Raw genomic sequence first — 144,179 nt, 5'->3', positions numbered from 1 at the left:
ACACATATAAAAGTATAAAACTAATAAGCATTCAGTTTAGTGTACTCTTATCAGAGTAAGTTTCCATCAGCTAAGTCAAGTACATAGAACTTTCCTTTAACTTCTCAAATTCCCTTTTCTGCTGTTCATTTTGCCCAAATAATAGCCACTATTTTGACTCAACCAATTATACTTTATTTTTAATTGTATATTTATGGGATGGTTCAAATTATGCTCAAATGATTTATGTCATAAATCCTATTTCTGAGATTTATTTAGGTCACTTTCTTTGATATCAATTCATTTATTATTCCTGATGATAAAATCTAAATTCATTTCCCAGTTCAGCTATACATGGGCGTTTACTTATACTTGTCTCCTTTTACAGCTGTTGCTATGAACATTTTAATTTATTTCTTAATGAATATGCACATTCATTTCTGTTTTTTGATCCTGTAGGATGAATATATGTAAATTCAATAAATAATACTGAAAAGTTCTTCAAAGTGATTGGACTGGCTTATTTTCCAACAGATCGCAAGACTGTCCTACCCACGCCAACATTTATTAGTGACAGTCTTCTTAAACTAAGCTACTGGGTGTTCAGGTTTTCACTGTGATTTTTATTTTCATTTTCTTATAATTGACAAGTTTGAGTATGATTTCATGTACTTCTTGGCCATCAGAATGCAGTCTTCAGTGATATGCTCCTCAGTTACATCTTTATGAATTAACAAAATTAGGAAGGGAACTTGAATAGAATGATTTAAACTAGTCAAGAAGCTCATTAAGTTTTCAAGAAATTCATAAACTAGGTTTGTCAAAACTTTACATGTGTTTTATGTCTACTTTCCAGTTACTAAGAGACGTATATACAAAATTAGCTGGTTGCTGTTGGCTTATGCCTGTAGTCCTAGCTACTTAGGATTCTGAGATGTGAAGACTGTGGTTCAAATCCAGTCTGTCCAAGAAAGTACTTGAAATTCAAATCTCAAAGTAACTACAAGAAAATTGGAAGTAGAGTTGTTACTCAAAATGGTACAGTGGTAGCCTAGAATACAAAGACCTCAGAAAGAGCACCAGGTTCTGAATACAGCCCCATGACTAACAACAAAAACAACAATTAAAAAAGTACACTATATTGTATTTTAATGTATTAGTATTAGCATAAAAATGTTGAATTATATTTCTCCCAGTTAGTTTTTTTAATCTTTAAACGTAGCTTTTTTTAATAAATAGTAATGCTTATTCTTTGAAATTGTCTTTATATTTAAGGCATGCTATGAGCTACCAATAGAGGAATAGCAGCTTTCTCTTGCTTAGTGTCTGTCTTGTGTATCTTTTCACATCACTTTGATTTCTACATTGGGTTTGAATACAGTCTATTTGGAACTCCTACTTGAGTTTCCTTTCTATGCCCTCTTCCTTCTTCATCTTCTTTGTCATCTTTCTTCTTTTTGCCTCCTTTTAGATTTAGTATTTGCCTCCTTTTAGATGTAGGTTATAGGTCTTTATGCTTCTTGAATCTATTAATTAATATGTTTTAGTAAGTTGCAAAATACGAAACAGTTTGCAACCATCCAAATCTCTCTTCTTTTCTCTTCAGACTCAACTATGTAGCTATGTAACATCTTTTAATTCTCTGTGTTAAGATTCGGGAATTTATTCTGACTTAACTAATAACTTATTAATTATCTTTGATCATATTTTCTATTGTTAAAACAAACTATTTGATAGTCAAACACAAAAATTGTCTTTTAGACTGAAGGTAAACTGACAGTAAAGAATATTACTTGTTCAAGCATTTTCAATTAATTCATTTGTACATTTTCCATTTCTGGTTCTTGTTATTTAATTTTTCAATCCATGAATGATAAATAATATAAAAATCTGATTACTATGTATTATTATAATCTACAGATTTGTTTATGTGCAAATTTTATGAATCCAGATTTTTCTTACTGAATACAAATATTTCATATGAAATCCTTTATTTAATACTTCGAGTGGTGTCTAAAACTTTTTTTAATGAAAAATATATCTCTTCTACTGTTGGCATTATTTGAATAGATATGTTTATAGGTGGGTAAACATACAAAATTAAGAGGACAAGCTCAATTTGTTCCTTTAGTTGATACAGGATTAAGTGGGATCACATAGCATATTAGGATTGCAAAAGAACAAATTCAGTAGTATGTGGATGGAGGAGAATGAAAGGGAAGAAAAAGGAGATTGTAAGGAACTAGCTGGTACACAGTAGCTGAATAAGGACTATCATTTTATGGGGCAAAACTTATTGATTTGTGAATCTTATTTTAAAAATATCTTCGTACATCATCTAAATCTGTTTCATTACTGTGGTTAGCCACATAAAATTAACCATCATATATACATTATAAATCAAGTCAGAGAAATAGTAAGGTAAAATATTCTATCTTCTCAAGAACTCACTGCATTTTCACAAATGTTGAAATGAAAGTCTTACATGATTTCTGAAATCTTAAGGGCTGAGAAACTGATACCATGTTATGCTTATAATCAATTATTTAAGGTCTATATCCATTTACATATTTGTTAGTTAATATTCACCCATACACACTTATGCAGTGTAGTTAACACTGTAGATCACCTCACCCCTTTGAACACTTAACTCATCCATCAGTTTATAGGAAAATTTGTTCCTGACATGCAAAGTAGTGCCCATCCGACACACTGAAAACTTTACAAAAGGAATAGAAGATACACTAGGCCTCCTTGGCACAGGTCGAAACTTTCTTAATAAGTACCAAGAAACACAACAAATCAGAGAAAGGCTGGATAAGTGGGACTGCATTAAACTGCAGAGCTTTTGTATGACAAAGGACATAGCTAGTAAATTAATTAGGAACCCTACAGAATGGGAGAAGATCTTCACCAACCATACAACGGACAAAGGCCTCATATATAAAATATACCAACAGCTCAAAAAATTGAATCACTCCAAAACTAATCTCCAAAGAAACAACCATCCCATTAAAAGATGGGCCAAAAACTTAAAGAGTCTTCTCTGAAGAAGAAATAAGAATGGTTTATAGACACATGAAGAAATGCTCAACATCTCTGGTCATAAAAGAAATGCAAATCAAAACAACTCTAAGATTCCACCTCACTCCAGTTAGAATGGCCAGGATCAAGAAATCGAATGACAACAGAAGCTGGAGGGGATGTGGCCAGGAGGGATCACTACTACACTGCTGGTGGGAATGCAAACTCGTTCAACCACTACGGAAAGCAATATGGCAGTTTCTCAAAAGATTAAACATATAGCTCCCCTATGACCTAGTAATTCTACTACTTGGCATTTACCCAATCGTTCAGAGACAGGGACATACTAAATCCACTAGCACAAAGAAGCTCATTGCAGCATTATTCAACATAGCAAAGATATGGAACCAACCTAGATGTCCCTCAGTTGATGAGTGGATCAACAAGATTTGGTATTTGTACACAATGGAATTCTATGCTGCTGTCAGAAAGAACAACATCGCCCCATTTGTTAGGAAATGGAAAGACTTAGAAAAAATCATATTACGTCAAGTAAGTCAGACTCAAAGGAACATAGGCTCAATGGTTTCCCTCATTTGTCCTAATCAGTAGAAACCTTGGGCTCTACTAGCAGAGATTTGCAATAGAGCAAAACCTAGATACATAAACCATATAGTATGACGCTAAATGAAAGGACTTTAGAGAGAATGCTTATGAAGAGAGATGTGCTGGCTGTTGAATATATTCACTGTAAAGAAAATAATAGCTGTACACTTTGAATGATGGTGGTAGCTGTTGCTAAGCACCAGTAATTTGTGAAAAGAAAGTTAGACTTGGGGAGATTAATTACTAATTCAGACAAAATATGAAAGTCAAGAGGATTACCTTTATATGATTTTCCTAAAGCTAGAAGGCAAATGGAGCAGAGAACCAGGCTCAGGATTTAATTTTAAGAGTAATAAAGCCTCAGAGATAGTTTTCAGCCCTGCAAGGTCTTAAATGCTATTGTGAAGGCCCCAGCATGGATCTTGGGACCTGGGAGTGGAATACTTAAGTAAATGCAACTTACAACCTTGAAGTGCTAAATTCTACTAAGCCTGCAGGGTTTAATCAAGTGGCTCTCTTAACCATACTAAATCACAGACACCCATTATTTTAAAATTATATAAAAGCTCAAATGAGGTGTATGATTTCTAAGATCAATCTTTTCCCTCACCTCAAGATCTATCCTCAGTGCCTTGAATTTTGGGCATATTAGATTGCAGGTGCAGAAGGTGACGTTGGAGAGGCAGAGTTAGTGAATATGGGACACTTTTCCATAACACAAGTGCTTACCACTTTGACAGGAATCCAGGAGATTGTTACTATACTAATAGGATGAACTGCATAAGACTGGAATGAACACTGACCTACTGGAAGTGAATTGAAAAATACCAGCTATGCCATTGGGTGTGAAGGACAGATCTATAATTCAAGATAGATAGGAAGTAGAAGGAGAACCATAGCAAGAGGTCAATCACAGGCATTCACTGCCTGAAAAATAAGCTGAATCAAAAGCAGCTGTGTCTGTTCAAGGGTGGGGGGATACTAAAAACACTAAGTGGTCAAGTGGAAAGCCTTTTGTTTCAATTCTTGCAACAGTATACATGTATACACACACACACACACACACACACACACACACACACACACACACACACACACACATGTACCATCACTTATCAGCCATCCGTGTATGATATGATTAGCACACAAGCAAGAAGAGCCATTGTGTTAAGGGCTGAGGGTCTGTCTACCAGGGACTGGTGGCATGACCTTCTAAATAGATAATTTAGATAATACCATCAATTATGTAGGTAACCTGATAGCCTCTGAGACTAATGTCAAGTTCTCAGTCAGGCATCAGTTTTTGAGACTAGTTGGTCAGTCAGTGGAAGATTTAGTTATAAATCCTCTCTTTCACTGGAGAAGAGACAGTGATTCATTTTGACCACCATTGATATACGTTCCACCTATGCAATTTTTTTCTACTCACTGGGCATCGGTTAACCCAAATCACTGAGCACTTTCACAGTGTTTGGCTCACCAACAAAGAAGCCATTTTACAACAAAGAAGGTATAAGTATGGGCACATGTATGTGGATTTCATGAGTCATGCTTCACATCAGATGCCAGAGATGCAATAAAATTAACTGAGAGTTCAGCTTGAAAATAATTTCTGTAAGAAGAGAGTTAAATCTTTCAGTTCATGATATTCACCAGAGATATCCATACTACATACAGTTCTATATTCCCAATACAATATACCTCCAGGAAGAGCAGTGCAAGCTGGAATTGTTTTCTTGCTAGCCCTCCAAAAGGGAAATTTGTGCTCTCTGTGCTCACATTCTTGGCTCTAAGTTTCCATGAGGAAGAATGCTTATTCTTAAAGACAAAGTAAATCATATGGAATTTTCAGTATAGTTGATGCAGGGTTTTTTTAGACTTGGGTCAAAAGACCAATAGGGAATGAAAGAAGCCAGGAGTTCAGCCGGAATTCACCATCAGCAGAGGTAATGCTTCAGAGACAGGATAGAATATGATTAGCTGGCATCCAGATGACAATTTGGGAATTCTCTTGATGTTCCTATGCTCTTTGTCTTTTGATACCAGTCCTGAGGCTTGAACTCAGGGCCTAGGCATTATTCTTGAACTGTTTTGCTCAAAGCTAGTGCTCCAATACTTGAGCTGCACCTCCACCTCTGGTTTTTAGGTGATTAACTGAAGTTAAGAGTCTTATAGATTTTCTTGCCCAGACTGTTTTAGATCTCAGCCTCCTGAGTAGCTAGGATTACTCAGCCTCCTGAATAGCTAGGATTATATATGAGCCACCAGTGCCCATCTTTTATGCTCACTTTGGCAGTATATTGAGTATCCACAGACTGAGGAGGATATGGAAGCCAGGGCTTTGTCTCATAGTAATGAAAGTCTAAGTCACCATTCAAGGCCAGGAGTACAGATCAGGAATGGTCCTAGATGAGAGCAAGAGGAAATACAAGTAGATAAGAGAGAAGGAACTAATATAATCAGCCAAGAAATCAACTTATAGAATTGTTTTTAAGATTTCCCAGGAAATAAGACCAAAAAGAAGAATCTGGAGCCTCCCCACATAGGACAAACACTATAAAAACAAGTGAATTTGTGTGATACGGAGTGAGAGCTAGCTGACATCCTTCAGGGTACTTGCCCTTCTATTCAGAAAACTGCCAACACACCTTCCTAGGTTTAGGGCATGACTGATGGATGAGGGGATACAAAAGCCTAGCTCTTTAGTTCAAAGTGGGATAACTTCAGATATCTTTCTGTTATATAGACTCAGCAGAAGCTTCAATTACCATTGAATTGGAAGTAAATTCCTTCCTCTATCTAGTCCTGCCTTCCCAAGAGCTTGTTCCAGGAAACTTTCCAGAATTGTTTGTTAATTTCTAGGAAACTCAACCTGAAACACTTACAGACATGTAATTGCTTCTGACCATTTACTCCAGCTGATTAGACTATGTACCTGTAAAAAGAAAAGCTGATGACTAGGTTCTTAGCCTGCAACAAAAAAGCAAGGTTTGGAAGTGATGAACTATTAGATTTTTGTCTGAAAAATACTTGAGTCTAGTATTGTATTTTCTTTGACAGATAATTTGAAAATAGAATAGGATTTCAGAAGAAAGGATTGGAACGATCCAGATAACTGACTAAATAAGCACACGTATTTAGTGACAAGAGGACTAGAGAAATAATATCTGTAGTTTATAATAATGCTGTAACAATCACTAGGAATTATGGCCAGTAGTATTATATTCCAAGAATACATTCCATCATAAAAATAAGATTCTTGGAATGCCATATTCACAGATTTAGCAATCTTCTGCAAAGAATTCCTGTCAGTCCCTGGTGGTTCACACCTGTTATCCTAACTACTCAGAGGCTGAGATCTAAGGTTTGCAATTTAAAGCCAACTCAAGCAGGAAACTCTGCGCCTCTTATATCCTAATAACTACTAAAAAGTGTGTTTATTACTTTATGATTTAAACTGATAATTATGTGAGTTCAATTTGTAAGAATGAACAAGACAAGGTATTGTTGCAGAGAAATATCCACTAAAAATGACAATAAGTGGATGTTGTTTTCACAAGTTATACAACTGAACAAATGCCTGAAAAAATTTGCAAAGTGAAGAAATTTCATCTAAATGGCAGTGATTACTGATATTTCCTGTTGTTTTGTTTTGTTTTGCAGTGCTGGAGTTTAAATCAAGGCCTCTTAAATAATAGGGAAGTGCTCAGCCATTGATTTTTGTGTTCAGGTCCTGATGTTTAAAAAGTCAAAGTGTTAGGCACATGGTAAAGTATCAGAACAGAAAAAAATACAGGCCATGGAGTTTGACCTAGGGTAGAGTGCTTGCCTAGTATATACAAAGACTAAGGTTTGATTCCTCCATGCCACACACATAGAAAAAATGTTGGAAGTGGTGCTGTGGCTCAAGTGGGAGAGCTCTAGCCTTGAGAAAGTCCAAAGGACAGTGCTCAGGCCGAGTACAAGCAAAAGAGAGAGAGAGAGAGAGAGAGAGAGAGAGAGAGAGAGAGAGAGAGAGAGAGAGAGAGAGAGAGAAAATATATTTTTTGTAATTATACGAAGTTTAAATTTTTAAGTTGAATATCTTGAGAAAGGGTATCAATGTTTGTGAAGTTATGCACCTTCTATCTGGTAAATATAATGTAACACTTCTATTAATCACAATAAAAGTTATTTAATAAAAAAGAGGAGATGGATTATTGAGAGTCAGAAAACTTTGGTATTCAAAATGACTATTCAATAATCCTTTCATTCTAGTAATTATACTATGATAAGGTCAAAGTTATGAGATGTTACAAAAGATAGATACAGAATATTGTGTGTTCTGCTACTACACTGCTGCTGAGAGTGTAAGCCTATTCAAGCACTCTGGAAAGTAATATGGTGATTACTCAAAAGACTAAACGTAGAGCAACTCTATGACCCAGCAAGCCCACCCTTGGGGATTAACTCAAATGTCCATAACCAAGGACACACTAAAGCTACTCGTACAAACATGTTCCTTGCAGAATTATTTACCATAGCTATTATATGGAACCCAGATGACTGGGTCAGAAGATGACTGGATCAAGAAGATGTGGTATTTATACACAATGGAATTCTATGCTGCTATCAGAAAGAATGACATCACCTTCTTTCTTAGGAATTGGAAAGACTTGGAAAAAATCATATTAAGTAAGACAGACCCAAAGAATCATTGTCTCCATGGTTTCCCTCATTTTTAATCAGTAGGATACATCTAGGATTCTCCTAGCAGAGGATCACAATAGCTCAGAAACTAGCTATGTACATATGGCCATATAGGATGAGGCTAAGTGATTCTGGGATATGGAAACAAGAGGTTTATCTTCATGATTGTTGTTCTTAATGTACTATGAGAAGTTGTTTCTTTTCTCTTTTTTCCCCTTATTGTTTGTCTTGTGTTGAATTGTATTTGACTTTGTTACCTAGTATATTGTATATATGTTTATCTGAAATAGGAAAAGGATTGGGGAAAAAACAAAGTGACTGGGTGGGGAGAGAGAAGCTGGGAGAAAATCATGGGAAGGGGTACCAATATTCAAGATGTAATGTGCCCAGTATCTGATGAATGTAACTGTAACCCTTTTATGCATCACCTTGAGAATAAAAAAAAGAAAAAAATTTAAGTTGATAATACTTTAAATATTTCCCATTTAGGGGTTTGTTAGTGTGGATGGTTGATTTGGCATTTAAGAGAGGCACTGTATGTTACATAAACATGACAATAGTTGATCTTTTTATCGAAAAGAATATTGGGGCTTGGAGGTATATCTCAAGTGCTAGTACTTGCCTAGCTAACTTGCCTAGTCTGGAGTTCAAAGACCCATTCCAGAAAAGGAATACCACTTAAAAAGTAAAATAATTATAAAAGTGTGAGGTTTTGATACTTGAATATCAAATATTATAATACCTACTATTTGTATATGTTATTTGATCTAAGCAAAACATTAAAATATAGTAAATTACAACAAAATTATCCCCAAATATGATGGATTGAAATATATTGATTAGGTCACAGTTTTGTTAGTAACATATCTAGCCTGCTGTCTCTTGCTTTGGGTCTATCACATGGTTAAAATTAACATTGTCAAACAGGTCTCCTGTCATTTTAAGACTGGCCAAGGAGGTGTTTCATTTCCACATTTTCTCAGGTGGCTGTGGATGACTGGAGCCTTCTGGTTTTTGTCACAGAGATGTCTCCTTTCTACAACATGGTTCAAAATATGGGAACTGTCTTCTCTCCTAAGCCAGTGAGAAAGTAGGTGAGACAAAACAACAATGTTTTAGAAACCTAATCACCAAAGTTATATCCTAGCACTTTTGTCAGAATCTCTTCACTAATTCTGTGGCTTATTTAAGAAGGGGAAATAAAATAGAGCATCAATTTGTGGAATGAAGAGTCATTTAGAGCCATATTCAAGGTTACTTCTCATAGCAGACCACACCTGAAAAATCTTTGTTGGTTTCTATATTTATAAAAGAATCATTACATATTTGTCAAGAACAAGACTAAAGCTTAGTTTGAAATTACTTTTTAAATGTCATCATTTGATTTTAAATGCATAGTTTGATAAACTATTGATAACAAAAATATATTAATATATGAATAGTATAGAAAATGTATAGTTGATTTTGTGACTATGAAATGTTAAGATAAGGTTCTGATTTGCTCAATCAACAAATAAAACATGACTTGTGCAGAAACAAGAATTTTCTGGATGTAATGGATTTTATTCCATTAAAAAGGAAATAAGCACAATTGTTTTTATCATATAGCTAAGACGGAAATTCTTTTCTTTATTGTAATTAATAAAAGGGTTACATGATATTTGCCAGATAGAAGGTGCATTAATTCACATACATTGATACCCTTTCACATGTCTTGGTACCAATTACCCTCCCCCCCACCTACCCCCACCCCCCGTCTTGGTTTTCCCCCCTTCCCTATCAAATTTCAAATAACCAAATACAAATAAATTCAATATATCAGATAACAAAGTGAGATACTGTAACAATATGAGATACCCAAGGGACAGCAAAGGAGATGAGGGATAACATAGTACATTAAGGACAACAATCATTCGTTATATGGCTTTTGTTTCAATATCCTGGAGGTCCTTTCAATTAGCTTCATACTATATGGCCTTATGTATCAAGGTTTTGCTCTATTGCAGATCTCTGCTAGTAGAGCCCAAGGTTTCTACTGATTATGACAAATGAGGGAAACCATTGAGCCTAAGTTCCTTTGAGTCTGGCTTACTTCACTTAATATGATTTTTTCTAAGTCTTTCCATTTCCTAACAAATGGGGCGATGTCATTTTTTAAGACGGAAATTCTTACCCTAACTTGATAATTAACACTGTACAGTAAGTCACTGGTAACAAGAACCATGGTTTACAACCTCCATTCAGTTTCCCATTGCTAACAAGTCAGAGCTTACCATTGATCTATTGAATATCATTCTCTAATCCTGTTTTAATAATTCTCAGTGAGCCTGGCAAGTTGGCTCTCATGGTATCCTAGGTATTCAGGAAGCTGAGATCTGAGGCTCAAGTTTCAAAGCCAGCCCAGGCACAAAAGGACCTGAGACTCTTATCTCCAATTAACCTCTAAAAAATGGGAAGTTGGGTTTGGCTCAAGGGTAGGGCAGTGGCCTTAGGCTGAAGAGCTCAGGTACAGCACCCAGGCCCAGATTTCAAGCCCCAAGCCCCACAAAAATATTCTCAGTGTTACTACTTTAGTTTTGATACTTACGTATCTTCTAGTCACTAGTCTTTCAATCACTTACAAATCCAGTCAATATATTATAACCATTATGATCTTGGTATCTCCCTTCTACTTAACAATTTTTATTAGTTTACTGATGCCTAAAGGACAAGTCCCAAATCTTTTTTAATACATGAAGCCTATCTCTTTTCTCTGCCTTATTTTCAACTTTGTTGACAGCTCTGACTTCCTATGCAAAGCCACATTTAGTAGCTGTGTGTGTTGGGGGGGTGGGTGGGAGAGGGGCTCAGGGGAACTGGGGTTTGAATACAGGGCTTTGTAATTTTGCTTCGCTTATCCACTCCAGGATGGCTTCTACCACTTGAGGTAGACCCCAACTCCTGTGTTTTGCTAGTAAATTGGAAATAAGCGTCTACCATTTCTGCACAAGCTGGCATCAAACTGAAATCCTCAGCTATCAGCCTTTTGAGCAGCTAGGATTACAGGCACAAGTCCTCATACTCTTAACTTCATTATCTTGTTAGCAAGTACTCTTCTTATGAATTCATCCATTGCTTACTCTATGGAATATATTCTGCTTCATAATTTGTATGTAGTTGTAATGTTGTACTTTTGATATATTTCTATAAAAATATGTCAGAAATAAAGACCTGTGTTTCTTTTGTACTTCTATAAATTTGCCAAGGACAGTCCCTTAAGAGTTCTCACAGCCTGGCACATAGTAAGCAGCATATTTCTGAATGTCTGGAGGTACCGTCACCTTTCCAATCAGCTTTCTGTCTGAAACAAGGGCATATTACTTGGTTCACAAAAATGAGAAACCTCTGTAAATTTCAAACAAAATACAGAAATTCTAGTGAGAATATCCATATTTCTACAATTTTAGCTAAAGAAATATCCAAGAAAATCTACTGCTAGAGGTACCAAGCTGTGACAGAGTGCAAAGAAATATTAATTTCTTATTTATCAGTAATCATGGAAAAGCCTTAGTATTCTGAACATAAGCTCAATTGTCAGAGGGCCTAATATTATTAGACTAAAATGTATCTTATGATTTCTTTTCTTGGAATTGATCCTAAAAATGATTTCAAGCTAGAAATAGCCAAAATGAAGCAGTTATAAAAAGAAGTAAGAACCTTTTACCTTTGTCCATGATGAGAAATAACAAGGATAGGAGTGACATAGGAATAAAAAATTCTTCCTTAAATGCCAAGCCATAACAAAACAAAAGCAGAAGAATCAGATTATTTGAGAGAAAACAGGCAACTCCAAACCATTGCCTTGTAAAAAGCTGTTTTCCCAGTGTTTCAGGAAGATGTCAGTCTAACTAACCATACTTGCTCAGTGGATATTTCTGCTAAGAATCAAACTACTTCTCCAATATGAATTTACTGTGAGACAACAGTATTTTGCACATGAATTCTGAAACAGGTATTTTCTATCTCATTTCACACTCCCTGTGAGGTCAGAATCAGTTTATAGCCTTCCTCTGCTAACCTAGCATAGTAAAAAGCATATGGCAGATCTACCACTTGAGCCACAGCACCACTTCTGGCTTTTTTCTATGTATGTGGTACTGAGAAATCAAACCCATCTTCATGCATGATAGGCAAGCACTCTATCACTAGGCCAAATTCACAGCCCTTATAATAATTTTAAAAATTTAAAACTGCATTTCAAAAGAAGAACAATTTGTTATATATAGTAATAATATCTTAATAAAAATTTTCAGCTGAAAACTCCTTCAACCACTATGGAAAGCAGTATGGCAGTTCCTCAAAAGACTAAATATAGAAACTCGCCTATGACCTAGCAATTCCATGACTTGGCATTTACCCAATGGCCCAGAAACAAGGACATAGTAAATCCACTAGCACAATGATTTTCATTGCAGCACTATTTACCATAGCAAAGATATGGAACTAACCTAGATGTCCCTCAGTTGATGAGTGGATCAACAAGATGTGGTATTTATACAAAATGGAATTCTATGCTGCTGTCAGAAAGAACGATACTGCCCCATTTTAAGGAAATGGAAAGACTCAGAAAAAATCATATTAAGTGAAGTTAGCCAGACTCAAAGGAACATAGGCTCAATGGTTTCCCTCATTTGTCCTAATCAGTAGAAACCTTGGGCTTTCCTAGCAGAGATTCACAATAGAACAAAATCTAGATACATAAGGCCATATAGTATGACGCTAAATGTAATGACTCCAGGATATAGAAACAAAAACCATATAATGAGTGATTGTTGTCCTTAATTTACTATGTTATCTCTCACTCTTTTGCCATCCTTGGTTATCTCATATTGTTACAATATTTCACATTGTAATCTGATATATTTTATATATACTTAATTGGTTATTTGAAATAGGATGGGGGAGGGGAGAAATCAAGATGAGCGGGTAGAGGGGGGAGGGAAATGGGGACCACGACATGAGACAGGGCATCAATATTTGTGAAGTAATGTACCTTCTATCTGGTGATTATAATGTAACCCTGTCGGGGTTTTAGTTCTTCTTGCCTCCTGACCCACAAGAGGGGCAGAGAGAACACGCCCCAACTAAGAGACTGAAAAAGGTTAGGGCCAACTGGCCGCCTTCATCCAACCCTCCCTCACCAGAGGGAAGACATAGACGCACCAGAGAGGTCCGTCACAGCAGAAGACTCGTTTATTGGGAAAATACAATGGGTAGGTATAGGATGCAGGAGCCTATCAGCATGGAGGTGGGCATGGCAGGGAGAGGTAGGTGCTGTCCAAGAGGGTGACAGAGCCAATCCCAGAGTTAGAGGTGGCCTTCACAAACCACAGCCATGCCTCCCAACGAGGTGACAGGAAGGTTCGATCTCAAGACCAGGAAACGAGCCCATTTTCCTGATGTGACGTGTACCACATAACCCTTCTATTAATTAAAATAAAAAATATGAAGAGAAAAAAGATAATATTGAGACAATAAATAATAAATATATTACTGTTTAAAAAATTTCAGCTGAGTGATGGTAGCTCACATCTACAATCTAAGCTACTCAGGAGGCTAAGATCTAAGGACTGAGGTTCAAGGCCAGCTTGAACAGACAATCTATGAGACTTTGATCTTCAATTAACTAGCAAAAATGCAGAAGGAAAGGTGGTGCTCAAATGGTAGAACACCAGCCTTGAGTAGAAAAAGCCAAGCAAGAGTGTAAGTCCCTGAGATCAAAGCCCAGTACCAGCACCAAAAATAAATAAAATAAAATATTATAAAAATCCATAATGTTCTGTGAAAAATGTTTAATACTATATTAGGTTAAATGTGCTAAATCAGTTAAGGAAATGTGGAAAAACTACAGAAGGGGAAGACTGCTTCATGAAAAGATTGTTTCTGTGTATGTGTCTATGTATGTGTGTGATATATGTATTAGATGGCTCAGAGTATGGAATTCAGGACCTCACACCTTGCTAGGCCTCAGTGCTTTAACACTAAATGTCTTGCCAGTATTTTCACTGTTAAAGTGGCACTTCATGAACCCTCTCCATGGTGAATCTTTGATTCATCACGAGATTTTTTCTGCATGCTAAAAGAAAAGAAAAATGAGAAGTTTCCATACAATGTTTCAGATTAGAATTTCAGAGAAAATATACTACTAGTCTTGTAAACTGAGTGATAAGATGTACAGACCCCATCCAGTGGGGGACCTCCAAAGGGGAGAAATATGACCCTAATGTTAGTGGTTGAAGAATAATACTATAAGGTGCCAGTTACATCCCCAAAACTGTGGCCTAACAAATGAACTATTGCTGTTATCATAGAAAGAGAAAGAACTCAGCTTCTACTCCCCCTTTCCTTTGTGTTCTTCCTTATCTTTTCACTCTCCACTATAAGATGCACAGTAAAAACACCCTCATCACTGGAGGGGGTGGCCAGGAGGGATCAGTACTACACTGTTGGTGGGAGTACAAACTCGTTCAACCACTATGGAAAGCAGTATGGCAGTTCCTCAAAAGACTAAACATAGAGCTCCCCTATGACCCAGCAATTCCACTACTTGGCATTTACCCAATCATCCAGAAACAAGGGCATACTAAATCCACTAGCACAACGATGTTCATTGCTGCACTATTTACCATAGCAAAGATATGGAACCAACCCAGATGTCCCTCAGTTGATGAATGGATCAACAAGATGTGGTTTTTGTACACAATGGAATTCTATGCTGCTGTCAGAAAGAACGACATTGCCCCATTTGTAAGGAAATGGAAAGACTTAGAAAAAATCATATTAAGTGAAGTAAGCCAGACTCAAAGGAACATAGGCTCAATGGTTTCCCTCATTTTCCATAATCAGTAGAAACCTTGGACTCTTCTAGCAGAGATTTGCAATAGAGCAAAACCTTGATACATAAGGCCATAGAGTATGACGCTAAATGAAAGGACTTCTAGGATATAGAAACAAAAGCCATATAATGAGTGATTGTTGTCCTTCATGTACTATGTTATCTCTCATCTCTTTTGCTTTCCCTTGGTTATCTCATACTGTTACAGTATTTCACTTTATCTGATATATTGGATATATGCGTATTTGGTTATTTGAAATTGGATAGGAAAGGAGGAAAACAAGATGTGGGTGGGGGTGGGCGGAGGGAAATGGGGACCAAGACATGAGAAAGGATATCAATGTATGTGAAGTAATGCACCTTCCATCCGGCAAATGTAATGTAACCCTTCTATTAATTACAATAAAATTATTTGGGGAAAAAAAACACCCTCATCAGATGCAGACCCTGAAAATTAGACTTTTAGATTTCTAGAACTGTAAAACAGAAATCTAAATTATTTTTTCCAAAAAGTTTCAATTTTGTTATCTTTAGGTAGTTAGTTGTTCCAAGGCAAGGGAGCAATCATTGAAAAGTTTATAGAAACAATGCATTTTGATCAGTATCACCCCCTTCAACATCTTCATACCAACTCATTCCTTCTTTTGAATATGTACGTGTGTGTGTGTGTGTGTGTGTGTGTGTGTGTGTGTGTGTGTGTACTGAAGCTTTTACTCAGATCTTAGGTTCTGTCCCTTAGCTTTTTCTACCAATGCGACTGCTCTACCAACTGAACCATCCATACATCCCCTTCTAGCTTTTTGCTAGTCACTGGAGATAAGATTCTCACAAACTTTTCTGCTTAAACTGGCTTTAATCTTTCCTTATTACATCTCAGGCTCTCGAGTAGCTAAGATTACAGATATAAGCCACCAAATCCTGGCTTTGTATTTGTGTTTTGAGTATGATCAGTCTACACCTTTCTGGAACTCACTATATAGCCTGCTTCAGGCTCCTGAGAACTGTGATTACAAGCCTACATTATCACACTGACCCCATACATTTTGAAAAATTATTCAATATGCATAAAATTCAGTTTCCTATATTTTATAATAGTAGCACAAAAACAAAGCCAGGTATAAATTCCACAAAAAAGGCAAGGATTATTTCAGTTAAAATTTGTTACCAATAAGCATTCCTATAGATTATTATAGGTAAATTCTTGACAATATTTATAGTATGTTCTACTAGCAAATATCCATCTGGACTCATCATAATCCACCTCCCCACTGTAATAGTTGAAAAACAACTGTTGCTACCATTTGAGTCTTGAACATGTAAAGAGAGACTGGGAAGTAAAAATACAACTTCTTCTGGCAGATAGAAATGCATAACAAGATGTAACACTCACTCTAAAACATTCTGGGTATGACTGTCACATGATTAAGACCAATACAATAATGTCTTCTGTTTTTTGAGAGCAAAATGTGTCTGTAGTTGCTCAGCAAATTTTGTTATTCTTGTTTGACCCTTGTAATAATTATTTTGGAGAGATTTCGAGTAAATATTTAAGTTGCTTATTCTTATCATGTTGCTACACTGCTTTGGGAAAGCCATTGGCTAACAAGTCAGGGGTTTTAGGAGCTCATCTTGAAGAGCATGCATTCCAAGCAGTCAGCTCTGAACACAGATGAAGTTTATGAGGATAAGGAGCGGCAGTAATGGAAACAACCAGATCATCCAGGCTGACAAGGGACCTCCCTCTGAAAATCAACCTCCTTATAGGAAGCACTGTTTTAAAAACAGATAAAAATGATATTTCCATACTTCTTACAGGTACAGTATATTGGGGCGGTGGTGGAAAACAAAATAAATTTTTTGATATCATTCAGGGCATAATGATATAAGATGTAATTTAGTAACACATATAGTATATATTAGTGACATAACAAAGATAATAATTATATATGAAAAAAACATATATAACATATTCATATGTATAACATGTAATATATAATACATGATCTATAGAGAGAGATGACAGTTTTGATCAAGAATCAATCTTGGATGTTAGGAACGAACATCAAGTCTTTAAGCTATGTTCATTTATTTTTTTTATTTCATTGACATACTGCTTTTGTTGGTAGTTGGCATTTCCATTCAGACCCTCATACTTGCTAGATAGCACTCTACTTCTTGATCCATGTTCTGAGTCCTTTTTACTTTTTGTTTTTCAAGGATATCCTCTGATTGTAACCCTCAAAATAGTCTGTACCACTACAGTAGCTAGGATAACAACCCTGCACCACCACATCTGGCATGTTTCTTGAGATTCATTCTTACTAATTTTCTGCTTAGGTTGGCATTGAAACATATCATCTCAATCTTCATTTCCTGACTACAGGCATTCGAGCCTTGTCCTTCTCCTTCTTTTACATATTTATTTATTTGTTTATTTTGTGTGTGCCAGTCCCCAGGTTTGAACTCAGGGTCTGGGTGCTCTCCTTGAGCTTTTGTGCTTGAGGATAGTGTTTTCTGCCATTTGAGCTGCAGCTCTACTTCTGGCTTTTCTTGTTTCTTCAGTAATTAATTGGAGATGATGTCTCACAAAAGAGAATGGAAGAAAGACAGCCTCTTCAACAAATGGTGCTGGGAAAACTGGTTAAGCACCTGCAGAAAGCTAAAGTTGGACCCTTGTATGTCACTGTACACCAGAATTAATTCCAAATGGACCAAAGAGCTCGAGGTAAAAGCACACACCCTAAAAATTTTTCAAGAAGGAATAGGAGATACACCAGGCCTTTTTGGCATAGGTTAGAACTTTCTTAATAAAGACCCAAAACACAACAAATTAAAGATAGCTTGGACAAACGGGACTCCATTAGATTTCAGAGCTTCTGTATGGGAAAGGGCATAGCTAGCAAGTTAAATAGAAAACCCACAGAGTGGGAAAGATCTTCATGAACCATACAACAGACAAAGGCCTCATATCTAAAATATATCTACAGCTAAAAAAAATTGAATCTCTCCAAGACAAATATCCAAAGAAACAACATCCCATTAAAAGATGGGCCAAAGACTTAAGAGAGACTTCATTGAAGAGGAAATAAGAATGGCCTATAGACACATGAAGAAATGCTTGACATCTCTGGCCATAAAAGAAATGCAAATCAAAACAACTCTAAGATTCCACCTCACTCCAGTTAGAATGGCCATGATCAAGAAATCTAATAACAACAAATGCTGGAGGGGATGTGGCCAGGGAGGATCACTACTACACTGTTGGTGGGAGTATAAACTCACTCAACCACTATGGAAAGCAGTACGGCAGTTCCTCAAGACTAAACATAGAGTTCCCCTATGACCCAGCAAATCCACTACTTGGCATTTACCCAACTGTCCAGAAACAAGGACATACTAAATCCACTAGCACAATGATGTTCATTGCAGCACTATTTACCATAGCAAAGATATGGAACCAACCCAGATGCCCCTCAAATGATGAGTGGATCAACAAGATGTGGTATTTATACACAATGGAATTCTATGCTGCTGTCAGAAAGAACAACATTGCCCCATTTGTAAGGAAATGGAAAGACTTAGAAAAAATCATATTAAGTGAAGTAAGCCAGACTCAAAGGAACATAGACTCAATGGTTTCCCTCATCTGTAATAATTAGTACACATCTAAGACTCTCCAAATGGAGGATTACAGTAGCTCAAACCCTAGATACATAAGGCCACAAAGGATGAGGCCACATTAATGGACCTCCAGGACATGAAAACAAGAGCTTAAATATGAGTGACAGTTATTCTTACTATATTATGTTTTTCTCTCTTCTCTTGTGTTGCCCTTTGGTTAATCACATGTTGTTACAGCATCCCACTTTGTTACCTGGTATATTATATAGATGTGTACTTGTTTATTTGAAATAGGAGGGGAAAAATGATTAGAGAAATGGAGACAAAAACATAAGAAGGGATATCAGTGTGTGAGAAGTAATGCATCCTCTATCTGGCAAATATAACTGTAACCCCTCTATACAATGAAATAAAAAATTATTTAAAAATTTAAAAAAAATAATATTGCCTGGAAATGGAGCCTGCCAGGCTTCAGGCCACCCCACTGATAGGAGTTGCCAAAAAAAAAACACAGAGAAATAAAGGCACAAACCAAGGAATATGATGAGCATTCTTCCCAGCTGCTTTCTCCTAACCATATCAAGATTATTAGAAAGAAACAAATTAATTTAGGAACAAATATTAGATTCAGTGAGTAAGATTATCTTTAGGGTGAGCAGTACCTATTGCTCCTCAGGGCTTGCTCTGCAGGTGATATCTATCAAGAGATACTGTCGATGAACATCAGATCCTCAAATACTCCGCCCCCTCTTCTAGAGCCTTCTAGAACCTCAGAAGAGGAACGGGGAACAACAAATAAGACAAGATCTTGGTTCTGTAGCCTTCCGTCCAATTATAGCTCCTGAGATTATATGGACTGAGCATCCTTAACACAGGTAGGAAATCCACCTTACATTTGAGCTTTCCATAAAGCTCCTAAAATGTGAGCCGAAGAACAGGAGAAAAGACATCAGTGGATTCCTTACCCATGGGCTGGTTGAAGCGTAGATCCTCAGCAGCAGATCTGAAACACTCTGTGTTTCTAATTCTATACAGGGTCTTACCAACATTCTGTCCACACTTTGAATAGCTAAGTCTCAAAGAACAGATGAAACAGGGGAAAGGGCAAAGTAGCAAACTCTTCCTACTGGATGCATCTCTATAGAAGATGCTAGGAAATCAAGACCTGTACGTCCTACCTTCAGCAGATGTGTTTCCTCCAGGCATTGAGGACTCACCCCCACAACCAGGCAGACTTCATCCACTCTCCCTTCTTCCAGTCCTGCCCTTCATCCTGGGCCAAGATGTGCTGGTACCATAACCTATCAGTCAAATCCTAGGGATTTACTATCAACTCCTTGTGCCTCCACCATCTTCACACCATTCACCAAGAGTCTTGTGAAGTTAGTCTTCCTACCCTGTCCTTCTTTCTTGTCTGTTCTTAGTACCATAGTCAAAGCCCAGGCCTTGTCATCTCTTCCTGAACCATTGCTCTGCTTTTCCATGGCATCTCTCTGGGGGAAAGAAAAGGAAACTTGTATTTAGAAAGAGACTTGTGTGTAGAAAGGCTCTTGCTCAAATATTGCTTCTTCACATAATGCTGTGAGCTCAAGTGCTTCTTCCATCAGGCCCTGGGCACTCACTCAGCCAATGAAAAGAGCCAGGATGGAGCACATGCTCTGAGAGAACACCACTGCACTCTTCTTTGGAGTCCCTCTCATTGAAGAGTCTCTCTACTTACATGTTTTTCATCTCACTTTCAACTAAACTTGCTTTGTCTGCTTTAAACACTGTTTTGTCTTTTAATTCTTTAATGGAGGGATAAAAATGAATGTGTAACATATTCATGTTATGGATTCATAGCTATCTCCTTGAATTTGCTGTGCCTGACACTGAGCTTGCAATCTTTTCCCATGATCCTTCTTTAAATGCTCCTTGTCACCCCTCATCTACTATCTTACCAACCAATCAAAAAGGCTTCGTTTTACACTTCCTACATTCTGATTCATGTGCTCATAACTATCAAGACTTCTTATTTTGCTTTTTAAACACTGGTCCCACAAAATAATTTTATCAAGACAAAATTCACATATCATGCGTTTTACCTGTTTAGCATGTACAGGTCAATTCTTTTTTCATATATTTTTATTGTAATTAATAGAAGGGTTACATTATATTCATCAGATAGAAGGTACATTACTTCACAAATATTGATAACTTTCTCATGTCCAGTTTCCCATTTCTCTCCACTCCAAGCTCCTTGAGCTGATTCAAAACTTTGGAAAGGTAGCAGAGTATAAAATTAACCCTCAAAAATCAACTGCCTTCATCTATGCCAACAGTGAGAGGAATGAGGCAACAATCAGAAAGCAACACCTTTTGCAATAGCCTCAAAGAAAATAAAGTACCTAGGAATTAGCTTAACTAAGAATGTAAAGGACCTTTTTGATGAAAACTTTAAAACCCTGAAAAAAAATTAAAGCAGAACTGAGGAAACGGAAAAACCTCCCATGCTCCTGGATTGGAAGAATCAACATGGTGAAAATGACAATCATGCCAAAGGGCTATCTACAAATTCAATGCAATACCCATCAATGTCCCAATATCATTCTTTAAAGAAATAGAAGAGGCAATCCAAAATTTTATATGAAATAATAATAGATCCCATATAGCATTAGCAGAAAGAACAGCACAGGAGGAATTTCAATACCAAACTTTAGACTCTATTACAGAGCTATAATTATCGAACAGCTTGGTACTGGCATAAGAACAGGCCTGAAGACCAATGGAATAGAACTGAGGACCCAGATACTAAACCACAGACCCATAGCCACCTAATCTTTGACAAGGGAGCCAAAAATATAGAATGGAAGAAAGACAGCCTCTTCAACAAGTGGTGCTGGCAGAACTGGTTAAGCACCTGCAGAAAACTAAAGTTGGATCCTTCTTTCTCATACTGCATTAGAATTAACTCCAAATGGATCAAAGACCTGGAGGTAAAAGCCAACACACTGAAAACTTTACAAGAAGACTAGGAGACATACTAGGCCTCCTTGGCACAGGTTGAAACTTTCTCAATAAGGACCAAGAAACATAACAAATCAGAAAAAACCTGGATAATTGGGACTGTATTAAACTGCAGAGCTTCTGTATGGCAAAGGACATAGCTAGTAAATTAATGAGGAAGCCTACAGAATGGGAGAAGATCTTCACTAACCATACAATGGACAAAGGTCAATTCTTTGTGTCTTATTTTATCAGATCAAACTCAGGGTTCTTGCTTACCTTTCTTACTCAAGGCAGGTACTCTACCTCTTGAGCCACAGCTCCACTTCTGGATTTGGGGTAGTTAATTAGAAGTGAATATCTCACAGACTGTGCTAGCTTTGAACCGGGATCTTCAGGTCTCAGCCACTGATGAAGTTTCTTGCCTGATGCTTGTAGCTCATGCCTGTACTACTTGATTTTAATGAAGCAAAATATATACAGGCGCCTTCAATATACAAATCTGAAAGAGGAATCATTCTAATCAATCTCATCTACCTTAGAGTTTTAGTTATACCTACCTAATCAGTTTTTTAATGAAAGATTTATGTGAGTCTTCTGAAAGATTTTATCGAAAACTTAATTTTCCTAACCCAAGTTTTATTTTTTTAATTTGCTTCTTGATGGCCCTGGGTTTCACACTGTGGGCTTGGGTGTTTTCTCTGAGCTTCTTTTAGCTCAAGGCTTGTGCTCTACTACTTGAACCACAGCACCACTTTGGACTTTTAATGTGATTAACTACACAGAAGAGTCTTCTGAACTTTCATGCCCAGGCCTGCTTTGAACCATGATCCTCAGATCTCAGCCACAAGCATGAGCCACAGGCACCTGGTCTCCCAAACTTTAAAAAGGCAAAAATAACTTTATTTCTCCTGTGTTTTTATTGTTGCTTTAGGGCAATGTAATATGAAAGAATTAATAATTAACATTGGTATATAATAATTAATATTGGTATATATACACGTACACTGTATAGACACAGTTCAATAAAGAATAAAATAAACTTTAAAAATTTCTTTATACTTTATTCCTCACACGAGTTTAGATAGTACTAAGTGGATAAGAAAGTTTTGCCTTGAGTGGTGAATAGTATCAATGTTTATGTACCAATATTTATGGTTTATAATGGACAATAAACAGCTTTCTAAGTGAAACAATGTGATTATAATGTATGATGATTGGTTAGGAGAAAATGGAATAGAGTGCTAATGATTGTGGTAGAGTTGCACTTCTCAATTAAAGTTGAATACAGATTAATGTATATAAATTCAATATTGACTCATAAAAATCTGGAGGTAGGCCAGGAGTTTGGCCTACTGGTAAAGTGCTTGCCTAGCATGCACCAAGACCTAGGTTTGATTCCTCAATACCACATACATAGAAAAAAGCTGAAAGTGGTGTGGTAGCTCTAATGGTAGAGTATTAGCTTGAGAAAGCCCAAGAACAGAGTTCAGGCCCTGAGTTCAAGCTGCAGGACTGGCAAAAAAATTTGAAAGGTAGTTTTATAAAATCAGAAAGAAATATTGATCTACAGGCTTTATAAAGTATTTCTTACTTCTTCAATCATACATAAATTATCAAAGATAATCTGCATTTAGGCTTCTGCTGGCTTAATGAAATTAAACTGCACAATCTATAACTAAATTTAAATCCTGGTTCTCATCTGAAAAGGGACTACAGAATTTGCATGACAGTCTATTACATAATGCAGTCACAGTATAAATCATAAACATGCAAGAAAGCTAGGGAATGGAAGAAGGGGTTTAAAATATTTACTACAACCAACACTGTATTATGAACAATATACACTTTTCTCCTGGGAAAAGAACCCATGGAACAGAAGCCTGTTCATTATGCCCTCAAGGCAATGAAAATGCCCAGGTTGTGGGACCAATGACCCATGCATGAATGGCCAGTGTGTTAGCAAAATCTGACCCAGAATGAGCTTGCATATGAATATGAGTTTCCAAAGAAAACCATGTGAAGCTTACAGTTGATGCTTTGCTTAATTCATGTAGCTGTGCATACTGACCATTTATTACATATGAGTTATTTTGTGAAATAATAGGGTTGGATGAATTCTGTAGACGTCATTATAGCCAGGGAATTGAAAGTCAGAAGTTCATGAGTAAATCAAACAACAGCTTCTTGTATAATAGTAGGCAAGCCACTTGACTTTAGCAACTGGATTCACCAAAGAGTGATAGCTCAGTCTATTAATATTCTTCTCTTTACTGTGTAGAATTAAGTTCACTCAGTTAAGCCATGGATATTAACAGAACCTTCACTGTGTAGAATACACAGACCCATAAGGCTGAGAATATAAATTTAAATAATAATAATCTTAGTTCAATATTCAGGCATTTTGATCAAAACAATACAGTAGTAAAATCCTTTTGGAATCTGTATAGTTCCAATTTGGAAACAACCCATAAGTAGAATGATAATTTGGCAGGAGTGTCTTTCCAATCGTTCCTGTATTTCTAGAATTCTGATTTTACTTACATGTCAAGTTGAGTTGGCAGTGCTGACTAAAGTTCTGATTTTTTGACGTAGTGTGAGAAAAATAATGGAGTCCAACCTCTCCGGACTCTGATAATACCACTATGCTCAGTAAGGTTGCTACTAGTGTCCTCCATCTGTGGTTGGCAAGTGACAAAGCATGCGTACTTCTGGTCTCTTCCTTATTCATCAAACTCCACAATTGCTGCAAAGTTAGCCTATCTCCTGTTTTTCTCATCTGTTGAACAAACATCACTTATAACAAATAGGTAACATGTTATTGGGAAGAACTCATAACATAACCACAGACATTTTGAAGGCTCAGTGCATCCTTTACATTGTCTTCTAGCCAGAAGCACCTCACACAGTGGAAATTATAGCTTCTGACAAATCCAGAAACAAATGTAATAGCCTTCGTTGAAAAATTCAGAGAACTAAATGTTAGTTTGACTGTTCTCAAGTTTACTTTTTGGAACTTTAGGAACGTAAGTTAGCATCTTAGACCTCATTTCAATAACTGGAAATAAGACAATCAATATTATTTCAATGCTTCTTATAAGGCAAGCAAATTGCAAAAAAATTGCTCAGAAAATATGTATTATTGATTTTTTCAGGTACTCTCATTTCTTTTGGTCCAAATAAACATTAGGAAAGGCCAAATAGAGAAGAGAAATCCATACAGTCTTTCCCCAAGAATAAATTCACAAATTCTTATTATGAAGCAATTAGTTTAATACATCTACCAACAATTTACAGGAAGACAACAATCACACTTTGGACATTAAATAAACGTCACATCTGCCAACATCTTCAAAGCTGCCTGTAAGTATGGCCAAACTCAGCCTCCCACTTTGGAATAAAATCCCCATAATAATTAATGTTATGAGGCTTTACGGTATTCATTAACAAGAGTAAAATAAAACTGATTAAATAATTAGCAAAAAAGTTAGTTGCGTCTTTTTACTAATTCATGACCTTCCCAATAAGGTACTTACCCCTCTGATGTCTATTTATTAATCTGGGAAAAGGAATTTCCACACAATGCCAGATTTTTAAAGTAGGCTGGTGGAGTATTTCTTTTTCAATCAACTACTGAAGATATGCTCTTTTCTCCTTCTGCAGAAAAAAATACCCTAGAGGATTTTATTATACAGTCAGCTATCTCTGCAAGAATGAAAAGCAAACAGGCCTTCAGTGAGAAGCTCCCCTGGAGGCAGCACAGCCTGTGGGAGGAGAGCCTAACACAGAGGAGGGTTCCTGGGGTTGGTGTGAAACAGGCTTCTCCTCAGTTTAAAAGACTAAGTATGGCCAGTCCAGAACAACCTATCAGACTGCTTCTGATAACTAGAAGTGGAGCTCAAAAGTTCCAAACATAAAGCAATGATAAGGGAAGGGAATACTAATTATCTAGCTGGATAAGTAAATATTGCAGAAAAGTATTGAACTATAATGCTGTGCACCATGTGTAAAATCATTACATTCCAATTAAAAAGTATTTAAATGCTCAAGGAGCTGTAAACAACAGCTACCTTCTGTGATCATTACTTATTGTGTCCATTTATCAAACTATTATATCACACCCCATAAATTTGAACAATTAAAATAATAACATTTTTGGTGCAGATTTTAGGGCTTGAACTAAGAGCCTGGGCACTGCCTGAGCTTTTGTGCTCAAGTCTAGTGTTCTACCACTTAACTCACAGCTCCACTTCTAGTTTTTGGTAGCTATTTGGAGATAAGAGTTTCAAGGACTTCCCTTTCCTGGCTGGCTTCAAAACAAAACGCTCAGATATCAGTTACCTGAGTAGCTAGGATCACTGGTTAGAGATATTAGCACCCTGCTAATATTACTTTTAGGAAAAAATATATGAATACAGATAATCAAGAAAGATAATCAATTCTACTGAAAAAAAAAACTTTTTTTTTTTCAGAAATAAGCCAGGTGCTGGTAACTCATGACTACAATTCTAGCTCCTCAGGAGGCTGAGATCTGAGGATTGTGGTTCAAAGCTTGCCTGGGCACTAAATTCTGTGAGACTCTTATCTCCAATAAACCATGAGAAAACCAGAAGTGGTGCTGTGGCTCAAGCGGCAGAGCACTAGCCTTGAGCTGAAAGGCTCAGGAAAAAACATCCAGGCCCAGAATTCAAGCCCCATGACAGACAGAAAAAAAATCCAGAAATAAGAGATAGGAGAACACCATTCAAAAGCCATCCTGGGCATGAATGTTTGAAAGACCTTGTCTTATAAACTAAGTTATGTCATTGTTCTTACCTTTAATATCAGGTATGAGGAAGGTGGAAGAAAGAGGATGATGACCAGAGGCTGATTTGGACAAATATGCAGCAACTTACTGAAACTTCAAAATGAAAAGGGATGGGACACCGCTGGCTCAAGTGATAGAATACTTTGCCAAGCAGACACAAGACTTTGAATTTGAATCTCTGTACTCCCAAGAAATTAAAATATTTTTACATTTTATCCTAACTTTTATGTACTTAAAACTCCACAAAGAAAATATATTTCCTGAACACTGGATATTTTTTCAGGTTAAATACAAGATTTACATTTTATTGATGTTTATGTTACTTAAATAACTATGTATAACTTACAACAACATTTACCATTTTTTATTGTCAGGATAATCTATAGAGAGGTTCCAGTTACATTCATCAAGTAGTAGGTGCATTGCTTCTCACACATTGATACCCCTTCTCATGTTTTTGTTCCCATTTCCCTCCTCCCACCCTCCCTTATCATCTTGTTTCCCTCCCTCCCTTTCATGTTTCAAATAAACAAATAAACATATATATAATATACCAGATAACAAAGTCAGATACAATGACAATATGAGATTAGCAATAAGGGTAAAAAGAGAAGAAAAATAATATAGTACATTAAGAACTACAATCATACAAGATAAATCTCTTGTTTCCATATTCTAAAGATCCTTTCATTTAACTTCATCCTAGATGGCCTTATGTATCTAGGGTTTGAGCTATTGTAATCCTCTGCTTGGAGAGTCTTATGTGTGTACTAATTACTACAGATGAAGGAAACCATTGAGCCTATGTTCCTTTGAGTCTGGCTTACTTCACTTAATATGATTTTTTCTAAGTCTTTCCATTTCCTAATAAATGGGGCAATGTCATTCTTTCTGACAGCAGCATAGAATTCCATTGTGTATAAATACCACATCTTGTTGATCCACTCATCATTTGAGGGGCATCTGGGTTGGTTCCATATCTTTGCTATGGTAAATAGTGCTGCAATGAACATCACTGTGCTAGTGGATTTATATATCCTTATTTCTGGACAATTGGGCAAATGCCAAGTAGTGGAATTGCTGGGTCATAGGGGAGCTCTATGTTTAGTCTTTTGAGGAACTGCCATAGTGGTTGAAGGAGTTTGCACTCCCACCAGCAGTGTAGTAGTGATCCCTCCTGACCACATCTGCCAGCATCTGTTGTTATTACATTTCTTGAAAATGGCCATTCTAACTGGAGTGAGGTGGAATCTCAAAGTTGTTCTGATTGACATTTCTTTTATGGCCAGAGATGTCAAGCATTTCTTCATGTGTCTACAGGCTATTCTTATTTCCTCTTCAGGAAAGTCTCTCTTTAAGTCTTTAGCCCAACTTTTAATGGGATGCTTGTATCTTTGAAGATTTCTGAATACTGGATATTATCAGAAACTAACTGCTAAAAGTTATGTGAAGAAAAACTGGGAGTTCAGTAAAGCACCTACCTAGTCTAGGCGGATTCTATTTTCAGCATTGCCACGATATGTGATGCATGCATAGAATAGATATAACATATGTTTATAAATATATGAATATATAATGCATGTAAATAAATATGGAAATTTCTCTCATTCAAAACCACTGTTCTAAGATCATATGCATGCAGAAGATGTTTAAATATAAATTGGGGGATAAAAATATGACAAGTAGATTTCATGGTGATCCTAATAGTTAGCATGCCATTAAAGAAAGAGTAGTTATACTATATAATTATTCAATCATGTCAAAACATAGCACCCATTTTATATTTTAATGAGATGAAACCAGAGGGCATATACTTGGTTATATGCTTTAGAATAGTATCACCAGAATATGGTGTGTGTGTGTGTGTGTGTGTGTGTGTGTTTGTGCAAATTTGAACTCATTCTTCTAATCCTTTTACTTTTTAGTTTGCTTTTTCAAATAATGTCTCCCTAATTTTTTCTAGGCTGGCCTCAAACTACAATCTTCCTGCCTTTGACTCCTGAGAAGTTGTAATTATATTTATGTACTTCTGTGCCTTGCCTTTAATCTAATGTTGATGTTGAATTATATGGGTGCATTGAAATATACAGAAAGATATTTGAATTGATAATAGATGCAAAGATTTATATTACTAATTTCAAAGTGGTCTAAAATTGTATTTGTTTCCTATGAAAACAGAAGAGCATCAAAAATGCCTGAAAATTTTCTGTTTATAGATGAGAAGAGAGATATACAAATACACTCGGAGTGTCATGTAAGGATAACTAAACATTCTTTTCTTCCCTACAGATATTAAAGCATGATTTTTAATTCCTGGGCCCAGTTCTGCTCTAATTCACTCATGATATGGCCCTTTTCCTTTCTGGGTATTGCTTTCTTCATTTATTCATAGAAGTCAAATATATAAATGCATTAATAAGTTCCTTCATTAAATAATCATGTATGATAATTTCTTAAAGAAAATTGATGAGCTATAGAAACACTTGGGGATAAGGTTATAAAAATCATATATGCTTTAGAATCATACTGCCAAACTCAAAAATGGTGAATTATCAAGCCATGCCCTTGACATTGCTTCTAAGCATCTTTTAGCTTTTTCTATAAAACAAGGATATTTTATGTACATGGATTAGAGGGTTTTGAGGAGTAAGAGATATGAGGTGTTTAATGTAGTTAAATAAACTGACAAAGAAAGTCATTACTTTTCTCTCAGAAAATGACATCTACAAATTAATGAATTCTAATGATTTAGTCTGTGCCTTAGGTATTTTTAAATCTTTCTTCCCAGAATCCCTAACATAGGCCAGGCATATGTTCTTGTCCCTCTCAATTATGAAATCAGCTGAAAATGTAAATGTCCCCAGTGACAGACAAGAATACCTAAGGAAACTTCTATAGGCATAAAACACTCAAGTTCACTTTTTGGAAAGATAGAGTTTATGGTTAAATGAAAAAGTTAATCCTTACTAAAACAAACAAATAAGTAGAACTGAGGATGGTAGCACATGCTTGTAATCTCAGAAACTGAATATGTTGATGTTGAAAGATCCTGAGTTTAAGGTCAATCTGAGGTATATAGGTAAACTCTGATTCAAAATTTAAAAAACAAAACAAAAAACAAAAAACCAAAAAGGTGTACTGAATTAGCCTCATGTTTTTTGTTGTTGTTGTTTGTTGTGTTTTTGCCAGTCCTGGGGCTTGATCTCAGGGACTGAAAATGTCCTTGGGCTTTCTCAAGGCTAGAGCTCTACCACTTGAGCCACAGCACCATTTCCAGCTTTTTCTATGTACATATATTACTGAGGACTTGAACCTGGGTCTTCATGCATGCTAGGCAAGCACTCTACCACTAGACCAAACTCCTGGCCACAGCTTCATGCTTTGGTAATTATATAAAGGAATAGAATATAATTGAAATCATTACAATCAGCTCAGTTTCAAATATCCAAGTCCAAAACTAGGGATATTTCATTAACTGCTAAAAATATAAAATTGGCCATCCTAATTTCTTGACTTCTTAGCTCCATTCAGAATGAGCCTAGTGGGGTTCTTTCTAGTAGTACCACCCACATAGTTCGAATGGACATTGTCTTAGTGTGAGATCTCTGTGGTGGTATTCCCTAATGCAGTTCTTAGCCTGCTCTTCCCCCACCCCAAGATTCTGATACATTCTAACACTTTGTTTACCACATGGCCATGCTGAGATCTTTCTAAATTCTTAAGTTTTGCTTTCATTTCAAATATAAAGCTCATTTTCAACTTGTCTCCTTTCCATGTGTCTCTATGATGTACATAGCAACCACCACATGATCTGAATCACAGTTCACTGTAATCCTAGAGGAAATCTCAAAGCCAATCCAATCAGACTTGAGGCCTAACAGGAGAACTTTAACTTACTAAAACTTTCTAGTTTAGTATGCAAATTTGAAAGACAAGTTAATTCCCTTACACACAGAGACACTAATGGAACAAAATTTGATACCAAAAAATGAACTAATAAGTAAATATGATATGCCACACAAAAAATAAAGGATTAAAGTAATATAATAATCTGAATAAATACAAGAAATATATTTTAAAAAATCAATAAGTTGTCAACAAATTAGGCATAGCATAATTTAGACTTACAAAGAAGTCTAACTATTAGAAGCTCAGAGCTAAACATCATATTCAAGAGTCACAGAAGTTCCACCCAGAGAGAAAACACATACACACACACACACACACACACACACACACACACACACAAACACACACACACACATCATGGAAAGTGAAAAATAAAATGATATTCCTTGCTGATGACAAGATTTAAAATATATAGAAACCCTAGAGACATTTTCAAAGAAATTTATACACCTTTGCAAATCCGACTCTCTAAAAGAGAGAGAGAGAGAGAGAAAGAGAGAGAGAGAGAGAGAAAGAGAGAGAGAGAGAAACACCCAAATAAATAAAACACATTAATAGGAGGAGCAAACACAAGAACCACATATGACACTTGACAAGAATCAGTACTCCTTTGTGTTGAGCTCTGGAGAAACTAGGAATACATGGAACATTCCTCAACATAATTCATCAATATAATAAAGGCTGTATATGACAGACCCACAGCCAGCATTATGCTTAATGATGAAAAATTAAAACAATTTCTTCTAAAATCAGTAATGACACAAGGATGTCTGCTCTCTCCAGTCCTCTTCAGTATATTACTGGCATTCTAAGCTCATATTGGACTCTTAGCTCATAAATCATATACAAACTTGACTCACAATGAGTTAAAGACTTATACAAAAGACCTCAGTATATAAGTATATGGTGAAAACTTTCATGACACTGGTGTAAACAATGATATGTAAGATATGATCTCAAATATAGACAACAAAAGCTGAACAAATGAGGCTAAATGAAACTAAATTCTTCTATATCAAAAAAGAAACAATTCATAAATCAAAAATAAAATTTGCAGACCACAGATTAGACAAAGGGCTAATGTTCTAAACATGTGGAGAACTTAAACAACTAAATAACAAGCAAACAAGTAACCCAATCTAAAACTGATCAAGGACCAAATTAGACATCATTATGACCCTAAAGAAAGGAAAATATCCAGTGGATGAAAATTTTATCATGTAATTGGCCACTTATTTTTTGTGCCTTGAATTAAATATATGTATTTAAATTAGATATATATATATAGGTCTTTGCAGAAAAAATGGAAATTAATGAGGAAAATGAGACAATAATCTTAAAAGCACATCTGCCAAAAATGGAGCTTATAGAAACATGCATGACCTTAAGATTCATATGTTGCTATGGATAAGTCACACAATTTTGGTGTTCATAGGAGACAAGAAAATAAATTTTTGAGGAGAATCACCATGATTTATGATCCTATATTAAAAATTATGTAGAATCATCTTAAATATAAGAAATAAACATTCCAATGCAAGAGTGTAATGTTTCACATTGAAATTTAGTGAAAATTATTCTGTTGTGGGAGAGAAAATGGTGAGTTACTATTGGATCCTTTAAATCAGTTCTTAAGTAAGGGCAATTTAAACCACATGTAGAAATGACTGGAGACTTTTTTGTTGTTTTTAAATTGTCACCAATGAAGAATGGCATAATACTGGTATTTTATTTATAAGAAATGAAAAATTGTGCTAAATATGTCACACAGAACAGTCTCCCACAAGAAATAAAGATTAATTAAAATATCAGTACTGCCTGATCTAATTCTTCCCTTAATTTTCTCTCTTTTCTCCCTTGTGCCATTTATTATACTTGGTTTCCTCAGAATGTGCTTATGTGAGGAAAAACATGATAACATATGAATATATGTCAACTTCTAATGGCAAGTGTTTGGAAAAGGCATTCTAGAAAGAACAAATGTTCACCTAGTTGATTTCATTTAGTCACATAACTGGATGTCATCCTCCTCTTTAATTGTTGAATTTCTGCTCACACATTTCATATGAATCCTAGCTTCTAATATCAAAGAAAAATAAAATGTCAGGTCAAGGTCCTGTTATTTTCTTTATTTGTTTGCTCTGAATTTTGGTAACTTTGCTTCCTTTATCAATCATGATAAAGTACTACTTGTTAATAATGTATTCATTCAAGCTAAAACAGTATGGACAGTAACACGGTACTGATGAGGAAAAATTATAGCACAACCTGCCATTTTCATGCCTTTCTGAGGTCAGATGTCTCCATCTCCATTTAATTATCTGTAATTTTGATAAATGATACCTTTAAGGAGTTCTCTGGTTTTGTCTATGAAAACCAAAGTATCCATCTGCAAACTGTCAGCTCTCAAGAAAAAGAACATCTGTATAATTACATTATCAGTTGGAACACCAATGCCAGTGAGAAGGTAGGGCATAAAGCAGAGGCATTTAATTATTTCAACTCTCATAACATCCCTAAGTTAATTTTCCTGAAGCAGAAACTTACCTCTGTCTTTATTTTGACTTTGAAAACTATAATCTCTCTGACCTTGAGCTTCTGGCCTGCCCTGGGGATCCTGCCTTTTCCAGAGCCTGATGACAGAGCTAGAGTACTTGCAGAGCCAGCTTTTCCCTGTGTCCTGACCAAGAACTGTCAGTGACAGTTCCAGGCTGAATCCATCCCAAGAGAGAGCCACTCTGCCCCAGGCTTCCCTTTGCCATGCAAATCATGGTGACATCAGAAAGAGGTAGAGCCAAGCTTTCTGAGGGCTTTCCACTTGGGTTTTTTCCCCATAGAAGGAAAGAATCTATGGTGTTGTTTTTATCTTGAGAAGTTACTAGACTGAAAACTGAACCAGAAAGACATTTTACTCTCTCCTCCTTTATGGGATTAGAACATGACATTTCCCAAAGAGGACTGTACAGGACTGGTTGACCCATTCTAAATTAACCTCCTGAATGATCAGGATACCATTGCCCTAGAATATCATCTACCAGTGCCAACAATACTACAGACACTGTAGTATTTGAGAGCTTTCCTAATAAGTACCACTAAAGCTTCAGCTACCATGAGTAAGAGGATCTAGATTGACACAATCAAAAATATTAGAACACTGTTGGTGGGAATACAAACTCGTTCAATCACTATGGAAAGCAGTATGGCAGTTCCTCAAAAGACTAAACGTAGAGCTCCCCTATGACCCAGAAACTCTACAACTTGGCATTTACCCAATCGTCCAGAAATAAGGATATATAAATCCACTAGGACAATGATGTTCATTGCAGCACTATTTACCATAGCAAAGATATGGAACCAACCTAGATGTCCCTCAGATGATGAATGGATCAACAAGATGTGGTATTTATACACAATGGAATTCTATGCTGCTGTCAGAAAGAACGCCATCGCCCCATTTGTAAGGAAATGGAAAGACTTAGAAAAAATCATATTAAGTGAAGTAAGCCAGACTCAAAGAAACATAGGCTCAATGGATTCCCTCATTTGTCATAATCAGTAGCAACCTTGGGCAACCTAGATATATAAGGCCAGATAGGATGAGGCTAAATGAAAGGACCTCCAGAATATAGAAACACAAGCCATATAATGAGCTATTGTTGTCCTTTTTTTTTTTTTTGCCAGTCCTGGGCTTAAGCTCAGGGTCTAAGCACTCTCCTTGGATTATTCTCAAGGCTAGATCTCTACCACTTGAGCCTCAGCACCACTTCTGGCTTTTTCTAAGTATGTGGTATCAAGGAATCGAACCTGGGTCTTCATGCATGCTAGGCAAGCACTCTACCACTAGGCCAAACTCCCGGCCATCGATTATTATCCTTAATGTACTATGTTATCTCTCATCTCTTTTGCTATCTCTTGGTTATCTCATATTGTTATAGTATTTCACCTTGTTATCTGATATATTGTATATATGCTTATTTGGTTATTTGAAATCTGATAGGGAAGTGGGGAAAACAAGATGGGGGGTAGAGGGAGGGAAACGGGGACTAAGACATGAGAAAGCGTATCAATGTTTGTGAAATAATGCACCTTCTATCTGGTGAATATAATGTTACCCTTCTATTAATTACAATAAAAATATATGAAAAAAGAAAGAAAAATATTAGGAAACATAACAGACAGATGAATAGAAAAGTTATAAGAAGTACAGACAAGAGGGGCCGGGAGTTTGGCCTAGTGGTAGAGTGCCTGCCTGGCATGCACGAAGACCCAGGTTCGATTCCTCCGTATCACATACATTGAAAAAGCCAGAAGTGGTGCTGTGGCTCAGGGTAGAACACTAGCCTTGAGGACAGCCCAAGGACAGTGCTCAGGCCCTGAGCTCAAGCAAAAAAAAAAAAAAGAAGTACAGACAAGAAAGAAAAAACTGGCATGGTGACCCCCATGTTTAATTCAGGTACTTATGAGAAAGAGGGCAGAAGGATCAAGGCTCAATGTCAGCCTGGGAAAAACATTAGAGACCCTATCTAACAAGTATGGTGGTACCTACTTGTGGTCTAAGCTACAGGGAAAAATGGAGATATTGCAGTCTAATAGTCCTGAGGGGAAAAAAGACTATCCTAAAATAAATCATGGTTTAAGAGGGGAGGCAGTGGCGGCGGCAGCAGGGGACATTAAAGTCATTACTCAAATGGGAAAGCATCTGCCTAGCAAGGGCTAGGTCCTGAGATTGAACCACAGTACTGCAAGAACAGGGAGAGAAGGAGAAGGAGGTGGAGGACGAGGACGAGGACGAGGAGGAGGAGGTAAAGCAAAGATTAAATTTAATTTGTAAATATAATTTAATTTTCTCATAACTGAGGAACTAATTTTAATTCTTTCCTAACCAAGGCATGATGCAATTGTTAGCTAGCTCTCTTCTAAGTGATACTGAAACATTCAGGTGAAAAGGGAGGCCACATGAAAATTACCTTGTTTTCTAAATGTACCTCCATTTGGGCCAGGGTAACAACTCTAATGTGTATGGGGTAGAAATGTAGTAAATGTTAGTGGCAAAAGTTGATATGGGACCTCTAGGAATATTGAACATTCTCATCATCTATAAATTCCATACTTCTACAATATGCACTGGAAATGCTTAGATGAATAGTTTCTCAAATGCCTTTGCTTTCTTCCTAAACTCCTTATCAAACATTCATCTGGACATACCCTGGGTGCTCTCCCTTGAACAGGTTTCCTCCTCTTTTCATGGAATAAATATGTAGGTTTGGACTACTCTTTGATCATGAATTCTATCTTAAATTATTTCTCTCTTCTTGAATTATATAATAAGCAGTCAATAGAAGCCAGATCCTACCTTCAACACTTTGCATAGAGATTTCTTTCAATCAATGTCCAACTTTATTACTCGACACTGTCAATAAAGCACAACGGTATGTACATAATTCAGCCAAGATTCCTATCATTCTCTGATGAGTCATCTTTCCTTTAGTTTCAAGTCACATATCCTTCATTTCTATCCTCACATGTACAGGGATGAACAAGCTCCTTCAGCCTCTTTTCTAGCATCTCCAAAATGCCATCTTTATTCTCCCTCATTAAATCTCCCCTACAAAAGAAACATGAGTGCGAGTTTTACATTCACTAAGAAAATAGGAAAAACACTCAAGGTAGCTGGAATTTGGTTGAATAACACTGGATTTTTATTTCCCATATACTGGAAAGATATTTTTAACTCAAACTCAGATTCAATACAAGATTAAAATCCATAGGTTTTATTCTCAAAAGTTTTAAGCACTTCGTGTAAATGCTCAAATTACTTAAGTACTATGGTATATTCTCATTAGTCCCTGCCCTTTTGATAGAATGAAACCCATTAAGTCAAGGCTAAGGTGCAGTATTTGGTGTGGACAATGTATTTTAAAGAAAACTTGAAGATATTCTCTTGTTCTACTTCTTATAAAATTAATTATGTCAGGTGTCAAGCACTGATAATGACCAAAAGAGAGAGATGGGCTTCTAAATAAAATCGAAAGGTCAACTGAGTTAGAATTACTCACTTTCCAGATCCAATAATGTTCTTTGAAACTTAACCATTACAAAGGGCAAGCAAAATACTTGATCTTAAAGTGTAGATAGATAGAATGAGGTGAATAAATGTAAACAGATAGCAATTGCAGATTCTTTTTTTATGTGTGTGTGCATCTTGGGGACTTGGCCTGGACACTGTCTCTGAGCTCTTCAGCTCAAGGCTACTACCCTACCCTTGAGCCAAGCCCTACTTCCCATTTTCTAGAGGTTGATTGGAGATAAGAATCTCAGGTTCTGAAAGGGTATCAATGTTTGTAAAGTAATGCACCTTCTATTTGGTGAATATAATGTAACCCTTCTATTAATTATAATAAAAAAGGAAAAATAAAAAATTATGATCTATATACCTTAAAAAAAAGAATCTCAGATTCTTTTATGCCTGGGCTGGCTTTGAACCTTGATCCTCAAATCTCAGCCTCCTGAGTAGCTAGGATTACAGGCATAAGCTACTGCACCTGGTTCAGATTCATCTTAGTAACATCCAAAATAGAAACATGAAATATATTTCACCTGAGGCAGCAAATATGACAACACTTTACCCAGATTCTCTTTAGGCAGAGGCACTTAGTCCCAGCTCCAATAGTCATCAATAGAATGTCATACTGGGAAACTATCTTTAGTCCAAGAACATGTGTCCTGCCCAGAAGTGGCCAAGATTCGTGACTGTAAGATACTTAGATGCTTTGCCCCTGGGCTGTGTGCTAGTGTGTACCTCAGGCACATCTGCATCACATGGCAGATTCTGCCTTTGCTATCTTGTCCTCACTTCCTTACAGATCTGCCTCCTCAAAGTAAGAAAGTCAGCCTCAGCATAGCAATGGTTTCCAGATTCTTGATAGAATAAAAAGAATCTGAACTTGAGGCAAGATAAAAAGTTCTTTGAACATAGACACTTCATGAGAGACTGTTGTTTGTTCAGTGTGTTTGGCTGTAGTTTTTTGTTATTGTTGTTGTTGTTACTTCTACAATTCCAGATTTCCACAGTGTTTGGCACATGTAAGTGCTCCATGTATATTACGTAAAGAATTAATTAACATATACTTTCAACATGTAATTTTTTGAGGCACTGGATATTTTTTTTTGAGAAGAATATATAAAATTGTGGTTGTTGAGGGCTGAAGGCTGGCTTAGTGGAATTGTGCCAATCTAGTAAATCCTTGGCCCTGAGTTCAAACTCCAATAAGGGAAAAAAGGATTTTGGAGGAAAAGTGTCAGAAAATGGGAAGACCAGTGTTTAGTTGCTATTACTTATGGATCTTAACAAAATTATTGGTTTGGAAACTTGCTTACTATATTAAAAAAAACTTGGGAGAGCAATTCAATGTTCATTATTTGAACTTGGGATATATGTAGCATATTCTTAATTTGAGAATATAGATGCATCTCTGTTTCTACATGTAAAGAATTACAGAGTTACTTCCAGTAGTTAGCAAGGGACATCAAAAGTACTTATATATGTCAAAAATGTAGTGCAGATGCAGCCATTTCCTTAAGATTACTAAAGAGAGAGAATTGATCATGAGTCTTCCCGAAAGTTTTTTGGGGGTATTTTTTTCTCCTTCTCATCTCATTTTATGAAGTGCATTGCCTATAACTACTTTTGCTTGCCTTCATCTCTTCATTCATGTACCCCCCTTTTTACCTCCCCCACACAAGATGTTTCAGCTTCTTGATATTCATTTTTGGATAATTAATTCTTAATATCCATTCATACAAAATCAAGTCATATAAAAAATCATCAGTCTTCATTTCACATTCGCCATATAATGGTTTTCTGGTGTGTTTGCAGTAGTGAGAGTGGAAACCAAGGTTCGGCATGCTAAACAAACACTCTACCTTTGTGCTATAACCCAGACCACGATCTGTTTTCCATTCTCCACTTAAGTGTTTGGGATGAAAGTGTTTTGATATTATAAGGGAAGCTATTGTTTCTATTGTTGCCATTTCATACAATTCTCATCTGTTATTTTTATTCTTACTTATGGAAAGTGAACTCTCATCCCTAGAAGTGAACATGTAAGAGATAAATACAGTGGATACTAATTCTTACAAATGTGGTCTACATATTTATCAATTCAGGTACATGTGTGAGTATTTGCTGGGTGTAGGTGCTCATGCATCCATAGTGGGATAATCTGAAATACTTCTTCATTTCATTTCCTGAACAAAATTTAAGCTAAATCTGAAGTGCCTACACCAGGAGGTAGTTGTTCATGCTTAGAACAGAAACCAAGATCTGTGAACAATGTAATCCTGAAAATGCCATTAGGCAAGGAGTTAGATATAGTTAGGTAAAGATACTGCATTCTCCACTGGAAGATCTGATTAGGCTTCATCAGAAAAATTAATTCAGTTGGGCAAGGAGTATGACAAGTTTATAACCAGTGATGGATTTTCGTTATCTCATTTTCTAACCTCATTTCAACCAGCAAAAATAAACAAAAGAAGAAAATCCTCCTATAATGATATGTTTCACTCTCACCACTTATGACTATTTAACCAAATAGTCACAAAGAGATACAATTTTTTCTTTTCACACAGTTCTGTTTTAGGAGGTTTTTCTTGTCCTTCCTCCCCCACAAAATTCTCCTACCTGCACTGAAGCTAATCAAAAGTTAATTTATGAGGGGCATCATTATACTCAAGTAGTCCTACCCTTAGCCCTTTCTCACAGAACAAGAAATCTCTGGAACAAGCAGACATGTATGCACAGGACCAGTGACTCCTACACTCAGCTGCATTGTAGTTTATCTGGGATGTTCAAACAGGCTGGTCAAACAGCCTTGAGTTTACTGACAGAATCCACAGTCTTTATCTGTGAAACAAACAAGAAGGCCCAAGGAGTTGGGATGCTAGCAAAAGGGCATAAGAGCTTCAGTTGGTAGTTGTATACAAAACAAGCCAGTCATCAAGTGGAATGGCAAATATAAGCCTGTAGCCATTTGTACTTGCTAATATTGAGATCCCAGCTGCACTCAGGAATTAGAGAAAGATTTGTTGCTTTTCTCTAGGAAGAGCATCAGCAGGTAGAAGCCAAGGAGAACCCTAGGGCAAACAAAGGATAAGTTGTTAAGGCACCTCTACAACCCTGTAGATGAAGGATGTCATCACAAGAATGACTTACAGATCTTCCCGTCATCAAACATCAGAAAACATGACCCACAAATGCACACCTTCTTAAAAAATTTAGGACTAAGGAAATAATTACTTTAAATAATATCCTGTTGTGTTTTTAAATTTATTTTCTGTAACTATATCATTCTGCATTTCATAAAGATAATTTAATGAATTGCTCTTAAGTGCTTAAGTGTTGAAGGGATGTGCTTTTGAACAGTGAGAAGAACAGGAGAGCAGCTATGAGTATTAGAATTATGGAAAGTGGCCATGGGATTTAGCTTTCTAGGAATTTAAAATATGTAAAAGATACTGCATTTCTGTGTTTGTTTGTGATGCAGGATTCTTCCTATATTATGCAAGCTGGCTTCAATTCCCTCCTGCACTAATGTGATTATGTTCCTCATGCTTTGGAAGAACTGGGACTTCAGGTAAGCTCAATTCTCTCAGTGGGATTCACTAATTCCACAAATATTAACTCTTTTAAGAAAAAACATGCACTAAGTGCCAATTCTAATTTTGTATAATATTCAAGAGAAGAGAAACCTTGGGAATCTCTAGGACTAAGAATGTTGCCAGCCAGAAGATGTGTGTGTGTACATATATATATATATATATATATATGCATACACATACAGAATGTGTGTGTGTGTGTGTGCATGCATGTGGATGTCCAGGTATGTACTGGAGTCTATTGGTAGAAGCTTGGGTTACTTTTCTAAGCCATCCATCTAACTTCACCATCTGTAACAATAATGGGATGGTCTTCCCAGCATTATGGAGAGGGTGAAATAAGCTGATATCTGTAATATGATGTAACTGATCGGAAGCACATACTTATAACACAAAACTGGTTGGAAGCTTCAGTTATAACTTAAATCACTATCAACTTCTAAGACTCAGAAGAAAGTCTTAGAACACTCTAATACAAACATTATTCAGACCAAATTTTCAAAGGAACAGATATTCCATTCCTGACATGGATACTGAAGTTTTCATTTTATTTGAAAATTATGAATTCATTCTTGATTGGTAAACAAAAGACACTGGATTTCAGCTATACAGATAGATGCTAATGTAATTAGAGATCATTTAGACACACCCGGCTATTCAAGTAATGGCCAAAAGCACAAAGAATCAATATTCAAAGCTGAGCATGGTGATATAAGCCTGTAATTGAGAGGCAAAAATCAATGGAATCCAGGTTCAAGACCAGCCTGGCCACAAAGTTTGTGACAATCAGTGGACAGATATAGTAGTGGTGGCCACTGCTTATCTAAGAAACAGGGTATGCGGGAGGACGGGGATGGGAAGAACACAGTAGGAGGATGAAAGCCCAGGATGATCTGGAAATAAAGTGAAACCTTACCTCAAAAATGACCAACATAAAAAGGAATAGAGGAGTGGTTTCCATGATAGAAAACCTGCATAAAAAGCCTAAGGCCTTGAGTTCAATTCCCAGTACAAGCCCCAGCCAAATTAATTATCTAATTAACTAATTAATTAAAGTAATCAATATTTAAATTGAAGAAAAAGCCATTTAAAACAGTACATTATAGAGTAAAATGATTTAACACAGCAACTCTTAAAATATTGATTAGATGTCCAAATATTGGAGAACATTCACTCTAACAAAAATTTTTAGACCCTTAAGCTAAACAAGGTGGGCTAAGCAAAATGTCTTTACTAATTGAGAATGTATTTCAGCTTTAGTAAAAACCTATGAACTACAATACTCTTTTTTTCACTTAGTAGTCAGTGCTAGCCCATTGACAAGTATTTCTCTTCTGTGAACAATTGCCCTATAGGGTTATTGAATAACCCATAGTTCACCTATTTCTAATGCTATTCATTCCCCTAAAGCCTTAAGAGAGAGGTTTGGCCAATCTCCTGTACAATGAGTTAACACATCATTAGTGACTCCCTCTGGAGTAACACATTGGCCTCTTCAGCAAACAGATTTAACATGATTACCTCATTACTCAAAAGTGATCTGCTCACCTTCCTCAGGACCATAGCCAAAACCAGCTGCTTACAAATCAGACCCTGACACCATAGCACAGATGGTGGGGCTCCTTAAGATACTCATTGGAAGGCAATGTGTACAGCACTCAGAAGGATTCCAACATGGCCTTCAGGGGCCATTCTAGCAGTCTCCCCATCAATTGCTGTTTTCTACAAAACTGAAATGCCTATTTCAAATCCTGAAAACTACAGAAATAGTTAGGCACGGGCTGGAGCCATGAGACCTGACCAGAGTTTGTTTCTCTGTCACAATATCATTGATTTATTGCATAACCTTGGGTAAGTTAGTTAACCTTGACAGATACTGAACAACACAATATTCTAGAAGCTATGAAAGGTTCAAAATGGACTCCATAGATATGCTTGTAATACTTACATGGAAGGGAGGACTTACTGACTAAACTAATGGTCAGATCTTATCAAGGAAAAGAAAAAAAAATCTTTATTTTTTGGAACTGAAATGGCTACAAGTATAGGTGAGCAGCTTGGAGCTTATTTCTTCTATTTTATGCTCAAGAAAAGGAAGATAAGAATTCTCATCCAGACATGTGATCAAATGTATTTAAATTATTGAGTGTTAAAGAGTCTACTCTTGTGTCCAGTACACAAATTACAATATTTCTTGACTAGATTTAAATTTCGGGGACACTATGTTAAAATGTAAACAAGCCACGCATGACAGTGCCTGTAATCCCAGTATTTGGAGTAGAGGTAGGAAGATGGTGAGTTTGAAGCTACTGGAATACACAATAAGACCCTATTTCAAAATAAATACATGAGCAAATGAGTAAATTACTGAAAATGCCAATAAAAATCCAATGAAGACCTTAAATGTAAATATTTTTTTAAAAAAAGTGTTCTGACTGGGAACCAATGGTTCATGTTCATAATCACAACTACTTGGGAAGCTAACTATGAATGGCAGTTCAAAGTTAAACCCGGCCAAAAAGTCTGTGAAATACTTATCTCAAATTAAACAACAAAAGGAGAAAGTGGAGCTGGAGCTCAAGTGGTAGAGTATCAGCCTTGGTCTAAAAGTTTTACTAAAGGAGATTGTCCATTACTGATACATACATATAAAAATGTGTTCTTTCTAATGACATTTTTCATGAAGTTATATTTTCTAAGGGAATAAAGAAGTCTCCATATGAATATAAATAATCAGAATGCAGAGAGTAGGCTTTAAATTAAGAAACACAGAGGGGACAATTCAGGTCTCAAGTTGTTTGTTATAAGAAAAAGGTTTCTTTCTACAGCAGAATAGAATTCCATTGTGTATAAATACCACATCTTCTTGATCCACTCATCAACTGAGGGACATCTGGGACATCTGGATTGACTCCATATCTTTGCTATGGAAAATAGTGCTGCAATGAACATTGTTGTGCTAGTGGATTTAGTATGCCCTTGTTTCGGGACAGTTGGGTAAATGCCAAATAGTGGAATTGCTGGGTCATAGGGGAGCTCTATGTTTAGTCTTTTGAGGAACTGCCATACTGCTTTCCATAGTGGTTGAATGAGTTTGTACTCCCACCAGCAGTGTAGTAGTAATCCCTCCTGATATTTCCCCATTTGTAAGGAAATGAAAAGACTTAGGAAAAATCATATTAAGTGAAGTAAGCCAGACTCAAAGGAACATATGCTCAATGGTTTCCCTCATTTGCCATAATCAGTAGAAACCTTGGACTCTTCTACCAGAGATTTGCAATAGAGCAAAACCTAGATACATAAGGCCATAGAGTATGACGCTAAACGAAAGGACCTCTAGGATACAGAAACAAAAGCCATATAATGAGTGATTGTTGTCCTTAATGTACTATGTTAGCTCTCATCTCTTTTGCTTTCCCTTGGTTATCTCATATTGTTACAGTATTTCACTTCGTTATCTGATATATTGGATATATTTGTATTTGGTTATTTGAAATTGGATAGGAAAGGGGGAAATCAAGATGAGGGTGGGGATGGGGGAGGGAAATGGGGACCAAGACATGAGAAAGGGTATCAATGTATGTGAAGTAATGTACCTTCTATCTGGTGAATGTAATGTAACCCGTCTATTAATTATAATAAAAAATATATAAAAAAGAAAAAGGTTTACCTTGTTGAAGTATACAGACACTATTCAAATCTTAGAAAAACACAAGGCAAAACAAAAAAGTATTTTTTAGTTATATAGGTCTCTGTCCTTTGATTAAAAAAATAGTTTCTATATTCCTTATAGGCAATATAAACCATTTCCAAGACTATGACTGAGAAAATGTATATGCTAATAGGGCCTAGATTTGCTCCAGTTCAGATTTATCACTTCATTGCCAAGGTCCTGGTAGTATCTCTACTTGACTGTCTAATGTATATATGGGTTAAGATGTTCCAAACCAAATATCGAAACTTTTGTCTTATAAACATGACTTTCACACTGTTTTCCTTATCAATTTCAAATTTTGGTTGTTTGGCCCAAGGACCTTATCATTTTGATTTATTTCATAATCCCATTTCACTTTGCCAGTATGTCTTGATACATTACTCTTCATTCATTCCTCCATCTCTACTACATAAGCCAATGTCACCTCTGTCTGAAATGATTACCAAAATCTCATCAGTAGTGTTCTTGATTCTTCCCTTGCCCCCATGTAATAAATGTGATGGCAGTCAGATAATGGAGGAAAAATAAATTAGTTATATTCCCTCAGAGGTTTATAACTACCCTTCTTACCCAAAGTACAAGTTGAACTCTCAGTGTAGCCCACAAGGCCTGGTACAATGGTGAATCCAAGTCACAGAGCTTCCCTCTCTCATTATTTCTTTTTCTCCTGTGGTGGACCAACCACGATTACTGCCTAGCTGAACTATGTTTATGCCCATGGTCCAGTCTCAAGGATGCAACTCTTACTGTTCATTCTTTCTTCCAACTCTCTTCCAAGAAATTCAAGTAGATCCCCACAGCCACCTCAAAATCACCCTGATTCAGTTTTACCCTAAAGTAAGGACTTCCATGGCTAACATACCTGTATGCATATATGCACAAGGAACTCACCCTCAATCATCCTCCATTTGGCAGATTGATTGATTGATTGATTGATTGGTTTTTGGTTATAGAACTTGAACTCTGGGCTTGGGCGCTGTCCCTGAGCTCTTTATCTCAAGGCTACCTTGCTACCCTGTGAGCCACAGCACCACTTCTGGTTTTCTGGTGGTTAATTGGAGATAAGAGTCTCATGGAGCCAGATGCAGGGGCTCACACCTGTAATCCTAGATATTCAGGAGGCTGAGATCTGAGGATCAAGGTGCAAAGCCAGCCTGGCACAAGAGGACCTGAGACTGTTATCTCCAATTAACCTCTAGAAAGTGGGAAGTAGGGCTGAGGCTCAAGGGTAGGGCAGTAGCTCAGGGAAACACCCAGACAAAGTTCAAGCCCCATGACCCACAAAATGTTTCATGGACTTTAGTGCCTGGGCGGGCTTTGAACCTCAATCCTCAGATCTCAGCCTCCTGAGTAGCTAGGATTACAGGCATGAGCCACCATGCCCAGCTCCATTTGGCAGTTTTAAGAATCTGATTATGCCAAGGAGATATTACCTCAGAAACTGTTGGCAGGAGCAGAAATAGGTTAAATTTTTCTTGGAAGGAAGATATCCAAGCACACATAGGTACATATATCCAAGGGTTAGAGGAGCATTGTTTGAAAAGATAATAAACCAATCTAAACTTCTGTTAACAACATAGAGCATATACACACAGTTTATTAACAAGGAAAAATTTGAAGATACACTGAGTAGGGAAAAAGGCAAGTTATGAAATATACTTCAAAAGATCAAGCTCATTTGTGACATAGAACACATAGAGTTTCTAACATGAAAGTGTTCATCTCTGGGGAATGGAAAAAAAAGTAACAAAATAGTGAGACAAAGGACAAAGGTTGAACCAATGTAACAGTGACACTGACAAGACACTAAGTTGGAAATGAACTTTGCATTGGAGGAAGTAGAGTGTAGGGGAGGTAAAATGGGAGAAAATAATAGTTCAGAAACACTGTTCAATAAGAAATGTACTCATTAATTACTTATGTAGTTGTAACCCCTCTATACATCTAGTTTACAATAAAATAACATATTATTAAAAAGCAGACAAAAACAAAAGTAATATTGTCATGGTAAAATACAGACGCATTGCTCAATGTAAAGCCCATGAATAAACTGAAACTTTTAGGGCAATTGTTCTTTAACAAAAATACCAAGGATAAATTTTAAGGAATGGACACTGTCTTCAATAATGGTCCTAGTAAACCTGGGTAACAATATTCAGAAGAATGAAATTTGACCTTGTCTCTCACATCATGTACAAACTCAATGCACAATGAGTTAAAGACTTACACAAAAGACTCAAGAGTATACAACCATATAGTGAAAACATGACATCTCTGGCAAAGGTGTCAGAGAGTAAATAATGAATTCCCTGATTTTCCTTTTCTCACTTCTAATACTTCAATATATGTTTTATGAATAAAAATCATTTTATGAAATTGAGCTTTCTCTGGTATTTTATATACCTGAATTAAATTTTTTTAAATGTGTGAACTAAAGGAAATATTAATTTATTTGGACTTCCAATTTTGCACCCATAAAACTAAGTTAATAATAAATCAGTCTCACAAATTGTTTTGAGTAATGATGAAAGTACATAGGTAAAATGTTTGGCCAGAACACCTTCAGTGCACTTGATGACAGAAGCTAACACATTATTTTCTGTATGACAGTTGGAATCATAAGTAGAAAGATTGTAACACCCCACGACAATGACTTAACTGGAGTAATTCCCTAATAAGTAAAGAAATCCATTTACTACTAATTTTATAATATTATAAAATTTAATAGTAGTAATGATGGTATCCAAATTACATGGCTAATAAATGACAGGACCAGAAGGAATATAGACAATTAATTCATTTTCCATGACTGAGTCAATGTCTATGACCTAGACATCTAAGACCAACCAAATGTTAAATACAAATTAACACACCAAAAACAAGTGGCCTAGGCAATTCAAGAAAAGAAATGTCAAGCATGGAACAGCAGAAACAAAAACTAGTACCTTTTAAATATGTCTGGCAAGTAAGTTGTAGTCTTCATATTAGGCAGGATTCCCAATATGCCACAGGCAGAGACCACTGTCCAAGCTGCCTCTATCAGTGTGATGAAAGGCCAGGAGCAAAAAGTAAAGGAACCACAGCCCTTGTCAGGTCCCTATCAACTAGCTTATGTCATGTTTTGAACAATTTCCAGTGATTTCAGAATGATAGAGCCAAAAAAAAAGCAAAAAAAAAATCTCTAGAACAATTTACTTTAACTCAGTGATACTAAAATTCGTTGCAGTTAACTTATATATGTTGGCATCACTCATTTTATGAGTGCTTACTGCACCTTAATAGGCTCTTTTCTTCATTTAGTGACAAAACCTAAACCAGTTCTTGAAATAACAGTTCATTCAAAACAAAAGTTTGACAAATAAACCATTAATTGTGGGAAAAGGTGTGTCAAGGCAGTCAAAAGCCTAGACTTAAAATAAGATGATGAATGTGTTAACTAATGTGAAGAAGTAAAAGATACTTGGTATAAAAATTAATTAGAGATGGGAGTATGGTAGAGTGCTTGCTTAGCATGCATGAAGCCCTGGGCTCAATTCCTCAGTACCACACACAGGAAAAACCAGAAGTGGTGCTGTGGCTCAAGTGGTAAAATGCTAGTCCTCCCTTGTATAACTAACATAATCTACTTATAAATTTAAAATGAATACATAAATTGTAGAATGTTTTATTCAGTGAAAAATTTTCACACATGCTTTAGGGAATTAACTTTTTCTCGGGGTAAGGAATGAGTATGACTGCCTAGGGATTATGAAGGAAATCCAGGGATATATCTGTAATAGACAGGCTTTCTCTAAGTCATTTCATATGTAGAATTAAAGCAATAATTTTTGTCATTTTTACTTTATTTTTTTCATATATTTTTATTGTAATTAATAGAAGGGTTATATGATATTTGCAGATAGAAGGTGCATTACTTCACATACATTGATACCCTTCCACCTGTCTTGGTCCCCATTTCCCTCCCCACACCCCAGCCCTCCTCTTGTCTTCCCCCCTTCCCCATCCAATTTCAAATAACCAAATACAAATATATCTGATATATCAGATAACAAAGTGAGATACTGTAACAATATGAGATAACCAAGGAACAGCAAAAGAGATGAGAGATAACATAGTACATTAAGGACAACAATCATTCATTATATGGCTTATATTTCTATATCCTAGAGATCCTTTTATTTAGCGTCATACTATATGGCCTTATGAATCTAGGTTTTGCTCTATTGCAAATCTCTGCTAGGAGAGCCCAAGGTTTCTACTGATTATGACAGATGAGGGAAACCATTGAGCCTAAGTTCCTTTGAGTTTGGCTTATTTCACTTAATATGATTTTTCCTAAGTCTTTCCATTTCCTAACAAATGGGGCGATATTGTTCTTTCTGACAGCAGCATAGAATTCCATTGTGGATAAACACCACATCTTGTTGATCCACTCATCTACTGAGGGACATCTAGGTTGGATCCATATCTTTGCTATGGTAAATAGTGCTGCAATGAACATTGTTGTGCTGGTGGATTTAGTATGTCCTTGTTTCTGGATGATTGGGTAAATGCCAAGTAGTGGAATTGCTGGGTCATAGGGGAGCTCTATGTTTAGTCTTTTGAGGAACTGCCATACTGCTTTCCATAGTGGTTGAACCAGTTGTATCTCCCATCCCTTCTTGTAAAGTTTTCAGTGTGTTGGCTTTTACCTCCAGGTCCTTGATCCATTTGGAGTTAATTCTAGTGCAGGGAGACAAAGAAGGATCCAACTTTAGTTTTCTGCAGGTGTTTAATCAGTTCTGCCAGAACAACTTGTTGAAGAGGCTATCTTTCTTCCATTCTATTTTTTTGGCTCCCTTGTCAAAGATTAGGTGGCCATAGGTCTGTGGTTTAATATCTGGGTCTTCAGTTCTATTTCATTGGTCTTCAGGCCTGTTCTTGTGCCAGTACCAAGGTGTTTTGATAATTATAGCTCTGTAATAGAGTCTTAAAGTTTGGCATTGAAATTCCTCCGGCGCTGTTCTTTCTGCTAAGAAGTGTTTTTGCTATACAGGGTCTTTTATTATTCCATATGAAATTTTGGATTGCCTCTTCTATTTCTTTATAGAATGGCATTGGGATATTGATAGGTATTGCATTGAATTTGTAGATAGCCCTTGGCAAGATTGTCATTTTCACGAGGTTGATTCTCGCATGGGAGGTTTTTCCATTTCCTTAGTTTGCTTTAATTTCCTTTTTCAGGGTTTTAAAGTTTTCATCAAAAAGGTCCTTTACATTCTTAGTTAAGGTAATTCCTAGGTACTTTATTTTCTTTGAGGCTATTGCAAAAGGAGTTGCTTTCGTGATTGTTGCCTCATTCCTCTCACTGTTGGCATAGAGGAAGGCAGTTGATTTTTGAGGGTTTATTTTATACCCTGCTACCCTTCCAAAGTTTTAAAGCAATAATTTTTAAGACGGATATTTTAACTTCACATATGAAGAATGTATGACTTGATTTGCCATACATTTATTAACTTTTTTCCTTGACCTCTAAGATTACTAAGAAAAAAATTGGCTCCACAAAATCAGCCCAAAGCCTTCCTGGAGAGCAGCTCACTGTCATCATTGTGTGCAGGCAGGCAAGAGAGGACACAGGCCATAGAGGTCTCAGGATAGAGCAGCAAAACACATCCAAATGAAATGCTGAGTCCACTCACCTCTACATAGCAGTATCAGTACCAGCTAAATAAATGATGGAGTTGTTCTAAACACTTTTGACATAAAGAGTTTAAGGTGTATTCAAACATTAACCTCAGGCAACAGAAGTAGGCAAATTGTTGGATTATTATCACAAATATCAACATACTGGCTACTGAGAACAATGTGCCATATTGTTTCCTGATTGTAAATGATTGTCAGTTGTGTGTTGTATATAAAAAAATGAACATGAATGCCATGATTTCAGCCTGTCTATAAATGGCATACAATTACATACAGAACCCCAGATAGATTTCTGCAGTTATATCAACCCAAGAAATTCTGAGTTATGATATTCTTCCAAAGGAATGATTTTAGACCATTTTGAAATTGATATGGATATCTGTATATGTTATCAATTCATTAGATATTTATAATCATAAGGCCTCCTATTGTATATGTGGGATTAGACATTGAGAATGTCAAATCCCAAGAGCATTCATAATTCAGTTCAAGAGGAAACATGACATATGTTTTAATTTTTTAATTTTATTTTAAAGCTGATGGATGGAGGTGTTACAATTACTTAAAGCAACTATTGAGTACATTTCTTTTTAAAAAGTGTCACCCTTCCCTCCCTGCTCCCCCTCCAAGTTGAATAATTCATTTCCAACATAGTGTCTAGTGAGTATCACTGATAATTAGCTCACCCTTTTTACATTTCTGTGTTTCCCTTTTCCCCTTAATCAAATAAACTTACACACAACACAAAAGCACAAAAATCAAAAACAGTGACAAAAGGGAATGGTCTTTCTATAGGTGACTACACTCAGAAATATACAGTCATGTAAACAACTGAAGCCCTGTCTTTATTCCCTTATATGAAAAGACCTGCATAAGCTTCAAGGTGCCTGAGTTTTTTTACATAGGAAAATAGGTATGAAAAAAGAAAGCATACCATGTGCACTTATATTTGCCTAAAGAAAAATAAAAATAATCTAATAGAGATGGTTTCTTATTGGACAGGTAATACAATAAGCTGGGCAGTGCAGAGAATGGAAGCAGTAGTGGGTTTTTTGTGGTTGTTTTGTTTTTTTCCAGTCCTGGGGCTTGAACTTAGGACCTGAGTGTAGTCCTTGGGCTTTCTCAAGGCTACAGCTCTACCAGCTGACCCACAGCACCACTTCCAGCTTTTTTCTATGTAAATTATACTGAGAAATCAAACCTGGACCTTCATACATGCTATGCAAGCACTACCACTAGACCAGACTCCTGGCCCTGGAAACAGTAAATTAAAAAGTATACTTTCCCATATACGTTTTAGGGTGACATGAAAATATGCAGCACTAAAGAAAAAAATCAAGATTTAAAGCAACAGTACAATATACATTTTAAAGGAAATATACAAAGTCCCTACTTCTGGGTTTTAGTTTCATGTCAGGCCTTCTCCATATGGATGTTTTCAGTTATGACTAAATGGTTTTTCCCAGGATGAACCACCTTCCAGGTACCACATTGTCCGTATAATTCTTCTTTGTAAGATCTTTAGAAGCCAACCGATGTTATGTTATCATTTTATAAATATTTTGATTGTTACATATATTGTTATAAATATAATGCTATATTTTATTAATATTCTGCATTTTCACTGATAGACTTTTGGCTAGTGATGTTGAGATTCATTTTCTACTTAAGTCTTCTGAAAGTTCCTAATTTGTCTGCTGTAATTTATTTTATTTATTTTAATTATTTTTGCCAGTACTGGGGCTTGAACTAAGGGCCTGAGCACTGTCCTTAGGCCTTCTCAAAGCTAATGCTCTACCACTTTAGCCACAGCCCCATTTTTGGCTTTTTATGTGGTTCCTGGAGCATACTAATACTAGGCCATGTTCCTATCCTTATTTTTAATTTTTTTATGACAGTACTAAGACTTTACCTCAGGGCCAGGGCTCTGTCCCTTAGTTTTTCTGCTCAAGGATGATATTCTGCCACCTGAATCACTGCTCCATTCAGCTTTTCCATGGTTAATTGGAGATAAGGGTGTCACATGGTTTATTGCCCAGGCTGGCTTCAAATTGCAATCCTCAGATCTCACCTTCTGAGCCATCAGATAGTTAAAAAACTATCAGTTACTGTAAAATATGACTTAATTATCCATCAACTACTTGAGAAGAAAAACCACTAATAGATGGTAAGCTTAATTATGCTGAATATACAAATGTGAAAGAAATGGTCTGTGCCCAGGTCCACATCTGCTTCAGCTCTCTTGTGGTACAGAAGGTGGCACACTCTCCTAATGACATCTCCTAGTATGCTTAGCCTGCCAGCCTGTTAAAACACTGGATTGTTTCTAACATGAGGGAATTTCCCTAGAAACAAGTAATACTCTGGGCCCACCAGTCAATGCTGGATTCTGAGTCTTCTATTGTACTCCCTGCTAATGATACAGACTGCCCATTTCCTTAACAATCTGGGTTTGTTCATTGGAAAATGTAACAAATAATTTTAAGGTTATGTCACTCTTGGCAAGCTCAGTAGTGTTGGGAGCAAAAGGAAGTTTTCAGAACAAGGCAGCAGCTGAAATCTTGTGTGGGACTCCCAGCCTACAAAGACTGCAGTAGAGCCTTACGCTCAAAGCCACAGGACTCTGATGCTCACAGATGAGGAATGCCAATTGCCTCTAAAATGGACATGTTAGGGGAGATTAATTTGCTTACTAGTCTCCAATAGTAAGGAAAAGCATTAAAATATATATTTCACTTAGTCTGTCCTTTACAGATTTGCTTGGGAAAGGATATATTTATTGTTTTTGCTTCCAATCCTGGCCAACTTCTGATGAATCAAGACATAGAGGCTTGAATTCTTCATTTCTTCTTTTTGTCCACTTCAGTCATTTTCTTGGTTACTAGTCCTTCCTTTCTTAGATAAAGAAAGAAAGGAAATGAAGGTAACCTGAATTAATTTATAATAGTCTACTTTTCTATTAAATGTGCTAATCTCTATCTATGGAAAATTACTAGTGCTTTCAAGTCACATTTTTGAATTAACCCCAAAGAAACATGTCCTATTCTTCATAGAAAAGACAGAGAGGTCTTGAGCTATGACCCAAGCACCCCAGTTCTGCCCTCACGTCTGCCTGTGGTTCACTTGATGACCCTGGGTGAGTCACGAGTCTCACTGTCCTTTATGTTTTCAGGGAACAGTTGCTCTGCTGACTTTGCAAGGATATTTTCAAGGAAATGAAGAGGATTTTAAATGCCAGTGAAATACACCAGATTCCCCAGAGGAACTTTAAACATGAATTCAAGGACACAGCCAAGGAGATTGATTTTTCCATAGAATTCTAAACTCTGGTACTTGTCTACCAGCAGCAACTGATTAGCTATGCATGTAAATCTCAGTTTATTCCATAACCTAAAAAATTCTATTTTTTTCAAAGCTCTGTCAGAGTACATTGTTCTGACAGATAAAAATCACATTACAATCCACAATAATTATGTCCAAAATATGATTGTATATGCTTTAGATTGAAACCAGGACTTGGATATTACATTTTTTGGAGAATTTTTCTGTCCAGAGCATATTCTGTAATTTGACTAGTGCTGCCTTAATTACAGTGGTACTTGCCAATAACATTTGACTTAGAAACCCTTCCTTTTTCTATTCTTTAAAACAAAAAAAAATCAAAATCCTTCATCAGCTACAAGTAGCAAAAGAAATAATTAAACAAAATGTTGAACAAAAGAATTTCAGCTGAGGGGGTAAGGAGTATTAATTTCTTCTAGTCTTGGCAAGCAGAGGAAAAGGTAAGTAAGTATCTATAAAGGGGATGATGGTAACCCACTGGGAAGTAAAGATAAGAGGGATCAAGTTTAAGGCCAGCCAAGGCAAAAAGTTTAATGAGAATTCAAGTGGCAAACTGGGAATAGTGTTGTTTGTCTGTAACACTAGCTACATGAGATGCATAAATAGGGAGATTTAGTTGAGGTCAGTTTGGGTAAAAATGCATAATCCTATCCCAAAATAACTGAAACAAAAAAGTGCTGAGACTCAAATGCCTACAGTACAAGGCTCTGATTTCAAACCCTAGTACTGCCAATATAAAGGTTAGGAGAAAAATACCCTCTTTACTCTCTTGACTTATGTGTGCTTATACAAGAAGTAATCTTGACTCTATCAGTGAGATTTAGTAAACTTAGCTCTCCTGCCCTCAAAGAAAAGGATGCTACAAAGAGAAAGAAAAAAAAAACTTGTCTATCTTGGGTTTTATGTTTTGTTTTCCTTTGTTTGGTTCATTTGTTTGTACACAAAAGAGTTAAAATATCTATAAAAGCAGATTATAGTGCTCAAACAATAAGCCATGTTTCTTCATAACATTCCTGTGTTTTACTACCACCTCTTAATTACTGGAAGAGTATCTTACTGAACATTTTCAAGAATATTTTGCTCTCATTATCTGGCTAGACTTCTTCATAGAATAGTAACTTGAAATCTAATTTAAAAAATCAACTGTCATGGAAGTGGTGCTGTGGCTCAAGTGGTAGAGCACTTCTTTAGCCTTGAGCTTAAGAGCTCTGGAACAGTGCGCAGGCTCAGAGTTCAAGTCCCACGAGTGACCAAAAAATCAATTGTCCTAGTAGTTAACTGACAGCCTTCACTGGTCATCTGTGAGTAGAGAACTCTTAGCTTCTGGGAGAAAAGTCTGAAGGAAAAAGAAAATCAAAGATGGAGATGATAAAAAATTGTTCTTTCCATTATAACTGCGTTTCAAAAGCAAGTGTTACCAGGAGTTTGGCCTAGTGGTAGAGTTCTTGGCTAGCATGCACAAAGACCCAGGTTCGATTCCTTGGTACCACATACATAGAAAAAAGCCGGAAGTGGTGCTGAGGCTCAAGTAGTAGAGCTCTAGCCTTGAGAAAGTCCAAGGACAGTACTCAGGCCCTGAGCTCAAGCCCAGGACTGACAAAAAAAAAAAAAAAAGATGGCTGGAGTTTGGCCTAGTGTGTTAAAGTGCTTGCGTAGCATGCACGAAGACCCGGGTTCGATTCCTTGGTACCACATACATAGAAAAAAGCCCGAAGTGGTGCTGCGGCTCAAGTGGTAGAGCTCTAGCCTTGAGAAAGTCCAAGGAGAGTGTTCAGGCCCTGAGCTCAAGCCCAGGACTGGCCAAAAAAAAAAAAAAAAGTGTTAAAATTTGAAACAGTGTAACACTTTGGGAAATATTAAGGCAAATAAAATACTAAAGAAAATGAGCTGGACTATTCAGAAAACACTCAAACATACACTATAGTTTATGAACAATGATAAATTTTTGACCTTTCAAATCTACTCCGTATTTTGTATGAAGATGCATGATAAACAGACATATAGTTAACCTTTTAAGGAAAACTCTTATCCTTGATAAGCTCTACTTATTTCCCCAGGCTTAGAGATACTAAAATACATAGAGGATGATGTTACAAGAACATAAACTAATAGCAAAGGACTATTTTAGCTAGACATGGTAGCTCACACCTATAGCCTCAGATACTTGGGAAACAGATTAGAAGCTCACAGTTTGAGGGCAGCCCAGTCAAAAAGCTCGTAAAAGTCTGGGCACCGTTATACATACCTGACATCCCATCTGTGCAGAAGTATAAATACAAAGATTCTAGTCTTGGGTAGACCTAAAAAAAAAAAAAGACCTACTAGATAAATAGTTAAAGTATGTCAAGCATGAAGGCTTGAGTTCAAACCTCACTAGAACCAAACAATTATAAAAGTCTATTTTATGTAGAACTACTTATAATGAAACATAAAATAATAGAAGCCTTTTTGATGGAAAATTTTTCATAAAAATAATTTCATATTTTCTACTTGTCTTTCAGTTGCTATTATAAAACTAAAGATGGTACATTTAGGCTTAACAACGAACATAGTTTCAAAACTGCCATTTAGCTTATATAAAAAATAAGGGTCAACACGCATTTCACAGAACATACTTTAAAACTTAGATATCAAATTTGTATTTCTTTATTTTATCCTATGTAAAACTTATGTTAGTATCTTATGTAAACATAAAGCATAAAGCAAAGCACTTATAAAAGAGGGTAATGCAGGTGTTTCAGAAAATGGCTGTTAGTAAATACAACAGTTTTTATTATGCAAATAGAAGAAAAGCCATGATCACTGGAAGACACATACATGAATATATGCATATACTCAATATGTACAGTCTATATAATTTAGCCTGTAGAAACAGAGGAATAAAATAATGTCATTTCAGAATAACAATTTGGGAAAGAATCACATTGAACTCAACCAAGTAAGAACTTATTAAACCAAGTTGTGTGTATATAATTGTACATAACATTAATACATTATACATAATGAAACTGTTTTTATGTAACTCTATACATAACATTAATACATTATACATAATGAAACTGTTTTTATGTAACTCTATACAACATCTTCATACACTATGTACAATGTAACTGTGTTATGCACAATATAACTATGTAATTCTATATCTCATCAGACACTATGCACAATATAAGTGCATATATGTTAATTCTGTATAACTTTACTATTTATGGCATAATCATGTGTATCTAAATGTACACATGTCACTCTATGAAAAAATAACTACCAGTGGTATCTTTAAAGTAGTATTCTGATAATAAGTCAGTCAAACTTATGTTATACTAAGCACATCCCCCGTATTTTCCTATGTTTTACACATGTACATACCAATCCTCATTAAAATCCTATAGGTTTACAAATAGCTAAGAAATAGAGGAGTCCGATTTAGAATAAGTAACAGAGTCAAGAAGAAAATTCCAGGAGGAGTCGGTGGAAGATGGCGGCGGTTCAGTGTGAGGCTTTCTGAACTCCCGCCAAGATACCAATTCTGGCATGGTAGAGGAAAGTACGCAACCAAAAAAAATTGATCCAAAGCTTTAGCGACACAGAGATCTCAGTCACAGAGGAAAAATGCAGAACACCAGGACAAGAAGACAGCATGGAGCAGCCCCAGCCACAGAGCGGCCTTGGAGACAAAGTGCTCTTCTGAAGCTGAGCAGCAGCGCTTCTCGGTGCCACAGACCTGCCAGCGCAGACAGAGCCACATAGAGCCTGCGCGAGCCCAGAGCCTACACCTGGCCATGCACAGACCTGCCAGCTTCACGGAACGACAATCCAGCAATTTGTGAGCACCTCCGAGAAGTTTCCACTTCTGCTAGCAGTTCGGCATTGAGAGGGAGCCCCTCCCCCACAAGCTGAGAGCAGCACCATCTTGACTGCTGGCAAAGACCCGGCCTAAGCAATTGGAACCTGAGAGGTGTTGCTGACAGCGCCAACATTCTAACGAGCAAAGGATTTCCAGAGATCCTTGAGCTGAAAATTCGGCCCCAGTGCTGCTGAAATCCGTCGCCTGCGCCAGGCCACAAGACTGGTAAACAAAGCTGCACACAGATCTTTAAGCTTTGTTTTCCCAGTCAAGCAATCTGATCTGAAAAACCACAAAGCCAAATCACAAGAGAAAAAGACGTCGTGAAGGGTTTGGATCCCGAATTTAGTGGAGACATAAGTTTCCTATCCTGCCCTGCCCCCACCCCAAAAAAACCTGAAGAATCCACATCTTTTTTTGCTGTTGTTGTTGTCATTTGTTCTTCTTTGTATTTTTTTCTTTTTTTCTTCTACCCCTTTTCATTTGAATTTTTAGGTGTTCTTATTTTCTCTGATACTTTTTTTTTTCTCTTTCTTTCCCCACATTCCTCTGTCACTGGGGTTTTTCCTGGAAACATACTGACAGCTCTAGGTACAGTCTGAATACAAACGATATCCATATTGATGCAGTCACCTGCTTTTTAATCTCCTGGTTCTCAACCCTAGTATTTCTTGGGTAAGAGCTCACAAGAGTGAGGAATCTCCCCCCATCTTTTATTTTTTTGTTTTGTTTTTTGTTTTTCTGTTTTTCATTTTGTATTGTGTTTTGTTTTTTGTTGTAGTTATTTTTGTTTTGCTTTGTTTTTTTCTTTTTAAAATTTTTTATCATTGAAATCTCCTATATCTACCTCCCTCTTTTCTCTATATATTCTTCTTATTATTCTTATTTTCATAAGTTTTTTCTAATCTTTTCTGAACTCTGTACACAAATACTCTATCTGCCAATCACCTTAGGTCAGTTATCCTTATATGATACCTTTTCTTCAATACTATAGTAAACTTACACTCCTACATTATTATTTTCATAAGTCCCCTGTTGTCTCTCATACTATTTTTCTATCTCTGGTCCTCGTTCATCCTTCAACTCTTATAATGCATGGATCTATATTTGATGGTTGTTGAGCAATACTGTATATCTAGGTGTTTAATTATACTCTAGGTTCAGAGGGGCTTAAATACAATAGAGATGGAATTAAGGGGCTTATTGTTTTGGTCATAAATTGGTTATCAGTGATTATATTAGACTGGTCTGTAAGTGCTCAAAAAGAAAGAGAGAGTGAAAAAACAATCAAAAATTGTAAGCATCTATTGTCAGCCAGCTAAAGAGGTCTAGGTTGGTTATATCTGAAAAATTATAATCTTGTTTACTATTAATCTTGAACCCATTTTCAAATGGGCAGAACAAGAAACTCAAGAAAAATGTCAAATCAAAGAATAACATCTCCCACCCAATATAAACAGGCAATGGAGCGGTCAGTGGCAACTCTAGAGGAGTGTCATCCAAGTGCTATAAAAATGCAATTGATAAACATCAATAATGAAAGTGTGAAAATATAAAGAAAGAGATAAGAGAGGAAGCCATAGCTAAACAAGAGGAAAACATAAACAAGGTGATATGTGAAAAAGGAGAAAGCCATAAAGGAGGCCATAATAAAGGTTTTTCGAAGAAAAATGGATGAATTCATAGAATCCACAAAAAAAGGTGACCAAACTCCAACAAATGTCCAAAGAGAATAAAGCTACTGTGCTAAGCACTCAAATGGAAATCAAGGAGTTAAAGAAATCCATACATGATCTAAAACAAGAGATGCAAGGCATCAAAAATGAACAATTAGAAGCAGGGGAGATGAAGAATAAAGTAGAAAGCTTTGATAGCAGGTTAGACAATGCAGAAAAGAGAATTTCCGGGGTTGAAGATAATTTAGTTGTTATAGAGAAAGAACAGAAAATGAGTCAATCCAAATTTAGGAAATATGAGAGAGCACTTCAGGAGGTCCAAGATACAATTAGGAAGCCTAAGTTAAGGCTAATTGGTATTTAGGAAAGTCTGGAGAGACAGGTCAATGGTATTGTAAATATACTTCAGGGAATCATCTCAGAGAACTTCCAAATATCCAGAAGGGCAGGCCCATCCAGATACAAAAAGCGTTTAGAACCTCAAACAGACCTGACCAGAAAAGGACATCCCACCGCCACTTTATAATCCAAACAGGATCAATAGAGATTAAAGAAGGGATACTAAAGTCAGCCAGGGAGAAGGGATCAATCACCTACAAAGGCAAACCAATCAGAATAACACCAGATTTCTCAGCAGCAAGCAAGAAGAGATTGTCCTTAAGTCAAATAACTACCAACAAAGAATACTATACCCAGCCAAGCTCTAATTCATAACTGAGGGAAAAATAAAACCATTCCATTCCAGGTAAAAGCTGCAACATCACATAACAACCAAACCAACATTACAGAAAATTCTTAAAGATGTTCTACACATAGAAAATAAAACAAATGTAATACAGAGAAGGAAATGGCACCTAAACATCATACTAAGTAATAAAAGAACTGTCAAGACACAGGCTATAATAGAAGCTTTTAAAAATGGCAAGAACTAATAAATATTTCTCAATCCTAACTCTCAATATCAGTGGACTTAACTCTCCAATTAAATGACATAGACTGTCTAGGTGGATCAAAAAGCAAGATCCATTATTCTGCTGTCTTCAAAAGACACATCATTCCCAAAAACACAAACATTTTCTTCATATAATTTTATTGTAATTAATAGAAGGGTTACATTATATTCACCAAATAGAAGGTACATTACTTCACATACATTGATACCCTTTTTCATGTCTTGGTCCCCATTTCCCTTCACACCACCCTCAGCCCTCATCTTGTTTTCCCCCTTCCCTATCCAATTTAAATTACCAAATACAAATATATCCAATATATCAGATAACAAAGTGAGATACTGTAACAATATGAAATAACCAAGGGACAGCAAAAGAGATGAGAGATGACATAGTACATTAAGGACAACAATCACTCATTATATGGCTTTTGTTTCCTTATCCTGGAGGTCCTTACATTTAGTGTCATACTGTATGGCCTTATGTATGTAGGTTTTGCTCTATTACAAATCTCTGCTAGGAGAGCCCAAGGTTTCTACTGATTATGACAGATGAGGGAAACCATTGAGCCTAAGTTCCTTTGAGTCTGGCTTATATCACTTAATAGGATGTTTTCTAAGTCTTTCCATTTCCTAACAAACAGGGTGATGTCATTCTTTCTGACAGCAGCATGAAATTCCATTGTGTACAAATACCACATCTTGTTGATCCACTCATCAACTGAGGGACATCTGGATTGGTTCCAAATCTTTGCTATGGTAAATAGTGCTGCAATGAACATTGTTGTGCTGGTGGATTTAGTATGTCCTTGCTTCTGGACAATTGGGTAAATGCCAAGTAGTTGTATTGCTGGGTCATAGGGGAGTTCTATGTTTTGTCTTCTGAGGAACTGCCATACTGCTTTCCATAGTGGTTGAACGAGTTTGTACTCCCACCAACAGTGTCTTAGTGATCCCTCCTGGCCACATCCCCTCCAGCATCTATTGTTATTAGTTTTCTTGATCCTGGCCATTCTAACTGGAGTGAGATGGAATCTTAGAGTTGTTTTGATTTGCATTTCTTTTATGACCAGAGATGTTGAGCATTTCTTCATGTGTCTATAGGCCATTTTTGTTTCTTCTTCAGAGAAGACTCTCTTTAAGTCTTTGGCCCATTTTTAATGGGATGGTTGTTACTTTGGAGATCAGTTTTGGAGTGATTCAATTTTTTATGCTGTTGATATGTTTTACATTTGAGGCCTTTGTCCATATTATCATTAGTGAAGATCGTCTCCAATTTTGTAGGCTTCCTAACTAATTTACTATCTATGTCCTTTGCCATACAAAAGCTCTGCAGTTTAATGCAGTCCCACTTATCCAGCCTTTCTCTGATTTTTTGTGATTCTTTGTTCTTGTTAAGAAAGTTTCAACATGTGCCAAGGAGGCCTAGTGCATCTCCTATTCCTTCTTGTAAAGTTTTCATTGTGTAGTCTTTTACCTCAAGGTCTTTGATCCATTTGGAGTTAATTCTAGTGCAAGGTGACAAAGAAGGATCTAATTTTAGTTTTCTGCAGGTGCTTAACCAGTTCTACCAGCACAACTTGTTGAAGAAGCTGTCTTTCTTCCATTCTATATTTTTGGTTCCCTTGTCAAAGATCAGGTGGCCATAGGTCTGTGGTTTAATATCTGGGTCCTCAGTTCTATTGCATTGGTCTTCAGGCCTGTTCTTGTGCCAGTACCAAGCTGTTTTGATCATCATAGCTCTGTAATAGAATCTAAAGTTTGGTATTGAAATTCCTCCTGTGCTGTTCTTACTGCTAAGAAGTGTTTTTGCTATACGGGGTCTTTTATTATTTCATATGAAATTTTGCATTGCCTCTTCTATTTCTTTAAAGAATGACATTGGGATATTGATAGGTATTGCATTGAATTTGTAGATAGCCCTTGGCAAGATTGTCAAGGATTGGCAAGATTCTTCCAATCCAGGAGCATGGGAGGTTTTTCCATTTCCTCAGTTCTGCTTTAATTTCCTTTTTTAGGGTTTTAAAGTTTTCATCAAAAAGGTCCTTTACATTCTTAGTTAAGCTAATTCCTAGGTACTTTATTTTCTTTGAGGCTATTGTGAAAGGAGTTTCTTTCCTGATTGTTGCCTCATTCCTCTCACTGTTGGCATAGATGTAAGCAGTTGATTTTTGAGGGTTAATTTTATACCCTGCTACCTTTCCAAAGTTTTGAATCAGCTCACGGAGCTTGGGAGTAGAGTCTATAGAATTCTTTAAATACAGAATCATGTCATCTGCAAAGAGGGAAAGTTTTACTTCCTCTTTCCCTCTTTGGATCCCCTTTATACTTGCTTCTTGCCTTATTGCTCTGGCTAGGAATTCTAATACTATGTTAAAAAGGAGTGGAGAGAGTGGGCATCCTTGTCTCATTCCTGATTTTAGAGGGAATTGCTTTAGCTTTTCGCCATTAAGTATAATACTAGCTGGTGGGTTTGTGATACACAGCCTTTATTATACTGAGGAATATTCCATGGATTTCTAGTTTCTCTAGAGCTTTTAGCATAAAGGGTTGTTGGATGTTTTCTAATACCTTTTCTGCATCTATTGAGACAATCATGTGACTTTTGTCCTTGCTCCTGTTGATGTGTTGAATTATATTAATTGATTTGCATACGTTGAACCATCTTTGCCTCCCTGTGATGAATCCAGTTTGATTATAGTGTATAATTTTTTTGATGAGTTGTTGTGGACGGTTGGCCAGTATTTTGTTGAGAAGTTTTGCATCAATATTCATCAAAGAAATAGGTCTATAGTTCTCTTTCTTTGATGAATCTCTGGTTTGGGGATGAGGGTTATACTGGCTTCATAGAATGAGTTTGGTAAAGACCCGTCATTTTCATTTAATGTACTATTTCATTTAATGTACCATGTTATCGCTCATCTTTTTTGCCATCCCTTGGTTATCTCATATCGTTACAATTTTTCACCCTGTTATCTGATATATTTTATATGTGCATAATTGGTTATTTGAAATTGGATAGGGAAGGGGGGAAATCAAGATGAGCAGGGGTAGGGTGGGAGGGAAATGGGGACCATTCATAAGAAAGGGTATCAATGTTTTTGAAGTTATGTACCTTCTCTCTGGTGAATATGATGTAACCCTCCTATTAATCACAATAAAAAAAAGAAGGAAACTCCAGCATTTAGATCCTAGTCTTCATATTAACTCCTGAGTTCTATAATTTTTTCAAAAACTAAATTCCCATAATTTTTTCCTACAAACTAATCTCTCTACATTGTTTTAGGTATACTAGAATCCTCAATTCAACTTATCCAGATTCTAATTACCCTTAAGAACTATACTCCAGTTCAACCTCTGCTTCAAACCTTCATCAAGGAAACCATAAAAAGTAATAGTTAAGAATGAAGCTGTCAGACTCTACCTACATGTGTGAGAAGAGGAGAGTAACAGTAAATATCACTAAGTTTATTCTTAAGATTTCATGTATAAAGCCTTAGGGGTATATTAATTATAGGGGGAGGACCCAAAGCCCTTCAATCATCTTGTCACATGGTTCTACTCATTCAGGGTAGATATTGCCACCTTGGGACTGAAAAAAGAATTATACTGAAAGCATATATATGATATTTTAATCTTTTACATTTTTTTTCAGTCCTGAGCTTGAACTCAGGAGGCGAGCACCATCCTTGGCCTTTCTTGGCTGAAGCTCTAGCACTTGGGACACAACACCAGGTCCAGCTTTTTCTATACATTTGGTACTCAGGAATTGAACCTAGGACTTTGTACATGTTAGGCAAGCCCTCTACCACAAGGCCAAACTCCCAGGCCCCCTTCTTTTACTTTTATCAATGAATTTCTTAAAGATTTGGATTCTTTTTGAAGCTTTCCAATTAATTTATTAAGATTCATTAACGATGCAAAAACGTGATGTGCAGCAAATCAAGATACAAGTCGTTTCATTCCCAACAAGTTAGAAAAGAAAATTACATCTCTTTAGTAAATCATGACCAACTGAAGTATTTCTTACAGAGACCAAATGACCATTTTGTACACATACATCAGGATTGAATGTGAAATTATAGTACTATCATTTTAATAAAATGTCAGTAATTTTGTTCAGATGGCAGCATGTGAACTTGTAATGAAAACACACATACACACATATATATATGTATCAGTGTCTGAAGAAATTATCAGCTATCTTCTACATGAAGGGTCTCAAAGGCTATCTATGAAAGTCAGTGACCCTAGAACACCACCAAATATTAGCTAAGTTTATGTATAAAGACCATTAAGCACACACTGTTAAGCAATTGTTAAGGGGACATTGAACGTGTAGAAAGGCTGTATACAAAACATGTAGTGCATTAGCCAATGTTATTTTTCAAGTTCTCCTTTTGTTAAACATGATGTGAAAATGCAGAAAAATCTTTACATGCAAATGTTCTACCCTTTTATAGGATGTCTTGTGTGATGGAGTCAGGTGGCTACCTGGAGCAAATAGCTTCTTATCATTCTCTAGTAAGTTGAATGTACTCAACTCTTGGTTTTCATTTGGTACACCATTTGTTAAGTGTGCATGTCTATTTTCCATAGCATTTTAAAACAAAGTTTTTTTTAAAAAGAAATTACATCTATTATAAATACTTGCAACAAATTATTCAAATGAGTTATCACTGTCTAATCTTAACACTACTACACTTCAGTTACTCTTCAGAACTTTAGAGGAATGTTACTTTACTGGGTCTGACTTGTGTTATGATTGAGAATCACTGAAAGGGAAAAGGAAAGAAGAGCTTCTTTCAGTTAATTCTTTTGGACTAGCTTAGAACAGTCTTCATATGAGCAAGTTTCCCTCCTTAGTTGGCCTAGCCACCCAACCTAACTTCTTGACTCTGTCAACTCAAACTTCACCATTCCCATTTCCTCAATACCAAAATATGTCAAACTTATAAGCATGTTAATCCCTCTCTCCATCTGTGATTTGCTTGTGATTGATTTCTCAAATATCCATTCAGATGGAAAAAATCATCACAAAAACAAAATGGAATTATATAAATGTCTCTACTGTAGCATGATCAACATTAGTAATTTACTACTTTATACCACCAGAAACAAAGCTGAAGCTATGGTCACCTGACGAACCGTGCCAAGAAACTGGCCTGTTCTAGTTATACTCTCAATGCTCATTTATTAACCAAGGAACACCAACAGAGCAATTGTGCATGAAATCATTTCCCACACTCCCTGAGCACTCACACAAATGCCGAAACAGTAATGCTTATGTAGTCATTTGAAAGATATCTATCAAGAAGCAAAACTCTTACTTCTTATATGCTGGGACTGTAGGCAGATGCAGAAATTAGAACTAGATATTTACTTACCTAGCAGCAGACATCAGTATTCAGTGTAGTTAAGTAGTGATGCCCATTATGAAAACCTATGTTAATATTCACCAACAGTGAAAAAGGAAATTAAGGCCTGGTCATTGTCCTTGAGCTCTTCAGCTCAAGGCTAACCCTGGAGCCACAGTACCACTTCTGGTTTTCTAGAGGTTAATTGGAGATAAGAGTCTCACGGTCTTTAGTGGGTCTTTACCACTGGGGGTAGCTTTGAACCTTGATCCTCAGATCTCAGCCTCCTGAGTAGCTAGAATTACAGGTATGAGCCACCAAGCCCGGACTTTCCTCTCTTTCTGAAGCCATTTTGTCTGTGTGTAAAAACCTGAGCCACTAATCATTGAATCTGAAAGACCACCTGTGTCCATTCAGACCTCCTCTGATCCTGCTCCCTAGCCCGTGTGACAGCAGAGCTCACCTAGGAATGGAAGGTAAATGCTGAAGATTAGAAAAGTGAAGAAGCCAGCCTGGAAGAAGTACCCAGCTTCTCTCATCATCTTTGCTATACTTAAGATCTGTTTCATTGTTTTAATCAAATTGTGTTAATCAAGAAATTTGGTTCTTGGTTCTGCTTACTCATATCCTAAACAACACCAAGAAAAGGTATGATAGTGACCCCACACTTAAACTGATAATAGTCGCTAACTCAAGAGGGTGAGGAGGATTTGAAGGATTTGTGTATAAGTAGTTGTAGCTAACATACTCGAAAGATAAACAAAACTTCTATAAAGGGATAAAGTCTCAGTGTCACTAAATGTACCTCTTGAAGGACATGTGATGGCAGCTGGTGGTGCCATTTCTTTATATCCAGCAGGAAAAGCTGAAGGCTGCATACAGTATGTGAATAGGAGACTATGCATTAAAGGAAAAGAGATCTAAGAGCCCATATTTTCCTCCACTTTGCTCATTCACAAGCAGGACTGAATAGTTTGGGTAAGCCATAACAGTGCTTAAATTGAAGATTTGGATCCTAAGAGAAACAGAAGCAACACATACACAGGGTATATGACACATAGCCTGGGAGAGACAAAGAGGAAACCAATTCTTCTTTCTTTCTTCTTTCCTTTCTTCCTTTTTTCCTCTTCCTCCACCCAATCCTCTTGCTTTCTCCTTCCCCTTCCTCCTTCTTCTCTCCCTGGTCCTCCTCTTTCTCCCTCCTCTTTCTCTTCTCTCCTTCCTCCTCCTTTCTCCTTCCATCTTCTCCTTCCCCCTCCTGCTCTTCCCCCTTCTCATTCTTTGCCCCCTCCGATTTTGAGCATAGTAAGACAACAAGCAAGTACTCTACTTCTGAGCTATATCCCTAACTCTGAAAGTCATTTCCTTTCCTAAAAAAATGTATCTTGGGGCCGGGAGTTTGGCCTAGTGATAAAGTGCGTGCCTAGCATGCATGAAGACCAGGGTTCAATTTCTTAGTACCACATATGTGAAAAAAGACAGAAGTGATATTATGGCTCAAGTGGTAGTTTGTTTTGAGAAAGCTCAAGGGCAGTGTCCAACAGCCCTCAGTTCAAGCACCAGGACTGGCAATAAATAAATAAATAAATAAACAAACAAATAAATAAATAAGCAAGCAAGCATGCAAGATAATATAGTAGAAAACTATATTATCTTTACATAATTATGTCTTATATATTATATTTTTATATATAATTAAATGTATGTAACCATTTAGCAAAGCAGTTTATGAATACAATGCATCTTGATCAATGTTATCTCTTTCAACATTTCATTTCTTGAGACAGTACAAATGGGGTACTTTTTTTTTTTTTTTTTGCCAGTCCTGGGCTCAGAGCCTGAGCACTGTCCTTGGACTTTCTCAAGGCTCTACCACTCGAGCCTCAGCACCACTTCTGGCTTTTTTCTATGTATGTGGTACCAAGTAATTGAACCCGGGTCTTTGTGCATGGTAGGCAAGCACTCCACCACTAGGCCAAGCTTCTGCCCCCGAAATGGGGTACTTTTGAAGCTTGTCAATTTTGAAACAAGTTGTCAATTTCTAACAGATATTAGGCATGTAGTCTCACTACTACTTTTCAGTTTCTTTATGAATAAAAATGCTCCTTTTATAATACTGATTATTACATTATTTGGAGTTAATAGGACAGTATTTGTAGTAGCTAAGATGGTCAACAATCTGTAAGCAGAATTGGCGTCTGATAGATCTTTGTTACTACAGACCCTCACTACATAGGGTGCAATCATGCATTTCTGTGCGAATCAATCTAGCAAATGTCAGTCCCATCCTGATCTTAGTTTATCATTTTCTCTGATGAAGGGAAATTATTTGTTCTAAGTCTAGTGTCACAGATGAAAGTTCTCTTTCTTGGGAAGCATGCTTTTTGTTATATCCAGAAAATTCATTGTTCAGCAAGTGACTGCAAAGGTCACGGGATCAAGAGAGCAGTAACAGCTCACAGGAAGGAACTATAATAAAGAGCATCATTGAGCTCTTTTGACTGGATGCCCATTCGGGTGCACACATCGGGGTTCCAGTCAGTCCACTGTTTGTGTGCCAGTCTTCCAGAATGGGCTATGACATGATGTCCAGAGGCCTGCAAGGTCACTGCTCAAGGTCACAGTAAGGGATGCTGAATCAGAATGAATTGAATCAAGGGCGTCTTTACCTTGATTGCCTGACAGGTACTTTTTCTGCTCTCAACAACTTTTCTGAGTAGTGTATTGGCATTAAGAGTCACAGGCTGTCCTGCATAGGCTGGCCTCCTTTATCCTCAGATCTCGGCATCCTAAGTACTTGGGATTACAGATGTGAGCCAGCAGCACCCAGCTAGAATCCAGTTTTGATAGGAGGCTTTCTATTAGTGACCAATCCATTTTTTTGAGTATTGTTGGAGAAAAATTAACCTGAGAAAACCATGGTATGTATCAAGATTAGTTTTCTTTATGAGGACTTGCTTCTGTTATTGCCCATTTTTAATTGTTACCTTAAACTATTCTGCTCCCAGTATAGTCTGGTTATCTGGATTCTTCCTTCAACTTCTCCATCACTTCCACTTGCATTCTAAGTTTGTTTTTATTATTTACATTTAATAATGAAGCTTTAAAATGCCTGACTTTATAGAAAAATATGGAATATTGACCACTGGACTTCCCCTTATCAAATTAACTATAATTTGACATTCATAATATACACAGAACTCAATGGTATTGTTGGATGTCAAACCAAAGTATTTTTTCTTTTAAATATTGGTGAGAAAAATAGAGGTGTTAAAACAACTCTTCACCTCCTCTCTGGTACTCTGTACCTAATTATGTAGGGACTAGTCATGATATTCTGTATAAATTTTTGCTCTAAGTAATGCCTAATTATATATAGAAGAAAAATATAGGGTGAGAATTTCAGAGTATGCATACCAAAATGTTAATTTAAAAGAAAAAGCTATAATCTGACCCTAGTAGAGCCAATCAGAATTTTCTTTCTATTTCTGTAACTTTAAAATTTTTTCTTACAAAAACTTCTATTTCTTTTTCACATAAAGCACATATTAAACAGATGCCTACTGATGAATAGAAATATACAAAAAGAAAATTGTTTCATAAGTCTTTGATTTCTAAGAATTCCCCAAAAAGCAACATTTTTTTCATTTTTTGTGATGGGTTGAAAAGGATAATTAAAAAGAAAATTTAAGGTAGATATACCAGTCAGCATACTGTGTATTTACAGCTAAAGTCATATAACTGTACATAGTGACACGATTCTCTTACCCACACTCTACATATTTGTTAAGGTTTTATTTCACATTTTTCATAGTAAGACTTAGCAGGCCAGTGCAGCAATGATTAATGTAGCTGCCATTTAAAAAGTAAAAGGAAGGAAGAAAGCGAAAACACTAAAGACCTGATTGTCCCATTGACGGAAGGCATGGAGGACAAATCCCCATGTGGTAGTTATTTGTCTGAATTTCTCCCCAAGTTTACCAGGCTGTCCAGAAAAATTTGACACCTTTTCCCTGAAATATGTACAGCAGCAATAATCTTGTATTTGTATATTTTTACACATATTCATTCCTAAATTTGTATTTAACGTGCTTCACTCATTAAATTTGATTAGAGTTGAATGAAAGAAAAAATCCAGCTCAACTAATTGTTCTTTAATTAAGTTGGGTAATTTGTGATTCAAAAAGGATGTTAGATTTCTAGTCAGGTAGGGCTTAGCTCACAGTTACTGATAGAAGAAAAGTAAGATGCAGAATTGAGTTTCAGAAATCAATGCAAAATAATAAAAAATTAAAAGGGAGAAGCAGTCTATCAATAGAACTGCTATAACAAAGGGAGCCTTGTTTTATATTGACTAGTGGCTGTTAAATAATGCATACTGCTTCCCAGCAGTAGTGAGTCTTGCAGGGTTGTTTATTGCAAGGGATGATTGGACAGGCTGAGTGATCGATATTGGAGCTGTAAACACACTGGTAAATGCTGTTCTGAATGAGTCATCAGAGTGGCTCTCTGGCCATTAAGCCATAGCATGCTGGAAGGAAATGAGAATACTACACAACATTCCTCATGGCTCTTTCTAGAGAGTACAAGGATTTGATTCTTTTCAAGATGAAGATACCCTAAGAAGTTATTTCTGAATTTTTTCTTTGGCTTTGTTTACTACATCACCTCTATTGATTTCCCAGCTTTATGCTCCTCAAAAAATACTTATCAGGGGCCAGGAGCATAGAGTGCTCACCTATCATGCACAAAGCTCTGGGTTAAATTCCTCGGTTTCACATACATGGAAAAAGCCAGAAGTAGTGCTGTGGTTCAAGTGGCCTTGAGAAAAAAGTGTCCAGGACAATGCCTCGGTCCTGAGTTCAAACTCCAGGACTGGCAAAAAAAAATACTTATTAGATACATGTATTCATTAGTCAATTGCCAGCCTTAAGAATATTCATTTACATGAAACATAGGCTGAAGCAGAATTGTGACTCTGCAATTCTTCTCAATTTCATCATTTCATGATTTAGAAGCAGATACATACACTGAAACTACAGATGCAGGTATACTGCTATTATCTTTCGGAGAGGTGGTACTTGGATTTAAATTCTAGGTCTAGAATTTGGGAAGCAGGTGTTTTAATGCGTGAGCATATTGCCATATCTTTATGCTTTGGTTATTTTACAGATAGAATCTCTGATATTTTCTTTTTACTGGGCAAGCCTGGATCATGATCCATCTCCTTATAACTCCTACCTGGCAATTACACCTCAGGGTTATCATGCCTAGATTATCTGCTGATGTGAGATGTCTCACTGACTTTTCTGGGGTGGGCCTTGAACTTTGATCTTTCTGGTCAGGGTATCTCGAATTACAAACATGATCCACACCACACCTGGTATTAGCATTACCCATAGGATTCGAAAAATCATAGCAATGCTTAAAATTTACAGCAATACATACTTTTTGATGTCTTGAAAAACAACCACATTTCAAACCAGTATTTGATAAACTCAGTCTCCAAAAGGGAGCAGCAGCAATGCCACAGAAATACTGCATTAAATGAATCCTTTCTAGTCATTACTTTATGGCATTTGGTGTTTATTTTATCTCATTCCACTGACATTTGTATCTTTCTTACATATATAAAGACCATATTGGGCAACATCTTCTAAAAATGTGTTGAACTGAAAGCAAGGGGAAGAGAATGGAAGTGAGTGTATAATCAAGAAAAAAGGCATTCCATTGAGTCATAACCACAATGTATGGGCCTGCCTCATACAAGCTCCCAAAAGCTAACTGTGCACATGTTTTCTCAACTTCAAACCCCAGTGACATCGTATTGGTACTATGAATTACACCTCAGAAATTGACAGGTGTATGAATCAGAACTCCCCTCATTGCAACCAATTGTGAATCATTCACAGAACCACAAATGGTCCCCAAACTTAGCTGTATACTTAACAGAATCAAAGAAAAAGGAAAATGTTATCTCTTACAACCTGAACACCTAATTTCTGAAAGGAGCATTGATTCATGTTATCAAACATAGGTGTTTCTCAATTCAGTCTCTTGCAAAGAAGATACCATATAAAATAAGGAAAATGCATTTCTCAGTTCCTGGTCTCAGTAAAATTCAGCTACTAAAATTCCATGTAAAGAGTAGGCAGGGTAGCACATTATAAGTTTAAATTGAAACATCACGTATTTAAATTGAAATCATATACAAGTAAAAAAAAGAGAATGAGAATGTTTGCATAAAAAACATGTTATCTTTTGAAAAGCACGCTGTGAATGAAAATAATTAAAACTGAACTCTGAGTTCTGTTTTAACAGAAGTTAAATCATTTCTATCAAGAAAATATCTAGATTGAAATCATCTCTGTCTAGAAGAATATCAAGTGAGACGGAGACAACAGCTCTTCTTACCTAATTTTGTTTCCTAACTGGATGGATAATTATGGGTTATTAATTTGATGTACATTATTTCTGGTGAGCTTCCTCTTTTACATTAGGTTGATGTCTGAAAATATTTCACACTTGTCCCATATCCTTTTTTTTTCTTTTAGCAATGTTATAGTTTTAATGGACACTCGCTGGTTAGTTGACTGTAGATTTTTGAAGGTGTTAACAGGAACGTAGGTTACCAGAGTGTAGAGCTTGTTTGGTGAGTCTTCATCATCATTGAGCTTCCTGGATAACCGCACGAGGATCTGATAGGGTACATTCCTTATGCCATTCGCGGCAGATGGCTGTGTTGAGCCTGGATTCGATGCACGTCAGGAGTCCCCATCTCTTTCATGGCAGACTTCCTGATTTCAATGAGTGCACGAAAGGCACGCTTCTTAAAGCACACTGCATGGATGTGCTTATGAATGCTGATGGTATATTCTCGGGTCACCACCTCATTGATAGCAGAACAGCCATACCTTCTTCTCGGGAGCCATTCTGCAAGGCCCAAGTTGGAAAGCCCTGTATACTGGTTTTTTAAGACCTGTATTTCTTCTTATTAGGAGTAGTCTGTATTCAAAATTTTTTATTTCAGCTATGAATATACATATTCAAATATATCTCTTCCTATTAGGCAATATTATATGGGTTTTTCACTGAATTAATTTTTAAGAATAAGTACTAAAAGAAAAATAAATTGCAGGGTATTTGGTGGACTGTCACTCTGTCATCTAAGCAGATTTACTTTAGCCAAACAAATTTGTTCTGTTCTTTTCTGTCACTAATGCAAGTGCTATTTGTTCAAACAAGAGTGTCAGTATTATTGGAATCTCAGAAAAGTAAAAACACTTGTCAACACTTTACTTTCCTTCATTCTCACTCTTTTATGCCTCATAAGTACACTCATCAGAACACAAACACAGACACACCTATTTTCCCTGCCACTCATATGTGACACTCAATTTCCAACTTCATCCTTTACTCTGCTAACTGTTAAACTTCAACCCATTCACACTCCTGATAAAAGAACTCTGTTTAAAACATTGGACAATCATTAACTCTCCATCTTCTGTATTATAAAATAAAATGGACACGGAAAGAAGTTCTGTTTCAAGAGCTTGCCACGTACATTGCAAATGAAAATGATATCATATGTATTTAATAGCTTTATTGGTTCTGGAAAAACAAAATATATTTACTATATAAATTTTAAGTAGAAGAATGTGGCTCGAAATAAAAATTTTATTATAAAAGACATGATATGTGCTCATACTTCAAATATCAATTATCTAAGTATCTTTATCCATAAGGATATAAACATGCCTCAGTATTACAAGATACAAATTTTGAAAGAATGTTAATTTGTAAAGGTTTTTTGTTTATTTTTTTCCAGTTCTGAGGCTCAGGGCCTAAACACTGTCCTTGAGCTTTTCTCAAGGCTGGCGGTCCACCACTTGAGCCATATCGTCACTTGTGGCTTTTTCTGTGTATGTGGAGGAATCAAACCCAGGCCTTTGTGCATGCTAGGCAAATACTCTACCACTAGGCCATGCTCCTGGCCCCATTTCTAAACTTTTTCAGTCATAGTTTATAGGGATTTCTTCACAGTATTGACTTATGATTTTTAGGTTTTGGCTATTACTGATTATGGATCTGTACCTTATATCCTCACAAGTAAGGAAAAGATTCTTCCATGGTTCAGTAAAGGATAAATCTGATGTTGCCTGATTAGGACCTTTCAAAATCATTCATCACCCCAAATATTGATAAACTACCCACTCTGTTGGGAACAAGGCTTGTGGGAAAAAGCTGGCCACACATTGTACATAACCAATAAAACAGATATAGCTGTTAATGATGAATACAACATACCAGATAAACACAAATTCTTTATGTGTGGATGGGACTGTTCTATGTGTCACTGACTCTCTATAGTGTAAGTGTTGAATCTACATGCTGATGACTGAAAAGTAAATAAAACACCTTCTGCTTCCAAATCATCAAAACATGAGTAGAAAGGTGGATGAAAAAAATAGAAAAATTTAAATAATGTGAAGAAAATTAAATTAAGGCCTTCTAGGCAAAATTAAGAATGAGTTGGTAAACAAGAGGTTTTCAAACCTCAATTGGAAGTTTCCAGCATTAGAGACTCAGTAGATGGATAAATAATGTTGGCAGAATCAGAATGAAACTGATAATAATATATAAAGCTTCACTTACACAAATATAGGGCTCCAGTGGGAAAACCCAGGATGATGTCGGTTGATGTACGCTGTGAGTATTTAATAACATAGTCACTGATTTTAGAGAAAGAATTTAGTGCAATCTGGGATTTTAAGTTTCGAGGTCATATACACATTATATCTGAAGCCACAACAGTACACAAGATGATCTATGTATATACTGTATAGTATTAATGTCACCCCTCAATTCAGATATGGAAGCTGAATTGCCCATAAAATAGTATGAAGAGGTGAAGTTTTTAGGAGATGATTAAGTTGGGAAAACAGAGTTATCATAAGTGCCATTATGAACTATATAAAAGAATTGGAGGGGAACTGGTAATATCCATTTTTCTTTTCTAACTTTTACCAATATAGAAGCAGAAAGTAGGCTTCACCAGGTGCTCAATAGAGTCTTCACAATGGATCTCCCAGCCTTGAGAACTGTGAGAAATTTCTATCACTTATAACTTACTCAGGCTTAGGAAGGTCTGGCAAAATATGTATATATATATATATATATATGTATATATATATGGAACTGTTTAATATTTAAATATTTATATAGTAAATATACTATATATTATTAGTATATGTATACATATACTTATATTCAAATACATATACTTACATAGAAACACATGTCCATTTGTATTTGTATATACAAATACATATTATGCACTCTCACATAGCCAGATAAAGAGACAAAGCAAGAGACAGAAAGACAGGAGAGACAGAGCAAGAATTTGAGATTGATTTTGAGAATTGAAAAATTACAATCAGGTCATTTATCCTATCATTTTTAGATGGCAAAACTAGCCTGATGATGGTGGCTCATGCCTGGAATCCTACCTACTAGGCAGGCTGAGATCTGAGGATTGGAGCTCAAAGGCAGCAGGGTCTGAAAAGGCCATGAGATTCTTATCTCTGATTAATCAGGAGATAACTGGAACTGTAGCTGTGGCTTAAAGTGGTAGAGCAATAGTCTTGAACAAAAGAGCTCAGGGACATTACCCATGGCCTAAGTTTAAGATGAGAGAGAGAGAGAGAGAGAGAGAGAGAGAGAGAGAGAGAGAGAGAGAGAGAGAGAGAGAGAGAGAGAGAGAGAGAGAGAGAGAGAGAGCAGAGAGAGAGAATCTCTTTTTTTGAGAATAAACTGAATTATAAAAAAAAAAATCTTTTCAGGGCCAGGAACATAGCCTAGTGATAGAATGCTTGCCTAGCATACATGAAACCCTGGGTTCAATTCCTAAGTACCACATACTAAGAAAAATCCAGAAGTAGTGCTGTGGCTGAAGTGGCAGAGTGCAAGCCTTGAGCAAAAAGTGTCCAGGACAGTGCAGAGGCAGTGAGTTCAAGACTGAAAAAAAAAAGTCTGTTCAGAAGAATGATATTGAGGGCCAGGAGTTTGGTCTGTGGTTTAGTATTTGCCTGGCATACATGAAGACCCAGGTTCGACATATATAGAAAAAGCTGAAAGTGGTAGAGCTCCAGCCTTGAGCAAGCCCAAGGACAGAGCTGAAGCCCTGAGCGCAACCCCAGGACTGGCAAAAAAACAAAAAAGAAAAAAGAAGAAGAATATTGATCACAAAACATCTGGAAAAGCAAAATACATAATCCCTACAATAATATATTTAGCATATTGCTAAGTTGCTAAGTGTGGACACAATACACAACTCCATGTTTATTTTCTTAAAATAACAGAAACAATAATTCATCAGATTATGTGGAAAAGAATCTTTCGAAGGATCACAAAATATTTCAGTTTGCATCTATATTTCACATGCACTTTATACCCATTTTTGACTTACATCGAAACACACACATATGAGTCTTAGTGTTTTCTGAGAAACATACTGCAATGTATGCATGTGTGGGTATTTTTAGCACTTAGATGTACACCTCATTAGTAAACTAGGCTACCTGCTGGATGTCAGGGAGGATGCCAATGTTTTGTGAAGAAGAGACCCCGTTCCAAAGAATACAAGCAAGATAAACATCAGATTGAATATAAAAGCACAACTAAATATAATCATTTATTAATGGAGAGACATCTGGAAATGGGGAACATATTACCATGTTTGATGAAAGGTGTAAAAGGTGTTCACTTCGGGACCTCGTCAATAATATGCCAACAGAGTAGATATACAACAGGTCTAATGCACATTTGGAAACAAGAAACAGCATCTATTAAACAGGTTACTTAGTGTTAAATTAAATTTTGTGACACAGAAGAAAACTGGCTGAAAAATTTTTATATCTATTTTTTGTTAAAGAATTTATTAACATTGATTTTTACATCATATTCCAAATGACATGTTTAACAAATAAGTATTCAAGAAGGGAATCTCTATATACAATCACTGGCACTTAGATTTTAGAACATAATTAAAATTAGGCTAAGGGTTTGTATGTCATAGATACATAATAATCTATGTAATAAAACATTATGTCTATAGAGTCATACATTTTTATGTCTGTGTAGCTGTGCTTATATTTCCAGTACTATGTTCATAGCATTGGGCATGCAAATATTAAATCCTTGCTCTTGAACTGTATTTTTTATTTTAATGTATAGAGGGGTTCAATTATATTCGCCAGATAGAAAGTGCACTACTTCTCACACATTGATACCCCTTCTCATGTTTTTGTCCCTATTTCCCTCCCATCAGCCCTTCCCTTCGTTTTTTCCCCTCCTATTTCAAATAAACAAGTAAACATCTATATAATATACCAGGTAACTAAGTGGGATGCTGTAACAATATGAGATTAACCAAAGGCCAACACAAGAGAAGAGAGAAAAACATAATATATTTAGAATAACAGTCACTCATAATTAAGCTTTTGTTTCTGTGTCCTAGAGATCCATTAATTTGGCTTCATCCTATATGGCCTTATGTATCTAGGGTCTGAGCTACAGTAATCCTCTGCCAGGAGAGTTCTAGATGTATACTAATTATTACAAAAGAGAGAAACCATTGAGCCTGTGCTCCTTTGGGTCTGGCTTACTTCACTTAATATGATTTTTTCCAAGTCTTTCCACTGGCTGAAAATTTAATGTATATTTATTCACTAAAATAAATTTCCTTCATACATGCTTATGTGCATATGTACATATACATATATATACATGTATATATGCATATATACATGTATATACACAGAACCTTTTTTGTGATACTTAGGATTGAATCTAGGTCCTGGCACGTGCTAGGCAAGTACTCTGTCAATTGAGTCCGAACCCAGCTCTTCTGATTGACTAGTAACTTTGCCTGGTCTGGCTTTAAACTCACAATCCTTTTGCTTCTACTCCACCACCACACCTAGATATTTATGTGTATTCTTTGAGGTCACCAAGAACATAGCTATATACTCTATAATGAAAAGGAACAAACATTTTCCTGAAACAATCGATACAGAAGCTTATTTTTCGTACTTTTGTTTAAAGCCAGTTTATTTCATAATTATTGTTGATTCATTAACATTAAATTCATGGCCAACAATAGAACTCATACCTAAATAAAGCACACATACTTTCTCTTTAAGACACATCACAGGCTTTCTGTACCTAGAGACACTAGACAAAATTTCAGCTCTAGGAGAACTTTTCAAACAGTGAAACCACAAAATAAGTAAATACAGCCACAAAAATGAAAACAAAACAAAACATGACACTGACTACAGCAAAAAAAAGGAAAGTGAAATATGGTAAAAAAAAAAAAAAAAAAAACCAAACCTCATCACCTTAGTTGCACTTAGCTGGGGCAGTGCATATCGTCAATTTGCAATATTTCCAAGTTTGTGCATAGGTGCAAAATTACACCAAAGTACCACTGATACTGGTATGGGTGTGAGAAATACAATTTAGCAAGTAGCCAGTTTTAGTTTCCAAATAAAGTGGGGTTTTTTTACCTATCTATGAAAAAAATCTGTGATTGGGCACCAGGAGAGTATCAGGGAACAAGTTTACTTCCAGGTTTGCTTATGTTAACTGGTGTATAAGAGCTAAATATCTTCATTAAGGAGAGCAGGAGGAAGAGGAGGAGGAAAAATGCTGTAGTCTACATACATACTTTTAGATTATGAAACAGAGCAAGCATTTCTCAACTTGCTTCATGTAGCTACTGTTGTCCTATTAGGAAAACCAGCATAAAAGTGAAACACCTGTAATCCTAGCTACTCTACCACCTGAGATCTGAAGATTGCAGCTCAAAGCCAGCCTGGGCACTAAAGAACTCGAGATTCTTATCACCAATTAATCACTAGAAAATGGGAAATGGGACTGTGGTTCAAGGGGTAGGGCAATAACCTTAAGCTGAAAAGCTCAGGGACGATGTCCAGGCCCAGAGTTCAAGCCTCATGACTGACAAAATTTAAAAAAGAGAAAAAGGACATAATCAGAAATGAAGGTCAAAGGCTAATAGCCTTCAACATGATGGATACAAAATGGAGAATAAAATATAAACAAATTAAACAGTGGAGATAAAACAAAAAGAAAGCATAACTAAGGGGCCATCAGGAATATGAAAAATTAGCATAACAAATAAAATTATAACTGCTGTATTAATAGAGTGAAAGTGGATATACAAAAGTAAAAAATTCTAAATTATATTAATGATAAAAATTCTTAACAAATAGCTTGAGAAACCTCCTTTATATTCATTGTTTAACTTAATAGTGCAATAATGAATGCTTCCATGACTAGAGCTAAGAACAAAGCAATGGGGTTATTTCCATTTTTCTGTTCAAAATCAAACTGTGGAGTTAGTCAATAAACCATAAAAAATGGACTGAAAGGGGGAAAAAAGAAAATTTTTCTGCCAAACATTATTGTTTGCCTTAAAAGTGAGATTCTGAAAGAAATTATTAAGATTGAAAGATGGCCAGTGACTAGATACAAAATAAATTAACTTACAAAAATTGGCAAAAATATCTCCTAAGTTAAAGAAATGATATACAATCTATGTCTTTGGCCTGTCTTTCAGTGGGATGGTTGTTTCTCTGGAGATTTGTTTTGGAATGATTCAATTTTTTGAGCTGTTGATATATTTTAGATATGAGACCGTTGTCCATTGTATGGTTAGTGAAAATCTTCTCCCATTCTGTAGGCATTCTAGTTAATTTGCTAGCTATGTCCTTTGCCATACAGAAGCTCTGCAGTTTAATGCAGTTCCACTTATCCAAATTTTTTCTGATTTGTTGTGTTTCTTGGTACTTATTAAGAAAGTTTTGACCTGTGCCAAGGAGACCTACTGTATCTCTTATTCCTTCTTGTAAAGTTTTCAGTGTATCTCCTTTTACCTCAAGATCTTTGATCCGTGTGGGGTTAATCCTGGTGCAGGGTGAAAAAGAAAAATCCAACTTTCGTTTTCTGCAAGTGATTAACCAGTTCTGCCAGAACCGCTTGTTGAAGAGGCTGTCTTTCTTCCATTCTATTTTTTTTGTTCCCTTATCAAAGATTAGGTGGCCATAGGTCTATGGATTAATATCTGGGTCCTCATTACTTATTCCATTGGTTTTCAGGCCAGTTCTTGTGTCAGTACCAAGCTGTTTTGATAATTATAGCTCTGTAATAGAGTCTAAAGTTTGGTATTGAAATTCCTCTTGCGCTGTTCTTTCTGCTAATAATTGTTTTGTGATATGAGGTCTTTTCTCATTCCATATGAAATTTTGGATTGCCTCTTCTATTTCTTTAAAGAATGACATTGGGATATTGATGGGTATTGCATTGAATGTGTAGGTAGCCCATGGCAAGATTGCCATTTTCACAATGGTAATTCTTCCAAGATTTAAAGAGAGTCTTCTCCGAAGAAGAAATAAGAATGGTCTATGGACACATGAAGAAATGCTCAACATCTTTGGCCATGAAAGAAATGCAAATCAAAACAATTCTAAGATTTCACCTCACTCCAGTTAGAATGGACAGGATCAAGAAATCTAATAACAACAGATGCTGGAGGGGTTGTGGCCAGGCGAGATCACTACTACACTATTGGTGGGAGTGCAAACTCGTTCAACCACTATAGAAAGCAATATGGCAGTGTCTCAAAAGACTAAATATAGAACTCTCCTATGAGCCATCAATTCCACTCCTTGGCATTTACCCAATCATCTAGAAACAAGGACATACTTAATCAACTAGCACAACGATGTTCATTGCAGCACTATTTACCATAGCAAAGATATGGAACCAACCCTTATGCCCCTCAATTGATCAAAAAGATGTGCTGTTTATACACAATGAAATTCTATACTGCTGTCAGAAAGAATGACATTGCCCCATTTGTAAGGAAATGGAAAGACTTAGAAAAAATCATATTAAGTGAAGTAAGCCAGACTCAAAGGAACTTAGGTTCAATGGTTTCCCTCATTTGTCATAATCAGTAGAAACCTTGGTCTCTAAGCAGAGATTTACAATAGAACAAAACCTAGATACGTAAGGCCATAGAGTATGATGCTAAATGAAAGGACCTCCAGGTTATAGAAACAAAAGCCATATAATGAGGGAGTGTTGACTTTAAAATACTGTGTTATCTCTCATCTGTTTTGCTGTCCCTTGGTTATCTCATATTATTACAGTAGTTCACCTTGTTATCTGACATATTGTATATATGCTTATTTGGTTATTTGAAATCGGATTGGGAAGAGGGGGAGGACAAGACGAGGGGCGGGGGTGGGGGGAGGGTTTCCGGGGACCAAGACATGAGAAATGGTATCAATGTATGTGAAGTAATGCACCTTCTATCTGGTGAATATAATGTAACCCTTCTATTAATTAAAATAAAAATTATATTAAAAAAGAAAACATGGTACTATCTATAATCACATCAAAAATAAAATGCTTATCTATAAATCTATCAAAATTCATGTAAGACAGATGGAGTGGAATTAGAAAACACACTTCAGAGGCATTAAAGAAGGTAGTGATGTAATAGGTGGTTTAATATTTGTAAGATGTCAACCACCAATAATATCGGTCCAAAATTCCACATAAGTGTAATTTTAATAGTAAGCCAGCTTCAACTTATTTGGAACTTCTTTGAATATACAGTAATTTTAAATATTGGCAAATAATATATTAGAGGACTTCTGTTTCCTGCTTTTAATTCTCATGACAGTGTAGAGTAATAATGTTATAGTCTGAATGAAAGAAAAAATAAACATATCTCTGGAGCAAAACAGTCCAGAAATAGACCCACACACACTATTTGAAATTTAGTAGAGGTTTCAAAACATTGCAATGGGAAAGGAATATTTTTTTTCTATTAACAGTATTAACTGGAGAGGAAAAAGGAGAAAAGCAAAAACAATCTCAAACACTACTTTACAATCTATGTGAAAATTAAAAATCAAATATAAATCATATATAAAGTTTGATCATAATACTAAACACGGGATCAAAGCTAAACCTGGACATTAATATCTCATGTCTATAATCCTAGCTATTGGGAGACTGAGATTGGGAGAGTCACAGTTTCAGGCCATGCATAGAAGGAAACTGGACAAAGCAGTAACTGACTATTTCCAGCAACTATAAGAAAGCTAAGGTAAATGAATCAAAGTGCAAGCCAGCATCATTGTGAGGAAGACCTTATCCTAAACATAATCAGTGAAACAAGGCTAGAGACATGGCTCAACAGTACAGAGCCATCCTAGCAAGAGAATGGCCCAAATGGTTCAATTTGAGAACTACACAACCCCTTAGAAAGCACAAAAGCTACAAAATTTCTAAAATAATAGAAGAGCAGTATTTGTGACCTTATATTATGCTTTTACAGAAAGTTTTATCTATACAAAAATATAGTGATACATTGGACTTTATCAGATTTAACTTTTAACACTTGAAAAGACAATGCTTTGGAAATGGAAATTTCTCAAAACTTGCAGACTTAGAGAAAACTACAAAAATATGCTTCTCTTAAAGAAAAAATCTTATTTGATACTTTTTAAAAGAATATGGAAGATTTTATTCAAGACCACTTTAATAAGTGTCAGACCATCATAACTGAGAAGGAAATTCAGACTCAACTCCAAACACTAAAACACACTTAGGGATTGCTAGCCAATAAATAGAGTGAAGGTCACTAGATGGAAACAAGAAGAATCAGTGAGTTTCTTATTGACTAAATAGGATTCTTACTGAAGCCACTCTAAGGTGGATTAGAGTTGGGGGTGAGAAATGTGATTAGATATCAAATGGTGAGCATTTTCTTTAAACTGATTTCATGATACTCTTTCTGTTATTGAACTAGGCAACCTGAAGGACAAGGCCTAGTGAAAGAATTGATAAAGAGCAAGTCAACAGACTCAATGAATGATTAAAATTGAATGTTAAGAAGTTCTTTTTTGGGGCCGGGAATTTGGCCTAGTGGTTAAAGTGCTTGCCTAGCATGCATGAAGACCCAGGTTCGATTCCTCGGTACCACATATATAGAAAAAAGCCGGAAGTGGTGCTGAGGCTCAAGTGGTAGAGCTCTAGCCTTGAGAAAGTCCAAGGACAGTGCTCAGGCCCTGAGCTCAAGCCCAGGACTGGCAAAAAAACCCAAAAAGTTCTTTTTTTAATTAATTAATTTATTTTTTGCATATATTTTATTGTAATTAATAGAAGGGTTACATTATATTTGCCAGACAGATGGTGCATTACTTCACATACATTGACACCCTTTCTCGTGCCTTGGTCCCCATTTCCCTTCCCCAACCGCCACCCCTCATCTTGTTTTCCTGCCTTCTCTATCCAACTTTAAATAACCAGATATGCATATATGCAATATCAAGTCTTTCCATTCAATTCCAAATGAGGAAATGTCATTCTTTCTGATGGAAGCCTAGAATTCCATTATATATATATATTATATTTACGTGTATATATATCATATGTTCTTGATCCATTCATCTACTGAGAGACATCTGGGTTGATTCCTTATCTTAGCTATAGTAAATAATACTGCAATGAACATAATTGTGCTGGTAGCTTTAGAGTGGCCTTGGAAAGCTCTATGTTTATTCTTTTGAGGAACCTCCATACTACTTTCCATTGTGGCTCAAGAAGTTTACAGTCCCACATTGTAACAGCATTCTCTTTGGGCCGCATCGCTGCCAGCATCTGTTACTGTTAGTTTTCTTGATAATGGCCATGCTAACTGAGGTGAGGTGGAATTTCAGTGTAGTTTTTATTTGAATTTTTTGTGAACCAGAGATGTTGAGCATTTCTTTATGTGTCTCATGGCTATTTTTATTTCCTCTCCAGAGAATTTTTGTTAATTCTTTATCCTACTTATTAATGGGGCAGTTGTTTTTTTAAGGATCTGTTTATTTGGGTGTGGGGATTAATTTTTGAGCCCTAAGTATATATTTAGGCCCCTGTCTGTGGTATAGCTAGTAAAGATCTTCTCTCAACCTGTGAGTTTTCTATTTATTTTCTAGCTATGTCCATTGCCATGCAGAAGCTTTGCAGTTTAATACAATCCCATTAATCCAGCCTTTATTTGATTTGTTTCTGGATGTTTATTTAGGAAATTTCAGCCTGTTCCAAGGAATCCTAGTGTTTCCACTATCCCTTCCTGTATTTTTAGGGTATGCTCTTACCTTCAGGTCTTTGATCCATTTGGAATCAGTCCAATGGAGCAGTAAGTCCAACACAAAGAAACACAGATAGGCTCCATAGTTTCCTTCATTTGTAATAATTAGTATATGCCTAGGATAATCCTAGCAGAAGCTAGGAATAGTCCAATAACTATGTACATATGACCATATAAAATGATGGGAATTGAAATGAACTCCATGATCTAGAAACAAGAGTTTGAGGGAGTTGTTTTTGTTTTGTTTTCTAATGTACTGTTTTCAGTTATTTCTTTTCTGCTTCTTTTTTTTTTTCCTCCTCTGTGTTCACTGTTTCTGCTTCCCATGCCCTTTGTCTTGTATATAAGTTTATCTGGTTTGGGGAAGGGAAGAGAAATCACAGAAATGATGGGCCAACATCATTGCAACAGCAATACTCACTAGACATTATGTTGGAAATGTGGCAGGGGAGAGGATTTGGAGGGGAGAGAAAGTAGGAAATAAGGAAAGGGTCAACATTGTTAGAAAGAAATGTACTCATTACCTTACTTATGTAAATGTAATCCCTTTGTAAACCACCTTTACAACATAAAATAAAAATGTTCACCAAATAATAATTCAAGGGGTTTTTAAATAGAAACTTAACCAAAGATGTAATCCTAGCTACTCAAGAGGCTGAGATATGAAGACTGAGGTTCAAAGCCAGACTGAGCACTAAAGAACCCAAGACTCTTATAACCAATTAAAAACTAGAAATTGGGAAGTGGAGCTGTGGCTCAAGGGGTGGGGCAGTAGCTTTGAGCTAAAGAACTCAGGGACAAAGCCCAGGCCCAGGGGTAGGGCAATAGCCTTGGGCTGAAGAGCTCAGGGGTAGGGGAATAGCCTTGAGCTGAAGTGCTCAGGGACAGCACCCAGGCCAGAGTTCAAGACCCATGACCCCCCCACGCACCCAAAATAAGTGTGTACTTATTATGTAACTTAGCAATCTCACATAAAGTTTACCAAGATAAAGGAAGCAAATGTCTGTGCAAAGTAATATCTGAATTTATAAAAGTAACTAATGGCCCAAATCATGGAGCAATCAGAATATCCTTAAGTTGGTAAATGGATATAATATTTTTACTACTCAACAATAAAGAATGGTGTCTACATTTGCTGTGACAACTTTTGTCTCAAACTGTCTCTTCTAGGACGTATGTATGAAAAACGTCCTGGGAAGCAAAAACACTGACTACATATCATTGGCATTCATTAGTTTCTGGACAAAATAATGAAAATAATGTCTTCCTCTTAGATTAAAACTAGTCAAGTTCGCCAGCAATGCCTTACAGTGCATCCAAGTTCCTCACTGGTGACACAAATCCATTGTGTGTGCCACATGCACTGACCCCAAGAGGGGAATTAGAAAGCAAAGAGAAGATGCTGCAGCTATATTCCCTGTTGTCACAAATAATAAAACCTGTCATTCCTAACCTAAACATCAGGTGTCCTCTGACACTTTATGAAACTGTAGCAAGCTTCTTGTTCATACGAGAGCAGGGTGAAAGTCCAAGCTTTTCATAATGTCCGTAAGTATTGTAAAGCACCTTAAACAAGTGTGTAATTTGCATTTTCTTCCTAATGAAATACTAGAAAAAGAAAAGTGTAAGGGGCTGAGAGTAGATCTGCTTTTACATAGATGTAGGGTATAGACAGAGAACGTTGTACAAAAGGGTAGGAAGGAATTTAGGGAGTAATAAATTTGTATATCTTGATTGTGGGAGGTGTTACCTTTTCATCAAAATTTACTAAGCTACATACTTAAAATGGAAAAGTTCATTATATTTACTTTACATTAAATACACCCAAAAAGAACAATTAAGTTTTTCTTTTCTTTTTTTTTTTTTTTTTTTTTTTGGTCAGCCATGGGACTTGAACTCTGTCCCTGAGCTCTTCAGCTCAAGGCTACCACCCTAGCCCTAGAGCTGCAGTGCCACTTCTGGTTTTCTGGTGGTTAATTAGATAAGTGTCTCATAGACTTTAGTGTCCAGGCTAACTTTAAACCATGATCCTCAGATCTCAGCCTCCTGAGTAGCTAGGATTACAGGTGTGAGCCACCACTCCTGGTTACTTTTTACATATTTTATGCTTTTATACTTAGTTTTCTAGTCAGCCCCCCCAAATTTGCCATTAAGTATAGGATAATTTAAACAGAATAAAACATATTAATGTTACATATTCATTTTTAGTGGATCATCCATGTTGCAAACATGTCTTTCAAACATCCATCCTAATCTGTGTATGCTCTTTAGCCAGGAATTTGATTCCAAATCTAGCTCAGGCTTAAGGGAATTGCAATCATAGTTACTTAAAGGCCTTCCTCTCTATGTTCACATTTGATTGGTTGATTTATTTATTTAAAAATGAGACAACAGAGAACAGAACATACAAAAAGGATCCCTTTGTCTCTGGGCTGCCATGCTCACTTCTGCTGTGTCCATTAACCAGAATCCTGCACTTCGGATTGTCATTGAGCACAGAGGCTGATACCATCCTCCCTGGACTCTCTGCAGCCATGTTCCTGTGAATCAGCGTCCAATGTAGCACACATAGAATGCTGAGCTCTCACACAAGGAGCCTGCAGTCATCTGACCCCTTCTAAGTATGCTGTCTCTTCTGCTCTCATTTCCCACTCCCTCAGACACTTCCTGCTTTCTCTCATACAGTATCTGATCTTTCTACACTTGTGTAAGAAAATAAGAAACTGTCCCACAATGCCATTTGTATAACCTACAAGTAATTGAGACTGAATATTTTCTTAGAATAGAGAAATCAAAATATAGTAGGAAAAAATTTAAAAATGGGAAAGAAAAGAAAAGAAAAGAAAATTTAAAAATGGGAAAATATGGGAAAGAAAAGAAAGCAAAACAACATCTCAATATATTTTCCTTTGAAATTATCATACTTTGCATTTTAATTTTCAGCTGAGTGGATCATAATTCTTTATCTTGATACGTTTCTGTGACGTATTCTCACCATTAAATTTCTAAATTAATATCTCTTTTACCCTGTGAAGTATATATTTCAAGCTGAATAACTTATTTAGGTTTTGTAACATTTAAAACCAAGTATGTAAAGATTAGAAGGTTCTTGAAAAATTAAAAGTATTTTAAGATCTATTTGGTTAACAGACTGACTTGGGCTTCCTTCCCAGTACTAGCATTGGCTTCATTCTTCACAAACCACTGCTCTTTAAATTACATGCTATTCATAATAAACACAGATATCATGGACAGTTAGTTACAGCGGACAAAAACAGACTTTCCCAAACAACTTATTACATTCAAGACATTCTTTTCTGTTTATAACAAATAGAAACTTTGGCTGCATAAGACCATTTCGAAGTTTTTCCATATATTGATATTGGTTTTAAAAAACAGAAATATTTTTAAGGATAACTACAGCAATTTAGTAATGCAATATAATTTTATTTTACAGAGCATACTTAGGAACTAAATTATAGTAACTATACTTTAATTTGTGGAGTACCAGAAAGCTATGTGCACTTTTCTAAATCAAGCCAATAGACCAAATCCTGCCACAAGATCTTGGCAAAGTCCCCAGCACATGACTTCTCCTTGAGGGAGAGCTTTTAATGAGACAGTGTCAAATTTTAGCAATGATGAAAATTCAGAAGCAAACCTAGACAGTGACTGGATGACATTAGCTTGAGTCTCTGCCTCTATTTTTTTTTTTTTGGCTGGTCCTGGGGCTTGAACTCTAGGCCTGCGAGCTATCCTCGAGTTCCTTTTACTCAAGGCTAGCAATGTACCACTTGAGCCACAACCATTTCCAGCTTTTTATGTGATTACTTGCAAATAAGAGTCTCACAGACTTTCCTAGCCAGGCTGGCTTTGAACCTTGATCCTCAGATCAGCCTCCCGAGTAGCTAGGATCACAGGCATGAGCAACTGGTAATTGGCTCTGCCTGTAAATTTTTATGGGTCATATGCAAATAGTAATATGTATGGGCAGAGCATTGGAAAAGCCAAGTATTAGATCTTATGTACCTACCAGCTAACTACATGATTTGCCAGTGTTGACACTTTTCTTGACCTTGTTTTTTGCATCTTTAGAAACCAAGAATACACTAAATAATGCCTAACTCCCTTTCTAATGCTAAGACTACATGATTTTTAATCAATTATTTCTTTTAGTCAGTGACTAAATTTTTCTTTAGAGTAAAGAATAAATTGATTCCTATAATAAAAATAATGTATCGCGTATTTCTCTTAAAATGTGCGGTCAACAATTTATAGAATCCTGATTCTGGTGGTTTGTAGGTTGGAATGACCTACTGGTAGTAAAAGAAACTAGTATCATTTTATTGTTTGGTATATACAAATTCAATCCTAACAAACTAGCATTTATCACTAAGCTTGGTTTCACATCTGGAAAAAGGACTGTATTTTCTTCCCTATGGAAGTCAAGCTGTCATATCCTTTGCTTTGGACAATGAAATGAGGTAGCAGAAATTGTAGTGAATTTTTGTTCTTTGATGGATTCTTTGTCCCTCTGCCACCTTGACCAGCATAAGCCAAAGACTTTGCCCAGGTTCTGAAGCTTCAAGACAAAAGTGAGAAATGTGGTAAATATACACTACCACAACAGAAACAAATCTTTGCTGTCTAGAGCAAACACTCAGAGGAAAATAAGGTATGTAATGAACAAACCGAATCATGTGGCAATGTCTAAGTGAGAATGGAGAGAAAGTGGTGAAGGTCAAATGTTAGACAATTGCATAATCCCTTTGACTTCGTTGAGAACACTAACTGGAAGAGCAAGAACTAATGCCAGTGGTTGGTGTCCATGTAAATGCAAGGAAATGAAGCTAGTAATTCAAATAGCTATTTGAGAAAATTAAAGGTATAAGAGAGATCAAGATTATATGGGGAGTTAGAGAAGAGTTGGATGTTCACTGGAGTGAACATGGTAAGTAAAAAGGCACCCCATATTTACCAGGAAAGTTGGGGCCATTTAGAGAATGACATACTAACATGAAAAATGAAGAGGTTACTTCTGTCCACATATACATAGTCAATCATCTTTCTAAGTACACAAATCTCTTTCCATGTAAATTTATAGATATTTCTTTTCAACAGGGTCACATTCTTACCTATTTAATGGGCTTATACAAAACACAGATGTATAGAGACACATGCAGCCACAAAGTAATAAGCATATTATAACTGAATATTTGTTTTTTTTTACTATCTCCATTAAAATTAAGTCTCAGCAGTTCTTATATTATATAGACTAGAATCCACACTCTAACACCTAGTATCTTGTGCCCTAGAGTAGTTATTTAGCCTATGTGAAGTTTTGTTTATTTTCCAATGTGTGCATATTTTCCAATATGCACACATAAACACACAAATTTATGCACATTGTATTTGTATAATCCTATTTGTAGAATTTCTGTATGACTAGCTACATTTCTTTTTTTATTATCATGGTAATGTATGAAGGCATTACAGGTATACTCGCCAGATAGTAGGAGCATTATTTCTCACACATTGATATCCCTTCTCATGTTTTTCTCCCCATTTCCCTCCTCCCACCCCCTCCCAATCATCTTGTTTCTCCCCCTTCCCTTTCCTATTTCAAATAAAGCTACATTTCTTTAAAGTAAATTTTTTATTGATAGAAAGACAAAATAGGACAAGGAAATGCTTCACAATGAAAATTATACAGGGCAAAGGCACTAATCAATGCTAAAAGTTCCTAAGCTAAAGACATTTCAAATATTCCCTCAGAAAACATGTGAAGGGGACTGGATTTGTTTTTTTAAATCCTAATGGAAAGCTCACATGAAACACAATTAAACTTGTTTTTATTACATTATTACAATATTACATTAAAATGATTTTTGTTGGAGGTAAGCATCTTGAGCTGTTTAACAAATGAAATCAAAGATAAGTATAATAGCTTTTAAAACTTTTCAAATATAGCCAGACATCACTGGTTCATGCTATAATCCTATCTACGCAACTTAAGACCCAGGTTCGAAGCTAGCCCATGCAGCAAAATCCATGAGACCTTCACTTAACTACCAAAAAGCTGGAACTTGAGCTGTGGCTCAAGAAGTAGAAGCCAAGCTTTGAGGGGAAAAAACGATAAAGGTAAAGCTCAGGACATACAGCAGTCAGGCTGAACTGAAACCCTTAGACAGGTAAAAGAAAAAGCTAAATATGCAAAAACTAGGGAAGAAATTATCTTCACTGTTGAAAATAGAAACCAACTGCAATCATTCTTTTGCAATGTTTCAAAGAATCTAGAAATAGCTTCTAAAATAACATAACATTTAACACCATGAAATCATAGATCTCTCACAATTTTAATTGGGGGGGGGGAGTATTCTTAGAAACTACTCAGTCCCTCAAACACAGAGTAACTGAGCTCAGAAAGTAGAAATGACTTACCAAAAATGACATTTCTTAGGGGAAAAAAGGGCATTACTTAGTACTAAATGTGAAGTAAACAACTACAAATACTAACTTTTGTGCATTTAGTTGGTTTTATTAGTTATATTCTCAGCAGTCTGTAATTTATAGTTTCCAGCTTTTATTTCCAAGTTCTACTTTGTTTCATGTAGAGACCCATGAGTTTCAGAATTAAGAGTTACGTTAATGATGATGACTTCTTTTGTTCTGTAACAATTACCCTTATCCTTCAGGTACAATTCACCAATGGATGTCATGTACCACTGTATAGAGCTAATGCCTTGGGAAGAATACTCTTATTTCACACACTATCCCTGAGATCATAATTGACAGATGATTATTATGGGCATAAGCATAGCATATGAATTATGGAATAATACCCAGGCAGGCAGACACATAACCAACCTCACACACTAATACATAAAACACAGAAGAGGCAAGCATAGGACACAGGAGCTGAGAGGAACACTGGAAGTCAGGATCAAGCTGCCTTTAGAAATTTTGGAGGAGATATTTTCACATATGTATTTTCTTGTTGACATTGTCCACAATCCAACATTTGATTAATAAAACATACTCAATATATTTTCCCTTCTGTAAGTCCTTCCAGCCAATTAAGGTCCAATTAGGAAAAAAAACTATTCTATTTTATATTTTTTCTTAAATATTATAAAAGGGAGCCTGTATAGAAGTGGGAGGTGACAAGGTGGCTTTTGATCCATGAGTTCATTCCCTAGAAAGAAAAATGTGCAGAAAGAAGGCATTGAAGGTGTGTGTGTCCTTTGTTACTTAGAGTATATTTCACTCCAAATGAAATGAAATGCTAAGGGCTTGTCTGCTGTTCCAGTGTCCCTCAGAGTTCCAATTAGCATTGGTACCCAGTGGCAGCCCAGCTCCAGCGCCGTCTACAGGCTCTCACCCACTACACACAGCGGGAAGTTGTATTGCTCTAAAACCACAAGCCACTGCTTTGATAGCTGAGGAGACCTTGGCCTTTTTAACGTATAAACAACGTTTCTTTTCTAATCTGGGCCATTAGAGAGAAATGCTGTGAAAGCCTGTTTTCTGAAATAACCAGGTTTGCTGAGAGACATGACAGTTTTCAATCTTGCTGTCAGTAACAGAAGAATAGCATTCGACTAAAAATAACATAGGTGTAAGGTGTGCCTTGCGCACCCACTGAGGCCTAAAGGGTTTCAGCTTAATGTGAAACTGAGCAAAGATGGATTTTTTCTCTTTGCTTTAGCCCTTTTGTGGGTGTTTCAATCACTTGGGAAAATGCATCTGTCTAAGGAGCTCTAGGCACAAAAAAGAAAGTAACTGTGGGTAGAATTTAAACAACCATCAGGCAACTCTGTGGCTTTCTGTTTCTAAATTATAATAAGTATTCTTAATTCTGCACTATTTCTTAGCAAGAGAATTTCCCATCTGCAAAACACTAATTTGCCGTCGAGCATCATAATTTAAATAATTAAATAAATGAAGATGATGTTTCAATGCTTCAAAAATTGTTTATAAATTTGAAGAAAGCCTCACAAGAACTATTTTCTATGTATCCTATGACCCAGATTTCCATTGTGACTTCTGATTCATTTTCTTTGGGGGGATAATAATTGAATCAATAATGATAATAGAAAACTGTAACTAGTGGCTGGATGTTCTAAAATCCTTGAAGTTATAAGTTTTGAAAGGATCTTCCCTAAATTAAAGCTGTTTTCTAATTCTCATGACATTCTCATAAGTTATTCTTTGTAACTTTTCCATGGAGTCTGTCATTGCATTCCTGATTATTGTTAAGTGTTAAGTGTCCTCTTTGGAAGTTTACTTATTCTTCTCCAAAAAAGCAAATAATAGAAAAAGGAGATAACATATACAATTGGTTTTAGTTTGCTGAACATATGACATCAAATGGTTTGAAGTTTGAAGAATGTTTTTACAATATATCTAATCATGACTCATCATATAGAAAACTAATGATTTGAAAAATAAAATAGCCTAATTAACTGCAAAGTAAATGCAAATATCCTTTCTTTTTTTGATGTTCTCAACAAGATTGAAAAAGCTAATAATAAAATGAATATATGATATACTGTGTTCATCTTCCTTATTAACAAAGTGTTTAGTACCAAACTGACAATTTAGAGAGGCTTCATCAATATATGGCAAAATAAGGAATTTCGTTTTTCTGAGGATCAACTTTTATGAACTGCTTCAGGGTACATAATGGCTATTTAAATTTGCATTATGTTCCAGACACAAAAAGGTACCTATTAGCTCCTTTTTTGGTTCCATTATTGTTATAATAACCTCTGTAAGCACAAAGGACAACTGATATTATTCTATCCTATTTTATATCAGAGTTGATGACATACAGTAAGTAACACAGGCAGAGCCTATGCTAATCCTATATTGAGAAAACATTTGTTGTTATCCAGTTATCTAATTACTTCCATTTTCCTCCCAAATTTGATTGAAATATTAAAAAATTCACCAGTTAATTAAAAACCCTCTTTATTTCCTCCAGGTAGCTGAGTTTCCAGTTCATTCTGTATATAACTCTCATACAACTACAATAGCAATTCCCAAACTGTGGTTCCAGCTTCCCTTCCTACTTCTAGAGATAATTAAGAATCACAGGGAGCTTGAGTTTACGTGCATTATATCAACCAATATCTATAATATTAGAATTTAAGTTTTTAAAATTATACCAATGCACTCATGAATAAGTATATGCTATGTGTATGTATTTACAGAGGTAGTATTTTATCAAAATATATTTTTCAAAACAAAAGTGTGATAAATTGCCTTAGTGTATATTTTTGCCAATTTCACAATGTCTGGTACTTCATAGAAAGTACTCAAATAAACTGTACTTGCTTCCAAATTCGGTTGTCATATGCTGTTTTGTCATATGTTTTCTGAATAATATCTAGCTTTATAGATATATGCAACCTAAAAAGTATGGACCACTCTAACAGCCCATTAAAATATCTATTAAAAATTCTTTGAAACTACACCAAAACTTGACAGATGGTACTTTTTAAAATATGCATTAAAAATTGAGTCTGAAACCCTTCAATTAGCTTCTTCCCTTCCTTAAGTTATAATCCAACAGTATCTCTCATACTTTGAAAGAAGTGTTTAACTCACAGAAATTATTTTATAACATCATGCTTTGGTAATTTAGAAAATATTGGGTTGCTAAGTTATACAGCTTTTCCAAATATTGACATATTTCATTATTTAGTATTTAAAAATTATAGCAGTTAATACTGTCACTGATCTCATAAGAATAATTTTAATTATTGGGAAACCCTAGCTCACAGTGACAGACACAAATTTTCCAAAATTTCATTTTGTTGGAAGCTCAATTTATGACTGGTACAAATATTCTTTGTTGGTTTTCACAGTATAATGTGTTTCAGTCCTTTCTTTTTTTTTTTTCTTTTGTGGGTCATGGGGCTTGAACTCTGGGCCTGGGCACTGTCCCTGAGCTTTTCAGGTCAAGGTGACCACCCTAGCCTTGGAGCCACAGCACTACTTCCGGTTTTCTAGTGGTTAATTGGAGATGACAGTCTCACAGACATTAGTGCCAGGGCTGGCTTTGAAGTGGGATCCTCAGATCTCAGTCTCCTGAGTAGCTAGGAGAGCCACTACACCCGGCTCGAGTCCTTTATTAATACTCAAATTGGAATTATTGTAGTGGACCTGTTAATCATTCTTTAAAATGAAATTGTTCCTCAAATGCTTTTTTTAGGTCATATGTGTAACATATGTACTCGCTGGATAGTTTCCACTTAGTCACAGAGAATATTTTAGATTGTGCCTGCAAGGATTGAATTTTAATGAAATTGAACTTTTTACTGCTACATGAAGCTTCTTCTTAAATGGGACCAGCTTTTTATCTCCTGAGGTCATAGTACTGAAAAAATACAAGAACTAGCATAGTATAGTGCCAATTCATGATTAAGAGTTAGAGGCTTATGACGCCTTTCTTTTCCATTACTTTTATATCACCATTAGAAATGTTAGCACAGTATAGAAACAAGAGCCATATAATGTGTGACCATTGTTCTTAATATACTATGTTATTTCTCATCTGTTTTGTTGTCCCTTGGTTATCTCATTGTTATAGTATCTTACCTTGTTATTGATATATTCTATATTTGTTTATTTGCTTATTTGAAATAAATTGTCATTTAAGAAAGCAGTTTATGAATACAATGCATCTTTATTGATGTCAGCCTTTTCAACATTCTCACTCATCCCTCCCTCCCCTTCCCTGACTTCTTAGTTTTGTACACTATACAACTACAGGTGACTGCCCCGGTGGCTCACACCTATAATCTTAGGAGGCTGAGATCCGAGGATTGTGGTTTGAAGCCAGCCCAAAAAAGAACCTCTGTGAGACTCTGATCTCTAACAAACTACTCAAAAAAACCAAAAGTGAGGTGTAGCTCAAGTGATAGAGTACTCACCTTGAGCCCAGGGTCAGAGGTCAGAGTTCAAGCCCTGGGACTGGAAAACAAAAACAAACAAACAAACAAACAGAAAACAGAAAAAAATACCTCTCACTTCCATTTCTTGGAGTCTTTTCCATAAGCATCATATGCACATAGCTAACTGAGCCATTGTGGTAAGAATAGCCTCCTTTGTTCTCAGTGTGTGAATGTTTAGATTGCTGTTTATTTAATCACGTCTTAGGTGTAACTATTTGTCTTTTACTAACCACTAGGTTTACTTGAAGACATTGCTATTCTGACTCACCACAGTTAGAATGGCCATATGGTTTGGCTCTTGTTGAATCCTGGTACACTTAAATTAAGAACTGTACCAAGCTCAATGAATTTTAGTTCATCCTGTTCCTGCCACGTCTTGCTGCAGATTGGTAGACTGAGTTCGGCCAATCAGAGCAGAGGAGTGGGCTCTGCCTCATTAGCGATTAAAAGTAAAGCGGCCTACCTGCTACCTGTGGTTGCTTGCTGGATTTTAGCTGATGGTGTTTACTTATGTAGAAGTAAACTTTGCTTTTCAGTTTCTTTCAAGTTGGTGCCCTCATTCCTTCAGGACATCCCATCAACCCAACTCACATATAAAAGGTGATATACTTACTTTGTTCATACCTCATTTTTCTCTTTTTTAGATAGTTCACACCTTTTTAAAAAATGTCCCCTTTCTTTTTGATAGCTATTTTAAATAACTTATCAGGCAGCCCGTAGATCTGTATTTCTCCAGCTGGTTTTTGAAGAAAATTTTGTTTTGATTTAGCCATGTTTTCCAATTTCTTTGTATAATCTGTAATTATTTGCTTGGCATTGCATACTTGAGAAAACAAAGAACTCCTCTGGGGCTTCACATATTACAGGCATGCAAGGGAATTCAGCTCCGCTGGAAGTCCAAAGATCTCTCAAAATTTGTTTTGCCTGTCATGACCCCTGCAGTCTGCTACCCCTTATATAAGTGCTACATGTTTGCTTCTGCACTGACAACTTTTAAACTGCAGCACTGGCACTCTGAGTCAGACAACACTGATTGTAACTAGCCCCTTAGGGTGTACAAGACAAGCCAAAATGTTAGGCATGAAAGCCACTCTTTTGTTTTCTCCCTAGGTATGAAAGAATCTCCTTCAAGGTATTAAACACTATGATATGCAGAAGTATCAACAAGTTTTTTTGAACACCACAACTTTTTCTGAAATTCCTTCTTGGTTTTACAGTAGCCAAAATTCAAATTCACTCAAATTCTCACAAAGGTATTCTGATCTGTATTTATTAAGAGTATTTCTGTAAAGAGAGGAAAGACTACAGCTTCCTTTTTTACTTTTACTTATATAAGCTCATTAGTATTTGAAAGCTGTTTTGATATAACAGAGGCACACCTATCAATTTATGTATTATCTGTGACTATTTTGTATTATACCTGTGGAGCTGAGTAGTTGTAAAAGAATATGTTTATCCTGCAATGAGTAAATATTTGGCATTTCATAGACATTTTGCAATGCTTGACAAATAAAATAAACCTCACATTCAAATAAATTCCTAATTATTGCTATGTACCATTACTATTGACATCTAAGTAACTCTGATTACAAATCCATTAATATTGTTCCTTAAATACAAGTTTTCTACATATACTGTCTGTCTCATTGCCTGAAGTGCTCATCCCACAAATACCATGTGGCAAGCAAGTTCCAATGCCTTTTTAAAAGTCATTTCAAGGACTAGCCAAGAAATCTAGAATTCCAGTTTTTACTTGTATTATTGTATGTCCTTCTCTTTGGCTCACTTTTCCCCTTAACATTCTTTATTCATTTTTTTCCTACATTCAGATTACTAGAATCTTTTATCTCTCTCTGTGGAATGTAAAAAAGATATTTATTTTAAATCTTTACTATAATATCCCTAACAACAAAACCATTGATTGGTATATAGTCGATACTGCCAGAAATGCTGAAATAATAAAGATGATAAGTTCTTACATTACACAAAATGAAAAAATGTTATTACTCTTTGCTTAATTTGGATATGCATTATACAATTCATAGAATAATGGAAGAGCCCAGAAATATCAGAAAGTTAAAAAAATGCCCAGAAACAAGGGCATGCTAAACTTACTGGCACAACAATGTTCATTTCAGCATTTATTTACTATAGTTAAGAAATGAAACCAACCCAGATGCCCCTCAGTAATGATTGGATCAAGAAGATGTGGTACTTATACACAATGGAATTGTGTAAGGGAATGGAAAGACCTGGAAAAGGTCATATTAAGTGAAGTAAGCCAGACCCAAAGGAACATGGTTTCCCATGGTTTCCTTCATTTGTAATAATTAGTACACATCTAGGACTCTCCTAGAAGAGAAGTACAATAGCTCAAAAGCTGCACACATAAGATCATATAGGATGAACCAAATGAAAGGATCTCTAGGATATGGGAACAAGAGGATTATTGTTTTTAATGTACTATGTTATTTCTTTTCTCATTTTTTCCCCTATGGTTAATTGCATGTGGTTACTTTATCTGATTTTATTACCTGGTATATTATATATGTGTTTATTTCTTTAATTGCAATAGGGAAGGGAAGGGGGGAAACAAGATGATTGGGAGGGGTGAGGGGAGGGAAACATGAGAAGGGTTATCAGTGTGTGAGAAGTAATGCCTCAAAACTTGATGAATGTAACTGTAACATTACCCCAACAATAAAACTTAAAAAAAAATTTTTTGCCAGTCTTGAGGCTTGAACTCAGGGCCTGGGCACTGTCCTTGGACAGTGCCACTTGAGCCACAGGGCCACTTTTGGCTTTTTCTGTGTATGTGGTACCAAGGAATTGAACCCAAGGATTTATGCGCTAGTGAAGCACTTTACCAGTAGACCTCACAAAGTAAATTTTAAATTTAAAATATCTATCCTTCTCACAAATTCACCAAACTTCCAAGTTATGTTATCACATGAGGAAAATTTTATTTGGGCTTCTTTTCTCATTCATCCAAAAACAGAGGAGACTAATACAGATCATAGAATAAAATGTTACCAAGGTCTATAATTACATTTTTGTAATTTGGATATCACAAGTTTTGTTTTGTTTTTACTTTCTAATATTGTTTCTGGCATCTGAAATGGCTACATTTGTTAGAATTTATGAGAGGATTTCAACAAAGCAATGTGCATTCAATTCTTTTTTTTTTGTCAAAATATCAGAGTTCACAGCTGAGTTGTAACTACAGGAATATTCTACAATCCTTTTACTTCAGACCTCAGAGGGCCAACTATGTTGTATGTAGCTTCTCTTACAACTCACCCATTGAACATCAGAGGCTTTTCCTTTTTAAAAAATTTAGATGTCATAGCTTTAATTTGTCTTAAACTATTATGCACGTTGACATCTACAGAAATGTACCCACTTCTAAGGTTTACTTATCATCCTGATTTAAGAAGGGATCATACTTTTCTAAAGAAAAAATATTCAACATTGTACTGGACATCTGAAGCAAAAGGTAGCTGTGGTCCTGTATCTTTGTACAACAACCATGTAAACTCCAGCTGTAGAGTCATCTGATCTGTTCTTCAGTAAAAAATAAAAAAAAAAGAGGCACAGCTAAGTCAGGCCCATGTGCTACCATGCATCAACCTACTAACAATATTTTCCCCTCTTTATGAATTTCAGTTACAATTACTTAGGGACTGTTGAAGAAAGTCTTGAAAAATATGCTTGGAATTTTATTTTATGTTAATGGTGTTGGGTGTTGAGAAGATACAATCGGATTTGATTTATACTGAAGTGATAAAGTTCACCTGTTGTTCTCTAGACAGTTTTCCAACTTAGTCTTCAAGCTCTCCCTTCTCGAGAGGTGTGTTAAACACTGCGGGAACACAATGGCTAGATCTAAAGAAAAGCTGTAGGAATTGCTGTTAAAAGAATTCATCCACCTGACTTCCACGAATCATTTCTGTAATTGGATCATTTCTGCGACTGTTGAGGATCACATTTGGAAGACCAGATAAGGCAGGAAAGTCTATGAGACTCTGATCTCCAATTATGCACCAAAAAAGGGCCAGATGTATAAAGCTGTGGCTCAAGTTATAGACTGCTAGACTTCAACACAAAAGCTCAGGGATAGTGCCCAGGCCCTAAATTGAAGCCCCAAGATCAGCACAATATATTAGTAAGAATAGCCCAAGTAAACAAGCAAAATAAAAATTTGGAGTAAAAGAAACTTGCTGAACATTCCTCCAGGATTTGTTGTGTTTTGTTCCAAAACAAGAAAGGAAGTCAGATCTTGGAAATTGTAGTCTTAATTCAACTCTTTGGATAGTACACACTCAATATACTTGCTTACACAGAAATGGGTGTACATGCTATAAAAACATCTTTTGTACGGGAAAACTGAGTAAGCTAAGAACGAAAACACTATAGTTGCTATTATTGCATTGCTGTTCTCATTATTGTTATCATTGCGAAGAGTTGATCTGGGAAAAAAAATTCTAAGGTCCCCAAATGCTTAGCATATCCAGAGTTGAGAATCACTATCTTACTCATGTTTTATATGTAATGGCTCCTGTATATGTGTATGACTAACTGTAAAATATAGTTTTAGTCACTAAAAACATAATTCAGAAAAAAATCAGCTAAGTTGATAAAACTGAAACTAAGATTTTTTTCTTATCATTTGTATTCTCTATATCAAGTAATATAGTATCAGTTTAAGAAATTTCCCTAATTCAATACCAAATTTTTTTTAAACCCAAGGTTGTCCAAAAAAAAACCCCCTACGGCTGTCAAAAAAACAATTTAAAGAAATATAAAAATATTGGTATAGGGATAAAAGTCACACAAATATAACTTTCATAAGGGAGAGTAATAGTTTTCTTTAGGTAGACATAATTATGTCATAGGAAAGATTCTACACATATTACTAAGACTTCCCCTTGAAAAGAATTTGCTAAACTGCGTAATTTGATCTGGGTGCTATGGCTCATGTCTATAATCCTAACTACTCATGGGGCTGAAATCTGAGGATCATAGTTCAAAGCCAGACCAGGCACTAAAGTCCGTGGGACTCTTATCTCCAATTAACCACCAGAAAACCAGAAGTGGTGCTGTGGCTCAAGGGGTAGAGTGCTAGCCTTGAGCTGAAGAGCTCAGAGACAATGCCCAGGCCCAGAGTTCAAGTCCTATGACTGATAGAACAAAAAACAACAACAACAAGAACATTACGATTTAGTTTCTTTTAGCCAGAATTTTAAACTATGAAATCTAACCAAATCAACAAAGCTGACTCCAGAAAAATCTTTTGTTTTTCATTTAGACTACAAAAGTTTGGGTATACTATTTCTATTTCCAGATAGTGTTTCTAAAGTTGCTTTAAAAATTGCTTTTTACAATTTCTAAAACTTCTGCGTTCACATGTCAGTCTCTAAAGAACGGCATTTTATAAGAAACTTCATATTTAAAGTTGTGTCTTAACAAGAGCTACCTGAATTGTAAGACTTTTCAAATAATGCTCCTCTGAGATCTAGCACACAGGAATTGTGAAATCATCCCAGTTATAATTGCAGGATTTCTACACTGTCTTAATTACACACTAATCACATGGATCTTTGTTTTGTAATTTATTAAGTTTAGCACATGCTATCTTATGTAAAATTAGATCTAGGTAGGCAATATAGCAGATGGAATTTGCACACATGACCAGGGAGTGGTGGGGGGTGATGGAAAGAGAAAGTCACACCTGTAATAATAGCTATTTAGGATACTGTGATCTGAGGATCACTTTGATGACAGACTGGGTAGGGAGTCTGTGAAATCTTTATCTCCAATTAACCAGCAATAAAACAGAGTGGAAGTATGGCTTAAGTGATGGACTACTAGCTAGCCTTGAACAAAAGAGCCAAAATGAATATCCAAGCCCTGAGGCCAAGCCCAAGCATAAATTAATTAACCAAAATAAATAAATGCAGTTTTATCCAAATGTCTTCAAGTAAAAATAATTAGCCTTTTAAATATAAAAAATTGTGTGCTCCTAACATCACTTAGCAATAAAATTTTTTCCAGTGTTTTGATTGTTAGTATAGTACTTAAACATATTTCAACAATAATCATCTGTAAAGCTTATCTGGTCATACACACCAATCCTTGGATAGCAGGTAAAATTATTTCTAAAATTATCTCAAGAATGTACTTCCATTAGTTTGGCACAGTGGCTCACGCCTGTAATCCTATCTATCCAGGAGGCTGAGATCTGAGGATCAAGGTTCAAAGCCAGCCCCGGCACAAAAGGACCTGAGACTCTTATCTTTATTTAACCTCTAGAAAAATGGGAAGTGGGCCTTGTCCCAAGGGTAGGGCAATAGCCTTGAGCTGAACAGCTCAGGGACAGTGCCCAGTCCCAGAGTTCAAGCCCTATGACCCACAAAAAGAAAAAATAAATAAATAAAATCCTACAGATTTATTTTTAAAATTTTCTGACTACAATACTTCAGTTTATTAATTTCTCAGAATTGGGTTAAATTCATAGAAAAACTTTTTCTTGTAATAGAATAATATTGATATATCTTCAAAAAATAGGAAAATGAGTTCAGGAGCCCCCCATAACAAATAATTAAAATTTATTTTACAGTACTAGAAGGCATTAAAATTATTTGTGGAAAGACTTTTATTTAAATAAAGCTGGATGATACACATTAGATTAACATTCCATAGATTTAATAAATATTTGATATGCAAATCTTCATCATGAAAAATTGAACTGAAAATAAATGATGACCTTAAGTACAGTCACGATTAAGTTCAGCCATAAGAATTTATATGCTAAATCCTTACCATATTGTTGTTAAAACTATCTCTATCAACCATAAGCCTCTGATTACGTCTCCATCTGAGTTATTTTATTTTTTTCTGGAAAAATTATAAACTAAATGAACAGAGATTAGTAAGAACTAAACTACTACCAATTGCCAGTGACTCGTTTTAATCCTAGTTTCTCAGGACGGTGAGAACATGAGGCTTGACTGCAATTGGAAGTCAGGCAGAAAAAAGAAAAAAAAAAGTATGTTTGACTCTTACCTCCAATTAACTATCAAAAAGCCAGAAGTGGAACTGTGACTTAAGAGGCAGAATGCTTAAGCTAAAGTTAAGGTACAATACCAGACTCTGAGTTGAACCATCAGCAAGAGCAATTATCAATTATATCAACAAAAACACTAATTGTACTTCTCACAGTAGAAAATAAATGTGTTCAGGATGGGAGAAAGGCACAGAGAATCTACCCAACTGTTTTTTTAAGTATATTTGAGAAATATCATTTGAATACTAATATACCTGATGACAGCAGATAAAAGTCTAAGAAAAAAGTGGAGAATACAAAGAATAATTAAGACTGACCCACTTAAAAATATAGTAAACATGGAAAATATCACATATGTCATTACTGGTTATATATTTTATATTTCCTAGAAAATTTAAACTTTGAATTTAGATGAAATAGATAAGGAATAAATTTTGAGGCTTAAGCTAAATAACTTGTTCAAATTTGCTGCTGATTAACATGTGCAAAATTAAAGAAATAATGGTTTTCAGTGCAAATTGGTTTTACTGCTGCGAAAGATCTGAGTCTGCTTTTGCCAGAAGAAACAAGTGTGGATGTTAACACTCCACAAACACCTTCCTACTTCCCAAGTGGCAGCCCCTTAATTCATTTATCATCTTCATCTAGAACCATGACTTGTCATACAGAGTAATGTCAAAACTTGAATGACTCTTGTTCTTATATCTCTCCATATTCACGAAGGCAAGGTGTTGACATAAATAATTAAGAGCTGATTGAACATAATTAATAACAATTGTCCTATGACTTGCCTCAATTAGTATCTTAAATCTTTCATCAATTTTTAAAACAAAATACAAAAAATAGTAAAATAACCTGTCTTGATTCTTTCTTCTCAAAATCTAATGGATAAATGAATGAGTACAATTCAAAACATGGATAAGAAGACAGGAAAATACTGGATTGTACATACATAGATGTAGGGCCTGAAAGAATCTGTGGTGTGGGTAACCCATACCCCATACTATAAAATGAAGTAGATCTGAGAATCACCCTTCTCATCACCCTTCTCAAAAGCAAAAACATAGTGGGAAAGGTAAATAAAGAAAGAAAATTAGAAGATGGATGACTTTTGCATTTTTTTTGGATATCAAGTAGTTGCAGCAAGCAATACATGGTCATTTAAGAACAAACTCATTAAATACCATATGTTCTTTTCCTTGAAGCCACTTATATTTAAGAATAATGGAAAATAAATTCCAACTCAACATATTTAGACAATAAAGTGCTTAAGCTAACAATTCCACTTCCTTGTTTTCAAAAGGAAAACAAAAGCCTGATTAAATATAAAATACATTTCGATGTGAAGTGTTTCATTGTCTCACATATTTCCCCTCACTTGCCCATTTCTCATTATAATGTACCCTAGAAGAGAAAGCACCTGTAACCCAGTACTGCATCACTTTCTCTGCTCATCAACAAGAGAACTTCTATTTGGATTTAATAAGGCTTCTCAAGTATTCCTGAGGTACCCAGAAAACTTGTAGCCCCCAATAAACTTAATACTGTTAGAAAACTGAGCCATGGGAGTAACAAAGCAAGCAAAGAAAGAAAAACTGCATCAACTCTAATGGGGAGCTAAAGAGAGATGAGATGGTGAGCTCAGGAGAGTCAAGAGTCACAAAGCATGACACGAAATGGCAGCTTAGCTGTTCAGAAGCTAAACAGGGTCATGGTCTGGGGCAGGGTCACAGGGAATTCAAGAGTCTGACAAGTTCATGGCACAGCACTGTCAGGTACAATAACCTACTGTTCAAGTCCCCACTCCTGCCTCTGGGAATTCAGGCACCTCTATCACCTGGAGTGGGACTTCTCCTTCCTCCATCAGGAAGATAAGATGGCACCAGTTAGACCCAGTTATCCTTACTTCAATTTCAATTTGAGAAAGTTTAAAAGATACAAATGGATCTTAGAAATTGACACACAAGGGGCTGGGAGTTTGGCCTAGTGGTAGAGTGCTTGCCTAGCATGCACAAAGACCCCGGGTTCGATTCCTTGGTACCACATACTTAGAAAAAGCCAGAAGTGGTGCTGAGGCTTTCTTGTTGAAAGCCTGTTCACAAAACTGACTCTAGTTCATTCTACATGCTTACAACACAATGGGATGTGAAACGTGTTCTCACTGTTTAGTTTGACTGCAAGCAATCTTTTTGATCCTCCTATGGAAGCATCAAATGAGTGGTAAACTAAACCAGTAAATGTTCCCCTCATTAGCAGGCTCAGTAAAGTTATAACACTGTCTCTCAACACGGTTCGAGTGTCAGTAGAGAGTCTGTCCACTCTGATGTATGTTTGCTGTCGCACACATACCAATAACTTCTATTTTTTTTAAATAAAATTCTGTCTATTTAAGAAAAAGCTAACTAGAATTTAAGTACCCTACCATCTGGCACAAATTTCGTTCCATTTTATATTCATCATTGGTTGAAACGCTGCATTCTGAAAAATGAGACAAGGTAGCCAGTGGACGAACAGTCACACTTGGGAGTCACATGAACTCAGAAAGATAGCCTCACACGGACACCAGTTATTGTCACTTTGGACAATTGTTTGAATTGCTCAGATTCTTAGTTGGCAGAACCATTATCAGTATTAAATGAAATTACTTAAAATATGTAGCTTCTTTGGGGGAACATAGCAGTCAGTGAATTCTAACAACACTGTTATCAAGTTACAGTGAGAGAAATATTTAAAGTTCATCAAACAATCAACAAAAGTAAATCACTACTCACACAGAATATAGTTCAGGGGTGCACATACTCATTCTATGAAACAAACTAGACCATTCCTTGTTTTTGTAAATAAACACTCTTTAAAATGTAGTATCTATACCTACTTTCTTTTTCTTTCTTTCTTTTTTTTATGTTGGTCATGACACTTGAACTTCTTACAAGAGAAGTTCACTGATACGTGGTATAGTTAACCATCAGCATCAAAAACATACAAACCATGGCTATGAACATTGATCCCAACAGAGCCCCTCTGTCATATGCCTCATACAAAAAATTCAGCTGTATTACCTCTTAATATTCCAGGTCATGGGATTTAATGGTCGGTAAACAGTATAATTTTGAGTTATGAACCAACTAAAATACTTTTTCACTTTTGTTACTTTTATAGCAAGAGAAAAAAATGAAATTCACATGGAACCACAATAAAATTCAACAGCCAAAATAATTTTAGTCAAAAGTTGTAAAACTAGATGCGTCACATTAATTGACTGCAAAATATAAAAAACCATGGCAACAGCACACAGCAGTCATATAGGGCAGGAGAATAGAATAGGTATCACATAATTAAATCCATGCATTTACAGTCAGCTTTTTTTAAAATAAAGACACAAAGAGCATGCAATGAAGCAGAATAAATGGTGTTGAGGAAACTAGATACTCACATCTTAGATGAATGAAATTAATTTTATTTCGTGTCATATAAAAATAAACTCCAAATGGATAGCAAACCAAGGTATAAGGCTAAAACCAATGAAACCACTAGTAGAAAATATAGGAAAGTGACAGTATATTTGTTTGAAAACTAACTCTTTGCATATGATTCCAAAATACAGGCAACGGAAACAAAAACTGGCAAATAGGATTACATCTAACTAAAAAGCTTTTGTACATCCAAAGACATAGCACACTGAAGAAAAAATCTCCAGACTGAGAAACTGAATCCTATTTATTTATGCCTTGTTTCTGTAGTGAGACTACACCCCACCTTGTCCAACTTTTTTTAATATACATACTTAATATATTTATCTTTTTTATTGTAATTAATAAAAGGGTTACATTATATTCACCAGATAGAAGGTGCATTACTTCACAAATAGACACACTTTCTCGTGACATGGTCCCCATTTCCCTCCCTCCCACCCCCTGCTCATCTTGATTTCCCCCCTTTCCTATCCAATTTGAAATAACTAATTAAGCACACACAAATATATCAGAAAACAAGGTGAAATATTGTAAGAATATGAGATAACCAAGGGATAGAAAAAGTGATGAGAGCTAACATAGTACATTACGGACAACAATCACTCATTATATGGCTTTTGTTTCCTTATGCTGGAGGTCCTTACATTTAGTGTCATACTATTTGGCCTTATGTCACTAGCTTTTATTCTATTGTAAATATCTGCTAGGAGAGCCCAAGGTTTCTACTGATTATGACAAATGAGGGAGACTACTGAGCCTATGTTCCTTTGAGTCTGGCTTACTTCACTTAATATGATTTTTTCTAAGTCTTTCCATTTCCTTACAAATGGGGCAATGTCATTCTTTCTGACAGCAGCATAGAATTTCATTGTGTATAAATACCACATCTTGTTGATCCACTCATCAACTGAGGGGCATCTGGGTTGGTTCCATATCTTTGCTATGGTAAATAGTGCTGCAATGAATATTGCTGTGCTAGTGGATTTAGTATGTCCTTGTTTCTGGACGATTGAGTAGATGCCAGGCTGCTTTCCATAGTGGTTGAACGAGTTTGCACTCCCACCAACAGTGTAGTAGTGATCCCTCCTGGCCACATCCCCTCCAGCATCTGTTGTTATTAGATTTCTTGATCCTGGCCATTTTAACTGGAGTGAGGTGGAATCTTAGAGTTGTTTTGATTTGCATTTCTTTTATGTCCAGAGATGTCAAGCATTTCTTCATTTGTCTATAGGCAATTTTCATTTCTTCTTCAGAGAAGACTCTCTTTAAGTCTTTGGCCCATCTTTTAATGGGATGGTTGTTACTTTGGAGATTAGTTTTGGAGTGATTCAATTTTTGGAGCTGTTGATATATTTTAGATATGAGGCCTTTGTCCATCGTATGGTTAGTGAAGATCTTCTCCCGTTCTATAGGCTTCCTAATTAATTTACTAGATATGTCCTTTGTCCAAATTTTTCTGTTGAGATAAGGGTCTCAAAATTTTGTTTCTGAGTTGGCCTGGAACAGTGATCTTTCCAAACTCAGTCTCCTTCTGTCTAGATTGACAAACATGCCCTGACAGTGCCACCTATTTATTCATTGAGATGGCAATCTAAAATTTCAAACCTGGATCATCTGATCTACCTCCATAGCAGAGAGGATTACAGGCATGAGTCACGAGCATCTGGCTAAAATCTTGTCATTTCTGATGCCATATTTAAATGTGGAGAAAATTAAGTTAAAGTGAATTAAGCTAAGTAAAAAGATAATTATCACATGATGTCATACATGTACAATCTAAAAACATTGATCTCAGGGCTGTAAGTTCAATAGAAAAATGCGTGTTCATGACATATAACTGTGGGGGTCAGTCCTGATCATCAAAATAAAGGCAAATAAAATGAAAAGAGTTACTTTCATAGAAGAGAGTAGGAAGTAGTTTGGAGTACAGGTTGGAACATGTTAAAGAAACAGAAAATTTGAGACAGGAATAAGTAAAAGAGATTATTTATACAACATAGTAAATACTGTTAACTAATTGAATTATTGAAAAATACTGAAAAGATAGTAAATGAAATGTTTTCACTGCAGAAATGGTAAAGCATTGTGTACAAATACCATATCTTCTTGATTCACTCATCAACTGAGGGACATATAGTTTGGTTCCATATCTTTGCTATGGTAAATAGTGCTGCAATGAACATCGTTGTGCTAGTTGATTAAGTATGTCCTTGTTTCTGGACGATTGGGTAAATGCCAAGTAGTGGAATTGCTGGGTCATAGGGGAGCTCTATGTTTAGTCTTTTGAGGAACTACCATACTGCTTTCCATAGAAGTTGAACGAGTTTGCATTCCCACCAACAGTGTAGTAGTGATCCCTCCTGGCCACATCCCCTCCACAATGGAATTCTATGCTGCTGTCAGAAAGAATGACATCGCCCCATTTGTTAGGAAATGGAAAGACTTAGAAAAAATCATATTAAGTGAGGTAAGCCAGACTCAAAGGAACATAGGCTCAATGATTTCCCTCATTTGTCATAATCAGTAGAAACCTTGGGCTCTCATAGCAGAGATTTGCAATAGAGCAAAACCTAGATACATAGGCCATATAGTATGACACTAAATGAAATGACCTCTAGGGTATAGAAACAAAAGCCATATAATGAGTGATGGTTGTCCTTAATGTACTGTGTTATCTCTCATCTCTTTTGCTATCCCTTGGTTATCTCATATTGTTACAGTATCTCACTTTGTTATCTGATATATTGGATATATTTATATTTGGTTATTTGAAATTGGATAGGAAAGGGGGGAAAACAAGATGAGGGGTGGGCGTTGGGGGGAGGGAAATGGGGACCAAAACATGAGAATGGGTATCAATGTATGTGAATTAATGCACCTTCTATATGGCGAATATAATGTAACCCTTCTATTAATTACAATAAAAAATATATTAAAAAAGACATGGTAAAGCATATGCTAATGGGCTGGGAGTTTCACCTAGTGGTATAGTGCTTGCCTAGCATGAACGAAGACCTGGGTTCGATTCCTCGGTACCACATATATAGCAAAAAGCCAGAAGTGGTGCTGTGGCTCAAGTGGTAGAGCTCTATCCTTGAGAAAATCCAGGGACAGTGCTCGGGCCCTGACCTCATGCCCAGGACTGGCAAAAAAAAAAAGCATATGCTAATTATTTTTTACCATGAAGCATATGTTAATTAGGGTTAGTCATTCTACATTTACTTGAAAGCATTATGTTACTCACAATAAGTGGAATTTTATCTTTCAATACAAAAGGTTTACATAAAATGATAACTCATTTTATTAATGCAAAAAGTGCTTTCCTTAGTTCATAAGAAATTTTTTTAAATTAACAATTTTTATAAAATAATAAAAGCCAAAATTTTTCCCCAAATTTTTAAACTTTATTTTCTTTTAAGTAGCTATACAAAAGTTACTATTCAAAAAATCGTTTATAAATACAATGCATCAAAGTCAGATACTGTAATATATGTACATTCATTTATTTATTTGAAATAAGAAAGGGAAAGGGGGAAACAAGATGATTGGGATTGGTGGGGGGAGAGAAATGGGGACAAAACACTAGAGGGGGAATCAATGTGTGAGAAGTAATGTACCCACTATCTGACAAATGTCACCATAACCCCTCTATACATTATCCCCACAATAAATCAATATAATAAAACTTTTTTTAAAAAAAGGATACAGATTGACACCAGTGATTCACACCTATAATCCCAGCTACTCAAGAGGCTGAAATTTAAAAATTGAGGTTCAAGCCATCCTGAAGAAGCCAGTACATGACACTCTCATCTCCAGTTAACCAACCAAAAGCTGAAAGTGGAACTGTTGCCAAAGTGGTAGAGTGCCTTCTTGAATGAAAAAAAAAAAAAAACAACAACTAAGGGACAATTCCCAAGCCATAGAACAGACTCATTCTCTCTGTCTCTGTCTCTGTCTCTGTCTCTCTCTCTCTCTGTCTCCATATATAGTTTAGATAAATTTGAAAATATAAAATTTTTAATGTAGAAAATCACACTAACTATACAAACTAATTGTGTTTGGTCATGCTCCTTGTCATGAAATGTAGCAATATTTTTACCTTTAATGTTATGTCCATTCTTTTTTCTTCTTCTTCATGTACACAGTTTCATTGCAGGATCAGGCAAGCTGAACATTATCTTTCCTTTCCAGGGCAAACAGAAAATATTTAAAATCACTCAACACAATTACATTAGAGAATAATAAATCTGAATAAGATCTTAAAGGCTCTGTTGATTCTTCATGGAAAGAAGGGACTCAAGTCATCTGGGAGAATTTTATTTTAGCAGTGTCTTAACCTGCAAGGATATCCATTAAAAATTGCAATTAAACATGCCAAATGGAGCTACTGGTTGCTCATATTTCTTCTGCCAATGGTCTGTTTAGGTCCTTTGACCATTTATCAATTGGGTTGTTGATTCTTTGGAGGTCAGTTCTTTGAGCTCCTTATATGCTGTCAGACATATAGATAGAAAAGATCTCCCAATCTTCAACTTGGCCTTCTAACTGACTATAACTTAGCTGTGCAGAAGTGTTTCAGCTTGATAAAATTCCATTTGTCAGTTCTCTCTCTCATTGGCTGAATTCCTGGAATTCTAGTCAGGAAGTTCCTTCCTCTTCTAATTGAATGTGTCCTTCCACTTTTCTGTAATAGGTCCCAGTTTTCATGTCTTACACTGAGGTCTTTAATCCACTTTGAATTGATGATAACATAGGTGGAGATGAGGATCTAGTTTTAGTTTTCTGTGTATGTATGTTTTGTTTTCCAAGCACCATTTGTTGAAGAGGCTGTCTTATTTCCAGTATATATTTTTGGCTCAGACAGATATGGGTGTGTGGGTTCACTTCTGGGTTTTGTTGTTCATTCTATTGGTCTTTAACTTTGTTTTTGTACCAGTAATAAGCTCAATATCCTTGGCCAGAAAAGATATACAAATCAAAACAATATTGAATTGCTGGCTAACATCAAAGGTATGAACAACAAATACTAGTGAAGGTGTAGAGAGAAAGGAATCCTAATACAATGTTGGTAGAAATGTAAATTATTGAAACCACTATGCAAGTTATCCTGGACAATCCTTAAGAAACCTTCTAATAGAGTATCCTGTGATATAGGCTACTACCACTTTTAGACATATACACAAAAGACTTCAAGTCAGGATTTAATACAGGCATATACACACCCATGTTTATTACAGCACTAGTCACAATTGTTGTTATAGAAACAATCTAGATGCCTTCCAACCAATAAATGGATCAAGAGAAAGATATATATATATATATATATTATATGCACACATATAAATTATGCACATACATTCTACTTATACATAGATATGCATGTATATATAATATACATACATATATACATATATATGCACATACATTTACACATGTACAGATAATATATATCTAATTGATGAATGGATTAAGAAAATGTGAGATATATATTATATATACATATAGAGAGAAACATACAATAGATTTTAATTTATCAAGAAGAATATGTCATTTGTAGAGATATAGATATATCTGGAGAATCATACTGAGTGAGGTAAGGCTCAGAGAAACATAGCATGCATACTTTCTCTCATGTGGAAATTAGACCTAAAATCTAAACATATATGAAAATATATAGGGACATATGCATACATACTTGTGTTGTAAGGTGAGAAAAAAGAAAAGCCATGTTTTGAGAGATCAAATCTTGGAGTCTTTATTAAAAGGCTAGCAACTGCATGGCCAACTCCTGTCTCAAAGAGCAGCATCAGGGCTGGGAGTATAGCCTAGTAGTGGAGTACATGTCTACCATGCACAAAGACGCAAGTTTGATTCTTTGGTACCACATACATAGAAAAAGCCAGAAGTAGTGCTATGGCTTAGGTAATAGAGGTCTAGCTTTGAGAAAGCCCAAGGACTGTGCTCTGGCACATAGTTCAAGCCCCTGGACTGGGAAAAAAAAAAAAAAAACCAACACAGCAGGCAAGTAAACTTACATTGTTAAGAAGCTGAGCCATGAAGGCTGGAAAGGAAAAATAAGAACAAAACGAAGAAATCAATTTAGCTCCAATAGAGAGCTAAACTGGGATGCCATGGAGACCAGAGAAGAGCCAGGAGACAGGAGACAAACACGGAGACACATGGGAAGGAATGGCATAATGGCGCCTAAGCTGGTCCAGGCCTAAACATGATCAGGTCAGGGGCAGGGTAATAGGAAACTCCCAGTCCTAGGTGCTGGACCAACTGGTTTAGTAACCTATCAGCCAAGTCCCTGCCCCTGCCCCCAGGGATTTAGGCATGCCCTTCACCTGGGAGGAGAGGTTTCACTTTTCCTCACCTTGAAACAAGATGCCAGATCCAACCATTCACCAATGTGGCCAAGATGGTGCCAGCCAGACCCCAACTCCCTACTTCATTTGATCATACTGACTAAAGTAGGGTGGCTATAGGGGTGTGTTTCCATGATATAACCCTTTTGAAAATTAAAAGTTTAACAAAATGAGGGGCCGGGAGTTTGGCCTAGTGGTTAAAGTGCTTGCCTAGCATGCACGAAGACCTGGGTTCGAACCACATACATAGAAAAAAAGCCAGAAGTGGTGCTGAGGCTCAAGTGGTAGAGTTCTAGCCTTGAGAAAATCCAAGGACAGTGCTCAGGCCCTGAGCTCAAGCCCAGGACTGGCAAAAAAAAAAAAAAAAGTTTAACAAAATGAATACCAGGAAAGTGAAATATGGTTGAAAAGAGAGAGGAAAAAGGACAAATATAGTCATAATACTCAATAAAATGGAAATAGTGTACTTCAGGAGACAATTGAGGGCGTGAAAGATGGTGAAAAATGACAGGATACAGATCAAATGCATTATACACACAAATAGGCATGTTAACCTGTAACCCATTTATACAACTATTTAATAATTTTAAAATTTAAAAAATAGGAGAATAAGACCCCAAATGGGGTAAATAAAACAAAGTCCAGAGAACTACATTTTAAATATTTCTATTATTCTGTTTTTGTTTATTACTTTTCAGTAGTATCTGTATATTTTAATTGCATGGTTAATGTCCATACATCTCGAATTCCATTTTTTCTTCCCATTTTTCAGTTTTTCTCTAGTCACTATTATGTCTTTTTTAATAAGTGGAAAATTTTCTACACTTTTCTAAATTTTCTTCATCTTGTTTTCTTGATCTAATTGACTATTGCTACAGCCTACTAGATTCAAACAGAATTGTACCAGTAACATTGAAAACTGCATCAGCACTGAATCTTTATGCTAAATTAAGATAATAGAGAGGTCTAGGATCTTTCTGATATCTGACTGAAAATCTAGAACATTCCTCCCAACAGATGACTTTCAAGTTGTCCTTCTAGTCTTCAAGGAGAAACTTCCAAAATGCTGCTGTTGCAATAACTTTGTTCACCAGCTTCCCAGGTTAATTAGGGGTTTTGTTTCATTCTTACAGCCTCGCCGTTTTTATAGTTAACACCTGCATGCCTAGACATGAAGGTAGAGATTGTAATGAATAGTCAAGAGCCCAGTAGGTAGAGCTGTCTTTCTTCACATTTTCTACATAGTATCTTTTAATCCCAAGATTATCAGTGCCCAGAAATTCCCACCACAGGGATCACTATAGAGTGCTTTGATCCCTGGTGCTGTGGAATAGTTTGGTTCCAAACACACAACACAATAAAGAGCTTACAGAGGCAAGGCTGCTTGTTCCCTGGTAGGAAGTAATACCATGTATATCACACAGGCTTTTGCCTGTCATGCTAATCAACTTATTTTCTTCTGGAAAGTTCAGTTTTCTAGCTAAATTCGTGCAAGTCAAATACCTTTTTTTGTGAGTATTCAGTGTTCACAGAGTTGCTACTAGTTTTGTATTGAGTTTTTAAGAGTTAGAATCTGAGGCTTGAAATCATTTACAATGCAGATTCAATTCAGCTGACAATCTGCTCATCAATAAAAGAATGACAAACCTGGATAGGCATTTGTGGGATTATCAGTAATTTATGTGTGGCTTTTCAAACAAAAACATAAAAATCTAGTAGGTGCTAAAGTCTAGAAGACCACTCCTCTTGTTTCTATTCTCATTATATTGGTTCTACTTCTTCCATCACAAATGCTAAAAGCTGACTACAGTGATGCCAACATGATTACATAGGGTACATTTCAAAAAAAAATACTTTGGGCTTTTAGAAGCCACTCGGAATGCATCAGCAAGGACATGTTTGGTGCATTTCAGTTTACAAATGGGATCTGAAGGCAGCACTCAGCAAAGTGACAAAACCCAACAGCCCTCTTGGATGGCTATGGCTAAAAGGATTGATGCACGTGTCTTTCTTGTGTAATCACTTGGTGTGAGGTCTGCAGACTGAAACTCTCTTCTCTGAACCTTACCAATTGAACATTCCCCAAAGAAAGAGATTTGGTTTCATGCCAGCATGAGCAACTGAGAAACAGTCTCCACATAAAAGATTCTGAAATAAATACATTCAGACTACTTTGGATTAATTTACAGGAAAATGGAGTGAACTGGATCCAGTCATTGTCCAAAAGGCTAAAGGTTGATTTTCTGTTATAGCTTATCCTAGGTAAAGATCAGTCTGATTTATATCCTGCCTCCAATTTATCTTTCTTATCAGTGGATGACCCCAACGCCCCAGGACTCCTGGAATGTGGATGGTATACAAAGACCAAAAGGAGAAACAAGGAAGGGGTGAACTAGAAATTCTTATGTAAACCATTTTAAGATCTGTGATTACTTACGCATGATAACATTGTAGAAAATATTAGACTCTTTAAACCAAAAAGTATATAATTTCACGTTTTAATTCAGTAGCAATTGTTTGAAATAATTATTTGGGGTCTATATCTTATCCCCATTATAACTTGTTTCTATTGATACAGATTTCCTTTTAAGTCATTTCAATTTCTAACATACTCTATTTCTATCTTTTAGACTTTGAAAATATTCAGCTCTGTTGCATGGTGTTTTTAAAATATAAATTATTCTTTAGATTCCTACAGCTTTCACATTGCAAAGTAATTTACACATGTTAGCTATTTATTTTGAAGGACTAATCTTGTGAAAATTGTAGGAGAGGTAGTTACTTTCCTATTTAATGAAGAAGAAATTGACTCTTAGAATTCAATGAGTCATCTGCTCAAGGTCACCAGCTAGTTTGTAGCTGAGAATCATCTCTACACCACCGTTATGACGTCCACATTGGAGTCTTTTTCTCTGAGGATTCAACGAAACCAAAGCAAGACCCAGAAATAGATTCAGTTCATGTTACACTGAGGAACATATATTTATATGATAATTTGACAGCATTAAAAAACCAATGGCACTTTCTCAGTAAGAAGGTTGCACTTCTTCATGCAAAGACAACATCTTGACTTTGATAATATCCTACACCACTGACAATGATCCATAGAAATAGTTCCAGAAATAACCCAACTCTCATAGTCCTCTCTCTGCAGAGGGCCCACTGAGAGCAGGTCTTGACTCCACACATAAGCCAATTCCCCACTCTGACTTTCACCAGTGGACCAAGGAAGACAAAGGGAACCTGTACTCCACAGTCTTACTGCTTCAGCAAAAACTTGCTCAGATATTCATCCTACGAAAATACTATCCATAAGCAGACTATGTCCTCTTTCAGACATGACTCAGAGTGCCCTTCCCTGGCCTTCACGATGCACAGAGACCAGAACTTAACTTGTCATTCTACAAATCAAACTTCTCCTGATGTGGTTCTGTTCTTTTCTCTTCTGAATACCTCCCATGAAGCATCCGGATTGCAAGGCCACATTCCAACACCTCAGCCTGTGCTTACATTCCTGGGGGAGGGGCTAGGACTTCTCATGCCACACATGATTCATACCAGAGGAGTATGTTTTCATTATCTGAAGCTAAACAGATTAATATACATTTATGAAACCCATTTGTTTCCTGAAAATTTGGCTCTGGAGGATTTTCATAATCCCTCTGGATAAAGGCTTAAATAACCATCAGCTGTGTCTGTGCATCCACAAGCCAGGAGCAAGGCAGAGAGGAAGACAAAAACGCAAAGCAAACCAAGGGAGCTTTTTCTATTTTAGTTTGGGGGCTCTCTTAGAACAGCTGCACCCTGTCACATTTTTAACTAAACAAGTAGCCTTCACATCTTTTCTTGTGGAAAACCAGCAGACAAAATGCACTTAAAAGTGGTAATGAAGCTTGATGTCAGAACTTGCTAATTTCCAGTTGCTTAGAGGAGGCAATGAGGTAATGAGATTTCTCTTGGTCTCTTTCTACAAAGAGCAGGCTTTTTGGAAATCTGCACTGATGTGATATAGGAGGTAGGCAACAAGAAAAGGAAAATGGGAAAGTATAAACTGAGTATTATTTAAACCTTGTTCTAAACTTTCAGTACTTTTGGGGGGTTATATTAAAAGATCTTGCCCAGCCTTTTTTTTTGTTCAATGACAAGAGAATCTATATATTAGTTTGAAAAACTTACTCATTGGAAGAAAATATCATTCCATTCATAATTATAGCCTTTAAAATTGAATCTGTCACTTGATTTCATAATACTTCTTTTCTATTTTTCATCTCATTTGTGGGATAAGTATGACAACCCTGTGCAAAAGTGAGTCATCTTCATTGAGAATATTTGCATTAGATTATTTTGAACTTTCAATGGAAGAACTTTGAACAGATTTGCACACTTAAGATTCTACTGACTATAGGAAGTTTTGCTCTAGTTCCTGAATTCTCTCAATCTCTTCTCAGTGTCTGATGACGCAGAATAGGTTGATTAGGTTGATGGCTTAGTACAGGCCTACTGAAACAGCGGATATGTGCTCTTCTGTTGTGACTGACAGGATAGAGGTGGCCTTTATTTCTGCACAGTCAACAGTCAAGATTCTTGACAAAGATAGGTCACATATTCTACAGGACTCAGTTGTTGAATTTAATTTGTGAAAAAAAGAACTACTAGCAGCTATTCTAAAGTTTTCTCCCATTTTGAATCTGTAACTTATTAGAAGTCCAAATGGTTCCAGCAATTTTCTATTTGCATTTATTTACTAGATTTGGTCTCTCAGGGTAATCAAGAGCGAAGGTAAAATCTAAAATAATATCCCTTACCCCTATTCTTACTCCCAGGTATTTTTATTATCCAGATAAAAGCATACAAAATAAAAAGATTATTTGAAAACTTTACAGAACTCTGGAGAAAAATATCATCCACTTTGAAACTTAAAAAGCATCATTTTCCCATGTAGGACTGATTTCTCAAACTATCCTTAACATTGAAACTCTACCCATCTTTCCAAATTCAACTCAAACCCTTTCCTACTTTGGATTTAGACATTTGACCAACAAACAGCATTCAAACCACAGCTCTGTCACTTTCCAATTATATAACAATGGATAACTTACATTTAAGTAACTTCTCCAACTTTTCTGTTCTCATCTGTAAAACAGTTATAATATCTGTGAGGTTGTTTTAAAAGTTAAATGATATAATTTTAATAAATTGCTTAACCCAATATACATACAGCAAAAACCTATTGTTGCTACTACCATTCCTTTTTTGCTAATGAAATTTTGTCAGTTGATGAATAAGTGAAACAAATGAAATGAATAAAAGAAATGACACCCTCTCTCAGAAAACCAAATGTCTGTTACTTTCTAATGTCTTTTATTAGTACAAATGTTGCTATCGTTATTCCTTCTACCACATTCCATTCCCAATATGCAAATGTCTTTCTCTCCCTTTCATTCTCTCTGGTTCCCACTATTTTCCAGCACATACTCCCAGCATGATGTTCTTCTGCCTCACCACAGGCTCAGGAACAACTGAGCTAGGGCCCATACACTGAAACTAATCATATTGAAATCATATTCCAGTTAAAACAAAGAATCACAAGCTGAAGTTTACTGATTCCATTTACTACCCACCAACCCAAAGCCCAAAGTTTGTTTGCCAGTGTATAAATGGGTCAGACTGTGCTGTCTGAGTACTAAAAACAGATTTTACAAAGACCATTCTGACAAATTGGTTCTTGATAAAGTTTTTGCAAACTTGGTTCTGTGAGGAGAAATCCATGAATGTTTGTTATTTGGTACTATGAATGAAAGGAAACATATCAGCTGGGTGCTTGTGGTTCACACTTATAATCCTAGCTACTGGGAAGGCTGAGACCTAGAGGATTGAGATTCAAAGCCAGCCTAGGCAGAAAAATCTGCGATATTCCATCTCCAATTAAAAGTCAGGCTAGGTGTGTGGCCCAAGTGGTAGAGTGTCAGCTGAGTAAGCAAGCTGAGAAATCTGTGTAAGCTCAAGCCTATGAGTTCAAACTTCAATAATACCCCAAAGAAAGGAAGAAAGGAGAAGGAAAGAAAGAGGAGCGGGAGGAGGGAAAAAAGGAAATAGGTAGGGAAAAGAAAAGGAAAAGGAAGGAAGGAGGGAAGGAGCAAAAGAAATATAAGATGATACATTCTATGCTTGCTTTTGCCTTTATTATCTCCCCTTGCAACTCTCCGAGTATGCTTAAGTGTAACGACCAGAACTGGTCTTGATTTAGATAGTGTGAGCACATCACGAAAAATGGTCCAGCATTATATAGCAAAATGGATATGAGAGATCGTTTTAATACACTATTAAAACATGAAATTAAAACACAAATTTGAAATGAAAATGTATACAAAGATGGAATACATGAAATAACTCCATAGCGCTGTAATTATAGTTCCTCATTATCCTGAACATAACTCCAATAAAATTTATTTAAAAATGATAAACACAAGTGAAGACAACAACAAAAAAAGAAATTGAACTACATCAGAAGTGTTGATGAGGCCAAAGAGACAGTAGACTGTGCACTGTTTGTGGAAATGTCAAATTGGGGCAGCCACTGTGGAGAAGAATCTGGTGGTTCTTCAAAACATTAAACAAAGTTCAACAAATAAATACCAGGAAATGAGTACTTGAATGAGACAAGGTGGGGTCAAGGCAGAAGGGAAGAAGAATAAAGAGACATGGTGGGGGGTAAATGCACTCAGAAATTCATTGTATATGATTTAAGAAAAGCAAGAGAAGGGATGGGTTGGGAGGACTGGTAAGAATTCTGGAAGGGGTGACATAAATCAAGATGCACTGTATTCATAAGTTGCTTTAATGGCAAAAATACCTTTTAGAATTGGGGTGGGGAGGGCATGAACCATCAATTCCATTTCTGAGTATACACCTAAACAAATTAAAACTTGGATTTCCAAATGTATTTGTTCACCCATTTCCACAGCAGAACTACTCGCTAAAGCCATAAAATAAAATAGCAATAAAATAGGGTCTGAAAGATTTCAGTGAAAGAATTCTCAGCCTTAAAAAGGAAGGAAAATCTTGACATCCTACAACATGAATGAGCCCTGAAGACATATTGCTGAGGGAAATAAGTCAGGCACCAGAAGACAAATACTGTACAATTTCACCTAGTCAAATTTCAGTAAGCCTCATCTAGTCAAATTTCAGTAAGGAAAGAATACAATGGTGATTCCCATAGGCTGGGAAAGCGAAGATTTATTCCATTTGAGCTTCAATTTGGCAAAAAGAAGTGCTTTGGAAAGCTGTGAATGACAAAACATCTACAAAGCTGCTTAGGTCTACTTGCCAACATGGTTCTGCTAATACATTTTATACCTCTGTGTATTTTGAATATATTTGTATTTGGTTATTTGAAATTGGATAGGGAAGGGGGGAAAACAAGATGGGGGGTGGGGGGAGGGTAAGGGGACCAAGACATGTGAAAGGGTATCAATGTATGTGAATTAATGCACCTTCTATCTGGCAAATATCATGTAACCCTTTTATTAATTACAATAAAAATATCAAAAAAATTTAAAAAATAAAGCATCCAAATAAATAAATAGCCACTAATTTCTTTTCATGCTTGATCCATGCCAATACTTCATAAAGGGTCCCCCCAAAGCATCCCTTTTGCCCCCCCCTCCCAAAAGTAGAAGTCACCAAAGCCTTTGGGCCAGAAGGAGGGGTGGGGCAGGAAAAGGGTTTAGGATTCTGAAGAAGAGGTTTAAGTTTTTTAAGGTTTAAGGAAAGCTCATCTGAGAGGGGGCCGGGCCCTCCGAAGTAATCGAGGCCCCCAGGTGCCAGCGTGTACCTGGTGAGCACACACCAGTGTGGTGCTTCTTCCGTGGGTGACACTGTGCATTCCCTGCAGGGGCTTCGACGTGAGTTAGTATGGGAAGCCCGGCCACCAGGGACCCGAGGCGGGCGTTCTGTGCATGCCCAGGATGGTCTATGTCCACACGCTCCCATGCCGCCGTTGCTATTGGTTTGCTGCGTGCTGCCACTTCAAGGGGGAGAAGAAGAAGAAAAAACAAAGTGTTTAGAGCAATACCTGGATTTATTTCAACAATATTGAAGTCAATAAATAAAGCTAGACGCTAAGGACGTATGCACGTCATCGTAGCTATTCAGGAGGTTGAAATGGAAGGATTCAAAGGCAGCTTCTTTTTTCTCTAAGTAATCACCAAAAAACTGGCTGTAGAGCTGTGCTTCATTCAAGGGGTTAGAGTGTGGCCAGCCTTCAGAGTAAAAGCTAAGGGAGACTGGACAGGCTCTGAGTTCCAATTCCAGTATGAAACATAGTATAAACAAGCCTATAAAGGGGAGAGAAAACCCACAAAGAATATTATGTTCAAAATGAACTTTATTGGGATGTTAAATTCTATTCTCTCCTACCAGCAGTTAAATCTTTATAAAGATAGCCAATGGGAGAAAAACACAAACACAAACCAAAAAGTAGGTATTTGCAAACCTGAACAGCCAATATAGCAAAGAAACATAAACTCCCTTGTTGTTTGAAACTGTCCACTATTGTCTTTTTATAAGGGAGAACACATTGCTTTTTCAACAAACTCAGAATTCTTATTTAAAAAAAAAATTTTTTTCCTCCTCTGACCTGAGAGCAAGTTGTATTATCCATGGATCCCAGTGTGAAACTTTGTCTCTGACTTCTGCTGGAAAATTGTTCTGTGGCCTGAAGGAAGCTTGATTCCCTCTGCTCTCTGCTATGTCAGCAGGGTTGGCCTGACCCGACGCATGTCCAGAGTCAAGGTTTACTTGACCCAGGGCCTCCAAAATCAAATGAATCTAGCAAACATATAATATATAATGCATTTTCTCTGTTTTCCCAGCCTAAATTAAAATTGCTCTAAAATATCAGCATGTCTGTCGATAACCTGACTGCTGTCAGAATCTCCTCAAAAATATAAATTCAGTGTATGTTTGGGTATCAGAAAATCTCAAAATGTCACTCTATTGTAAAAACTCCAGAACCTATATTCCATTAAAATCATTTTAGGAAAAAATAATCTCATAAAAACTCATGCTTTATTTTTTTGTATTTTTAGAAAGTACTTTTGAATAAAAAATTTAAATGCAAAGTACTCACAAGATTTCACTTACAGCAGTTGAAGGTCTGGCAAGTTAGTTCAGTTATAGATTGCTTGTGAGCAATTGTAGCCCTATGTTTTGGTCTCTAGTACTCCAAAAATGAAAATCATAAACTGAAAAATAACTGTCCATTGCTTCTTTTAACACTAAGAAAAAAAACAGAACAGAGGATCTCTAAATGTGTCTTTACTGTACAACTTTACAAATCTTAACAGTTTTTAGACTTAACCATCCCTCCATGTCTATTTAGAGTTGTCTCTCTTGTTTAAATATTATTAGAAGTAATTATTTAATTCATTACGTGTTATGGTTCCATTGTTATCTAAACCAAATTATTGGCATAAATCATTTGCTCGTTATTCTTTGCTATGCTTAAAGTCAGTATGCCCTGCTTTTGCCTTTTTTTTTTTTTGCCAGTTTGGGGGCTTGAGCTCAGGGTCTAAGCACTATCCTTGGACTTTCCTCAAGGCTAGAGCTCTACTCTCGAGCAACAGTACCACTTCCAGCTTTTTTCTTTGTATGTGTTGCCCAGGAATCAAACACAAGTCTTCGAGCATGCTAACCAGGCACTCTACCACTAGGCTAGACTCCTGGAAACCTGCTTGCCTTTTTATACTGTCTCTTTAAGGCATGCTTGTAACATGATTTAAGTTTATGAGAATAAATCCTTAATTATTTACCACATAAGCAAAAAAGCTGAAATATCAGAAATGTTGACAAACGCTTTTGGTGTTTAAAAACAAAGGGTAATTATTTAGCATGAAACAGAGAAGAGCAGACCAATGTATAGACAATGATGTTTAAGTTGCATAAAGGTGAAGTCCACAATGCAAAATAGGTGTCAAAAGTGTATAAGTCAAAACAATACATATTTATATAGTAGATACAGTCTAGGCAAACATCGTGGTTTGGATATAAAATTGCTGCAGGGGGCTCATGTGTTGAAGACACCTGAGGAAGTTGAGTGTGCAAACATCTTCAATGGATAACCTCATTTATGAGTTCACAGATAAGTGAAGAAAGGCTCAGTGGGCAGGATTATGTCACTGTCGAGGTTATCTTTGAAAAGTATATCTGGTCCCCAACACTTTCCTGTCTTCTCTTTGCTTCTTTGCTCTCATAAAATGAACATATTTCCTCAGCCACCAACTTACACCACAGTGTTAAGCCTTACTAGTGCCTTCAACCATCGAGCTAGCCACATAATCTGAAAGCCCTGAAATCATGAGCCAAAATAAAAATTTCCTCCCTTAAAGTATTTTTCAAGAATTTTGTCTAGTGTCAAATCTAACATATCAAGATATACATTTTAAAGTCAAATAACAAGTTACTCCAAAACTCAATGACATGAAATTATTTTCTTTTATGATCATAGCTTCTAAGAACAAGAATTCAGACAAGATACACATGCATAGTTTATCTGTAATGTCTAACTGAAAGGGAATAATCCAGAATTGTCTCTAGATTTGCTTACTCTTGTGTCTGGGAGTTAGTACTCATTATTGGTGTCTTTCAACAAGTTATATTTCATATGGATTTCTTCACAGTATAGTGGTTCATCTCCAAAGAAGAAGCAGCTGAAGAAAGAACTAATCAATAAATGTCATTTTTTTTATGTCCTTCAACTTCCCAGTTCACCCAAGGTAAGTGGAAAACCATGTTTTTGTGAGCTTGTATGTCTGAGGACTTGAACTCAGGAACTGGGCCCTTTCCCTGAGGTTCTTTTGCTCAAGGCTAGTGCTGTACCACTTGAGCCACAGGTCCACTTTTGTGGGGTTTTTGGTAGTTTTAGTGGACATAAGAGTCTTATGCACTTTCCTGACTGGACTTGCTTTGAATTGTGATCCTCAGATCTCATCCTCCCGAGTGGCTAGGATTACAGCTATGAGCCAACAGTGCTCAGCTAGAAATGCAATTATTGTACTTGATCCTTGATGATGGGACCAAAGACTCAAAAAGTGCATGGGACAGAAAGTGCATCACATAGCAAATGCTGTTATTATATAGGACATTCTCATCCACTCAGTAAATTTTCTCATGCCCTACTTACTAGGTTAGAATGGACATGGACTCTCTACCAGAAAAAGACTCTTCCAATTTGTTGTACTATATTTAATTTTGTCTCAATAAAAGCTTCATATGAATATAATTGTACAGCTTTGAAGTCTTTTGTATCAACTTGCTCCTTATAGCATAATACATTTCAGGTACATTCAGATTTATTGCCTATATCAGTAAGGTAATTTTCTAAACAATTGCTTACTATTATTCTCCATTGGATATAACAATTAATTTGTTAATTTCTATTCATCTATTGATGGAAATTTTGGATAATTCAAATTTAAGGTTCTAATCATTAAGTGTAATGTTTTAAAAAGTCTTAGCAAGATCTGCGGTGAATATACCTTTCCTTTTTACCTTACTAGCGTAAAAACCTAGAAGGAGAACTTGCCAGGCATATGCTTAATTTCATGAGATACTGCAAAACCATTTTCCATAGTACTTATATCATTTTATATAACCACTACCAAAGTATCCTTAACTCACATTTGGTTTTGCCAGTCATTATTGCCATATTAAAATTTTGATTTTAGTTACTTTAGTGGATGCATAATGGTAACTGTTTTGTTTTTCTTTAGACAGTCATTGGGCTGACCAAAAAAATCACAGTCAGTTAGGGTCTGAGTGTTGTCCCTGACCTTTTAAGGCACAGAACCACTTCCAGATTTCTGGTGGTTTATTGGAGATAAGAGCCTCAGGGACCTTCCTGTGAGGGTCGGTTTCAAACTGCCATCTTCAGGTATCAGTCTCCTAAGGATTACAGGTGTGAGCCCCAAGGATCCAGCTTCATAGTGATAACATTTTGGGTTTCAGTTTGGATACTTAATTACTAATGGTGATAAGCCATTTTTCATGTGTTAATGAAATATTCATTGTCTTTCTTTTTTTTTTTTTTTTTGCCAGTCCTGGGCTTGAGCTCAGGGCCTGAGCACTGTCCTTGGACTTTCTCAAGGCTAGAGCTCTACCACTTGAGCCTCAACACCACTTCCGGCTTTTTTCTATGTATGTGGTACCGAGGAATCGAACCTGGGTCTTCATGCATGCTAGGCAAGCACTCTACCACTAGGCCAAACTCCAGGCCCATCATTGTCTTTCTTTTGTGAAATACCTTCTTTCAATCTTTGTCCATGTTATATTGTTTACATTTTCATTTAATGTTTCATTATTTTGGTAGAGATGATGAATATGAATATGTTTTGAAAATATTTTCTTCTATTTAGTGGCTTGACCATATTAATGGTGCCTTTTTATGACTAGAGTTTTTAATTTAATATAGTCTATCAATTTTTCTTTGTTTTAGTTACTTCTTTTTGTGTCTACATACTATTTGCCCACTTTAAAATTATATAGTCCTTTATGTTATATAATCTTTACAATTTCAGGTATTATATTTTTGTACATAGTATTTGACAAATAAATTGTGTTTATAGTAGTTGTCTAAAAAAAGCTTTCATTGCACAGATGATTTTGCTGAAAATCAGTTAACTTTATACTCATAAGTCTACTTATATACTATATGTCCATTTTAAGCTAACTGATTATGCTTCTGCACTATTCTACTGCTCTGGTTTTTTTGTTTATTTTTATAGTGAATTTTGGTCTGCTAGCATTAGAAATGAAAAGGATTTTTGTTTATTGGCCCTTTACCCTTCCTGCTGCTTGATGGATTTACTTATTAATTCTAGTCATGGTTTTGTAACTCTTTATGGGTATCTATATAACAGATGTCTTCTTTCTTTCAACTTTGGATTCTTTTATTTCATTAAACTATCAGGAACCCTCATTTTAACAATTGGGAATAAACCAGTGTTAGAGATTAATTCATTCAGTTTGATGTTGACTGTAAATATTTTCTTGGTAATGTTGAGGACAGTCCCATTTTACCTAGTTTTCTAGTTTAAAAAAATAATTCACATCTGTTTGTGTCAAATGCTTATTATCTCTATCTGTTGAAAACATCTTCTTTGCTTATTAATATCATCAGTTTATTTTTAATCTCTCTGTACATCACCTTTACAATTACAAAATCATTAATTTTACAAATTGGTTTTTCAAATGTTAAACTCAATTTGCAATTTTTACATAGATTCCACTAGGCCATAGTAATTATTTTTCATACATCTCCTCACTAAATTTTCTGGCATTATTTTAAAGATTTTCGCCTCTACATACATGAGAGATTGTTTTGTTGCTATTGAGGTATACATGTGTGTATATATATATGCACATGTAGTGTCTTTGTTGGGTTTTGATATCAAGGATATCAAAGTGAATTATATCCAACCTTCCTGCCAAGAATCACTATTAGTTCTGTTCTGAATACCACATCAAGATGGTCAGTCACAAGGCTGAGGATGTAGCTCAATGATAAAGTGCTTGTCTACCATTTGCAAGGCCTTGTATTACATCAGCAGTACTAAAGGAAAAAAAATCAGTTCTGTCTCTTTCATTTCTTATTCCATGTCATTAGCCTTGTAACTTGTTTGACCTATAAAATATGCCAAGATTTTATCAATTTTCTGCCCATATCTCATAGGGTTAGTAGCTCCCACTTCAGAACTGGAATATCTAGGACCAGATACCTCTGTAATAAGAAAATATGGACAGAAAAACATTGTAGGTTTCTAACTATCTCTGCCAATGTCCAGACATATGAAAAGAATATCCTATAAAAAATGGACTGGGTCAATATGTAAAGTTCTATGAACAATTAAAATGTTCTATAAAATGACCGTTTTAGATAGACCTATAAACAGATAGGCCTATGAGGTTTAACACAAATGATATTCATTCATATAATTTAAAACTCTCAGATGAAACAGATTAATGTAAGTAGTCGATTACAAATAAATTCTTAGCTTCCTCTACATCTACCCTTTCAAATGACTAAGGAATGGGAATCTGAGTTATTATGTTAGTGTTTATACAAATATGATACATGATTCATTTAAAAATTGGAATGTCTCAGGGCCAGGAGTTTTGCCTAGTGGTAGAGTGCTTGCCTAGCATGCACAAAGACTTAGGTTTGAGTCCTTGGTACCACATACATAGAAAAAGCTGGAAGTGGTGCTGTGGCTCAAGTGTAGGTCACTAGCGTTGAGCAAAAGTGCCCCAGGACAGTGACCAGGCCCTGAGATCAAGCCCCAGGACTGGCAAAAAAAAAAAATAGGAATGTCTGTCTTCAAAAGAGTGTATTCTTTAGTAGAACTACATTTGAATAATAATACCATACAAGTAAACTATATTCTTTAACACACAAACATAAAGAAGGATTATCTTATTGGGAATATTCAGGTGATTCCACCACATTACTGTTCTAAACAAATATTTATTTCTTATGTTTACTTTATTCTTATGCTTATTTCAAAGTTAATTCTGTATACTCTAGTAATCACATATTTTTAACACTTAGTAATGGGAAGCACAACTGTCCCTTTCAGAGTGGCTGAAGTGATTGAATTATTTCTGTGTGTCTTTTGATGTTTCAACCATTCAATTACTTCATCAAAGCTAGTACTTTTGGTCGCTGGCATGTTGCATATTTGCCATTTTTGATCTGTTGAGATAGGCAACCAAAATGCAATTCCTGGGGGAATTGGGGCCTATTCTATGTCCTATTTGTTGCAAACACCATTGAAATGACTTAATTCTTCTGCCTTCAACATGACAACAACTATCTATTGTATAGATGACTGTATCTATGTTTGAATAATAACATCTCTCATGTAGCCTTATTCTTGTCTGTCTTCCTAAATCCCAAACTTGGAATTTAAGGCTTTTGTATGTCACTGTCTCTATTAAATCCGATGGTAGGAAAGTAGGAATGATTTCTCCAGCCTATAATCTGAAGAAAAGTGTGGTTTTTGTCTGTACCATCTAATCCCAAAATTAAAATAGTCATTTCCTGGTTCCAAAGAGCCTGGAAAAAATACTTGAGGAAAAAGACACCCACACTGAGATTGCAGTTCATCTTTGACATTCCTCGAAGACAGGCCTAGACTCTACAGTCACTGCTATGAGAGATTTGGTCCAGCCCATTCAGCTCATATTGGTCTTTGGCTGGGGATCTGAGGTAGTTGGAATCCCAGCAGGGCTGTTTTACATTTAATTAATCCAAATTCTAATCCTTACGATATTTTTTTCCATCAAGGTTTTTGGTTAAATTTGTCTTTGTAGCTACTTAAAAATATAAAACTGTACATTCACATTTTTCTTTTAAAATGTAGGGATATAAAGCTATAATTTTCTCATTTGATATGTAGATACACCCTAAAACTTTTCAGTTTTATGTTCTCATGTTCCAAATGGAAATTGAGCTAAAGCAGAGGTCTTGAACAGATGGTATATGCACAGGGCAAATTCAATTCACAGAATATAAACTTCTCAAAATCTGCACTTTTGGCCTGTCTATAATCAAAATGAACAATATAGCTGCTTAAAGCTTGAAATTTCCAAATTTCTGTACATTTGAAGTTCAATAAGTGTGCCAGGAGTTTGGCCTAGTGGTAGAGTGCTTGCCTAGCATACACAAAGACCCTAATATGCACACAGAAAAAAGCCAGAAGTGGTGCTGAGACTCAAGTGGTAGAGCTCTAGCCTTGAGAGAGTCCAAGGACAGTGCTCAGGCCCTGAGTTCAAGCCAGGACTGGCAAAAAAAATTCAATAAGGAAACAAAATTATTAAATAACTAAATGAAAATAAGTTTGCATAGTATTTTATATATCATGAGAAGTTTATATTCTATGAATTGAATTTGCTAAAAAGAAGATATAGAGTATGAAAATCAAATTAGGAAAACACTATGTTTTAATATAATATAACTCAATGATGCAATGTTTATCACATATGGAAAAATAACATGACTAGAAAGCAATGAATATAAACTTCACTCTTTTTGATATCTGTAAAATGTTTAAAAGAAGATACAGAGTATGAAAATCAAATTAGGAAAACACTGTTTTAATATAATATGACTCAATGATGCAATGTTTATCACATATGGAAAAATAACATGACTAGAAAGCAATGAATATAAACTTCACTTTTTGATATCTGTAAGTTGATTCTATTGTCTTCTTTATAATTTTCTTTATTTACTGTGGTAAAATATGCATAACATAACATTTACCATTTTAATAATGGTAGGGAAACATGGTGCTAGATTAAACACTGTTGGGGATGTCTGTAAGAATGATCCCAGATTTGCATTTTAGTCCATTTGAATAGATGATCTCAGTAAAGTGTCCTCTCCAGTGAGTTTGGGCAAAACTTAATCCTCCCAAGGGCTTCCGGAAAACAAAGCAAATAGGGTAGAGGAATTTGCCCCTTTTTAAAACTGTCTCAATATTGGAGCATCTTATCTTCTGCTCTCAGACAGGGATTTACATGCTAATTTCATCCATTTATTAACAGATTGTGGAATTCCCCAGTCTCTATGGTATAGTGCTTTATGTGTAGGTATACATTTCAATGGAACTAAATGCATTCACATTTTTGTGCAACCATTATCACCATTTACTGAATTTTTAATTGGTTAATTATCATTTTATAATGAACATAAGGCAAGGGTTATTTTCCAGGTATGGCACTAAATCTATGTCCTGACCTTTTATAATGATAATTCCATATCAGAAATTGAAAAGTAAACACTTTTCTCATAGTAAAGAGGTAGTTCTTAAATTATAAATGATTAGATTAGAATTAACTAATTTGAGTAGGTAGAATTTGGACATTAAAAAAAAATGTCTTGGTAATATCATGACCCATGTGTAGTTACATTGATCAGCAGCCACAAATAGTAATTCAAACTCAAGTAGCCACAAAGTGATTATAGTGCCCTTGAACTTTATTTGCTCAAGGTTAGAACTCTACCTCTTTGAGTCATAACACCGCTTCTGGTTTTCTGCTACTTAATTGGAGATAAGAGTCTCTCAGAATTTCTTATGATCCTCAGATCTCAGCCTTCTGAGTAGCTAGGATTACAGGTGTGAGCCACTGCCCACCTCCCCCTCCATTTTTCCATTTTCTTACCAATACTGGGACTTGAACTCAGGACTTCAAGTTCTTGCTTTTGCTTTCTTGGTCATCACTGGCACTCTATCACTTGAGCCACACCTCCAGGCCAACATTGTGATAGATTTGAGGTGGAATCTCACAGACTATTCTATTTTGCTGACTTTAACTTCCATCATCCATGTTTCAACCTTTTGCATAGCAAAGATTACAACTTTGAGCCACCAATGCATGCTTAGGTACATTTTTATGTATTCATTAAAAGCATAAATTTAAATAAAAAGAAGAAACTATACATTTTTAATTTTTTACTTCATCTCCTTGTCACCTCTAAAACATAGTTTGTTTTCTATATGGGGTTAATTTTTATTTTTATTAGATGAACTAGTTTAAATTTTTATAAAGCACAAAATAGATTTTTTTAAAGAAAAATAGAGTGATTTGATCCATCTTTTCCATCTTTTATTCCAGTCTATTCTTACAGGAACATGTTCAGAACGTGGTATTTTTCATAGAGATTTCTCATTACTTCTATTCTAGTACTCTGTCATTTTTAATAACTGCACCCCTCATTTTTTTTAACTTTTTGCCAGTTCTGGGTTTGAGCTCAGGGCCTGAGCACTGTCCCTGGATTTTCTCAAGGCTACAGCACTACCACTTGAGCCACAGGACCATTTCTGGCTTTGTTCTATGTATGTGGTGCTGAGGAATCGAACCCAGGTCTTCATGCATACTAAGCAAACATTCTACCACTAGGCCAAATTCCTGGCCTCATTTTTTCATTTTATTGCTTCACTTATACAAAATTGTTAGAAACTCTTTTCTCTCCTCCAATAGCTCAATACATCTAATAAAGGCCAATATACAAAAAATAAACCATGACTTTTTCCCCCCTTGGAGCTTTCCATCTTTCTCATCTGACCAAGGCTACTCATCACTTTTTCTTATGTCTAATTTATGTATCTTTCCTTTTCCCATTTTCCTTATGATAAGAAAACAATTTAGTTTTGTTTGCTTGTATGTTAAGATTTTTTTATTTTTCATTTTGAAATATATATATATATATATATATATTCATTCCTTACCACTGGCTATTTACTTTTTTCCTCCAGAAAGAGTTATGACTTGGAAATAATTCTTCACAAGGATTTTGAAGTGCGTTTTCTAGCTTCCAGTGTTACATTCAAAAAGTATAATGCCATTTTGTCTCTAATTCTTTTGTGTATAAATTATTTTCCTGGGGCCGGGAGTTTGGTCTAGTGGTTAAAATGCTTGCCTAGCATGCATGAAGACCCGGGTTCAATTCCTCGGTACCACATACATAGAAAAAAGCCAGAAGTGGTGCTGAGGCTCAAGTGGTAGAGCGCTAGTCTTGAGAAAGTCCAAGGACAGTGCTCAGGCCCTGAGCTCAAGCCCAGGACTGGCAAAAAAATATATATATATATATATATATATATTTTTTTTTTTCCTCCTCTGTCTTTCTCTTGAAAAACATTCTCTAATGTCGACATTTGTGTGAACATTGAGGCTTGAATTCAGGGCTTAGGCACTAGTCCTGAGCTTCTTTTTTAAAAAATTCTAGTACTCTACCATTTGAACCATACTTTTGTTTGTTTGTTTGTTTGCTTTTTGGTAGTTTATTGTAGATAAGGGTATTATGGACTTTCATGCCCAGACTGGCTTCAAAATGCAATCCTAAAATTTCAGCTTCCTGAGTAACTAGGATTATGAGCCACCAGTGTTTCGCTCATTTTTACATCTGTCGTGTCCGCACTTGGTGCCTTTCAATCAATGAATAGATTTCTATTTTGTTTGTTCCTGGAAACTTTAATATACTCTTTTGACAATATCTTCCTATTTTCTTTTTTCATTTTTTTCTCTTTTGGGATTGCCTATTTAATTCTGGTCCTTTTTAATCCAATATTTAACTGTTAGTTATTCCAAACTGTATATTATCTTTGTTCCCCACCTTTTTCTTACTCTTCAAGGATATTTTGTTTTGTCTTTCAGTATTACAATTTAAAGTTCTTGTTTAAAAATGGTATTTCTTTGTTTTAAAGGCATCCTTTTAAACTACTTTAAGTCTAATCTTTTTTCTTGTATTCAAAGATGTACGAATGTCTAACAATTACATCACTATTAATCATCAGTGAAATGTAAGTCAGAAGATAATGAAATATCATCCTACACCTATTTTCAAAGGAAACCATAATATTAAGATATGGGAAAATAAGAACTTTTATAGGCTATTAGTGGAAATATAAAATACAGCAACTCCTGTGTAGAAAAAAATGGTGATTCTTTAAAAAAAAAGAAGTTTAAAATAGACATTACACTACATTCAATTGTTTTAAGTTTAACTGCTTCTTCTAAACATTGTATTCCTCTAATTCCCTCATTCCCTCGCTTTAAGATGAAAATCTGGAGTTCATTTCAGAAAATAGTATTTTATGTGATCAGCTGCACATAGCAATTACAACTCTGTGATCTTCTAAGAAAATCCTCCTTTGATCTCACTCCACCTGAATGCCAAAAACCTGTATAATTTATCATGTCCCAATGTATTGCTTTTGTCTTTTACTATCCATTGTGTTTACTTGTAGATTTATAAACACATTCTAATTGCCACAAATGAGGGAAATGATGCAACCTATTTTTCTTTGGATCTGGCTTAGAGTTTTTATTTCCTTTGTTGCTGTTTCTTTTTTTTTCTTTTGTCTTATTTCTTCATTTATCTGTCTTTGGGAAGGTAAGATGATTAGATAGATGGATAGATAGATAGATAGATAGATAGATAGATGATAGATAGATGTCGCTGCCCGCGGCAACAGCCACGTCACTTCGGAGGCGTACTGGGAATGATCACAGACTCAATCGCTGCAAGCAGAGGTCGTTTATTTCTCTCTCCTTTCTCCTCTGCCTCTCCGTCTTTTTCTCCCTTCTCCGTCTTCTCTCTGTCCTCTCTCTCTCCTCCCCGCAAACCCCACACTATTTATATCCTTAAGCAGCCAATCACAGTAAAGGTCATCTGCAAAGCAGCAAACAAACCTGGAAGAAATCTAGCAATCCACTCTATTCACAAGCATGGGAGAAACAAATCAACGAATGCAAAGAAACTTCCTGGTCAAGAAGTACTGACTCATTAGCGAGCTGCCAGGTGTCAACTTATAATCTTGCTTCCTCAGGAGGCTGAAAACAATGGTCTCCAACAGATAGATATATAGATAGATGATAGATAGATAGATAGATAGATAGATAGATAGATAGACAGACAGACAGATAGATAGACAGATAGACAGATGAAAAAGAAAAGACATTAAAAGGAAAGAGATGTGTAAGGGACAACTTAAAAGATGCTTTAGAAAGTTTGAAACTATGCCTTTTAATCTGAGTTATTCTCTGTTGTAGTCCATTTGCAATCAACTTATTTCCAAGAGGAAAGAGAAGACTCTTGTGTAGAAGACCCCTCAAACAGTAGATGCCTTCTTATCATTTTAAAAGAAAACAGCTCAAGACTCAAGAGTCAACCTGTTCCTATTCTAATTCAGTAATAAAATAATAACACCTTCTTTGGAACTCCTCCAGGAACAAAAACTGAGATAATGGTCTTCCAGGCCACATATCAGTGACTTGAGACTGCTTGACCTGAGCATTCCCTACCAGCAGTTTTCCCTATTTAACCGGAACCTAATGTCTGTATCTCTGAAGATGGTCGAAGATGTTCCGAAATGCTGTCTCTCCATTGTTGATATGTCATAAATCGCCTTTCTCCGCCCATCATTAGGTCTCTTTATTTGACATATGGTAGCAAGTGGCCAAACTTACCTTGGAACTCCAGGATTTGGCCTGATGTCTAAAAACCTGGTTTCAGATCCAACAGTAACAGATTTTTTTTTAATCTAAAAGAACTATTTTCAAAGAACATGAATAAAAAATTCACATAGGCAAACCATTCTTGTCACTGCTGTCAGTTTCTGATTGGTAAGGATAAATATAGTCTAAAAGTTAAATTGTTAGGAAACTCTCTTCTCTCTACTGAAAATGGAAGGGCTGTCACAAAATAGAAGCAGTAAATGGTAGTAGATGGACTTAGAACTATAAAATTCCATCAGTGGATTGTATTGCAGTTTCATTCCAAACCCCAAAACATCCTCTGATGCTGGGTATATAATTATGTTTGCTTTTTGCTCTTTTCTTGGCTTAAAATGAGTTAAGAGTTAGTCTCCTATTTATTTTGGTGATCAGAATTGGCAGTTAGTAAATTTAGGCTACAGAACAAATCCTAGATTAATTGAACTGTTGAACATACTTGGGTAGGAAAATAAAGGATTCTGTTCTATCCATCAAAACAATTATTAGAAACATTCTTTGCATTAAAGCATGCCTACATATTTCAGTGAGGAAGAACAAATAAAAATCAAATCTACTGATGCTCTTGTTACAAGATAAGGCATTTTGATGTTAGTAATATTTAAAGCCAGGATCCAAAATAGAATAAAGTTCAAGTATAGAGTAAAACTAATTCAGAGATAAACTTCTTAGATTTCTGTAATTAAGCATTCATCTCAGGACAAAATAGCTATCATCTCAGATAACTCAAAGCTTTCTACAAATTATAGTGAGTGAAGGAAATCAAGTTACCTTATAGCAAAACATAATCTAAAGTTATTTTTTGCTGGCATATAAACAGACCACTCAAACTTAATTTCAATATTGAAACATTTTTATCTTAAAGGCTATCTGTCCTTAAGTGCTATTTTTCTCTTAGGTCAGATCATTCCAGAACACTAAAAGGCTGTTTTCCAAATAAATATTTGACTATTCTTTATAGCCACGTGGCCCTTCTCAGAAATAATGAAAATGTGCTCTAGGCCAATTTAAATTGGGTTTTAGAATCTTTATAATCTGAGAGCTATGATCTTGCATTTAAAGAAAATGATTTCCTTCTAACAATTTGTTTTTAGTATTTGTAGTATTCAGGTTTTCATGATATGCTTCTTTGTTCTGTTATTGTATATTTTCTTTAAAATCAAACAAGATATGCAAGTGAAAATCAATAAAAACATGAAAATTCTTTTAGTTTACCCCTCCTTCAAGAATATTTTGTGTTATAAATCATATGAAATTCCAATTAAATTCTTGTGGGAAAATACATTTAAAAATGAAAAAATAACTCCAGTGATATCAATGTAAAAAAAATTAAAATACTTAACATCTAACTTTTTGTCTTATGGAAAATACATGAAATATATAAAAATGTATTTGATCCATAATAATTTGTAATCATGATGTTTAAGAACTTAAAGTGTGCTATTGTTCGGTATCCAATTTGAAAAGTGCAGGAGAGAAGAAAATGTTCACAATATTACTAAAGTCCCCTATAGTTTCTTCTTCTAATGGAAACAGACTATTCCATCAAGATTCAATATGACATAACTGTGCAGTGACTACCTTGAGGGTGGAGGCTTGTGTGTGGGGGGACATAAAGAGAAAGAGAAGTTGATAGGGATAGATAGGGTCAAATTATATGAATGGATGGAATCAGCATAATGAAATTCACTGAAAATTGTAAAATAAGTTTTTCAAGGCTTAGCCCATAAAAAATGCAAAGAAGGGGGGAGAATATTGTAGAATTAATCCATTGGTGCTATTCAAAAAATGCCTAAGACTGGATCACTTACAAGAACAATTCTGGAAACTAGGAAATCCAAGGTCAAGGTACTTGTAGATTCTTTTGTCCATTCTTTTGAAACCATTCCTCCTCAGAAGCATGGTAATGGGTTGGGGAAGAAACTTGTATACCATTAACAGGATGCACAATGCAAGTTTGTACATGAATGCCAAGAAGAAATTATATATGCAATCTTTAATTTTGATTTACAAAAGTTAATTATTTCTTTAATGTACCTCTTCATTGTCATGGCTATGAGCACTAAAATATAGATTTTCTTTTGTTAAATTATGCTTCTCAATGACTTATTTTTATTAGAAAAATAAATTTTAGGATATTTTACTTTCAAGTAAATACCACACATTTGTAAAATAAATAAATAAGTAAACAAGGTTTACACTTGAATTCTGGGCATTGAAATTGTTTAGCTTGTTTGGTTGACTTGATCTGTTAATCTAGCCCAGTATTTTGCTGATTTCCTTAAAGATGGAGCATAACAGAACTTTCTGTTCTGGCTGGCTTTGAACCATGATCCTCTGGATCTCAGTCTGATGACTAGCTAGGTTTATAGGAGTGAACTACCAGACAGTTCAGTCAAGGATATTGATTTCTGTGTTCAATTTGTCATTATGAAAAACACGAGTCTTATTTTCTATATCAGAAAGGTTAGAATTAGGCAATATTATGGAGATAAGAATGTCCTTAAAGTGAAATCACCAGGCAGCGAATGACTCACACCTGCAATCCTAACTACTTTTAGAACTGATGCCTAGAGGATGAAAGTTTGAAATGGACCTGGGCAGAAAAGTCCAATTAACTAGCAAAAAACTGGGCTGGAGGCATAGCTCAAGTGGGAAAGAACCAGTCATGAGCAAATAAGCTAAGTGAGAACAAAGGCCTTATGTTATACACATACACACTGGAAATTTTTGGAAAGAGAAAGCAAATATAAAGTTGATAATGATTAAAAAATAAAATCTCATTTCTATAATAAAATTCAAAATTAGATATTTTATTTTGCTTAGCAGCTATACATTGATAGCATGTAGGGCATAGGCACGATTTAGTCTCTTTTTATTTCTATTTGGCTCAGTGTCAAGAAGGGATATTTGTTTGCTCACCTATAGTTTAATAATAATACTTAGAAAATTAGCCTAAGGAATGGCTGGGATTAGCCTAATGGTAGAGTGCTTGCCAAGCATGCACATAGCCCTAGATTTGATTCCTTAATACTACATACTCAAAAAAGCCAGATGTGGTGCTGTGGCTCAAGTGGCAGGGCACTAGCCTTAAGCAAAAGTGCCCAAGGACAATGACCAGGCCCTGAGTTCAAGCTCCAGGACTGGCAAAGGAAAAAAAAAAGAAAATTGGCTGAGGAAAGATACATATATATATATATATGTATATATTTACTTTTGGGCCTAAGCAGTGTCCTTGGGCTTTAGTACTCAAGGTTAATGCTCTATCACTTGAGTCACAACTTCACTTGCAGCTTTTAGGTGGTTAATTGGACATAAATGTCTCAAGGACTTTCCTGCCTGAGTTGGCTTTGAAACATGATCCTCAGATATCAGTCTATTGTGCGGCTAGTATTATAGATGGCAGCCATGGGAGCCTAGCTTTTTCTATATATGTTTTCGAAATGCTATTTTCTTTAGATACCTTTATAAGGGAGTTGCCACTCAACAGAGCAGTTTATGAATACAGTGCCACTTGTTTAATGTTATCCCTTTCAGTATTCTCATTGCCCCTCTTATCCTACATCTTCTCTCACATTTTATTTTTCCAGTTGTGGGGCTTGAACTCTGGGCCAGGGTGCTGTCCTTGAGCTCTTCAGGTCAAAGTTAGTGCTCTGCCAAGGTGCCCTTTCCAGTTTTCTCGTCTTAACTGGAGATAAAAGTCTCATAGTCTTTCGTGTTCGGCTGGCTTTGAACATCAATCCTCAGATCTCAGCCTCCTGAGTAGCTACCATTACAGGCATGAGCCATCAATGCACAGATCTCCTCACTTTATAAAAAAATTTAGGTTATATACCAAAAACTTTGCCCTGTAACAAAGCAATTTATGTTCATGGGATTGTACACATTATATGGTATTGTGTGATGCATCAAGACAGGTACGTGTTGTGTAAGGATTGCATCGGGTAGCCTATCACTTCAAACATTTATCATTTCTTTGTGATGAGACATTCCAAGTATTCTCTCCTAGCTTATCTGAAATTGTGGACTTAACTCCCTGTCTATCACTTTATAAACATTGACCACTCTTTGCCCATCCTTCCATCCTCTTCACCCCCGTCCTTCATAATCATGTAACCACCCATATCATTAATCAAGGCAACGGTGATCACTCTAGAATTAAATCATATGATAAGAAGAACATCAAAACTATCATCACACATACACACACAAAATAATTTTTGTCATTTTAGTTCCTATTACAAAATCAGTAAATCTTAACCGCAAATATTTTATCATGCTATCTGCTGCTGTATCTAGGTAAATTTATTCTGTCTTCTTGAGAATTACTGACTGATCCTAAGTATCTGAATGGGTAATGTGTTGCTCATAAGCAGAATGTTGAGTTGTGTGTATTGCCTTAAGTTCTCTATTACATAAGCTGGGCTTGCTCCTCACTCAGCTCAGTGAAGTAAATCCTCTTTGGGCACAACCAGAGAGATGGGTTCTGCAGCCTTGGGTCATTCAGCCTGACTAGAGCTGAACTCCAACACGGCCTAGGAAGCTTATGTTCTGTTCCACAGCCAGACTTTGCCTCAGGTTTGGCCAGGTGTCAAAGGAACTGGATTAGAAGAGGAAACCTGCCGTGGTGCACACAGCATCTGCCGCTAGGAAAAGCTGCTTCAAATTTTTACCCTGACACAGGAAATTTGGCAAAGTTATTTCAAATTACAGGACAATCCAGTATGCATGTAATCATTTGCTAAACTGGTCATCATCAGATTAGTTCTTTTAACTGCACAGTGGTGCATCTTTAATCCCAGTTATTTGAAAATGGAGGCAGGAAGATTGGAAATTTGAGATCAGTCCAAAGTTAGCAATGTAATGAGACCCTGTCTCAAACACAAAACAAAATCAGAAAGGCTTAGTGTGTATAGGAAAACAGGAATTCACATGCAGGAGGTCTAAGGTTCAAACCCTGGTACTGTGCCACAAAATAAATAGGTAATTCAATAAATGAGTAGTAACCTACTAATAAATTGGTGAGAAGATACAGCTAAATTTTAAAAAGAAACAAAATAAATCAGTCTTACAACCATAATGATGAAAACTCTAAACATCCTTCCTAGAAATAACTTTTTTTTTTTAACCTCGAGGCCTCAAACTCTCACTTGGCTTTTTCCCTCAAGAGCCACAGCTCTACTTTCAGCTTTTAGTAATTAATTTGAGATAAGACTCTCATAGATTTTTTTTTCAGGACTGGCTTTGAACTGTGATCTTTAAATCTCAACTTCCTGTGTAGCTATGATTATTTGCATGAGCCATTTCTTCCCTCTCTTTTATTTTTGTTCTTTTTCTGTTTTTCTTCCTTCCTTCTCTTTCCTTCTTTCATTTTTCTCTTCCCTCCCTCCTTCCTTCTCACCCTTCTCCTTCCTTCCTTCCTTTTTTTTCCTTCCTTCCTTCCTTTCCTCCCTCTCTTCCTCCCTCCCTCCCTCCCTCCTTTCTTTCTCTCCTCCTAGAGTCATCAGAAAAATTACTGTTGATTTCTGATCCTAGGAAACAAATATTGATTCATTTATGAGAAAATCTTTTTCAATATCTGTTATTTCTCTCTGAGAGAAAAACATTCTTTCTACTTATCATAGTTTAAATTAAAACACCAAGTTCTATGCTCTGGCTAGAATTATTTTATTTCAAGCATATTGCTATTAACATTTTGACCCATGTTCTCTCAGTGTCTACCTTTTCATGCAATCATCTGTTTAATATTTCTTTAGCACCTATTATGAGCCAAATACTCTTCTACATGCTCTTAAATTTCAGTTAGGATCTTACTAAAATACAGATTCTGAATCAGAAGATCAGGATGGGCCCATGTTTCTGCATTCTCTGTTTTTGGAAAGTCAGCACAGTTATCTAACTCATTAATTATGTATCAGGAGAGAGAATTCAGTGAAAGTGATAGAAAAGGTTATTTGGAAAAAAATAGGGTGGAGAAAGATTATTATGAGAAATCATACCACAAGAAGATAGTAATTCAATTTACCTTCAGTCATCTTCAGGATACAGACATAAATATTAGGTCTCTGTAGAGGAAGAATTAGGGACAGGATTAAAAGTATGCATAGTTCCAGATGTGACTTGGATGGTCATTAACTTAGTTCTTCTCTTCCACATTCTGGAGTAGTTATTATCACTGTCATCACAGAGAAACAATCTCATTCCCTGAAGATACTGGTCTGCCTCCAGAATGCAATCTGATCATTATAGAGAATTATCCTCATTTGATCTGTGATCTATCCTGAAAGGCTCTGCTATTCCTTAGGAATAATTTTAGCCCTTGTCATAAAGATATCATTGATATCCTGAACTGATGTTTCACACTTGTAATCCTAGCTACTCGGGAGGCTGAGATCTGAGGATTATGGTTCAAATCCAGCCCGGGAACAAAATTCTCTGAGACTCATCTCCAATTAACCACCAGAAAACCAGAAGTGGCTCTGTGGCTTGAGTAACAGAGTGGTAGCATTGAACTAAAGAGCCCAGGCCCAGAGTTCAAGCCTCATGACCGACCAAAGGAATAAATAAAAAGATATCATTGGTCAGTCTTGTCTTTCCTTGACTCCAAGGTTATTTCAAACTGACTGTAGGAAGAACTGATTAGAACATAGACAGACATTCACATTCAAAAAGATGAATAAGGCAGATACCAAATTTTCTTTCTTTTAGTTAATTCGTGGCAGCTAAACAGTTTAAGTATCTGTTATAATTGCACTTTTCTAGACTAAAAATTTGTTGAGAATAGTAGCATTGATCTTTGGGATGTGAATACTTATTCAGATTGACTGAGAAATTCTTTCACAATGTTCAATCTACTAGTCACAAGTCTAAATACAGAATTTTCTCTCAGAGACCAGCCTCCATTTTAGGTTTCCTTTGCATTTCCCCATGTCTCCTGGCTATCACTTAACATTTCCAGCTACTTTGCTGATCCAAGGACTACCTAGTTGTATGATTTCAAAATAAGATGGCACAATGGAATCCCATTTCGACTCAGTGCTTATAAGAAAGTACAGCTAACTCAAAGTGAATGAAGACCAGGCTGGCTAACTATAATTTGGCTCTACTATAAATATTTTTAGACACAATTGCTGAAAGGAGAGCTGGATTAAAAGGAATTTAAATTTTTAGACTTCACAGAGTCATTAACTAATATCTCAAAAATGACAACTGGTAAAAGATTTCTTGTATAAGAGTATATCTAGAAATTGGGTTTATATATCCAAACATTCAGTGGCACTTAGTTTAGCTTTTGTATTACCAAGTTTGAATGGCGCCTAAATCTTCTCTGCAATCAAACATCAGAAAATCAGGTGTGGTACTGTGGCTCAAAATAATAAAGTCCTAGAAATTACCAAGATCCAGAATATCATGAAGGAATACTTTTCAAACCTTTATGCCAACAAATTTGAGAATCTAGAAGAAATGGATGAATTTCTAGCCAATATTAACATACCCACACTGAATCAAGAAGACAGAATCCAACTAAACAAGCCTAATTCAAGCACTAAAATAGAAATGGCAGTAAGAGAGCTTCCACCTAAGAAAAACTCAGGGCCAGATGGATTCACAGCTGAATTCTAGAAGGTCTTCAAAGCAGAGCTCACACCAATACTCCTCAAGCTCTTCAACAAATTGAAAATGAAGGCCCTTTGCCAAACTCATTCTACGAAGCCAGTATAACCCTCATCCCCAACCAGACAGAGATTCATCAATGAAAGAGAACTGTAGACCCATTTCTTTGATGAATATTAAGGCAAAAATTCTCAACAAAATACTGGCCAACCATCTACAACAACCCATCAAAAAAATTATACACTATGATCAAACAGGATTCATCACAGGGAGGCAAAGCTGGTTCAACATATGCAAATCAATTAATATAATTCAACATATCAACATGAGTAAGGACAAGAATCACATGATTTTCTCAATAGATGCAGAAAAGGCATTTGACAAGATCCAACAACCCTTTATGCTAAACGCTCTGGAGAAAATAAGAATCCATGGAATATTCCTCAATATAATAAACTCTGTGTATGACAAACCCGCAGATAGCATTATTCAAAATGGCGGAAAGCTAAAGCCATTCCCTCTAAAATCAGGAATAAGAAAAGGATACCCACTCTCTCCACTCCTCTTTAATATAGTATTAGAATTCCTAGCCAGAGCAATAAGGCAAGAAGCAACCATAAAGTGGAACCAAATAGGGAAAGAGGAAGTTAAACTTTCCCTCTTTGCAGATGACATGATTCTGTATTTAAAGAACCCTATAGACTCCACTCCCAAGCTCCATGAGCTGACTTAAAACTTTGGAAAGGTAGCAGGGTATAAAATTTACCCTCAAAAATCAACTGCCTTCATATATGCCAACAGTGAGAGGAACTAGGCAACAATCAGGAAAGCAACTCCTTTTGCAATAGCCTCAAAGAAAATAAAATACTCAGGAATTAACTTAAGTAAAACTGTAAAGGACTTTTTTGATGAAAACTTTAAAACCCTGAAAAAGGAAATTGAAACAGAACTGAGGAAATGGAAAAACCTCCCATGCTCCTGGATTAGAAGAATCAACATCATGAAAATGAAAACCTTGCCAAGGGCTATCTACAAATTCAACGCAATACACATCAATATCCCAATGTCATTCTTTAAAGAAATAGAAGAGGCAATCCAAAATGTCATATGGAATAATAAAAGACCCCATATAGCAAAAACACTTCTTAGCAGAAAGAACAGCGCAGGAGGAATTTCAATACCAAACTTTAGACTCTATTACAGAGCTACAGTAATCAAAACAGCTTGGTACTGGCACAAGAACAGGCCTGAAAACCAATGGACTAGAACTGAGGACCCAGATATTAAACCACAGACCTATGGCCACCTAATCTTTGATAAGGGAGCAAAAAAATAGACTGGAAGAAAGACAGGGTCTTCAACAAGTGGTGCTGGCAGAACTGGTTAAGCACCTGCAGAAAACTAAACTTGGATCCTTCTTTGTCACCCTGCACTAGAATTAACTCCAAATGGATCAAAGACCTCGAGGTAAAAGCAGACACACTAAAAACTTTACAAGAAGGAATAGGAGATACACTAGGCCACCTTGGCACGGGTCGAAACTTTCTCAATAAGGACCCAGAAACACAACAAAGTCTGGATAAGTGGGACTGCATTAAACTGCAGAGCTTCTGTATGGCAAAGGACATAACTAGTAAATTGATTAGGAAGCCTACAGAATGGAAGAAGATCTTCACTAACCATTCAATGGACATAGGCCTCATGTCTATAATGTATCAACAGCTTAAGAGAGTCTTCTCTGAACAAGAAATAAAAATGGCCTCTGGATACATGAAGAAAATGCTCGACATCTCTGGTCGTAAAAGTAATGAAATCAAGGGCAGGTAGTTTGGCCTAGTAGTAGACTGCTTGCCTAGCAAGCACGAAGACCCAGGTTCGATTCCTTGGAACCCCACATACATAGCAAAATCTGGAAGTGGTGCTGAGGCTCAAGTGGTAGAGTGCTAGCCTTGAGAAAGCCAAGGACAGTGCTCACGCCCTGAGCCCAAGCCCAGGACTGGTAAAAAAAAAAAAGTTTCCAGGGACAGTGCCCAGGCTCTGAATTCAAGCCCCAGGACTGGCAAAAATAAAATAAAATAAAAAAAAAAAGATGATGCAAATCATGGCCATTCTAACTGGAGTGAGGTGGAATCTTAGAGTTGTTTTGATTTGCATTTCTTTTATGACCAGAGATGTTGAGCATTTCTTCATGTGTCTATAGGCCATTTTTATTTCTTCTTCAGAGCAGACTCTCTTTAAGCCTTTGGCCCATTTTTAATGGGATGGTTGTTGCTTTGGAGATTAGTTTTGGAGTGATTCAATTTTTTGAGTTGTTGATATATTTTAGATATGAGGCCTTTGTCTATTGTATGGTTGGTGAAGATCTTCTCCCACTCTGTAGGCTTCCTAATTAATTTACTAGCTATGTCCTTTGCATTACAAAAGCTCTGCAGTTTAATGCAGTCCCACTTATCCAGACTTTCTCTGATTTGTTGTAATTTTTGGTCCTTATTAAGAAAGTTTCGACCCGTGCCAAGGAGGCCTAGTGTATCTCCTATTCCTTCTTGTAAAGTTTTCAGTGTGTCAGCTTTTACCTCCAGGTCTTTGATCCATTTGGAGTTAATTCTAGTGCAGGGTGACAAAGAAGGATCCAGCTTTAGTTTTCTGCATGTGCTTAACCAGTTCTGCCAGCACAACTTGTTGAAGAGTCTGTCTTTCTTCCATTCTATTTTTTTGGCTCCCTTGTCAAAGATTAGGTGGCCATAGGTCTGTGGTTTAATATCTGGGTCCTCAGTTCTATTCCATTGGTCTTCAGGCCTGTTCTTGTGCCAGTACCAAGCTGTTTTGATTACTGTAGCTCTGTAATAGTCTAAAGATTGGAATTGAAATTCCTCCAGCGCTGTTCTTTCTGCTAAGCAATGTTTTTGCTATACGGGGTCTTTTATTATTCCATATGAAATTTTGGATTGCCTCTTCTGTTTCTTTAAAGAATGACATTGGGATATTGATGGGTATTGTGCTGAATTTGTAGATAGCCCTTGGCAAGGTTTTCATTTTCATGATGTTGATTCTTCTAATCCAGGAGCATGGGAGGTTTTTCCATTTCCTTAGTTCTGCTTTAATTTCCTTTTTTAGGGTTTTAAAGTTTTCATCAAAATGGTCCTTTACATTCTTAGTTAAGCTAATTCCTAGGTACTTTATTTTCTTTGAGGCTATTGCAAAAGAAGTTGCTTTCCTGATTATTGCCTCATTCCTCTCACTGTTGGCGTAGAGGAAGGCAGTTGATTTTTGAGGGTTAATTTTATAGCGTGCTACCCTTCCAAAGTTTTGAATCAGCTCAAAGAGCTTTAGAGTGGAGTCTATAGGATTCTTTAAATACAGAATCATGTCATCTGCAAAGAGGGATAGTTTTACTTCCTCTTTCCCTACTTGGATCCCCTTTATACTTGCTTCTTGCCTTATTGCACTGGCTAGGAATTCTAATACTATGTTAAAGAGGAGTGGAGAGAGTGGGCATCCTTGTCTCATTCCTGATTTTACAGGGAATGGCTTTAGCTTTTCACCATTAAGTGTAATACTAGCAGTGGGTTTGTCATACACAGCCTTTACTATATTGAGGAATGTTCCATGTATTCCTAGTTTCTCCAGAGCTTTTAACTACTCTAAGATTCCACCTCATTCCAGTTAGAATGGCCATGATGAAGAAAACTAATAACAACAGATGCTGGAGGGGATGTGACTAGGAGGGATCACTACTACACTGTTGGTGGGAATGCAAAATTATTCAACCACTATGGAAAGCAGTGTGGCAGTTCCTCAAAAGACTAAACATAGAGCTCCCCTATGACCCAGCAATTCCACTACTTGGCACTTACCTAATCGTCCAGAAATAAGGATATACTAAATCCACTAGCACAACGATGTTCATTGAGGCACTATTTATCATAGTAAACATATGGAACCAACCCAGATGTCCCTCAGTTGATGAGTGGATCAACAAGATGTGGTACTTATACACAATGGAATTCTATGCTGCTGTCAGAAAGAACAACATGGCCCCATTTGCAAGGAAATGGAAAGACTTAGAAAAAATCATATTAAGTGAAGTAAGCCAGACTCAAAGGATCACAGGCCCAAGAGTCTCCCTCGTTTGTCATAATCAGTAGAAATCTTGGACAGATATTCACAATAGAACAAAATCTAGACATAAGGCCAAATAATATGACACTAAATGTAAAAAGCTCCAGGATAAGGAAACAAAAGCCATATAATGAGGGACTGTTGTCCTTAATGTACTATGTTATCTCGCATCTCTTGGTTATCTCATATTGTTACAGTATTCCCCCTTGTTATGTGATATATTTTATATGAGATTAATTGGTTATTTGAAATTGGATAGGAAAGGGGGGAAATCAAGATGAGCAGGGGGAGGGGCGGAGGGAAATGGGGACCATGTCATGAGAAAGGGTATCAATGTTTGTGAAGTTATGCTCCTTCTATCTGGTGAATATAATGTAATCCTTCTATTAATCACAATAAAAATATAAAAAAGTTAAAATCCTAGACTTGATCTGAAAAGCTCAGGGATAGCACCCAAGCTCAAAGTTCAAGCTCTAAGACTCATACCCCAAAAATGTATAAAGTAGATTTTGTTTTATTTTGGTTTAGTTTTTCCTGTTAATATAACTG

The sequence above is a fragment of the Megascapheus bottae genome, chromosome 26 (genome assembly GCF_031878675.1).
Source record: "Megascapheus bottae isolate mThoBot1 chromosome 26, mThoBot2.hap1, whole genome shotgun sequence".
Lineage (NCBI taxonomy): Eukaryota > Metazoa > Chordata > Mammalia > Rodentia > Geomyidae > Megascapheus > Megascapheus bottae.
Note: the sequence above shows the minus strand (reverse complement) of the source record.